The 136609-nt window shown below is 42.0% G+C and overlaps 4 protein-coding genes and 1 pseudogene across 7 annotated transcripts in view; 2 read left to right on the top strand and 3 right to left on the bottom strand.

Moving 5' to 3' along the window:
- Positions 1-16625: 16625 nt before the first annotated feature.
- On the bottom strand, positions 16626-41935 carry ALKBH1 (alkB homolog 1, histone H2A dioxygenase). Of its 3 annotated transcripts, none has more exons than XM_040225998.1 (6): positions 41733-41935; positions 40607-40715; positions 36912-37074; positions 24452-24542; positions 21210-21403; positions 16626-20030 (listed from the first exon to the last, which is right to left on the bottom strand). In XM_040225998.1, the coding sequence occupies exons 1-6, from the start codon at positions 41913-41915 to the stop codon at positions 19910-19912; spliced, it is 861 nt and encodes a 286-aa protein (XP_040081932.1). In that variant the 5' UTR covers positions 41916-41935; the 3' UTR covers positions 16626-19909. The 3 variants fall into 3 exon arrangements, with proteins under 3 accessions (XP_040081932.1, XP_040081930.1, XP_040081931.1); XM_040225996.1 differs by having other exon boundaries at positions 16626-20325; positions 41733-41934; XM_040225997.1 differs by having other exon boundaries at positions 16626-20325; positions 36912-37041; positions 41733-41934.
- LOC120852662 (SRA stem-loop interacting RNA binding protein) lies at positions 41648-48104 on the top strand. The gene is made up of 4 exons (XM_040225999.1): positions 41648-42119; positions 43954-44012; positions 47089-47196; positions 47988-48104. The coding sequence occupies exons 1-4, from the start codon at positions 42023-42025 to the stop codon at positions 48057-48059; spliced, it is 336 nt and encodes a 111-aa protein (XP_040081933.1). The 5' UTR covers positions 41648-42022; the 3' UTR covers positions 48060-48104.
- On the bottom strand, positions 48101-82626 carry SNW1 (SNW domain containing 1). The gene is made up of 14 exons (XM_040225995.1): positions 82545-82626; positions 78355-78508; positions 73399-73560; positions 66208-66303; positions 66009-66115; positions 65003-65107; positions 62958-63027; positions 62228-62293; positions 60235-60351; positions 59190-59331; positions 56697-56793; positions 50588-50705; positions 48865-49028; positions 48101-48784 (listed from the first exon to the last, which is right to left on the bottom strand). Exons 1-14 carry the CDS (start codon positions 82556-82558, stop codon positions 48586-48588), a joined length of 1611 nt encoding a protein of 536 aa, XP_040081929.1. The 5' UTR covers positions 82559-82626; the 3' UTR covers positions 48101-48585.
- Positions 78884-79004, bottom strand: LOC120853826 (annotated as a pseudogene).
- Positions 82627-128633: 46007 nt separating the features above from the next.
- The window catches only part of ADCK1 (aarF domain containing kinase 1), a 138694-nt gene continuing 130718 nt past the window's right edge, over positions 128634-136609 (top strand). The window contains exon 1 of one of the 2 annotated variants that reach the window (XM_040225992.1): positions 128634-128713. The gene's annotated coding sequence lies outside the window, so the exon portion shown is untranslated. The remainder of the gene's footprint in view (positions 128714-136609) is intronic. The other variant, XM_040225994.1, reaches the window with a different exon arrangement.

Genomic DNA, 136609 nt, shown 5'->3' with positions numbered 1-136609 from the left:
GATCTTCCTGACCCAGGATTGGAACCAGGGTCTCCTTCATTGCAGATGGATTCTTTACCAGCTGAGCTACCAGGGAAGCCAAAGGTGCCAAAGACATTTACATATATATATAATATTTATATATTAAAGACATATATGATAGTTGTATATATATAAACATTTATATACATACATTATATATATATGTGTGTGTGTGTGTGTAATATATGGGCTTCCCAGGTGCCACTAATGGTAAAGAACCCGCCTGCCAATGCAGAAGGCATAAGAGACATGGCTTGGATATCTGGGTCAGGAAGATTTCCTGAAGGAGGGCATACAAAACCATTCCAGTATTCTTGCCTGGAGATTCCTATGGATAGGTGAGTCTGGCAGGCTACAGTCCACAGGGTCCCAAAGAGTCGGACACACTGAAGTGACTTAGCATGCATGCACACACAATATGTACACACACAGAGAGTATGATCTTATTTGTGTATGTCTTACAGTAATTAACACTACAACTGCTGTAATAAACCACCCCAAAGAGGCCACAGCCTAATAGAATAGCAGTCTCATGTGGGTTAGAGGTTCTTCCAAGTGGCTCGCCCTTCAGGAATGACTCATGATGGGATCCTCCTCTCACATGATGGTATGCTTTTAGAGCCCTTCATTCCCGTGCAAACATCGAGAGCCATCCACGCGAGAGAAGGACTGCAGAAGAGTGGGTACGTCCCTTTAGGGGATCCTTCTGGAGGTGGTGTTCCTCACTTCTGCCTACCTTCTACTGGCCAGAGCTCAGTCATAGAGTTCCAACTTAACTGCAAGTTAGGCTGAGAAATGAGGTCTTTCTGCAGGCCCAGGAAGAAGAAAAGGACTTGATGAGCTACTGTGTTTAAAAAAAAAAAAAAAGCAAACATGTGCTTGTACATGCATGGAAATGTTTCTGAAGGATATACATAAGCAGGACCAACAATATGATTTGTGAGCCCAGTGCAAAATGAAAATGCGAGGCACTTGCTCAAAACTGATTAAGAGTTTCAGATGGTAATGGCAGAGCATTAAACCAAGTTCAGAATACTGAGCATGGAGGTCTGGGTGACTACGGGGATAGTATACCCTGGAAGCTGGCCTTGATAAGACACTCCTAACAGGATTACTTCTGTAGAGTGGCACTGGGGACTAGGGCAGGGGGGGGCAGAATTTACTTATCGTTGGCTACTCTAGCATTTTTTTTTCCAGGTACCTGTATTACAGCAATACTTTGAAAATATTTCACTCATAATGGATTTGAGTTGAGACATACACAGCCACCTCAAGAGGCAGAATGCCTTAAAAGTTAGCAGAACCTAACACAATAGGCTGATTAAAGCCATCGGCCTCTCTCAAGAAAAAATATGTCTGTTGGAAAGGGGTTTGTTCTGCAACAGGTGCTTAAAAGGGGAGTTGCAAAAAAGCAAACGTTGACAGTTTCCTATCTAAGCTTTGTCCTGGGAGGGTGATTTGTGTGTATCTGGTATATATAGCTGTAATTTTATGTATCATTATATAGAGCATCTGATGAGTATGTAATTACTTTATGAGTTTAAACTTATGGTATTTAATTCTCAATCAATGAGAAAATGTAAATCATTTTGATACACAGGAAAAAAATAGACAACTTTGCAACCTATTGTGTTATCAGAGTTAGTAGTTTTGCTTCGTTTGCCCATGTCTTGGTCAGGATAGGTTAGATTATGCTACCGTAACAAACAATCCTGACATCTCAGTGGCATGTGACAAAGGTTTATTTCTCATTCAGGCTCTTTATCCAGCACGGAGTAGGCTCTGTTCCATGTTGCCTTCTCCCCAGAGCCTGGCTGTCCTCATTGTGGTCCAGAGAAGAAAGGACAATGATAAGCAACTGCTAGCTATAGAGGTGATACAGATCACTTCCACTCAAATTTTATTGCCCCAAACAAACCACAAGGGCAAGCCTGATGTCAACAAGGCAAGGAAATACAATCTTATCCAAGGGAGAAACAGCAAATACTCAGACGACAATACAGTCTACCATCGCAAGACACTATAGAAGCTGGATTCATTAGAAACAATAAAAGTTCAACTGACAACTTCAAGGATTATAATCAAAGGAATCCCCAAGCTTGAGGTAAAAATGAGAAAGTTTATTTCAAAGATGAATCACTAGGCACTAAGCTTATTCTTATCATAAGTATAAAAGTCAGATTAGAAGCACCCATCTTAGAACAAATATTAAACTCTTTATATTATGTTATCACCATCTGGTACGTTACGCATTCACTTTTTATTGCCCAACTGACTTTTACCCTGTGATAAGAGCAAGTCTCTAGGAGATACGCCTGACCTTTGCTCTGCATTCAATTGAGTGCAGAGGGCATGTTCTCCTTGGGTGTGCACGCTGGATGATTTCCCATGAGCAGCCATGCCCATTTATCATCAGGTCACCTGCTTCTTCATTGTTGAACGTTGCTGTTGAATATGCAGGACCTCTCTGGATATTGAGTGTTAATCCCTTATCAGGAATTTGCAACTCTTTTCTCCCATTCTATGGGTTGCCTTTTCATGGTGGATAGTGTCTTTGGAGGGGCTTCCCAGTGGTAAAGAATCCACCTGCCAATGCAGGAGGCACATGAGACATGGGTTCAATCCCTGGGTTGGGAAGATCCCCGGGAATAGGAAATGGCAACCGGTTCCAGTATTCTTGCCTGGAAAATTCCATGGAGAGAGGAACGTGGTGGGCTACAGTCCATGGGTCGCAATGAGTTGGACACAACTGAGCGAGTGAGCACACACACACATACACACACACACATGAGAACCTCAGTGAGTGTCCCATTTACAAGGTGTTCAAGAGTATTCATAGACATGCCAGGAAAACCCATCCCAAGGACTGCTGTAAAGTCTAGCTGTGCTAGTTACCAGGCTGAGGTATCCAAATAAAGAAATAGATGGGATTTGAAAATCAAATACCCAAAAAGGTCAGGCGATAACTTGGTTGATGAAAATGATGACAAAGAGCACTTGACCTTCAAACTTATTGTCAGCAGGCTGTGGGGAAGGAAGGAGACTGATAAAGGGAAGAATCTGAGCTTCTAGAAAAAACAGGTGCTGCTCAGCTCCAACCAGTGGTTTCTCCACAGGGAAGGAAAAAGCAAACCTTTTCTTTCAAAGTTGCAAATTAAATTTATGTGTGAAACCTGCTAATTTTAAATCTCACTAATTTAAACTTTTGAACAACTGTGTGAGTCAATCAAAACACCTTTGGAGGCTCTGCTTGGAACTATCAATCTGTCATCTCTGAGGTAAGAAACCAGGATAGAGATTTGAAGGAGGGAGGAGAAATCTGGAAGGAAGTCAAGGAGGAGTCCCGGAAGACGGAATGAGGAATGGAGCAGAGCGGGAGGAAAGGGATGTGGACCGTTCCTGGAGGGAGAGCCCGCTCAGTCGCTCAGTTGTGTCCGACTCATTGCGACCCCATGGACTGTAGCCTTCCAGGCTCCTCTGTCCATGGGATTCTCCAGGCAAGAATACTGGAGTAGGTTGCCATGCCCTCCTCTAGGGGATCTTCCCAACCCAGGGTTCAAACCCGCCTCTCCTGCTTTGGCAGGGAGTTTCTTCACCACTGAGCCACCTGGGAAGCCCTTGAGGGAGAGACATATGGAAAAAAGATAGAGATGTTGAGACGGAATATTTAGAAAGTTTCATGATGTGTAAACTCTTTGCTCTTCTTTTCATAAAACCTCTGGTGGCTCAGATGGTAAAGTGTCTGCCTACAATGTGGGAGACCCTGGTTCAATCCCTGGATTCCCTGGAGAAGGAAATAGCAACCCACTCCAGTACTCTTGCCTGGAAAATCCCATTGACGGAGGAGCCTGGTAGGCTGTAGTCTACTACTGCTACTACTACTAAGTCGCTTCAGTCGTGTTCGACTCTGTGCGACCCCATAGACGGCAGCCCACCAGGCTCCCCCGTCCCTGGGATTCTCCAGGCAAGAACACTGGAGTGGGTTGCCATTTCCTTCTCCAATGCATGAAAGTGAAAAGTGAAAGTGAAGTCGCTCAGTCGTGTCCAACCCTCAGTGACCCCATGGACTGCAGCCTTCCAGGCTCCTCCGTCCATGGGATTTTCCAGGTGTAGTCTATGAGGCCGCAAAGAGTCAGACACGACTGAACGACTTCACTTTCTTTTTTCTTTTCAGGAAAATGGACCTTCTGCACTGGTGACTTTGGAGTCAGATCTGTGCTTTGTACAGTGGTTCCTCGGTTCCAGGACCCCTGTGCGTACCTAAATCCGAGGATGCGCAAGTCCTCCGTGGACGATGGCTACCGCAGTGGACGCTCTGTATGTGGGATGCAGACCCTGTACATCACTGTGTTGAGATTGGCTCCGAAGAGGCCCATTACATTTGAGTTGTGTTCTAGTGTCCACACAACGCCCTCTTGTTCTGAGTCCGGATTGCAATCCGGTTTCCCAGAAGGGAAGGAGAGGCCAGGTGGGTGGGAAATTCAGAGCCTGGGCCTCAGGAGCATGAAGAACTGGGTTTGAACTGTGGGTCCACTACCTATTTGCTATAAACATTTCTGAACCCCCTTGCAAAGTGGGGATAAAAATAGTACCCACTGTACGGTGTTGTTCACTCAGTTCAGCCGCTCAGTCGTGTCCGGCTCTTTGCGACCCCATGGGCGGCAGCACGCCAGGCCTCCCTGTCCATCACCAACTCCTGGAGCTTGCTCTAACTCATGTTTGTTGAGTCGGTGAAGCTGTATAGTGTTGTAGAGAGACTAATTTAAGAGGATGAAGATAAAATACTCAGCGCAGTACCTAGCACTCAGTAGGCACTCAACAGAGTAAATGGAACTGTTATCGTGACCATTTTTCTATTTTTATTTTCATTTGTAATCATAAGCTCACAGGGAGAGAAACTGCTGGTCAGCAAACGCAAGTAGCCTATCAATCTGTTTACAGGGTCTACTTCTTACTAGAAAATGATTAAACTGCTTTTCTGGTCTTGTGCTTCAGTCTCTTGGGCTTTGGTGACGTGAGTCAGCCACTGGACCGTGGGTCCTGCTTCACAGTCTGGCATTTTTCTGTTTACGGAGAAATTTGCCTCCTGCCCTGGAGGGGGAGGACTATTCCCACAGCCTGTGAGCTCCTCTGGACAGGAACTGGGTATGAAAGCTGTGCCATCCTAGGCTGAGTTCTAAAGAAAAGAGAGCAAAGTACCCCAGAGAGCAGAGTTTCATTACTGTGAAGGGAAATACCACATCAGTGGGCTCCCTTAGTTTTGGTGATATGAATAAGTAGGAGCTTGGCTCTGAAGAAATCGTATAAGAAAGCCTCCCTATCTATGGCTTTAGTAAAGATCACTTTATACACAGACCTTTTATGATTAATTGGTATAAGGACCTCAGGACTTCTGGAACCAAAGGTTCCCTCTTCTTAACCCTTCCTGATGGAAGCTGGAAAATTCTGTTTGGGTGAATCTGGATGGTTCTTGACCTGGATCTTAGAGCAGCAGTATCACTTCAACCCAGGACTGCTGGAATGAAATTGCCATGAGAAAAGTCTTCATTTACAACTCAGATTAATATGGAATCTCACACACACACATCTGGAATGCTAGAGACTAGACTGAAAACAGTGATTATCTTGTTCTGGTGGAATGGCTGACAACTTTCACTTTCTACCGTAAACATGTGTGTGCTTGTATTTTTCACCAGACTGTATTACTTTCATAATCAGGAAGAATTTTTAAACAAAATCCTGTATTTTCATTTTGAAGGAAAAAAAGGAAGACATGGTAACAACCTAGTAACTTAAGTACTTTGGGTGGACAAAAAAGTGTTTCTTTAGTGCTTGTTGGCTAAATTAGAGGACAGAGAACAGAGAATGCCATTGGGAGGAAGAAGGGGCAGGGCGGGGCGGGGGGGGCGGACACAGGCTAGTCCTGCTAGGGGACAAGGGACAGTGGGAACTGTGGCCAGCCCTCCGATGGCAGCAGCTGGCTGGGTCAGCACAAACCCTGATGGTCCTGGCTGACTTGGGTTTATTAATTTAGAGATGGGAATTAAGAATCAGTTGTTTTGGCAACCATCTCAAAGTTACACCCTGTTTCTTATTCTTAGTTAATCTTTAGACTGCAAACTATGCCCATGGGTGTGCCCTTCCTTATTAACAATGTGTGACCGGCTCTGAGTCCGGAACAAGATGAGAGATTCAGTCAGAATCAAGATTCAGAGAACCAGAGGACCTGAGAAAAAGCATGGGAGGCAAAGCCAACCCTTCCTGTCTGCCATTGGTTCAGAAACTAGGTTGAGGCCTTTCCAGGCAGGAGTCATAGGGCCCCTCAAGTCCCGTGCACAAGCCACACTCAGAGGAGGCGGCTTGGAGCTCTAGAGAGCATGATGGCTGTTGGTGTGTCCATGGGAATATGCCTCTCATGTGCTGTTCATGTGTCCATGGGCGTATGATTAACCCTGCGCCTGTCAGTTTCCTGGTCTGTAAAATGGGGATGCTCGTAGCTCCTGGCTTTGGGGTTCTAGTGAGGATTCAATGACACAATGTCACTAGAGGCCTCAGTGCTGGGACTGGCATTACGCCTCAGTCCGCGTTAGCTGCTGTTCTGTAGATAAGCGCTCAAAGAGACCCTCTGAGAGGTCAAGAATTCTCCCCCAGGGGAGCCACAGAGAAGCTAAGTGAGTCTTTGTGGGGAGAAAGAGTCTGATGAGCTGAGGTGGGCCGGTTGCTGCCAGCAAAAGGAGAGAGGCTCGAAAGCTCTTAGGTGAGTGGGGAAGAGAGAGCCCTCTGGCCTGACCAACGCGCAGGGGTGCGCGCCAGCGGGGGCGGCGGGGGCAGCCGGCCTTGGGAAGGACCTCGCCCACCGGAGCGCGTGGGCGTTGCTCTTCCCTCGAAGACCGATATGGGGGCCGTGGAGCTTGAGACATTGTGCCTTGTTTTTGAGGTGTCTAAGCCAAGCACCACAGAATCAGATAGCATTTTTGGAAAGCAGGTTCTGAAAGGGGCGTCCATTCAGAAGAGTGGCCAGGAGCCTCTCGCTGTTGTCCCTGGACTGGTCACTAGAGGGAGGCCTGGGCTCAGAAGTGCCACCTCGCTGCTGCTTGTTGACACTCTCTGCTGGTCCCTGGCTGCAAAGGGGTGCCTCCGAGGGAGCGAAACCTCGACCCCCATCTGCCCTCGGCTGAGACAGGCGTGCTAGATGATAGACGAGGGCAGTGGCAAGCTAGGAAGGAAAGGAACGCCCCTGGTGTGCTGTGGGCACCTTGACCTGCATGTGTCTAACAGCTGGCCTCTCGTCTGGCCGCGGCCCCCACCCCCCGGCCCATCCTCCTTCTCTTCTTATCCCTTCCTCACCGCCACACCATGCGTAAAGCACACCCCAGCCTGCATGACCAAGCTTTGTCCACACCCCAGCAAGTAGCCCGTGGGTCGGGGGTGCAGCCGTGGGTGGGAAAATGACCCTGAGGATGAGAACTGCAAGGCACAGGGAGGAGGCTTGGGCCATTTGGGAAGAGCATTTGGGGGCCTTGGGTGCTCAGAGCCCAGTCTAGAAGGGGGTCCAGTACTCTGGCTAGGCCCTTCTGCAGGGCCTGTGGACGAGTCGCCTTGAGGGGAGGGACGTGGTCAAAGGAGGGAGTCAAAGAAGTGTCCAGTTTCACCCAGATACTCAGCGAAGGGTCTTGTGTTATTCGTCTTTCCACCTGATATCCAGCTCAAAGCCCACGAGCTAGTGGGCGATAAAAGGTGTTTGATTGGGGAATTCCCTGGCGGTCCAGCGGTGAAGACTGCACTTCCAGTGCCGGGGACACAGGTTTGATCCCTGGTTAGGGAACAAGGATCCCACGTGCCACCAGGCAGGCTCAGCCAAAAACAAAAAGCTGCTTGAACGAATGGCGTCTCCTTCTCCAGCTCTTGCCTGGCTTCTTACATGAGACAGCAGAGTCGCTTTTCCTCTGTCGAGGACTCTGTGGTTTAAGAACGATCCCTGAGTTCTTGGACCCTCCTCTGGAGAGATGGAGCTGAATTCCCCTTCTGGGCTGGACTCCCTCCTAAAGAATACAGAGAAAAGTGAGGTCGTTTGACTTTGGAAGCTAGGTTATGAAGGCCCGGTGCCGTCCTCCCCTTTGTCAGTTAGATCACTGCCCTGGAGGAGCCTTCCTGTGTCAGGGGCCCCGCAGGCAGCCCTGCAGAGAGGCCGCAGAGGGGGGAGCTGAGGCCTCTAACCAGCAGCCACGCTGGAAGCTGATGCTCTGGCTCTGAACAAGCTTCAGACCACAGCAGCCTGACCTGCAGCCTCATGACCGTTCCACTAAGCCGCCCCTGGGAAACATAACACACTTGTCATTTTAAGTTACAAAGTCTGTGGGGAGTTCGTTATGCCTCAGCAGATAACCACCACGGGCTTCAAGTGGCTCCCAAATGTTAGCATTCTTATTTCCACCTGAGTTTTGCATAAGTCAAGTCATAAAACAAAAGTAAGTATGGAAGGTGAAATAGTACCTTTATTGGCGGTCAGAGACCGTTCTTTAGCCAACGGAGTTTGCTAATACCGAGCCCCAGAATATAAGCAGACCTACCCACTCGGTCCCAACACTGACTGGAGACAGACCTCCTGCCCTTTAAGGGTAAAGGCAAGGACGCCCCTGGCTGTCCAGTGGTTAAGACTTGGCACTCCCAATGCAGGGGCCACAGGTTCAACCCCTGGTTGGGGAACCAAGATCCTGCAAGTCTCAAAAAAAAACAAAAAAACAGAATACATAAATAAGCAGAAATAAACCCTCTTCCCTCCTACCTCAGTTCGTGTAATAAAAGTCTTTATTGTTCTGAAATACGTAAGTAAAATGCCTACTCCTTTAAAAAAAAAAAAGAGTAAAAGCAAGAAGGTGGGGAGAACAGTTACCCAAGAGAAACAAGATGTGGGCTGAGTCAAGGGTACCCAGGCACTCTTTCCAAAGTTAACAGCAAGTCACTGGAGCAGTGGGGCAGAGAGAGTTCCAGAAGTTCCACTAATTAAGCTTCCTTCTCTGGAAGGAAATGTCAGGAGTGAGGAAGCAGTTCCCTTCCCCACAGCCTTTCCTTCCACCTGTCTGTGGTCCTATCCCAGGCGTGTGGCCTGGGACCTCTTTCTTCCCTGTGGGTTTGGCACTCCAGGTGACATCTCATCGCTGGCATCTTTCTAATGGTCTCAGTTCTTTTTCTGCTTCTCCCTGTTGTGTCCCGGGAACTTGACGCTTTGCACCATGCTCTGCACGTAACAAGACATGTTGGGAATCGTGATGTTTCAAACTTGCCATGTTAAAACGGAGGTGTTCTGTTTTCTCTTTAGTTCACCTTCTTTTTCTTTGCCTTTGTGGGCACTGTTTTATTAAATTGTCAATGCCAGTGGACCAAACCGTCTTTGCAGGAATATTGTGTAAGTGTGAAATCATCACTCTTTTTTTTTTTCTTTTCACAAAGACCTCATCAAGGAGAATCATTACATTTTATGGGTGGAAATGTGGTTCTGAAAATTACCTAATGATCAGCAAGCGGTGGCAGAGATCCAGAAGAGAACAGACAATCCCCGTCATCCATTTTGATAGCTCAGTGATAATATGCACATCTATTTCACATTTGCAGCTATTTCCAAGTCTGATGACATTTTATTTCTTATCACTGGGAATCTGGTGAAATAGCTACAGTTTCTTTCTTTGCTCTTTCTCTAAATTTATTTACCTATTCCTTGTGAAAGGACATTTAGTCTGTTTCTGGTTGTTCCCTGCCTCAAATAGCATTGCTGTGAACATCCTTGTGCTTCCAGGTCTCCCTGCCCTGATCCATCCTGTCCACTGCTGCCTGAGTTAAGGGAGGGGCAGAAACAGAAGCTTAGCAGGCGCTTAGGGGTCTCTGGATAAGTACCTGCAAGGTTTTGGCCTAACCCTTTTCCTCTTTAGAAAATAAAGAAGCATTTGTGCACCAGACGCCACTATTCCTCTCTTTCCTATACTCTTGGGCATCATTAAAGGGTTAGAGATTTACAAAGGGTTGGAGATGGCATAAAGGAGATTTATAAAGGAAGACAGATGTGTGTTAGGAAGGCCGGAAAGCATATGGACCCCGGCAGGCTTTCGCGTGGACCTGTCACAGGGTCTCTGCACTCATCTGGCCCTCTAAATTCCCTGGAGGGCTCCGTGCCGTCTGGGGGTGCTTTTGCAGCCCACACGATTGACCGAGGTACTGCAGGAAAGGGTATGGGCGTGGGTGTCTATGACAGGGAGGCAGGCTCAGGAATGGGTTTCGCTTCTGCAGAGGGATTTCTGCCAGAGGTATGTGTGTGCGCATCGCGGGGGCTGCTGACAGGGAGCTGTATGTGCCTGAGTGTGGATGTGACCAAACTCAGGGATATGCTGCTGTTAAATGAAGCGAGGCATTGCCATGGCAACACAGCTCTCTGCTCCCAGCCAGATGCCAAGCCCTTAAATTATATTTTTCTGGCTGAAAGCGCCTCAGTCGCCTCTGGTCTCCCAAGCAATGGGGCTGTGGGGGCAGTGGATGACTCATCCCCATCTCCAACCTTTCAACAAAGCCCAAGAGGCAACAAGCAGCAGGGATGTCACGGGGGCAACTGATGAATTTTGTCTGGGAGAGCCCTGGGAGTATACCCTCTGAAGAAGGGGCTTGGACAAAGCCATGGGTAGGTTCCCTCTTCTATTATCTCCTGGTCTAGTGATCTGGGGTTAACCTTCTCCAGCACTTCATTCTAGAAGGAAATTTGTATGATGCCTGTCGGTAGAGATGCCAATCATTTCTTCCACTAATCATTTCCTTTCCTTCCACCCATTATCTTTCCTTTGATTTCTTTAAAAAAGATATATATATATATAATTAATTAATTAATCAATCTCTGTGCTGGTTCTTTGGAGTGCACAAGCTTTCTCTAGTTGCAGTGCTCAGGCTTCCCATGGCAGCGGTTTCTCTTGTTGCAGAGCAAGGGCTCTGGGACTCACGGGCTTAGTAGTTGTGGCCTAGGGGCTTGGTTGCTCCTCAGCCTGTGGAATCCTAGCTCCTGACCAGGGGTCGAACCCGTGTCCCCTGCATTACAAGGCACTTTAACCACTGGGCCACCAGAGAAGTCCTGTAGCCTTCCTTTGATTCTGATGAGGAAAGTGTCCCTGCGTCTCTGGCCACTGCTGACCAGACTGGGGAACACGAGGGACTGGAAGAATACCAAGCAGATTTTCTTTCAGCAGTTTGGATCCGGGTTAATTACCCATTTGTACCCAACCTGGAAGGCTGAAAGGGCAACTTCAGGGGCAGCTTTGTATAAGAAAAATCAGAAAAGGGTCTGCCGTCCCAGGAAGCAGACACAGGCAAGGACTAGGGAGGAAGAAGGAGGGAGGAAGTATGGGAGCTGCTGTGGTCCGGGGGACTTTCCGGCCTCTAGTTCTCAGGGAAGGCAATGGCACCCCACTCCAGTACTCTTGCCTGGAAAATCCCATGGACAGAGGAGCCTGGTAGGCTGCAGTCCATGGGGCTGCTAAGAGTCCGACACGACTGCAGCGACTTAGCAGCAGCAGCAGCAGCAGCAGCAGTTCTCAGGGAGGCTCTGCATTTCCTGCCCTCGGGTACTTTTCGTGATTTGATAGGCTTGTGTCCTACGGCAGGACGGTTCCTCATTAAAGCAGGAGGAGCACTTGGACAGGGTTAGGCTGATGACACCGGAAGTGCCTTTGCTAGCCACATTCCTGCTCAGGATAAGCAGTAAATCCCTCACAAAAGGCTGCCTGGAAAATTTTTCTGCCATCATTCAATAGTATTTTATTGGGCAGCTATGCACAAGCAACGGGCTTCCCAGGTGGTGCTTGGTTCAGTTCAGTCGCTCAGTTGTGTACAACTCTTTGCGACCCCATGGACTGCAGCACGCCAGGCCTCCCTGTCCATCACCAACTTCCAGAGCTTACTCAAACTCATGTCCATTGAGTCGGTGATGCCATCTAACCATCTCATCCTCTGTTGCCGCCTTCACTCTTTCCCAGCATAAGGGTCTTTTCCGATGAGTCAGTTCTTCACATCAGGTGGCCAAAGTATTAGAGTTTCAGCTTCTGCATCAGTCCTTCCAATGAATATTCAGGACTGATTTCCTTTAGGATGGACTTGTTGGATCTCCTTGCAGTCCAAGGGACTCTCAAGGGTCTTTAGAGACTTGGGTTCGATCCCTGTGTGGGGAAGATCCCCTGGAGGAGGGCATGGCAACCCACTCCAGTATTCTTACCTGGAGAATCCCATGGGCAGAGGAGCCTAGCAGGCTACAGCCCATAGCCCACAAAGAATGAGACACGACTGAAGTGACTTGGCACGCATGCACATACAAGCAATATTATAGATGTCAGGGAATTATCAGTGAACAACACATAGGAAAGCCTGCTCTTAAATTTTTCTTTGGAGGATCCATACAATAGAACAAAAGGTATGACAGAAGACATTGCTAAGGGCTGTGAATAGAAGGAATGAATTGTACAGGATCATAAAACTATTAAGGTTTGAAAAGGTCCTCAAAAGTTTCCAGATGCTTTTATTCCCATAAGACCAAAAAACAATAGAGATAATAAAAGGTCTTTAGCCACACGGGAGGGTAGTGAAGCTGCGGCCAGTTCATTCTTCGCCAGCTATTATGTCCCTTTCTGTAGGAAGCCTTTTCCTCCCAGCTCTCTGTTAGATGCCCCTCCGGCTGCACCTTTTTCTTGGCTCATCACGGCATATTTAATTACCTGTTCATGGAGGTGTTTTTCCCACTCACTGTAGACCCGAGGGCAGAAACAGTGCCCATCACATTCACAAAACACAGTGACTCATGCTGCAGAGACACTGGATTAATAAATAACAAGGGCTGCTGCTGCCTGCCTGACAGCAGCAACGCTGATGTTTCTTCAACTCCTGTAGGCAGTTCTCCCACCTGTGATCCCTCCAAAGGCAGGACTAGTTGAATAACAACACAGACATGGCTTGGTTGTCTTCAGAGATCAAAGAAGAATTGTCCAACGCCAGAACCCCGGCAAGGTGGTTAGTTGACAGTTTTCCAGCTGTTGAGACCACAGCCTTTGTGTTGAGCAGCTCCTAAAAATGAAGAAGCAAAGTGTGTAGGGCCTCTAACTGGTGACTCCTAGGAAGTGCTTGATTCCTTTTGATGGGAGCAGTGGGAGTAGCTGGCCAAGGGTTGGGCACATGTTCAGGCCTAATGTCACTTTGGGGATAGGACAGTTAACACCTAACAAAAAGGAACACATGCTATGCCCAGGAAAAGTATTCGTGCACGAACGCGCACCAGTGTACCCCAAACAGCAGATTTGGTCTCTCCTCCTGCTTTCCCTTCACCATAGAGCCAACAGACAATAAATTTAGGGCCCTGCAGACTTCAATTTCATCTGTCCAGTAACATCCCTAGAATATAGTAATCCTTTTCTGTGGCCCTCACCAGTTGGTTCAACCTTAAGGCTGACTATTTACTGCCCTAGCAACCAAAGCCCACGTTGGTGTTCCCACGGTGGATGGAGAACAAGGTCTCCAGGTGCAGTGAGCCACCTGAGCTCAGGACAGACCCAAACATGATGGAGGCTGGTTCTCTTGCCTGGATGGATAGAATCATACATTCCCTAGTCAGCCCCTGGAGAGCCCAACCCAGAAATCTTTGTGGGAGTAGCTGAAACTGGCTTTCTGCATCACTTAACAAAGTGTGTGCCTGCTAAGCTGATTCAGTCTTGTATGACTCTTTGCAACCCTATGGACTGTAGCCCGCGAGGCTCCTTGTTTCATGAGATTCTCCAGGCAAGAATACTGGAGTGAGTTGCTATGCCCTCCTCCAGGGGATCTATCTTCCTGACCCAGGGATTGAACCTGAGTCTCTGCACTGGGAGGTAGTTTCTTTACCACTAGAACCACCTGGGAAGTCCACTTAACAGAGTACCTGTTCTTATTTATAAGAGGAAACTTACAGAGAGTCTGGGAAAAAAAGATGAATTTCCTCCATTTTTTATATAATTACTGCATACTATTCTTTATAGGGTTTGCTATATAATTTAAAAAATTTCATGAGTAGTGCATAAATATGTTCTTATATAACAAAAATCAGACCACACACAAAACCTAGACAGTAAAAAGTCCCTTCCCATCCTCCTCCTCCCATTACATTTGGATGTATCTTTTTTCCCATCGTTACACACAGGTACATGTATCTACAGACAATAGTCTTATTTAGTTTTTACATATTAGTTTGTGCACTGTACATAGAATTCTACCATGTTTTTCAATAACCAATTGAAAGTTACTGAAAATTTCAATAACCAAGATATCCAATATATCTTAGAGCCCTTTTCATGTCTGTACATTCTTGCAAAGGGCTCCACAGTATTAATATTCCATAGTGTGTATGAACCATAATCCAAACAACTCTTTCCCCACTGATTAACATTTGGGTTGTTTCCAGTTTTCCACTATTGTGAACACTGGAATGAACATCTTACATGTATCATTTTGTGTCCTGGACAGGCTTTTCTATAGGGAAGATACCTAGAAGTGCTGGGTCAAAATTGAGTGAAACACTGATGATATAACGGCTTTATCAATTTATACTACAGCAATGTATGCAGGCTCATTCTCACACACCCTGTCAACCCTGGGCATCCATTCAGTCAACAGATATTGATGTACAGCGAGAACTACTAGGTACCAGCCACTCTTCTAGAGAACTAGGGCATGTCTGCCCAGGGTACTCAGAATCTAGTGTGGGGGGGACAATAAAATTATTCCCTTATTCTTATAATGCAGTTTTATGTCATAAATGCTATGGAAAAGAGAGTGTCGTAAAGAAAATGAGGAACGCCAGTGGGACTGAGATTTTGAATAGGGTAGTGAAGGCAGGCCTCACCCAGGTGATTTTATTATTATTGTTCAGTCGCTCAGTCGTGTCCACCTCTTTGTGACCCCTTGGACTGCAGTGCATCAGGCTCCTCTGTCCTTCACCATCTCCTGGAGCTTGCTTAAACTCATGTCCATTGAGTCGGTGATGCCATCCAACCATCTCATCCTCTGTCGTCCCCTTCTCCTCCAGCCTTCAATCTTTCCCAGCATCAGGGTCTTTTCAAATGAGTCAGCTCTTTGCATCAGGTGGCCAAAGCATTGGAGCTTCAGCTTCAGCATCAGTCCTTCCAATGAATATTTAGGACTGATTTCCTTTAGGATGGACTGATATAGTCAGAAATTTGTTTTAAAGATAAAACTAATTGACAGCCAACAAACTTTATCTTCATGAGGGCTCAAGTTTGGAGAGGATAGTTAATCAAAAGCAATGTCAATAAACATTTACTACCCAGGCTAAGAAACTAGATTTGCATTGCTTTTTCCACTGTAATCTTTGAAGCAGAGGAAACAGGTGAGGTGTCTTTCCTATTGATGTCCGCCAGCCCTTCACTCACGCTGCGATCAATAACCATTCCTCGGACTCCTTTCCACCTCATTACCAGTCTAATTTGCCTTAGTAGAATATACTTAGGGTATTAGGGTTGTTATTTTTTCCCCCTGCTCTAATAAACCAACCTTCTAGATTAAGTGAAAACAGAAAAGGGCTTAAGACCAGCTTGAAAGCAAAGTGTTAGTTGCTCAGTTGTGTCCAACTCTTCACGACCCCATGGATTGTAGCCTGCCAGGCTTCTCTGTCCATGAAATTCTCCAGGCAATACTGGAGGGGGCAACCATACCCTTCTCCAGGGGATCTTCCTGACCCAGGGATCGAACCCAGGTCTCCTGCACTGCAGGCAGATTCTTTACTGTCTACCTCAGTGAAAAATGGGCTTCCCTGAAAACTCAGTTGGTAAAGAATCCGCCTGCAATGCAGTAGACGCTGGTTCGATTCCTGCATCAGGAAGATCACCTGCAGAAGGGATGGGCTACCCACTTCAGTATTCTTGGGCTTCCCTGGTGGCTCAGCTGGTAAAGAATCCATCCGCAACGTAGGAGACCTGGATTTGATACCTAGGTCAGGAAGATCTCCTGGCGAAGGGAAAGGCTACCCACTCCAGTATTCTGGCCTGGAGAATTCCATGGACTGTATAGTCTGTGGGGTCACAAAGAGTTGGACAGGACTGAACGACTTTCACTCTCAGTGAAAATTTGGGAAAATCAGAACATGGCAAGCCAAGTCTTGCTGAGTCTGTCTGTTGAACTTATCTCTGTCTCACTGTGGGCCTGGGATCCTTCAGGAAAAACCTGATGAAGAGTGCTGGAAACAAAGAGGCTCTCCTGAAATAATCAGCCAAGAGCAGTGAGCAGATCCCTCAGCCTGACGGGTCCCTCTGAGCCTGGAATGGCGCTGACGAGGGCAGCCAGCAAGCAGACAGCTTACAAAGCTGCTGCTGCTGAGTGAACTGTGTTCCTTGCCTGCCTCTTTCCAGAGCACATCACAAAGCCTTCTTCCAAAGACCAATTTATGCCGCTGTAGAAAGATATATTCTAACCCTCCAGCCTTTCTTGTGCACATACAAAACACACTGGTAAAATGCTTGTATATACTGTTTTTAAGCTGTTTTTCAGTTAACATATCGAGCATTTCTTCTGATCACTGAAGAGATCTTAAAATGTGATATCATTTATATAGTATCTTTATTACATTAAACAGCTTCATCAAACAAGCTCCTCTTGTTAGACAATGTTGATGTCCCAAGATTTATATTCTATTACAAGCAGAGGCAGAACTACTAGGTAAGACAGTATTTATTTTAAAAGAAATTCAAGCATGCTGTATTTTTAAAATGATTTAAAAAGATTTTGAATCAAAAAATCAGAAATACAGAAAAGCACAAATTAAAAAAAAAAACATCAATTATACTCCCACCATCATCCACACTTTGGTATACAAAGCCTTCCACTTTTTTAAAATATGTAAACAATTTGTACAGAATTAGATTACCATGCATGGTTTCATAACTGAATTTTCTCATTAAATACAAGTCTTTCCTCATGTCTCTACTTGTTCTTCCAAGATGTGAATTTTAACGGCTTTAGTTCTCCACTGTATGGTTGTCATTTCCACAAGGAAATAAGCACCACAAAGCCAAGTGCTTTGTGGAAAGAATAGTGCACAAAAACCATTTACTGAATACATATATGAATTTAATCAACCAACTCCTGTCTCTGGAGTTTATTTCAAACTTTCACTATTATCTTTTTCCACAAAAATCTTGCAGACAGCTCTAATTACCTCCTTAGACTCAACTAAAAGTGAAATTTACTGGGTCAGGCAGTACAGATTTTAAAACATAATTAAGATGACCATATAATTTGTCATCAAACCAGAACCTTCTGAGAGGAAAAGGAAACATCACTGAGGACTGCCCTGACCAAACTGGGATGTAGAATTCATTACAGTTACATGATGCCAAAGTGAGCCTTAGAGGTTATAGCAAGTTACATTCCCACCTGCAGAGTATTAGCGTGTCCATTTCCCCAGACCTAACATTCACGACTCTTGATAACAGATATCTCAGATCACACTGAAGATCTATCCTGGCATTTTTGATATAAAATAATAAAGAAAAGAAAAAGCCTCCACTTGGTCTTTTCTCTTGGTTTCAGGTCCCTTTCGAGGGGCCTGGTTTCCTTTCCAGCTGTTGGCAAACCTTTACCATAGAGGCTGGATCATATCTTTTTAGATTTTGTAGGCTATGTGGTCTGTGTTACAATTATTCAACTCTGTCATTTTAGCATGAGAGCAACCACAGATAACCTGTAAATGAATTAAGTGTGGCTGTGTTCCAATAAAACTTTATTTATGGACAAGAATTTCATATAATTTTCATGCATCACTAATATTCTTCTTCTAATCCGCCCCCTCATTTAAAAATGCACACACTATTCATAGTTGTATGAAAACAGGAGGTGAGTTATAGTTTGTTGACTCCTGACTTAGAAAATTTCTGGTAGACAACTAAAAATTGGGTGCGAGTAATTACCAGTTTATTCCCTTTTTCTTGAGTAGTGTAGTTTCCTGTGTCAAAGTGGTGTTGCATTACATACATCTTCAACTACATGTTCCTCACAGAAGTAAATATACATAAAAATGAGAACTGAATTGTGCAAACAGTCCTGCTGAGCCCCCTCCACCTCCCGAAGGAGTTCACAGGCACAGCCTAGAGGAAGCCTGGCTGGTGAGGGGCCTGCTGTCCTCTCCGTGGGCCTGCTTCTCACAGCGCACGTATCTCACTCCATAAGCAGTTTGAACACGCACTGTTTGTAAAACACTGTCCCTGGCCTCGAGCCAACACTTTCATCTGACAATCCATTGACTAAAGAACAACCTATTCAAATGCTGAAGGGCAAGTTGACCGCTGGATTTACTGAATGACATGTTGGTTTTCAGTGAGTCACATGTAATGCACACAGTGTTCATATAATGTATATTATGGAAAATTTAAGGAATTTTTTTTCTTGGTGGTAATTTTAATTATATAAAATTATCCTATTATGAACTAATTTTAGAATCCAGCTACACATAAAGGATGAATCTGTTTTTATTCCTGTAAAAAAAACCCCACCAAAGATTACAATATAAACTCAATTATTTAACACTCAAGGAAAAAAAAAAGGGCAGGACAGAGGAGAAATCAAAGTCTGGCAAGTCGTGTCGCAAGCAGCAGGTAACAAAGCAGCTTCTGGTCAGTCATCCACACAGATAAGCTGGGGTGTTTCTAAGAGTCTATACAGTAATAAAATACTGGCAATATTATGTTCCTAGAAAGGGGCACTAAATTTCCATTACTGTTTGACATAGCAACATCCATCTAGGAAGATGGTAGTAAACATTATCTTCATTTTATGAATGAGGAAACTAAGGTCCAGAGAAACATAAGGCAACTTAAAGGCTCAGGATATACTGAGTAGTGGGGGTACATAGATTAAAACTCAGTGCTTCATGCGTTTTCCATGCTGTCTATAATCCAACAACAACAAAAAAAGAGTGACTAGAATGTCAAGGAATGTTCTCTCCTGTGAGACAGCTACAAAGAATAGTAAGGGCAGAAACAGCTACAGGGCTTCAATAGCATGAACAATACAGCAACTGAAAATAGGAAAAAACTAATCCCAGATACATTCACCCTCAAACGCAGATACAGATCTTTAATTTAAAATTGAGTAAGTTTATTCATGGAGAAAACAGTTACAGAATACCCTTAGGATTTTTTTAGTCCAACAATTAAAATTGCATTTAAAAGCCAACGGAAGTGTTTACAGACCCAAAAGACATCGGGATAAACTACTGTTCCTCTTTCTTTGGGTTTATGTGTGTTTACCTTTTAGGCAAGAGACATAGCTGGGATTAATCTCTTTTCTAGGAGACGTGATTTCCAGTTACGTGTATAGGATTCTTCTGTGAAGACCAGAGGAGTCCAAAGAATTCAACGTTGATTGGAAGAATTAAGGTAAGACTAATGGTCGGTTCATGGAGCCACAATTTTACCACAAATCCCTAGATAGGGTGGTAGAAGGAGAATAATGTTTCCCATCAACAAAACTTGAGGTATTTAAAGATTCCAGAGACATGGAAACGCACTTCTACCTCGCTCAAAGGTGATGGCGAGGCTGAGAAGGCGCGTGTGGAAGGTCATACCTTCTTGGACTTCTCCGTACATTAGTGTCAAAACCTAACCAGGACTGGACAATGTCAACACTTCTCTGAACAAAGTGGTTAATCAGTTTCCTCTTCAGGATGAGTTCTAAGGCAACAGTGTGATCAGTGATGAGTTTTTCCCGGCCTCTGTTTCTGGCCTGTCTTGGTGCTAACGTCGATGGCAATAAAAACAGCACAGCCATTTCCTGTAGAACCTGCCGGAGCACAAGAATGGACTCTCCGAGTCTCAGCAGTCAGGGTCTAGCCTCGCTCGTTTGACTTGGCTATTGTCATCATCCAGATGGCAGGAACCTTCTGTGGTGATGTTTCTTTTATTCTCCTCCATGGGTTCCAAAGGGAAGTCCTGACCCACGGCCAGCACCTGCCGGACAGTCATGTTAACACGAGCAGTTTTCAAGTAGCTGGCGCACACCTGCCAGTCCTCCCCAGAACAGGGCTCCACCACCGAGTCTCTGGGGAGGTCAGCTGGGGGAGGCACCCCAAGGCAGCCAGGCAGGTTTTCTCCTTCTGGACTGGGGAGGACCCTCGGGACTGCATGGTTCAACAGGCGGCTGAAACCTGACATTACCATGATGTCACCACTGTGCATAAACATGGGGGTGGGGGCTTCGTCTCTTTTGAGGCCACCCAGGAGAAAGATGGCAGACTGTCCAAAGCTATGAAAAAGCAAAACAACACACAACAGTAAGTTTCTGTTATTAGCCACGGTTGGGAAAGTTAACTGCCAACTGCACTAGTTTTCTAATTTCAGCTTGATACTTATTGCTTCCAAATACTCCTGTGGGGATGAGGTGTGTGTGCTGTGTGGCTCATGGGGTCTTAATTCCTCAATCAGGGATCACGATTAGGCCCATGGCAATGAAAGCACCAAGTCCTAACCCGTGGACTGCCAGGGAAGCCCCAATCCTCCTTTTTAAAGTGTGCTAAGATCCGTCTTTTCTGGTTTGTGTCTGTGAGTGGCTAGTCCATGGTCTGCTACTTAAACTTATTAGAGACCACATAACTGCTGTAAAATAGATTTTGAAGCAATTAAACATGCAAATAAAAATTTATTTGGGTTCTTTACTAGATATTTATCATTTCTGTTCATTTTAAAGATAAGGCAGTTAAGAAGATTCTGTTCAGGCACTTTCCTCTGGAGATACAGGTGCAGCACTCTGCAAAAATATAAACTTACATTCAGGGAGACAAGCAGAGTAAACTACTCGGGCTTCTGTGCTTTCCTCTTCTCTATTTCAGAAAGATCGCTCCCTTTGCCTTATGGCCTTTACCACTCACCTACTCCACAGACACTCACAATACCTCTCATTACAAAAGACAGAATCCGTGCATCTTAAACAGAAATATTAATTGTAACTTGGTCATTACCCAAAAGGTCGATGTTAATTTTACTTATGGTACATTGCTAAGATGCCCAGAAGTGATATCGAGTTCACCCATTTAAAAAATTTAACATTTTTATTTATTTAAGCTTAAAAATGCTTTATAAAAAAGGAATGAAATGATAAAAAGTAATTCAAAATCCCTAGACCCAACTCACCTGAATGACAGCAGGGGTCTGGAGTGATCTAGTTCCGATCTGTCTACATGGATCCCCAGTGTGGAGTCTAATCGGTAGTAATTCAGGATACCTGCTTCAGCTCGGAAACCCTGAAATCCACAGGCAGCAGCTACTTGCTCTGAGAGGAAAGCCAGGTCAGAAGGGAAAGGTGTATAATGATCTGCTGAGTATCTCTTTGATAAAAGCAGGGAAAATAAGAAAAATAAACAATGATCTCAGGAAAAGAGGAAACTGTGGCATAAGATTAATTACCACTTTAAAATCATCTAATTTATAGGCAGTATATTGACTGACTGATTCACAATGTTGTGTTAGTTTCTGCTGTACAGCAAAGGGATTCAGTTATACCTATGCGTACTTCTTTCTTACATTCTTTTCCATTACGGTTTATCACAAGATACTGCCTATAGTGCCCTGTGCTGCCCAGGACCTTGCTGCTGGTCCATCCATTCTGTATACCAGAGCTTGCACCCGCTGCCCCCAAACTCCCATCCCTCCTTCCCCACCCCCTGCCCCTCAGCAACCGCAAGTCTGCTCCCTACTACATGTAAGATTAACACAGCCCTTAGAAGCTTTTTAATTGAAGTACAGTTGATTTACAACATTATATTAGTTTCAGATATACAACACAGTGATTCAAAACTTTTACAGATTATACTCCATTTGTAGGTATTATGAAGTATTGGCTATATTCCCTGTGTTGCACAATATACCCTTGTAGCCTATTTCTTTTATACATAAAGCTTTTTATACACAAAAGTAAAAGTTTGTCTTCTTAATAGCCACACATTTTTGAGGCATCTAGCAATCTGATATGGAGCCAATTCAAAACACCGAGCACCTACAATATGGTAGGCACCGTGCTACGCAATGACCGATCCGGCAAATTTACTCTGCACGGGGTCAACTGTACAGAGCAATCACACCTCTCTCTGAGAGCCACTCAGTCGTGTCTGACTCTGCAACCCCACAAGTTACACAGTCCCTGGAATTCTCCAAGACACAGTACTGGAGTGGGTAGCCTTTTCCTTCTCCAGGGGATCTTCCCAACTAAGGGATCAAACCTATGTCCCCCGCATTGCAGGCGGATTCTTTACCAGTTGAGCCACCAGGGAAGCCCAAGAATACTGGAGTGGGTAGCCTATCCCTTCTCCAGGGGATCTTCCCAAACTAGGGATTGGTCCCAGGTCTCCCACATTGCAGGTAGATTCTTTACCAGCTGAACCACAAGGGAAGCGCAAGAATACTGGAGTGGGTAGGCTATCCCTTCTCCTGCGGATGTTCCCAACCCAGGAATCGAACTGGAGTCTCCTGTACTGCAGGCGGATTCCTTACCAGCTGAGCTACCAGGAGAGCCCACTCTAATCCCAAGCATGAGAGTTCTCTTAGGGTAAAAAGGCAACTCAGAACTCTGTCACTGCCAAGAGGTGCCTATGGAAACATGCCAACTAAATGTAATGTATCCTGGTTGGGATCCTGGGACAGAAGGCAGAAAGTGTATCGATTAAGAACTAGTCTGCAACATAGCTTCCTGTGATTTCATTGGTCAATCTGATGGGCTGACACGCTCAAAACATTTAAACTGACTTACACTCTGGTCAAGTCAGGACCTTAAAATGGAAGTAATTTTCAGCACTTACCTTCCTGAACTGCCTCTATTTTTTGTACCTAAGGGTCACAACTCTTAAAGGCCAGAACACTCCATACAAAACACATGTGATTTCTGAGAACAAGGCAGCAGCTGAGCCTGAGGACTATGTGAGCCGGCAGCATCCGACACTCTTCCTTGGTCTGATGCTCCTCTCTCAGTCCTCCTGTTATTCAATCAACCTCAGATCTGATTAGAAAAATCAGACTTTTCTGAAAAGTCTCTGATGGATGGCCAAACCTCTTCAGTTGGAATCTACTTTTTTCTTCTCTTTTTTCCTGTACTACAAATGAGAGCTCCTATTTAATTTTTCAAAATTATGAGTGTAGTTAGAGAAGGTTTTCTCTACCATTTTGTTTTAGCCCTTCACAAGACCAACCACTTACAGCACTGGATCGCCTCTGCTGTAACAGAAGTCAGCTTTTGGGCTTTTATCCTGACCAAATCCATTCAGTGTGTTTTGACTCTTTTCACACCATGCTTTTCTTAGTAAGTGAGGCTAACTTTGAGGTCCTTGGGAAATAACAGTATCTACAATAAAACTAGTACCTTAAAAACCAATAAGCTAACATTTATTGTGTTAATGAATTTAACTGTTTAGAACAGTCAGGCACTAGTGTAAGCACTATAAAGGCATTAATCATTTAATCCTCATAATCGTCTTGTGAGGTTAGACACTAGCCATATTGAAGGCAGGATTCACATCCAGGCTGTCTAACCAGAAGAAAACCACATGGCCATTTCCCCAAATACAGATGTCTGGTTTTCCATTAAAGCTGTATCACTGAAAATAAGGCTTATGTCATGAATAGTTCTGAGCAACATTTATTACTATTCTGAGTAGTTAATACATTTATTAATAAGCTGGATTGACTGAAACTATAGAGCTTTTAAAAAGTAACTGGTTAGTAGGAAGATGGTTCATGCCAATTTGATTCAGTTTATCCTCAGAATTAAGTCCTTTTGGTGGCAAACATCTGAGAGAAGTGGCACTGAGATGTCAGTGATAAAGGAGGCATTTTCTGAAGCGCACGGGTCAGGAAAGAAAGAAAACATGGAACTTTAACTGTAGACATTCTTTCCCATCTCTCCCCTGCACAGACCTTAGATAGCAGTCAAAGGAATCTAGATCTTGAAAGTTCTTTTGTGAGTTGACGGAAGAGAACAGTGTAAGTACATGGAGCTTCTTTCACTCCAGGCACACATTATGTAGAAAATAAATAATCAACAAACACTAAATAACAATGGAACTAAAGATTATAATTGAAAACTCCTCATGAATACAGGAAAGAAAAATCTATATCCCTGAAACCTCCCCAGAGAAAGCATCAATGGGTTCTGATGAAATAATATAATCTGAGAGCACAAGAAAAAGTACTTTTCTCTTGATAAATTATTCATTCTTCTTCAGATTCTGTATCAAAAGGATTTTAAAGGAGGGAATATATTAAAGAAACCCTCCCACAAATGGATAATCTGATACTTTAAGCTTGGCCAGAAAGAAGTCAAACTATGTGGGCCCAAGAAGCATAAAAAATGAAAATTAATGGAATTAGCAAGAAAATCTGAATACCTTATTGTCCCAGTTATAATGGTAGCCAAGGGTCACCCAGCGTAGTTTCTCTAGCAAACTTCGGGGTCTCCGTTTATTCACTTCTTTACACCTGCAAAATTGGAGACAAAAGATGCTTTATTCATTGCAAATGGCAGCAATAGCATGTTGCATGGATCCTGGAGTCTAAATTTGGTATCTATATAAGCAGTTAGCCAAGATCTCCTCAGGGGAAATTAGAACAGATAAATGAGTTGACCAAGAATATAATACTACCAAAAATATGCTAGCATTTCTAATTTCTAATCCTTGGTTCTAAATCCTCTGCTGAACGGGATCAATTTTAAAGGGTGAGTCTCCAGAATATCAATAATGATAAAATGACAGCAGAAATGTCTTTACCTGTTCACGGGAAATGAGACAAAGAGTCCTATGGATAACTGAAAATTTGGCTAATGGAACATTTACAATTTAGTAGGCTGAAAGCAGGATACGATTAATTACAGCTATCATTACATCTAGAATGATGGTGGCTTCCTAGAACTGCAGTTTGAGGGGAAAAAAGTTTGGCAAAATACAGTATACAATCAAAAATTACTGGTTTAACATACCTTCTTTAACCCCACAAAACAACTTAAAACCTGAGGCTTAGCTAACAATTAATGGCCACTTTAAATGATTTGGTTTCTAACATTACCTTATTTAAACCACAAGAGGTTTCTATAAAATGGAGGTGTCCTTTCTGTAATTATAATCTAGTCTAATCAAATCTATGGGGTAACTACCCCCCCTTTTTTTTTTAGCCACGCAGCATCGCTTGCAGCATGTTAGTTCCCTGACCAGCGACTGAACCTGGGCCCTCAGCAGGGGAAGCATGGAGTCCTAACCACTGCTCCATCAGGGAATTTCTTAACTACTCTTTTTCTAAAGAAGCCTGCTTGTTTGATTTACCTCTAAATATCTAAAAATACAAGAATGCTAAGCCTAATCATTTTAGTTTTACTATATAATTTACATCATTAATCAATCTTCTTTTTTCAATCTAAGAACCACTGCTCTTTAAAGCAGAAAAGATTGGACTGCTTTAAGGAGTTTATATTTTAATAGGAGATGACAGGTAAGTATAAGAAGAAATGAGGGGAAAATTTAAGGTTGTATAGAATCTAGCACTAAAATGGATAGCACAAGACCACCGGACTCAGAAGAAGGAAAGTTCAAAGTCAACAGTTTCATCAGTTAAGCCTGCATGGTAAAGTTGGGGAGTTGAGTATGGCATTGAAGAACGGCCGGCATTTAAACAAGTGATGTAGTAGGCAATATAGGGAGAGTGTGAGCAGAAGCATTTATTGCAGGCTCACAGTGTAAGTGGCACTCATCGTGAGGTCTGATAGCTTACAGGGTAGATGCTGTCTGTCCTCAAAGAGTTTACATTCTAAGGACACTGTTAACACAGACATACACCAAGACCAGTGTGTGCATAGTCACTCAGCTGTGTCTTTGTGACCCCATGGACTGCAGCCTGCCAGGTTCCTCTGTCCATGGGGATTCTCCAGGCAACAACACTAGAATGGGTTGCCATGCCCTCCTCCAGGGGATCTTCCCAACCCAGGGATCAAATCCATGTCTCCAGCACTGCAGGCGTATTCTTTACCAACTGAGCCACGAGGGAAGCCCCAACACCAAGACCAGTAACTAAATAAAAGAAATGGATCAAATACTAACTTACTAAGCACAACTGTGAAGAAGAGAGGCCCAGCAGGTCCCACTTCTATCCTTTGAAAAGACTGTATCACGTTGGCCTTTGGCCAAGCTCACCATTCCTATGGTGTCTCTATGAACATTACAGTTTCTGCTGAACACATGCCTTCCTTCTGGGAGTCTGAATTTTGGTACCTGACAGGCAGAGATTGCCTATGTACCATCCTCCAGTAAAAATCTGGGCACTGGGCTTCTTCAAACCATGCTGATGCTGCTGATCCAGGGACCACACTTTGAGAAACACTATTCTAGTCAAACACACACACACAACCTTTTATTTCTCTCAATAACAGATAATTTTATTGACAAAGAACCCAAAACCAGACTGATCTGTACAAATAAAGGTAACAAGGCAGCTCTGAAAATTTGATGGTGTTTTAGACATTTGAGGTGACACCAATAAACTGCTTTTCATCAAAAGATGGGGTCTAATGTTCTTCAAGAACAGGGTATACATTATTATAACCAACACATAGTTTATGGTCTTAAGCATGAAGATATAGCTTGTAACATGAACTTAAAAAATTTTTGTTTTTCTAGGAAACCAAAAAGAACATCTCTTTCTATCTTAACTGTATCACTATAGAAAAGGCTTTGGGTTTTGTCCTATATGAATATTATAGAGGGGCACCGGTCCGGGACGCAAAAGCAGCCAGAGAAGAGCCATACTTTCACAGGCATTAACTCCAGTTCTCATAACAGAAGGGGAAAGAAAAAGCTTAAAATTTGCTTAGTAAAAGATTAATTCTGAGTGTGCCATTTTGAGAAAATGTGTATATGTGTGTTTATATAATGTAGGTATGAAATTCTATCCCTTATTTCATATCCTGTTTTGAAAACCTGACTTCTATTCTTGCTTTTGTATAGGATTTCTGGGAGGAAAGTAGCAACAATTGCTGTAACAATTGCCTTCAAGATGTGAGAGCAAGACTGGCCTGTGCTAGACATTTCTTTTTTTGGTAGCACCTAGGGACTCTTCTGGTCCCCATGGGCCTCCTGGGTAATAAAGATTCCAAAAACTTCATTTGAACATTGTGAATAGTATAAGGCTCAAACCAGGTTTCACATGCTCCCAGATCTTTTTCAGGCAGAAAATACTGAGGGGTTAATGAATGGAAGGGTGGGTGGTTCTTTTTTTAAGCCTGACTTGTCCAAAAGAAGCCAAGAAGGCTTACTGGCAATGGAGCTGCTTATCCACCCGAAGGAACGCAGGGAATGTTGCCATCTAACCTAACTTTAAATCTTCACCCAATTATCCAGAAGAAGGTTTTCAAGCAGGTATGACCCTAATTATTGGTGCTCACTGCAAACAGAAACGTGCTGCCCCTTCAGGCAGTAGCCAGCAGATGATGGATGGGCAGAGCTTGCTCCTTCTCCTCTGCTGAATGCCCACTCAGCACTTTGCTCAGCTTCTGTCAGGGGAAAACCTTTATGTAAGTGTTAGCATTTCTCTCAGCAATCTCATTCTACAGCACTGCTTTCAACTGAACCCAAACTGTGCGGAAATGAACTCCTGTCCTGCTTGCCCACTCTCCATGCAGTGGATAAGCACTGATGTTTTTTCTTTCTTGCCTCAAGGGACATGAGTGAACCAAGTTCTCACTTAGGACAGAAATCTGGAAGTTGCTTATGATAGAAAACCTTCAATATCCTATTACAGGTATTGCTTCTTCAATCATTTTAAAGATTTAGGGATTGTGTCTTGCACCACTCTGAGTATTTCCCTCCACAACCACAGCTTTCGGTCCTTCTTCCTTTCCTAGTCTCTCACTTTCATTAAACCTAAAGTTGCATCTCAGGTCCCTAGAACTCCAGTTTTTCACTATTTGAGTGCTTCCAGTTTTGTTTCTCTTAACCTGAATCTCTCTCAGTGAGCCAGAGCAAACGGACGTCCAATTCTACTCTAACGCCCTTTCGCTATCTTGTAACTGTTATCTCATCTTCTACTTTCTGTTCTAAACCTTCACCATTTGTCTCAAGTGCTCCGTCCTGCCCCTACTCCCTTCCAGGACAAAGAGCATACAGAGGCCCACTCAAAGGATCCAGTCAATGATTTCAACTTCCCTCTCCTACACCTCTATGCTGTTTGAAGTCCTTACTCTGTCCTTCCTTCCTGGTCTCAGCAGTGGTTTTCTTTCTTTCCATTAAGGCCAGTTCTTACCTACACTGTCTCCCATTTCCCTGATGTAGCCTCTGAGGCTTTTCTCCATTATCATCTTTCCTCTCATATTTCCAACCTTTCTTTTTATTTGTTTCTTCCTCTTGACCCTGTAAAAAATGTTCAACATTTCCACAAACTTAAGAAAAAAACCAACAAAAACCACTTTTCACCCAACCTCTTACTCAGGCACCCTAAGTCCTGCCTCTGTCTGCTCCATAGCTCTCCTTCTCTTCGTGATTAAATCATCCCAAAGGACTCAATATCAGCTGCCCCCACCTTCTCTTCTGAGATCTCACTTTTGCTTACCCTCTACAAAAACTAGTTTAGTTTCTATGATACCATTTAATCATCAAATCCTAAGCCTTGGTCATTGTCTCATTTTGGAAACATTTTTTGACCTTGGCTCCCAATAGTAATTTTTTTCACCCAGACCTGATGCTTCCTAGGCCCAGCTGCCTTTTCTCTGTATGTTTTTCATACACAAACAAACAAAAAGCCACATCACTCCCACTGCTTTATGATGATGGTCTTCCTGTGTAACTCCCATATCCCTCTGTCTCTCACTTGACTCCTAAACTTTGCTCAGTTCTCCATTTCCAAAGGCAGAGACATCTCCATGCGGATACTCCACAGGCATTTCAAAAACAATAAGCCCCAGACTACACTAAGGATTATCTTTGCTCACTTTCCTCTTCCTCCCATCTTTTTTCCATTAAAAACCTCAGTATACAACGTTCCAATGAACATGGAGGTGCAGATGCATTTCTGGGGCAGTGACTTTGCTTCCTTTGGATATATACTTAGAAGGTGAATTGCTGGATCATCAGGAGTTCTCCTTTAACTTTTGAGAAATTGCTACACTGTTTTGCAGAATTAAATAACTGCAGCATTATTTATAGTAGCGAAGACATGGAAACAACCTAAGTTGACAACCTAAGTTGCTTTCTTTCTTCTGCCTTTCCAATGACAGATGAATGGATAAAGAAACTGTGATACACACACAGTAGGGTATTATTCAGCCATTAAAAAGGGAAATCTTGTCATTTGTGACAACATGGATAAAACTGGATGGCATTATGCTAAGTGGAATAAGTCAGAGAAAGACAAATACTGCATGATCACAGTTCTATGTGGAATCTAAAAAAATCTGATACAGAACAGACTGGTGGTTGCCAGAGGTGGCGTGGGGCGGGGGTGGGCATGTATGAAACGGGTAAAGGTAGTCAAAAGATAAAAACCTGTCACTGGGAGAGAGGTTCTGGAGGTGTAAAGTACAGCCTGTGTGCTCAGTCATAGCAACTCTTGCGGTCCCATGGATCGTAGCCCACCGGCTCCTCTGCCCATGGAAATTTTCAGGCAAGAATAGTGGAGTGGGAAAATCAAAAAAAAGAATACTGGAGTGGGTACCCATTCTTTTCTCCAGGAGATTTTCCTGACTCAGGGATCAAACCCACGTCTCTACACTGCACTGGCAGGCAAGGATTCTTTACCACTAGCGCCATCTGGGAAGCCCAATGTACACCGTGATGACTGTAGTTTATACTGTATGGTATATTTGAAAGTAGTTGAGAATAGAAATGTTTTTAAAACAAGAAAAAGAAATTGTAATGATGTGAGGTAACTGATGTTAATGAAGTTTACTGTGATAATCATTTGAAATTATACATGTATCAGATCATTATGTTGTACACCTTGGATAACACAATGTTATATGTCAATTATATCTCAATGAATCTGGAATGACCCCCACTTTGCCCAAACTTAATCTACCTGCCACTTAGAAATCTGTGTTTAATCCTTAACTGCTTTTCTGTCACTTTTCATAGTCTTCTGCGTACCGAGTCCTATAGAAAATGTCTCTACCAGGCCTGCATTATCTTTTGCATGCATTAGTAAGCTAAATTCTTAATTGTGCTTTCTGCAATGATTAAATTTGCAGTCCATTTTCTGCACTGCCACAAAAATTCTCTGAAGTGAAAAATCTATTACTAATTTTGAATTCCCCATTCACAAAGACAAAGTCCACATTTTCTTATTGTGAAAAAAATTCGTATTTTATGGCAAGACAAGAAAAATTTAAACAGAAAAATTTCTTTGCCTTTAAGCTCCCTCTCTCCCCCTTACTATGCACTGTATATCTGTATTATGCATTGATCAAACCTCCCCCATCAGCAGAAATACCTGCTCATACAAAGAGCAACATTCTCCCAGCATCAGTAAGATAACTCCTTAAAAGATACTGTTCCTTTCTGATCATATAAGGGGATGCTTAGAAACAGACTCCATAAACTACCAATAGTCCATCATTTCATATACTGCTCTCTGTCTCAGAAAACTTATGCAACTGTGCCTTGACTTCTAACAGCTGAATAGTTCTTGGAGCTTTCTCACATGCTATTCCCAGGTAATAATCCTCAGCTTGGTTCAAATAACATATTTCCATCTCTTTCTTAGATCAATTAATTTTTCATCAACACTATACAGCACGGAAACCCCCTTATAATCTGGTCCTAACCTTTCTTGTTTTGTCTCCAAGCATTTCCTACAAGGAACCCTACTTTCCCATTTTTCATGGCTATGTTTCTGACCACGCAATTTTCTGAGATGCTCTCTCTCCTACTCGACTCTCGATTTTTCTAATTTGCTTTTTCACACAGAGTTTAAACACGTCTTCAGGGAAGTCTTTATCCTGGACTCAGTCTCCCACTCCTCTGCAGTGCTCACACAGGACTTTGCAACTTCCTCTATTAAAGCACACGGTTTTAGTCCTGTAAATATGAAAGTACCTGAATTCCTCCTTAAATAGTCTCTTCCTCAAAGGCAGGGGCTGAGTTTTAATCTTCATATCTATGCTAGCACCAAGTATTTCCTAAAGCATAAATATACATTATTTAATAAATGAATGAAAATAAGATAGAAAGATACTATATACAGTCTTTAATCAATCATTTTCAAGTTTAGCATTATACTTTTACTGGGCTAGCAGAGAAGCTAACAATTTACTTAAAATTAATATTTACTCAGCATCTTCTAATACATATAAAGAACTGTGGTTGGCACCAAGGCTACAAAATTTTCACGGTCTGGGGGGTGGGGCAGGGCAGATAGTGGGAGGAGGAAGGGCAGATGCCGGGATTCACTACGATACATGCTACAACAGCATCATAAACAAAGTCTTAAAGAAGAAGAAAGGGCAAGGGATTAATTCTGTTTCCGTATTGAAAATATCAATGGAAAAAAGCCTTCACATACACTGAATACAAAAATGGATACAAAGCATCGCATATGCTAACTTATGAAATAAATAAAGCTAAGTTGTTTTATTTAAATGTACATCTTCCCTTTGTCCTATTGTTTGAAGTTATTTTTGAATAGATAATATATTCAAAAAATTCAAGAGGTATAAAAAGGTATCCATTAACCAATTAATTCTACAAATATTTATTTAGTAACTACCATGCACTGAAGAATAAAAACACTGGCAAAGGGATAAAGAAGAAGGGAAATGGGGGTGGGGGGGGTGGTGTGCTATTTTTAACCAAATAAGGGAATCATCTCACAAGATGATATCAGAACAAAGACCAACAGGAAGCAATCCATTGATTGGTCATCTAGGAAAGAGCTTTCTAGGTAAAAGGAACAGCTTGTACAAAGAATCTGGGCACGTCTCAAGTGTATAAGAAACAGAATGAAGGCCAGGACTGCTGGAGAATAAACGAAAAGAACAGGAGCTGAGGTGGAAGAGTCAGATTATGTAGGCCTTATAGCCTTGATAAAGACGTTTATTTTGTTCTAAGTGTGATGAGACTGTACACAAAGAATCTGACTGATCTTTGTCCCTGGTTCTTTAAAGCAAGCTTTTAAACCCTTGGAATTTCTGGAAGGGATAGGAATATCTGTTATTCACTGTGGACCCTAAGACCACGCCTGAGTTCACGCTAAGGCGATGACTCAGGATGTGGGTCTGTCAAGCTAGAAAGTGGTTTTAGGCAGGGAGACCGAGTTCAATCATGATCAAATCAATCATGCTTAAGTGGCGAAACTCCAGTGAACACTAGGCCTCAGAGGAGGTTCCTGTGAGCGCCACGTCCTGATTCCCTGGGAAGAGGACACAGACACTCTGCGTTCAGGATCCTTCCAGACATCACTCTGTAGTCTCCTCAGTGGATGGCCCTGATCTGTACTTTTTATAATAAAATTATAATCATAAGTGTAACGCTTTCTTGAGTTTTGTGAATTGTTCTATTGAGTGAAGGGAGATCACGGGCGCCAAGACATCATGGGAACTTCCCTGAATCTGTATCCAGTTGGTCAGAAGTGTGCACAGACTGGGGGTCTCCCAAACTTGGAGGTGGTGTCTGAAGTGAGGGGACTTTGGCTAAGGACCACACCTTTAACTTGTGATATCTGTGTTGACTCTGGATGATGTGTATCAGAATTGAACTGCAGTACTGCAGATAAGAACTATAAAAGATGTGACATGATTTTGATACTCTATGTTGAAAACAGACTGGAGAGAGACAAGAGCAGACACAGGGCGACGGGTTAGGAGGCCACTGCAGTTAAGTGATGGTGGCTTTAGACCGCGTGGATGTGATGGAGATACTGAGGAATGATTTTATTCATTACGGCTGTCGATGCTACTGTATTTGGAGGGCTGGAGTTGGGATTTCTCAATGGCTGTATGGTGCCTGATTCTACTGCTGGGGTCTGTCATGTTTGATCTGATCTGCTGACACTCAGGTTGTGTCTCATCCCCTCCCCTCCATTATAAAACTGCTATAATAAAGCTGCTTACAGAGAGACACAGGTGACAGACTGGTGTTTCTCATTCCCCCCATCCCAAGCAATGCTGCAATAGAGATGCTTACGCCCAACTACTGGACTCGTTGTCTGAGGATCTCTAGGTACACTACTCAGTGACAACGAACTAAACAAAACATAGAGTTGGGGTGCCCTAACTTTGCAGGTCAGGAAGCAAGTTAGAACTGGACATGGAATAACAAACTGGTTCCAAATAGGAAAAGGAGTACGTCAAGGCTGTATATTGTCACCCTGCTTATTTAACTTCTATGCAGAGTACATCATGAGAAATGCTGGGCTGGAAGAAGCACAAGCTGGAATCAAGATTGCCAGGAGAAATATCAATAACCTCAGATATGCAGATGACACCACCCTAATGGCAGAAAGTGAAGAGGCTTAAAGCTCAACATTCAGAAAACGAAGATCATGGCATCTGGTCCCATCACTTCATGGGAAATAGATGGGGAAACAGTGGAAACAGTGTCAGACTTTATTTTTGGGGGCTCCAAAATCACTGCAGATGGTGACTGCAGCCATGAAATTAAAAGATGCTTGCTCCTTGGAAGAAAAGTTATGACCAACCTAGATAGCATACTCAAAAGAGAGACATTACTTTGCCAACAAAGGTCCGTCTAGCCAAGGCTACCAGTAGTCGTGTATGGATGTGAGAGTTGGACTGTGAAGAAGGCTGAGCGCCGAAGAATTGATGCTTTTGAACTGTGGTGTTGGAGAAGACTCTTGAGAGTCCCTTGGACTGCAAGGAGATCCAACCAGTCCATTCTGAAGGAGATCAGCCCTGGGATTTCTTTGGAAGGAATGATGCTAAAGCTGAAACTCCAGTACTTTGGCCATCTCATGCAAAGAGTTGACTCATTGGAAAAGACTCTGATGCTGGGAGGGGTTGGGGGCAGGAGAAGGGGACGACAGAGGATGAGATGACTGGATGGCATCATGGACTTGATGGACGTGAGTCTGAGTGAACTCTGGGAGTTGGTGATGGACAGGGAGGCCTGGTGTGCTGTGATTCATGGGGTCGCAAAGAGTTGGACACCACTGAGTGACTGAACTGAACTGAATTTTGTGAACACATCTATTTTTGGTTATATGTTCCAAATATTTCATTTTCCTTTTTTTTTTCCCCCAAATATTTCATTTTCTAGTTAAAAGTTTCTTCTGCCCTGACCACAGAAACCCAGAAAGTTAAAATTGAAAGGATTCTTAGAGGTCCTCTAATTCAGTGGTTCTTACTGTGAATGTAACGGTAGATAACTAAAATCTCTAGGGAAATCTTTATGAACCACAGACCCTCTCCCTTTCTGACACGCTCTGGGAAAGTGGGAAAACCAGCATGTACTGTCTAGGTGACTTTCACCACGATTCAGCCACCCTGAATGGCTTATCCAGTCCAATCCCTCTGTTTCCCAGATGAGGAAACTGAAACATCTATCCTATAGGGACAGAAGGAAAAGTAGGAAAAGTAGGCCCTAACTGATTTTCAGAGCTGGAAGCAATGTCTGAGCATATCAATTTCTCCCAACCCTTGACAACAGAAGGTATAACCATCACATTTTGTATTTTTTTCTAATTTATTAGACCAAAAAAAAAAGTATCTCACCATTGTTTACAGGATGATTTATTACAGAGGTTCATCTGAGCTATCTTGGAAGATGACAACTGGCATTTCAAGAGAATCATTTGTTAGAAACAAAACAAAGCAAAAAAATCAATTTTTTGAAAACAGAGGCTGGTTTAGTAAACAAACTCTAAGCTCTCTAATTTCACTCAGCCAGGATCTTCCCTTGCTGCTGCTGCTAAGTCGCTTCAGTCGTGTCCGACTCTGTGTGACCCCGCAGATGGCAGCCCATCAGGCTCCGCCATCCCTGGGATTCTCCAGGCAAGAACACTGGAGTGGGTTGCCATTTCCTTCTCCAATGCATGAAAGTGAAAGTGAAGTTGCTCAGTCATGTCCAACTCGCAGCGACCCCATGGCCTGTAGCCTTCTAGGCTCCTCTGTCCATGGGATTTTCCAGGCAAGAGTGCTGGAGTGGGGTGCCATTGCCTTCTCCTTACTTGCTCTCAATTCTACAGAAGACATATTTAATAACAGGATTTTCCTCACTGCTTTTGCTTGTAACATAACCTACAGACCAAGAGGATTTTTAAAGGAAAACCAATGCACTTTATTGTTATTTTCCTTTCAGCTTAAGAAAATCATCTATTTCCCTGTTAGAATTAATATGATATAGTTTCTGAAAACTGTATCATTAAACAATTAATATGACATAGTTTCTGAAAATTAAGTCCAAACAACACACACAAAACTGATACAAAGATTTTAACAGGCTGTTCTAAGGAATTCTCACATATTATCTTGTTTAATCCTAACACTATTACATGAGGAAAAGACTACTACTACGAGGCATAGAAAGGTTAAACTGCTAAAAGTCAACAAAGCCAGTAACTGGCAGAGCCAGGATTGGAACCCAGGCAATCAGACTCTCGAACCAATGCTTTATATCACTATCCTTGGCCCTAACCAACCTTTCTGGTATCATCTCTTGTCAATCCTATTCAGGACTTCTGAGAAGCATCTTCCATCATTCACCTTCAATCCAGCCACTTACTTGACCATACTCATTATCTTACAAACTCTTACACCTCTTTCCTGCTTGGAAGAATTATTTCTTCCTCTGATTCCCCACAGCATTTTCATAAACACTCATTCTAATACTTTCTGTACTTTCCAAATCGTATTTAATTATATGTGCACATATCTCTGTCCATGACTAACCTACAACTCCTTGAAGGCAGGAACTGTGTCTTTTCTGTCTTGAATCTCTAACCCTTAAGCACAGAATCCGACACAGCAGAAACTCAACAGACATTTGTTGAATAAACACATGAATGTATACCTTCTGTGCTCCTGTAACACGGAACAAGTTACTCTGCCTTTGTTAAGGCTGGTCTCTCTACCTAATTGTTTCTGAAGATTCATTTCAAATGGATAGAGAAAAAAAGAGGATAATGGGCCCAATTAAAAAATCATTTTTCCTTCTTTGACAGCTCTTCCTACCTGGAAGAATTATTTCTTCCTCTGCTTCCCCACAGCATTCTAATAAACAGCCATTCTAACACTTTCTGAGCTCTATTATCTTATTCCTGTTGATACTGAGTTCCTGCCATAGACTACACGCTCCTGAGTGCCGAGACAGTGTCTTGCTTGTCTTTGTACCGAGGATCTCCAATGCTTAGCATCATGTCTGGCACACAATTGACCCTCAAAAAATATCTGTAGAATAAATGAAAGCTGAAACAACATTAAGGTACAAAGACTAGTTTTCATGAAGAACAGCTGGCCACCGTTAGACAGATAGTAATACTGACTTCATCCAGGAGAGCATAAGAGCTTTTAGTGTTATTCTCTTCAGGATACCATAAGGCTTCAAAGGAACTCTCTTCAAGCAGAAAAAAGGGTGAAGTTGAATAAAAATGGATTATCTAATGATTAACGAGGATGAACTCATTATTTAAGCTATGATAAGCTAATCTTTAAAAAGGATCTCAATTTACTATAACTGTCAAAGCATCTGTCCAGATGTTCCTGGGGGAAAGAATATAACTGTGCTGTATTTGAGTGGACATTAGAAAAAAAAAAAGCAGGTCAGTTACTCTCATTGAACTACTATAGAGTAGTTCCTTTAAAGACCTGTGATGACCTGAGCTGAATACTAATAGTTTACTGTGACTGGTATGACTTACCTTAGAAACTCCTTGCTCTGCTCCCACAAATCCTGGGTCTCTTCTTTAGTCATATGCTTGTCCAGGTTACATACATTAGGTTTCCGGGAATATAACTTAAGGCACTGCTTTACCCAGTGCCACTGGTAACCTGGGAGGAAGGGGTTTGAGATAAAAATAAATCCTGTACAGAGATGAACAAGAGAAAAAGAAGAGGAGGAAATTCTCCATCAGTTAATCAGATCATTTATTTTTGTTGACATCCTTATATCCCCTACTTTATTATCTGCTCCACACCTCCTTTTGCTAATGCTTCCACACATAAACATAAGTTTTCATTCCTGCACTCCAGTTTCAGAGGAAGGCGCGTTTCTTCAAGTTAATAAAAAGTTGTTGTGATGATGGCCACCAGACATCTATCACTATGCAATTATCTCTGGCTTTTTGGGTTATTCTCAAGAGAAACAAGTACTACACAATTATTAATTGTGTTATCCCGAAGCAAACTTCAAAACTAAAACTGGCAAGTCACCCTTCAAATTTCACCAAATACCATTTACAGAGGTGGAGGCTGCTTCCCGTAGCTACTCTGTCTCTGACATCTCAGTGCTGCCTTTTTGCCTTTTCTAATATCTGGCTAATTATTATTTTTTAAATATTAAATTATCTCAGTTAAAACAACTGTTGTGATTTCTGCTTCTTTTGAACTTTGACTACTGTAACAGGGAAGAAAGACGGTATGGATATCTGTCCAGTATGCAAATACCTAGCCATCTCTCCTCTGTAAAAGAGGAGTAACAATGCTAACTGGAATCATAAGCATAGTTAACGATTCACTCATCAACATTCAACAAACATACACAGCATGGACTTTCTTAAGAATTAGAGACAGATGAAAAACTCTGTCCTAAGAAGCACTTGGATAGAGGAGTAGAGATAGTTATACAGATAATGCCTGTTAGAAGTCTGGCTATGAAGGGAAACAAAGGCTGAGAAGGAGCCATAGAAGAATAAGGGGAGAGATTGGAAAGACCTAAGCATGCTTACAGATGATGAGCAAGAGCCAGCAGAAAGGAACTGGCTGAATATAGGAGAGGGAAAAGGAACACAGGGAGGTCTTGAAAGCTGGAAGGGGTAAAAGGCAGGATCAGCAGGTGAAGAGAGTGGTTTTGAACAGAAGGGACCCCTCTTCCTCTAAAATTCAGGACAGGAATGAACACTCACTTAGAAGTGCGGAGGTCACTTTTGCATTTCACATATAAGTCAAATTCTCCAAATAATTTAAGAATGATAGAACTGTTGATATTTTTTTGGGAAAAAAAAGATATGAGAAAAATTTCCAATAAATGACTGTTATCACCACTACTTTACAAAATAAGAATATTATAATACTCCCAAAGATATCACATTAAATGAAGAATACTTCCGATCTAATTCAGGTTTGAACAGTGACAGGAAACTGAATACTTTTATAGGCAGCTGGTTCCAGACAACTGCTGTCTTCCTTTTATGGAGTTAAAATTTGCCTAATTTTATTTTTTCATGCATTGGTCTTAGGTCCTGACACACAGAGCAACCCCAAATCAGTTTTCAGTTCTTCTTGATAAATGCTTCTAACTATGTAGCTAACATTTACTGAGCATTAACTATGTGCCAGAAACGGACCTAACTACTTTACATGGACACTCACATTGACTCCTATCCTTATAAAGTGGGAACTATCTTTTGACACATTTTACATACGAAGAAACTGAGGCCAAGAGAGATTAAGAAACTTGCTCAAGATCACACAGTACGAAGCGGTAGAGCCAGGACATGAACCCACAGTCTGGTGTCAGACCCTAATCCCCAGTATGCACTGCTCTCCACCCGTTTCTATGCAGGATGATGTTTGCTGTTATCGTGGTCCCCTCAAGTCGACCCTACCCAAGGCTCAGTCTCTGGTCTTCAGACCCATCACCTTCCTGCTCGCTTTTGTAAGGACAGCTTGTGGTTTACTCAGGTTCCTTTAGAATATGCAGCATCCTGAAGTAAACATGATCCTTCTGATCAAGTCAGAGTAAGGTGAAACTTGTTTCCCATGTTTTGGACATTGTACTTCTATTAAATGCAGCTTATATGATGGCAGGAAAGACAGAATAAAGTCTTTAAGGACATACTGAGGTACCAACTCAAATGATGTGGTTTAAGTGTGAAATCCTAGAAAACTTCAAATACCAAGTAGAGGCATACCTCACAGATACTTTGACTTTTAAACCATTGCAATAAAGTGAGTTATTGCAAGTCACAAGATTTTTTGTTTCCCAGTGCAAATAAAATTTACACTACACTGTATTCTATTTATGCAATAGCATTGTGTCTAAAAACCAAAGAACACACTTTAATTAAAAATTTACTTGAATTATATAAAACAATGCTGAAAAACACTAACCATCATCTGAGCCTTTAGTGAGCTGTAACCTTTTTGCTGGTGGAGGGGTCTGAAATATTATGAGAATCACCAAAATGTGACAGAAACACAAAGTGAGCAAATGCTGTTGGAAAAATGGTGCCAAAAGACTTGCTTAATCTGGGGTTGCCACAAAACTTCAGTTTGTAAAAATGTAAAACTATCCATGAAGCACAATAAAATGAGGTATGTCTATATTCCAACACGCACAGGAGAAAACCAAACTGGGGCTGCTAACTTTTCAGCATGAGCAATCCGCTAAACATGGCCATGAACACAGGAGCAAGGCCTGAAAGGTAAAGGGCCCCTCCAGGAATAAAAGCAGCAGAAAACACTCCTGGTGACAAATGCTCGTTTATCCAAATGAGAGACAAGCAATGCTTTCGTATGTAAAAGCCTCCACTCAGCTGTTTCCTTGTGACTTCAGACACAAAAGTGCAAGTGCCCTTTTATGGAAGGGTGAAAGTTGTTACCTCTTCCAACGATAGCAACATACACACTTCAGTGGTCATAATGTATTAATAGCTGTAACACAGACCTGGCTCTTGTTTGGAACAACAAAAACTAAATTTTTAAAGGAATTTCTCTTGCTTTTGACCTGCATTTGAAATCACAAGTGCAATGTTAACTTTATGTCTTTGAGGTACAGAATGGAGATATAAGATCATCTGGCCAAATAAGGCATTATATATTTTCTAAATGGTTCATGATAATTAGTCAACAATGGCCCCATGAGCCTAGAAAAAAGGTTAATAACGTTACCCACTTTTCATTATTATCTTAATTTCTCTACCTGACATCACTGAAATTCAAAAATCTAGATTATTTCGTCTTATAGGACTTTTGATTTCATTAACTGTAGTTTTCTATTTAAAAATTCAGTCTTGATAATAGCAACAGCTTTTAAGTTGTTGCATCATTTGTGAATGTAGGGATTTTGTGACTGGAGTGAACAGATGAGTTACTCTATCAATTCAAAGTGCTTCTTCAGTTCAGAGCTGTGGCAGGGAGCCCAGAGTCACTGTTCTCATCTTTGATTTGCACCTGGTTTGTCACTTCCTGCACTATAAGGCAGGCACTACTGACTTCTATTCTAGCCTATGGAGATGCCAAATAAATGGACATCTTAGACAAGGAAGAATTCAGGAGGGATTTCGGAGCAGAACATTTGTACATTTAGTTTTCTTCTTTGTCTATTTACTCCTTCTCCAAAACTAGACAGATTTTGATTGAGTAATTTTTGCCTTCTGAGCTCAACTGAACTCACCAGGATAGCCTTGGAGTCCGTGTGCTTGCCACTTGCTGACCGGCTGAAGTCCTGCTCTAAGTGCATCATGGTCACTGACTGAGCACAAATTTAGCTGGGATTTGACCACCTGGCAGGAAGCAAACAGAAGTCAGCAGGCTAAAGCTATTTCACAGGTTAACTATGAGAATCTCAAACCCCTAAAGGCATTTCTGATGTGGGGCAGTTAGGAGTCGTAAGTTTGGAGTCCTGAGTCCAGCCTGAATCTTCAATGGAAGGAATGATGCTTGAAGCTGAAGCTCCAATACTTTGGCTGCCTGATGCCCAGAGACGACTCAAGGGGGCAGCAGAGGATGAGATGGTTAGTCGCATCACTGACTCAACGGACAAGAATTTGAGCAAACTCTACATGGTGGAGGACAGAGGAGCCTAGCATGCTGCAGACCATGTGGCTGCAAAGAGTTGGACACGACTTGGCGACTGAACAACAACAAACTTGGTTCCACCATTTACTTGATGTAAGACTTAGATAAGTTACTTAACATCTTAGATCCTCAGTTTCCTCATCTATGTACTAACAAACTTGAAGTTGTTATGAGGAGCTAACCTACTTTGGCCTTTAACACTATCTTCTCCTACGATACCACACCATTGTGATTTTTTTTATAAGATTCTGAATTATCAAAGGTGTTTGGTATATAGACTACCTTTGGTTAGGACTAACAATAATGCTTCTGAGGAACTTGAACACGGTGTTTAAACAGGGCTTTGAGGAATACCAGGCTGCAGTGCCCTAATCAGAAAAAAATCTTTCAATAAAACACTAGGAGCTTTGTTTACTAAAAGCACCATAGTTGCTCTGTTTTAGATGGAACTTCTAACCGAAACTCGTAACTTTTTACCTTTGTTAATTACTTATAAATTAAACTTTTAAGGGACCTATGAAGGTTTCCTGGCATTTAAGAATATCTTAAGAGACTTCCCTAGTGGTCCAGTTGTTAAAGAGTCCACCTGCCAATGCAGGGACATAGGTTCAATTGCTGGTCCGGGAAGATTCCACATGTCACGAGGTAACTAAGTCCCTGAGCCACAACTACCGAGCCCATCGAGACCGTCGCTTCCGAGCGCGCCGCTCCTCTCTCCGTACCTTGGGGGCACCAGGTCCTGTACCGCGGGCTGCGTGGGACACCGAGAAGTCGATGACCCCTTCCAGGTCTGCGGTTCCGGGGCGGCTCTGCCGGTAAAAGCGGAAAAGCTTCCGAAACGCGTCCTCCCCAGGCTCCGCCGCCAGCGTCACCACGGAGCCCACTGCCGCCGCCATTTTCCCCATCTCGCTGTCAAGCCTCCCCTGACCCGGAAGCTGATTTCCGTGCTCCAGATTAGGCAGGCTCTTCCGGGGTTGCGACCTCAGGTCTCTAGAGGTTCCTCAGCCTAAAGATGGCGGCTTCCGCAGTGAGGGGCGCTATGGCGCTGCGTACAAATATCGGCCGGCCGGTTGCGTTTGTCAGAAAAATTCCCTGGACGGCGGCCTCAAGTGAGTTGGAAATGTAGTAGGGGCAGAATCTAGGTCCGAGCAATCCTGAAAAGCCTTGCTTGCTGCGAAACACTTAAATCCGCGTGGTGGCTGGATTAAGGAGGCTGAGTGTGCTCCTGAGCAAGCCAGTGAGCAGAAAGAAATTTGTCAGCAATTAGCCGTTTAAGGGATGCCCCTTGAGCTTTGGGGACACCCATTCACAGTCTCCAGCCTTTCGGAGTTTAAAGCTTTAATTACTTGGAAACTTTTAAGATTTACGATTTAGAAGGGGTTGTTTTGATTGCAGCGTGGGGACGGATTCAAAGTGACAAGAGGTAGTTTCAGCAGTTTAATTCAAAGGTGAAGACTTCAGGGTAGTGATAGAAGGAGGGGTGAGGTTCACTTATGTTAACCAAAGAATAATCGATAGATTTTCGTGATGACTTGAATGGGGAAGAGTACGGAATGGGGGAAAGGGAGGAATGACCTCCAGGTTTTTGATGTTGGTGATGAGAATGTAGGAGAAGCAGATAGATGAGTAGTAAAGTTTAAATGTGTTTAGTTTGAGAAACTTGTGAGTTCTCTGTTAGCTAGACAGGGGATGTTGTGTATAGATTGAGAAATGCACCTGAAGCTGTTCTCCTTGGGTTACAATTCCAACTTGGCCTTTAGGTAGTTGTGTAACCTAGTTCAGTTCAGTTTAGTCGGGCAGTCGTGTCTGACTCTTTGGGACCCCATGGACTGCAGCATGCCAGGCCTCCCTGTCCATCACTAATTCCCAGAGTCTACTCAAACTCATGTCCATTGAGTCAGTGATGCCATCCAACCACTTCATCCTCTGTCGTCCCTTTCTCTTCCCACCTTCAGTCTTTCCCAGCATCAGGGTCTTTTCAGATGAGTCAGTTCTTCGCATCAGGTGGCCAAAGTATTGGAGTTTCAGCTTCAGCATCAGTCCTTCCACTTAATCTTCAGGACTGATTTCCTTTAGGATGGACTGGTTGGATCTCCTTGCAGTCCAAGGGACTCTCAAGAGTCTTTTCCAACACCACAGTTCAAAACCTAAGGTGTGTACCTAAGGTAAGGTAATTAGGGTAAAGGGCTCACCACTGAGCCTCAATTTCATCAGCCATAAAATGGAGTCAATAATACCTTTCTCCTAGGGTTGTTGATTGTATTAAATGAATTTATATGTAAATACAAGTGCTTAGACCTGTGCTCAATACAGAGTAAGTACTCAATAAACGATAATTGTTTTCATGATTACAAAAATTGAAGTTCATGGGATGGGCTTAGGCTGGACATAGAGAGTTGGGGAGTGATCAGTAGTGACTTCTGTTACCAACACTGCTTTTTGTCAACTGTAGTTTTGAGTTAAGGTTTTTGCATTTGCTCACCAAAATGTAAAAATCCATGGTCATTTGTACAGATATTCTTGAGATTGAGACTTTATTTGGAAATCCCTAATATAGCTAATAACACACAGTATTGTGATTGTTTAACTGTTTCCTGTGTGATCATCTCACGGGGATTTTAATCCATGCATTTAGCATAGTACCTGGTATGGTGAAGACTCAGTACTTGCTGGGGATGAAGACTGAGTCAACTCAGCAGTTTATCTGTCCATGTCTCCCCCACCCCAACACCTCCCCAGATGTAGTACATTACAGCTTTATAATCAATACCATAACGGTTTCCTGGATCTTAAAGCTGCAAGGAAATACAAACTAGCACTTGTTCACAAGGAGTTTGGGGGCTCTAGGACCCCTCTTGGTTTCTATCTTAATCTAGGATGGAGGATAAAACAATAACAACTAAAAAAAACAAACTACTCAATATGTTTTCTTTTCTTATATAGGTGAGCTGAGAGAACACTTTGCACAATTTGGCCATGTACGAAAATGCACTGTTCCTTTTGTGAGTATTACCTTTTTTAAAAAAGCAATAATGTTTTCCTCTAATTATTGATTATTCTTTGTCAGAGCATATCAGTTTACATGAATTGGTAATGGAGTGAAGCTGTTCAGTCTTTGTTGATTAAATTATGGGTGATACTGATTTAAAAAAACAAAACAAAAAGCCTTATCCTAGGTATTCGAGGCATTTGTGTTAGTTTTTTTTTTTAAATTGATGCATAAAATTATCACAAATGTAATGGCTCAAAACAACACATACACATGATCTCACGGATTACAGAGATCAGGAGTCCAGGCATAGCTTTGCTAGGTCCTCTTTTCAGGGATCCAACGTAAGAGACAATCCAGGTGTTTGTCCGCCGGAGTGGCAGAATCCAGGTGTCTGTCAGCTGGAGAGGCTCAGCCGGGTAGATTGATTTCCCAGCTCCCTCGGGTTTTGGTAGAATTCGTCTTTCAACCGTAGGGCTGGGGTATCTGCTTTCTTGCTGGCTTTCAGCTGGATGCTGGTCTCAGGTCCTCGAAACTATCTGCAGTTGCTTATTACCCGGAGGCCCTCTCTCAGCATGGCAGCTTGCTTCAAAGCCAGCAAGGGAGTTTCTCTAGTCTGCTAAGACAGTTTTATAATTTAGTCTTCAGAGGGACACCCCATCTTCTTGTTCAAGGGATCAACATCCCGTCACTTTTGCTGTATTCTTTCGGTTAGAGGCACGTCATAGGTCCTGCCCACATTCAGGGGGAGGACTAGACGGGGTAACACGGTGGAACACATGGAGGTCTTGGGGCCATTTTGGGGTTTTTGTCTAGTACTGTATTATAATAAGGACTTTGAGAGAGTAGAGGATAATTTATCATAAAACTCAACTGGTGGAGAAAATTTGCACTTTTATCCTCAAGGAGTTGAGTGCTTTTTTCGGAGATGCTGGGTTTTTGTTGCTGCACGGGCTTCTCCTCATTGCAGTGGCTTCTCATTTCGGAGCACACATTCTACGGCGTGCGGGCTTCAGTAGTTGTGGTAGGTGGGCTCAGTTGCGGCTCCTGGGCTTCAGAGCACAGGCTCCGTAGTTGTGCACAGGCTGTTGTCCCAGGGCATGTGGGATCTTCGCAGACCAAGGATCAAACCCGAGTCTCCTGCCAACATTGGCAGGTGGAATCTTTACCATTGAGCCACTAGGGAAGCCCAGGTTGAGTGCTTTTGGTTTGTTTCTGTTTGTTACATTTTCTTTGCTTTCTCCTGAGGGTTTAAAAGTCAAGCTATGGGAATTCCCTGGCGGTCTAGTGGTTAGGACTCTCTCAACTGCCAAGGGTGTGGGTTCAATCTCTGGTTGGAGAACTAACATCCTACAAAAATAATTAAGTAAATAAAGTAATAGAGTCCTTTACTTAAAAGAAAAAAGTCTTTAAAAAAATCACTGTATAAATTTGTTCTTTATCCTGAGCTGTATTTTTCTGTGGACTTTCTTAAATTATTGTGTTTTGGGGTGTGTGACGAGTACACTTACAGTTTACACGTGCTTCACTAAAACTGCTTTTTTCCTCACGGCACCGAAAAGGCTGTGGTAAAATATCAGGAAACTTAAATTCTTAACTATCGGCTTAACGTTACTTGTCTTACAAAAATCTAACAGATTATGTATATCCAGCTATAGTGAAGGTATAGGGAAACTGGTACTAAATTGTTGAGTTTAACTGTCACTGAAGGGTAATTTGGCAAAATCTGTCAACATTTAAGGTTTGCCTTTGACTCTACAGAAAGCCTGTGTGCTGCCATAAAGACCCAGTGCAGCCAAAATGAAAAGTAAGTAGTAAAAAGAAAAGAGGAGGATTTGCTTTGATCTAAAGGTTCCATTTCTAGAGGTTGATTTTATAGAAATGTGAGGTGAGGGATGTTCAAAACAGCATTGTTTAGTAATATAATTGGAAAGAAGGTAAGTGTTCATCAGTGGGGTTGGTTGAATAGATATTAATTCACTGATACAATGGCATTTTTATAGCTGATTAAAAGAATGAGGCATGTGTATTACAGACATGAAAATCAGTAAGCTTGAAAAAATAGTCTTACAAAGTGTATGAAATCGGCATTTTTTGAGGAATATTAAAAAATGTTTCTCCAAAAAGTAACATTTTTCTTGGTTGCCATTTACCTCTTAAAAATATAAAGAATAACAACTTAGGACCTGGAGTTAGCAGATTTTAAACAAGAGAAGTCTTTGATTCATAGGAAAATTAATGTGTAATATAACAGGAAAATATAGGGAAGCCAGAATCTGATGTATAGGTTGGATGATAAGCACTCTTGGTTTTTGCACAAAAGTAAGTAGTAGGTTTGCTTAAATTAACCCAGAAGTGTAAACTAGGTAAGTAAAGGTAACTTTTCCTTTTTCCTCAGGAGCATGTAATGAAAATGGTGATAGTCATGATGAGGGTGATTAGTTTCAGAAATTACCATAAATGCACTTAGGTTTGAAGGCTTAATTTCCTAGTTTCTAGACGTGAGTTGGAAACAGAAGAGTTCTTCTTTATCAAAATTTCCCTTGACTATTGCTGCTGCTACTGCTGCTAAGTCGCTTCAGTCATGTCCGACTCTGTGCGACCCCATAGATGGCAGCCCACCAGGCTCCCCTGTCCCTGGGATTCTCCAGGCAAGAACACTGGAGTGGGTTGCCATTTCCTTCTCCAATGCATGAAAGTGAAAAGTGAAAGGGAAGTCGCTCAGTCGTGTCTGACTTCGCAACCCCATGGACTGCAGCCTACCAGGCTCCTCCATCCATGGGATTTTCCAGGCAAGAGTACTGGAGTGGGTTGCTGTTGCCTTCTCCAGACTATTGCTGCTAGTGTGGTTTTTATCTCGAACAACACAGAAAGCACTTTGCTCATGTTTTAGAGTGTTAAGATGAACAGAGATTAAGCTTTGGGCAAATAAGAGTATTTGTATTAAAGCAGGATTTTTTATACTTTTTAATTAAAATGTTTTGTATTCCATTTTGGCAAATGAAAAAGTTGGTAGTTTGATTTGGAACACCTGGAACCTTTCTCAAGTTCATGATTATTAATTTCTTCCTAAATTTTGAATTTTTAAGGACAAAGAGACTGGCTTTCACAAAGGTATGGGTTGGATTCACTTTTCTTCAGAAGAAGAACTTCACAATGCACTACAACAGGAGAATCATGTTATTGATGGAGTAAAGGTAAATATTTTTCTGTACTGTATCATGTGAGTTTTCTGTATACCAGTTAAATAGGTCAGAAGTGTGAAATGAAAGGGATTTTGGACGATTTGTAACTTGATGTTTGTTAAAGAATGGTGATGGTGGGAGAGTTCCCAGTTCTAAAAGGTCTGGAGACTTAAGTACAAGAAGACACTTTAATGGTTAGCAAGATACATGGAACAGTGGAAACACCAGGGAGACCTTGGTTGAAATACTGACTTTCCCACTTACTATGTGACCTTGAGAAGACTCTTTTGAGAGTCCCTTGGACTGCAAGGAGATCCAACCAGTCCATCCTAAAGGAAATCAGTCCTGAATATTCACTGGAAGGACTGATGCTGAAGCTCCAATACTTTGGCCACCTGATGCGAAGAACTGAGTCATTAGAAAAGACCCTGATGCTGGGAAAGATTGAAGGCAGGAGGAGAGGGGGATGACAGAGGATGAGATGGCTGGATGGCATCACTGACTGGATGGACAGGAGTTTGCGCAAGCTCTGGGAGTTGGTGATGGACAGGGAACCCTGGCATGCTGCAGTTGATGGGGTTGCAGAGTTGGACACAACTGAGCTTCTTAACTGAACTGAACTGATGTGACCTTGGGCCAGACTGATTTACAAATTTTAATGGGAGTTCAGGGAGCCTTAAGTACAAGGAACAAATAACATCCTTTGGCTCATTGGTGCTGATCCCTCATAGAACAGCAGTTTTCAGTTTTAATGTTTTTGCAGACATTGACTTTCCTTACAGTGCTGAATTTTTCCCCCCCAGCTCCATGTTCAACCTCAAAAACCCAAAGCTTTACAAGGAGACCAAACATCTGATGAAGAGAAAGATTTTTGAGACCCTCACTGCCTACTGAATAAAGTAAATAAAAGAGGAAGTTTTGTCTAAATGTTTTTATTTGAAACAAATAGTTGCACCAAGCAAGAGCTTACTTTCCCCACTCCAAATTAACAGCACAACAGGGGCAAACATCATTTGGCAGGACAGTTCCAATATGTAAACATCCTTCTTTCTACTTGCTGTGATTGGGGTCACTTTATTCATAAGCAGTCATTATTAGACAAAATATTAACCCCAAAGTACTAATGTCACTTGAAAGGAAGTGGCCTTAATTTCACGTGTGGGGCAGTATTTTATATAAATGCCAAAAGGTGGGAGAAGCACAAACACAACCCATTTTTAAAAAAACTAAATAATTCAAAGTAGAACTTTTCCATACCCCCCTCCCTCTCCTGTAATAAAAAGTAGTGCTGGGCTCTGACACCCAGATTTGGTTTTTATCCTGGCCATGTACAAAGTGTTCCCCATATGACTTGCATCATTAGGGTTATCAATAACAGTTCGTTCACTCTGAACAAAGTATCTACTCCTTCCTCCTCTTTTTGCCTTCATGCTCATGTTCCTTGGGACGGCTGCTATCTGAGGGTCTTTTAGAGCCACCGTGTTGCTTGGCTTCTTCCAAAAATTTGTCCAAACCGAAAGGATCCTCCTCAAACTGAACTGGTCCTTCTCGGCCTCTTTGTCTACGGTCTGAACCAGAAAACTCCTTATCGGGAACAAATCTAGGGAAAAAGAGAAATGACTATGAACCACTTTATTTTCACTGGTATAGATGTTAAAACTGAGCGGTCTGCCCTGGTACCTGTTAGTCTTTATTCTGGCTTCTAGGTCATCTCCATACATGTCCTTGTCCAGATTTTTACTGGGCCTGTAAATATTCTGGGCCATATCTTTTCCACCTCTCCAAGCTTGATCATAAACATTGTAAATTTCATCTTCCCCACATCCAAAACCACTGTCCATACCCTGTGGAAAAATAGACATTAAAAGTGTACATGTTTTTATTAAAAAGTTGAATCAGATTACATTCTTAGGAAAAGTAAACCCTTGCTCATTTACAGCTTACATGTTCAACAATCTGAACTACAAATTAAAAAGGTTATTAAAAAAATGGTCACAGGAGGGGATATATGTATACCTATGGCTGACTCATGTTGAGGTCTGACAGAAAAAAGTCTGTAAAGCAATTATCCTTCAATTAAAAAAAAAAAAAGTCAGTTATTCTTTTTTCTTCATATCACCTTTGGGTCCTTACATTAAATATGGTACTCATTAACGACTGTTTTAGCAAAGTGGTCTTTAAAATTGGAGGATACTAGTATAAGCAGGCACTTGACAATCCATTTGTGCAGACACAGTGATGAAAGAACTGCAAAGCATTTTTATCTGATGCCATTTACAGTAATAATGTTAAACCCCTTAACTGTGTGAGAACACTATTGAAGCGTAACACAATTAATATTCTCAATGAAAATCTCAAGTCAACAAACTTGTTTTGTGATGGTTCATTAATATAAGAATGTGCCTTTTGATAAAACTTTTCATCACAACTTTTCACAACTTTTCTTTTTATTTTAGTTTCGAAGGTAGACTTTGTTATTCATGAAACAGTATCCTGGGGTGTGAGGGGTCATGGTCTCTGCTGGACCATGGTTATGGCCTAGAAGCGGGAAGCCAGGCCCTGACTCAGCTGGTGCAGGGTCGGGGCGAGGACCTGGGTTCTCCTGATGTGGTTATAGTTGTGCTGGGGACTGTGTACCCTGTCACCCCCCTGGTGGGTCCGTGAGTCTGTCCTGCTGTGACTCGGATACCATGCTCTCAGCATGTTTGCTGGAACAATCCGCAGGGTGACTCCCAGCCTTGCAGGGGGCAATGGGACCCCTCTATATCCCAGAAGACATTTATACTTCTGTATTCTTAGCACAGTCTGCCTTGTCTTTATTTATATACATGTATCTGTCTTTTCCAGTAGACTTTCAGGTTCCTTGAGTGTTAAGACATGTCTACCTTTGATCTCACTGACTTACATACAGTAAATCATCAATGTTGGGTGAATTAAAACATAAAGGGACTTCCTCAGGCCCAAGATGTTCTAGCTAGTTAATGACAACTGATACTAGAAATCAGACTTTCTGATGAGTACTTTGGTTTTATAGCTTCATTTTTCAAAGATCCCAAGTTTGTGTTTTTATAGCATTAAAAAATTATTTTTGCAAATATTGACAAAAAATAACCCAAGAGACACTTTTATAGGACACTGGCTCTATTCTAGAAATAAAAGACACAGAACCAAGTTTTACTACCTAATTTCTTTCATTTTCTAACAGTGTCTCAAATCCTAGCCAACTCTTAAGAGCTATTCTAACTTGTTTCTTAAGTTACAATATGCAACTTCTAATTTTTTTTTCCCCATCACACCAGCATACCTTAGGCTGATGCAAATGTCTCATATGCTAATTTTCTTTTCCCTGAAGATTGTCATTTGTATCAAAACTTCTGATATGCTATTTCTAGACTCTGTGTACCTTGGATTGGTTGAAGAGCCGTTGGTCATACTGAACTTCATTGGAAGTCCGAGGGTTGGGCACACCAAGAGCAATGACTTCGCTGATGTCTCGATTTTCATTTCTCTGCAGTTTCGACCTGTTTTGAAATACCATGCCACAAACTGAAACTTCTTCACAAACAAGCTGAATTTCAACTTCAATACAACCATTATCAGAAGCAGAGGAAATAAATATGTCCAGTTCACATCTTATGAACATATATATTCCTTGATAAGGCATAATTAGGATGGCATTTCTTACAGTATTTCAGATACATGATTATTGGAAGAGACTGTTTTATAATTAGGCATTCCTGATGCAGAAAAGAACTGCTAGAGATTTCTTTTTTCCCTTGAGGAAAATACAGGACTACAACATTATAATTTGACATCTAAACACTACACAAAATGATTACCACCAAAGTGTAGTTACTGTCAATCACCATACCATTGACCTCCTTCACCCATTTCACTAATTCCTCAACCCCCTTCTCTGGTAACCAACAGTCTATTCTATCTATGAGTTTTTGTTTTGTTTTTTGTAGATTTCACTAATGTGAAATCACACCCTGTTTCTCTCTCTCTGACTTACGACACTTAGCATACCCTCAAGGTTCACCCAGGTTATCATAGACAGCAAGATTTCACTTTTATGGCTGAGTTCTATTCTAATGTGTACACACACACACCCCCCTTCTTTATCTATTTATCTGTTGATGGGTACTTAGCCTGCTTCCACATCTTGAGTACTGTAAATAATGCTGCAGTGATCATCAGTTCAGTTCAGTAACTGAGTCGTGTCTGACTCTTTGCGACCCCATGAATCGCAGCACGCCAGGCCTCTTTGCCTGTCACCAACTCCCGGAGTTCACTCAAGCTCATGTCCATCGAGTCCATGATGCCATCCAGCCATCTCATTCTCTGTCTTCCCCTTCCCCTCCTGCCCTCAATCCCTTCCAGCATCAGTCTTTTCCAATGAGTCAACTCTTCACATGAGATGGCCAAAGTACTGGAGTTTCAGCTTTAGCATCATTCCTTCTGAAGAACACCCAGGACTGATCTCCTTTAGAACAGACTGGTTGGATCTCCTTGCAGTCCAAGGGACTCTCAAGAGTCTTCTCCAACACCACAGTTCAAAAGCATCAATTCTTCGGCGCTCAGCTTTCTTCACAGTCCAACTCTCACATCCATACATGACCACTGGAAAAACCATAGCCTTGACTAGATGGACCTCTGTTGGCAAAGTAATGTCTCTGCTTTTCAATATGCTATCTAAGTTGGTCATAACTTTCCTTCCAAGGAGTAAGCGTCTTTTAATTTCATGGCTGCAATCACTATCTGCAGTGATTTTGGAGCCCCCAAAAATAAAGTCCGACACTGTTTCCCCATCTATTTCCCATGAAGTGATGGGACCGGATGCCATGATCTTAGTTTTCTGAATGTTGAGCTTTAAGTCAACTTTTTTACTCTCCTCTTTCACTTTCATCAAGAGGCTGTTTACTTCCTCTTCACTTTCTGCCATAAGGGTGGTGTCATCTGCATATCTGAGGTTATTGATATTTCTCCCAGCAATCTTGATTCCAGCCTGTGCTTCCTCCAGCCCAGCGTTTCTCATGATGTACTCTGCATGTAAGTTAAATAAGCAATATACAGCCTTGACGTACTCCTTTTCCTATTTGGAACCAGTCTGTTGTCCCATGTCCAGTTCTAACTGTTGCTTCCTGACCTGAATACAGATTTCTCAAGAGGCAGGTCAGGTGGTCTGGTATTCCCATCTCTTTCAGAATTTTCCACAGTGTATTGTGATCCACACAGTCAGAGGCTTTGGCATAGTCAATAAAGCAGAAATAGATGTTTTTCTGGAACTCTCTTGCTTTTTTTGATGATCCAGCAGATGTTGGCAATTTGATCTCTGGTTCCTCTGCCTTTTCTAAAACCAGCTTGAACATCTGGAAGTTCACGGTTCACGTGTTGCTGAAGCCTGGCTTGGAGAATTTGAGCATTACTTTACTAGCATGTGCGATGAGTGCAACTGTGCGGTAGTTTGAGCATTCTTTGGCATTGCGTTTCTTTGGGATTGGAATGAAAACTGACCTTTTCCAGTCCTGTGGCCACTGCTGAGGTTTCCAAATTTGCTGGCATATTGAGTGCAGCACTTTCATAGCATCATCTTTTAGGATTTGAAATAGCTCAACTGGAATTCCATCACCTCCACTAGCTTTGTTCTTAGTGATGCTTTCTAAGGCCCACTTGACTTCACATTCCAGGATGTCTGGCTCTAGGTGAGTGATCAAACCATCGTGATTATCTTGGTCATGAAGATCTTTTTTGTACAGTTGTTCTGTGTATTCTTGCCATCTCTTCTTAATATCTTCTGCTTCTGTTAGGTCCATACCGTTTCTGTCCTTTATCGAGTCCATCTTTGCATGAAATGTTCCCTTGGTATCTCTAATTTTCTTGAAGAGATCTCTAGTCTTTCCCATTCTGTTGTTTTCCTCTATTTCTTTGCATTGATCACTGAGGAAGGCTTTCTTATCTCTTCTTGCTATTCTTTGGAACTCTGCATTCAGATGCTTCTATCTTTCCTTTTCTCCTTTGCTTTTCGCTTTTCTTCTTTTCACAGCTATTTGTAAGGCCTCCCCAGTCAGCCATTTTGCCTTTTTGCATTTCTTTTCCATGGGAATGGTCTTGATCCCTGTATTCCTGTACAATGTCCACGAACCTCTGTCCATAGTTCATCAGGCACCCTGTCTATCAGATCTAGTTCCTTAAATCTATTTCTCACTTTCACTGTATAATCATAAAGGATTTGATTTAGGTCATACCTGAATGGTCTAGTGGTTTTCCCTACTTTCTTCAATTTAAGAAACCTGACACAATTCTGACAGAATGTGGTCCACTGGAGAAGGGAATGGCAGACCAGTATTCTTGCCTTGAGAAACCCATGAACAGTGTGAAAAGACAAAAAGTTAGGATACTGAAAGAGGAACTCCCTGGGTAGGTAGGTGCCCAATATGCTACTGGAGTTCAGTGGAGAAGTAACTCCAGAAAGAATGAAGGGATGGAGCGAAAGCAAAAACAATACCCAGTTGTGGATGTGACTGGTGATAGAAACAAGGTTTGATGCTGTAAAGAGCAATATTGTATAGGAACCTGGAATGTTAGGTCCATGAATCAAGGCAAATTGGAAGTGGTCAAACAGGAGATGGCAAGAGTGAACTCAACATTCTAGGAATCTAAGAACTAAAATGGATTGGAATGGGTGAATTTTTACTCAGATGACTATTGTATCTACTACTGTGGGCAGGAATTCCTTAGAAGAAATGGAGTAGCCATCATGGTCAACAAAAGAGTCCGAAATGCAGTACTTGGATGCAATCTCAAAAACGACAGGATAATCTCTGTTCATTTCCAAGGCAAACCATTCAACATCACGGTAATCCAAGTCTATGCCCCAACCAGTAACGCTGAAGAAGCTGAAGTTGAACGGTTCTATGAAGACCTACAAGACCTTTTAGAACACCCAAAATAGATGTCCTTTTCATTATAGGGGACTGGAATGCAAAAGTAGGAAGTCAAGAAACACCTGGAATAACAGGCAAATTTGGCCTTGGAATACGGAATGAAGCAGGGCAAAGGCTGATAAGAGTTTTGCCAAGAGAACGCACTGGTCATAGCAAACACCCTCTTCCAACAACACAAGAGAAGACCCTACACACAGACATCACCAGATGGTCAACAACGAAATCAGACCGATTATATTCTTTGCAGCCAAAGATAGAGAAGCTCTATACAGTCAGCAGAAACAAGACCAGGAGCGGACTGTGGCTCAGATCATGAACTCCTTAATGCAGTGATCATAGGGATGCTTATACTTTTTGAATTAGTGTTTTGTATTCTTCAGATAAATACCCAGAAGTGGAAAAGCTGGATCATATGGCAATTTTACTCTTATTAATACTTTGAGGAATCTCCATAGTGTTTTCTATATTGACTGCACCAATTCATTCTCCCACCAACAGTGCATGAGGGCTTCCTTTTCTCTACATCCTCTCCAATGCTTGCTATTTCTTATCTTTCTGATAACAGCCATTCTAACAGGTGTGTGGTTTTTATTTGCATTTCCTCATAATTAGTGATGTTGCTTATTTTTTCATGTGCTTGTTGACCATCTGCATGTCTTCTTTGGAAAAATGTCTATTCAGAGCCTCTGCCCATTTAGCTGGGTTGTTTTTAGTTGAGCTGTAGTTCTTTCTATAGCTTGGATATTAACCTCATGTTGAATATATGATTTGCAAGTATCTTCTCCCACTCAGTAGGCTGCCTTTTTGTTCTGATGATGGCTTCCTTCATCGTGTGAAAGTTTTTATTCTGATACAGTCCCATTTGTTTATTTCTCCTTTGTTTCCTTTGCCTTTGGAGTCAGATTCAAAAAATCATTGCTAAGACCAATGTCAAAGGGCTTACTACCTATGTGTTCTTCTAGAAATTTTACAGTTTAAGGTCTTACATTCAAACCCTTAATTGCTTTTTGAGTTTTTTTGTGCATGGTATAAGGTTTCCTTCTTTTGCATGTAGCCGTCCAGTTTTTCCAATAGCACCTATAGAAGAGGCTGTACTTTTTGAAAAGAATCATTCTTAATACAAGCAATCTTCTTGTAACACATGCTGAGATATGAAACTGCTATGGTCTGTATCTGCTATTATTATAAAGGGTTAGGGGGACTGGATGCAAATTAGGTATACCACATGAATCACTTTCAATAAGATAGAATCAATTTTTATCTAACAACATTTAGTAATTTTATCCTATTAGAATTTTGAGAAAAATATGTCTAATGACTGGATTACTCAGTATGATGTTTGACATTCAGATGAACTTAATTCCCCTGCTGTTTTGGTATGTATGTAATCTACATCACAATGATACCATGATAACTGTCATCATTTACTTTACTAGAGGTTCAGGTCTTAAAATGATTTCTATAGACAATCTAATTTTCATCCAAGCACAAGTTTAAAGCTTTTCTACTTTATCAATTCTCAGTCACTTTACTGGTTTTAAGGGCTCAATTTATCTACAGAGCCATTTTGACTTTTATAGCTTAGGAATTTCAGACTGAGAATATCATTAACTGTGTACTTTCAAATTTCATTCCTTTCTGTTCTATACTGTACATTTAAACTGTAAATTCAGATTTTCTGCTTTTCCATGACTTCACTTATTTAAGGAGATGAAATATGCCATTAAACAACAAAGAATACCACCAGCAGGAATCTGTTTAAGATATGACCTAAAAAAACACAGTATCAGCTCACAGGAGGATGAGAGCATTCAAAACTGCTCATTTGGAAAGAAAATGTTTTATATTTGCATTTAACCCTCACTCAGAATTCCCCCTCTTATATTACAGCATTTCTTCAACTTTTTATCAATTTCAGTCCTCGGCCTTTGGTGAACCACAAACTTCATGAATCCGTCTCTACTTTATTCAAGTGTTCATACATGTATTTCCTTTGTTAAGTCTGTACTGATTAAGAGTGTTCTGTCAGTTTTCCCAAGCAATTTCATATGACAGCTCTATCTTTCTGAATTTTAAGTGAAACTGCTCATGAAAAGAGGCTGACTCACTTCTTACGAAAGGTGCTCTTCTCCCCCACTGTACTCACTCAGTACAGTATTCTGCATGTGAAAAGACCTCAATAAAGGTCCAGCAGCTTATTTCCTGTCTAGAGGAGCAGGCACATGATAAATCAATCTGTCTCACCATTTGAAGCAGGAAAAGAACAGACCATAACAGGTATATCCATTACTTTCTTCATAAATATGATCTGAATTCCCTTTTTGTGTATCCCCATCCTTCTCAACCCTAGCTGGCAATACAAGGTAATGGAAGAAAAGCTCACTTTCAGGCACAGTCAGTTCTTCTGCTAAGCAGTTTAGGGCAAGAAAATAGGTGCTGATTTATGAAGCTATCAACCTGAAGAGGAAGGAGAGAAGCAAAACTGGTTTCAATGGACTAACACTCCTCTCTAGAAGGTTCACAAAGGTCACTCTTCACAATTCACATTGACCTCAGAGTACCTACCTCTTGTCTGGAGCTGCTCTGGAGAGGTTCCGGTCATGCTGTCTCTCTTTTCGCCGGTCATGCCGGATTTCATCCCTCTCACGTGCCTCCCCGTCATCTGTGTGGACACAGGTGAAAATGACTTTATCTCTTTATTCATCACTATTAATATTTTGAACAAGAGAATATTTCTACATGTTTTAAAATTTTCATAATAAAATGCCAGAAAAAAGAATTTGCCAAGTTCATCCTTATATTTTCAAAGACTGACTTCAAATAAAGAACCTTTTAATCATGATACGTTGGGGCTGGTTGCACCTAATCTCATCTACTGTGTCTATATCTATCTTCATTTTCTCTACCCTCTCCATGCTGAAGGGATATAGTGTAGATATAGAAGGAATATAGTATAGAGCTTGAGCTTTGGAGTCAGACTGTCCGGGTTCAAATCCTGTTTCTACGACAGATCAACAACATGAAATTATACCCATTACTTGATCCCACTCAGCCTTTGTCACCTCCTCTGTAAAACAGTGACAATAACAGAACCACTGCATAGGGTTGCTGTAGGGATTATATAAAGTAATATAGTGCTCAGAGAGGTACCTGCCGTAATAAGCGCTTAATACATGTAAGTTCTTATTAATATTTGGCAAGAGGATTTTTAAAAAATTTAACTACCTTCTCAAGAACCATCCTGTTTTTTTAAGTCAGTTTAGAGAACTTAGATAGAGAGAGGTTTTACTCTGAGTTATCATCAGTAGCTAGGTTACAACAGGTAGGTGCTTTATATCATGCCCCATTAAGACATTTATATTTATATGCAAGGAAGCCAGAACCTGCATTATTTCCCTTCAACTCTACACTCCTAATAACCAATTGCCTGCTGGACACCTCCATTTTAAACACAACATGTCCACAACTAAATTCCTAATCTTTCCTTCCCAAATCTCTCCGCAGTGTAGTCTTACCGATATTAGTAGATAGCAATTCAATCCTTGTCAATTGTTTAGGTCAAAAGTTCTGGAGTCATCTTTGACTCCTTTTCTTTCCTTCTTCTGCCGAATCCACAAGCAAATTTTGTCAGCTCTACTTTCAAATCACACCCAGTACCTGACATATTTTCACTATCTACCTCCTGCTATTATCTCTTATCTGGATTATTGCAATAGCTTTCCAACGGTGTTCCTGCTCCTGCAGATAACCATTCCATTGCTTTCTAACATATGCAAGACCATGTCATCCTGCTCCAGACTCTTCAGATTACTTCCTTTGTTACTTGAAGTAAAAGCTATAAAAGGCACACAAGATCTGGCCACTTTGCCCTAACTACTCCGACACCTCATCTCTACTTAGCTTTCTAGGTCTAATCCAGCCATTCTGGCCTCCTGCTTTTCCTTGAACATACCAGTTACACTCCCAACTCAGGGTGTCTGCACTGGCTGTTCCTTCTATCTGGGATGCTCTTCCCTTAGGCTCACTTCCTTACTTTCTTCAAGTGTTTTTTTTGGTTAAAGTTACCATCTTGGAAGTGAGGTCTATTCTGACCACTCCCTCCTTCTGGCACTTTACAAACTCTTCCTCTTTTTTTCCCTCATAGTGACTGTTATCTTCTAACACACTATATGATTAACATTTTTTGGTCTGTCTACATTCCCTAAAATGTTCACTGCTATATCCCCTACCCGACTAGCAGAAAACTCTGTGTCTAGATGAAATCCTTGCCCCTAGTAGGTGCTCAACACGAACTGAATGAGTAAGTATACTACATGAGGAATTATTACTGAAACTACCCTCATAATTTTCTTGAACTAGAATTAGTCTTCTCACTCTAACTGAATATAGCACAAATACCACAATATTTATGTAGATCACTAAATAAAGCGAGAGAGAAAATGATTAAAGGCCTCAAAGAAAAACTGGATTAAGTTTACCATTGGGGGAGCTGAATTGTTCAGTTTGAAACCTCTTTTCTCTAAGTTTCCAGAAAAGTAAGAGAAAATTAAGCCTACCATTTGAATAACATGTGATTTTTAAAAGTATTTCGCTCAGAATTTTAAAAATTTCTGGTGTAGTCCCATATTAAAGGCCCACATTTAAATACACATTCTTTTCTATTACTTCCACTTAATGAGGCAGAAATTACTGTTTCATTTCTACATTATTTCTGAAATATCTACATTTTCTTTACATGTATGTACTACTTCTGCATGCAGTAAAAAAACAGCTGAGATTTTCTAAATTGAGATAAATATTATTCACAAAGTAAATTCAATTTAGTAACGAGTATGTCAGGGCTTCCCCGGAGACTTCCCAGATGGTAAAGAATCGCCTGCCAATGCAGGAGACTCAGCTTTGATCCCTGGGGTGGGAAGATCCCCTGCAGGAAATGGCAACCCACTCCAGTATTCTTGCCTGGGAAATACCATGGACAGAGGAGCCTGGTGGGCTACTGTGCATGGGATCACAAAGAGTTGGACATGACTTAGCAACTAAACAACGAGTATGTTATACCTTTTTCCACATGGGTTTTGATCCCAGCTCTTCTCTCTCTGGCTTTCTGGGCCATTTCTCTGAGTTTCTCTTCATGTTTTTCCTTTTCTTTTTGAGCCATCTTTCTCTCTACTTGAGCACGCATTTCCACTGCTTCACGAGCCTGTAAGTGAAGTTAGATGTTAAATAAGATACTATCAGGGATAAACAATTATAGCTGTCATTTAATTTCCTGACTAAACTATGGCTTGAAAGAACAGTTAGAAGAATTCACATTTGTTACTGCTAATTAAAACAAAGATTCTTGTCTACAAAAGATAACTAGCCTAGATGACATTGCAAACAGCTTTTTCACTCTGACTCCAATCTATCTTGTAAGTCAGTGTTTCACTAATGCTTTTTCACTGTTTCATTTTAGAAACAATCTAAAAAATAAAATTAAACAAGCAATAAAGCAATTTTCAATAACAGGAAGTGGTAATGTTTTCAAAATCAATCAGATCAACTCAAAATATAGCCTTAGTACAGATGAGCAAGAAATAATTTACATAAGGGTGCTCACTGTGACACAGAAGATATACTCTTGTATATTCTATGCCCATACCCTGATGCATGTAAACTTAAAAGACACATATTAATACCATAATATTAACAGACAGCCAGTACTATGAATGCCATTTTCTGTAGCATTCAATACATTGGTATGTTTATTTTCCCTTCCGTGCCACTGATCTTTTGGAAGACAAAGAGAAATAGGGAAAAATTATGAAACCCAGGAAGAGTAGGTGCCAACCTTCCCAAAATTGGGATCAGTCTAGTGAAGCACCATTATTCTAGAATGTTGTGGGAAAGATTAATCACCAGTGGTGGGGTATGTATATGAGTCTACAAAGGCCAAGACTGGGTCAGAACTGCCACCAGCACATGTCATCTCTGGAACACATACCACAGGTGAGAGCCTCTCTGGGTACTCAGCAATGTAACCCAAATAACAGTATCTTAGGTAATTTTGAACAGATTTACAAATTATCAAGAGCATCAAACAACTTAATTACAACAGACCAACCTTTCGATCAGCAATATAGAGGGCTTCGGCCAGTTTTGCAAAATTTTCATTGATGTGAACTGTTTGCAATCCTCTTCCATCAGCAGCCAGACGTTTATCTAATGGAATTGTATAACCCTAGGGCGAAGGCAGGCAGAAAACACTGGTCACCAAAGAGCAACAATAGAGTCTTTAAAACTAGATTTATATATGTCCATTTTGACAATCATTTTAAGTTCTTTCTCCTTACATCTCTTTTCATAATTAAGCAACAGTAGTAGCAGCTAACACTCAGGGCTTCATGTGGAGGACTATTTAAGCGTTTTATATTTATGGCCTCATTTATCCTTCACAGCAATTCTATAAGGCTGGTAACATTATTATTTCCATTTCACAGATGAAGACACTGAGATAGAAAGCCTAGGTCATACAGTTAATAAGCAGAAGAACTAGCATTTCAGAGTGCAAGCTCTGGGAAAACAGATTCTCATGTTAAATTTTGGGTTATAATAAAAGGAAATCACTACCAAATAGCTAAAGAGTTGCTCATCAAGTAAATGTAACAGTTATACAAAGGTAGAAGAAAGCACTAAAATCATAGTGTCTATAGGTAGCTTAATCTGCTGCACTGCTTTCGTGACTTATCAGATTCTTGGAACCCTACACATTTTAGTAAACAGAAAAAAGATAAAAGTTTGCTAGACAATTAAGATTCTTTGTTTTGAAATTCTGCATCCTATTTCAACAACTCAAGGAATATGCTTGAACATTTATGTAACTTCCACGCTTAGCTTTATTCTTTCAGACTTTTGAGTAGACTACTAAATAATGACCTCCTGCCCATGGTCTTTATTCCTAATTCAAGGGGTGTTACAGACAGCTCAAGATGCCTCATAGTTATACATACATAAATATGTATGGTATACCAAACCAGACTACCCAACAATCCTTTTGTTTCAGGATGAGAGTATATCTTATTTTTGGCTGTGCTACAAGGCTTGTGGGCTAGATCTTAGTTACCCAAGCAGGGATCAAACTGGGCCCTTGGCAGTGAAAGCGCTGAGTCTTAACCACTAGACTGCCAGGGAATTCCCTAAGTTCCTTTAAGGAATAATTTGTATTTAAATCATGGATGGAGGTGGCCTTCTTCACACATTAAAAAAAGAATCATGAAATATTTGTGAGGAAAAGGAAATAGTGATAAGGAAACTTATTTTGCAGTATTTTACAGATTGTTCATGACTCCTAGATGCTTTGGTGATTAGTAGATATACATAGGATTTAAATAATTTATTCATGCATTGTTATAAACAGAAATAAATAATTTAAAAATGAAAGCACTGAATATAGCCGAACATTTATTTTGTTTTGTCATATGATTATTTAAATTGATCTAAATCCTTTCAGGAAGAATTTCAGATATAAATTTAAGTTTTCTGAAGAATAGTATCTTTCACTGATATGTTACTTCATTCTACTCATTCCTTCTCTATGTAATAACTACATTTTACCAGGAGAATCTACATGGAACTCATGTGCCTGGAACACTAACATTTCTAATACATTAACATAAAAAGAAAAAGTCATATAAGTTGGGTGTTCCTTCTGGAAAACCTTCAGCTAAATGAGATGCTGAGGTTTCATCAAGTAACCCAGGCTGAAGGTCCTACCTGGGTGTTTTTCAGGAGGTTCTAACACTGCTGCTGCTGCTGCTAAGTCGCTTCAGTCATGTCCGACTCTGTGTGACCCCATAGACGGCAGCCCACTAGGCTCCCCTGTTCCTGGGATTCTCCAGGCAAGAATACTGGAGTGGGTTGCCATTTCCTTTCCAATGCATGAAAGTGAAAAGCGAAAGTGAAGTTGCTCAGTCGTGTCTGACTCTTAGTGACCCCATGGACCGCGGCTTACCAGGCTCCTCCATCCATGGGATTTTCCAGGCAAGAGTACTGGAGTGGGGTGCCACTGCCTTCTCCAGTTCTAACATAAGATACTGAATTTATGACAAGTTAATTACCTTTGCATTTTTCCAGTTTGAAATACAGGGAGGAATCTTCCATTCTTGCTGCTCCTTCACGGTCATCTGTGTTGAGAAAAGAGACGAAGAAGAGACATTTTTAAGATTTATAGTCTAGCAAAAAACTAAGTGCAACCTTTCTCTTCAAAGATAGTTCAATATACACTGATTTAATCAAAGTCCTGATTCCATTTGTTTAGTGGCACTATATACTATGTTTCCACATTGTGGTTTCTAGTAATAACTTTAGTATAAAACATGGAATATAATCTATTTTTGACAGTTACAAATGCTGGTTAGTATTTTTACATATTTAAACTGATGTGAATACTTCCAGATGAAAACTTTTTCTTTTAGCTGGATAATAAAATATACCTAAAAAAAAAGTCACTTGGACTATCAATTACAGACCTAATGATCCCAGGAACTTACTTCCTACAACTATGATAACATCTTTTCAAACAGCAGACCCTTTTCATTCCATTAAAAGCAGGGGTTAGGTTATTAATCATAAAGCTAACAGCTAACATTTTATATACATTCTCATACTATGGAACCACATGTTACAGTCTTGAGAAGGTCCCTATTTGATTTTGAAAAACAAGTTAAGGAAACAATACATTTGGTGAAAAGTAATAATATAGACATCTAGAATTTATTCTATAGGGGGTTATTTATAAATTAGTAATCATGAGTACAAAAAGAGATTTTAAACTAGAGCAAAGATTACCTTTCGGCTAGGAGAATGCATGACAGGTGCAGGAGGAGAAGGTGGTCCCCGAGGAATTTTCTTATTAATCCTGAAGGATAAACCAAAGCACAACCACAGAATGATACACATTTTTCCTTTTTAGTCAGTAACTCAAGTCTTCCCTCCTCATTTTTTATTACATAAAGCTTCAAACAGACACAAAAAACGAGTGTATAATGAATGTCCATCTATTATACAGCAATGTGTTGAGAAGCTAAAGTGGGCGTATTCAATCAAGAATGTGCAGATTAAGACCTGCTGAAAAAGGAGCACAAGCCACCCACACAGGGTCCTCAGATAGCCCTCTCAGCATCCAAGCTCCCAATCTGGAGAAGTGAAATCCAACTGGGTCATTTCAATTTAAGGTGCAGTTTTAATATATCCATATGACGAAGCACAGTCACAAGATTTATTATTACTTAAAAGACCCCAGAAGTGAGGAGAGAGCAAAGAACTAGAGGACGAACAATCCTCTGTCCTAGGCCACAAGTGAGCAGGAGGCAGAGAGCAGGGCAGTAATACCTAGCTGGCTGGGACAGAGGAGTCTAAAGTTTCCTGGGACTTCACTCTAAGTGGTTATAGTAGTCCCCTGGTATCCAAGGATTGGTTCCTGGATGTCAAGGATACATACCAAAACCCATGAATGCTTAAGTCCCTTAAACAAAATGGAGTAGTATTTCCATATAAACTACACACATTCTTCCTTATACTTTAAATCATTTCTATATTACATCTAATACAATGTAAATGTTGTATAAATAGTTGTGGTGGGCATGACATTTAAGTTTCGTTTTTGAAAACTAGGTGGAATTTTTTTTTCCTTTTTGCTATGCCACATGGCATGTAGGATCTTAGTTTCCCAACCAGGCATCAAACTCTTGTACCCTGCAGTAGAAGCACAGAGTCCTAACCACTGGACTCCCAGGGAAAACTCTCCTGACTATTTTCAATCTGCAGTTGGTTTAATTTGCAGATGCAGAACCTGTGGACATGAAGAGCCAACTATATTTTAAAATGTTCCCAGGGAAAGGCAAAGTAGGAACTTATGACTGGCATCCTAAATGCAAGTCCTAATTTAAATGTCCAGTTTCTACATGGGAGTCGTGTCATCATACTGCAACATGCCTAGGCAGCAACTCAGGGGAGAAAAGCTGTTTTCCTCCAAAGTTGTTTTTCTTATCACAACTGCTCAGTTTCAACAATTATTAAAACACAGCCAACTCTGTCATCATCATCACTACCCCCTTCACCTCCACCGTATTATCATTTCATCAAATAATAATATTTTGCCTTCTTAAAAAACAGCTTTATTGAGGCACAACTAATGTACAACTAACTATACATAAAAATGTACAATCCAATTAACTTTTGACACAAGTAAACACAATTTACTTGTGTGAGATCATCATCACAATTAAAATACTGAACATACCCATCACCTCCAAGTTTCTGCACGCCCCTTTGCCTATGCCTCTTTTTCCTCTCGTCTCCTATCCATACTCCCTCCCTCCTCACAAGCAACCATTGATCTACTTCCTGTCATTATAGATTAGTCTGCATTTTCTAGAGTTTTATATAAAAAGAATTATACAGGATGTACTTGTTTTTGTCTAGCTTCTCAGCATAACTGAGATTCACCCACGTCACTGTACGTACGGAATTTTGTTTCTTTTTATGGCTTAACATTATTCCATGTATGAAAGTGAAAGTCACTCAGTCGTGTCCGACTCTGTGTGACCCCGTGGACTATACAGTCCATGGACTTCTCCAGGCCAGAATACTGGAGTAGGTAACCTTTCCCTTCTCCAGGGGATCTTCCCAATCCAGGGATTAAACCCAGGTCTCTCGCATTGCAGGTGGATTCTTTACCAGCTGAGCCACCAGGGAAGCACTCTATGTATAGATGCCCCACATTTTGTTTATCCATTTATATGCTGATGGGCATTTCCCTCCTTTGATATATATATATATATTTTTTTTTTTTTTAGGAACAGTGGTGCCTTCTCATGAAACCACCTACTTACTTGAACCTTGGAGGCTCCATTGGATCTTTCTGCATTTCCACCATCCGAATAACTCTCTGTTTAGCGCCAGAGTTGAAAGCCACTCCTTGTTGAGATGGTGTGTATCTAAGGAATGTAAATGAAACTAAAGGTGTAACTAATTGAGGTTTTCAACAGGTATTTTACTTCTATTACAATCCTAAGCTGGACTACATTGTCAGTTTCTCTCATAAAGCAGTAATAGAAAACTGCAGTAATATTTAGGCAGAGCAGATAGTAACAGAGATAAGAGAACTAATAGCAACTAAGCAGAATGTAAACTAGAGTTGTATTAGTTTGCAAATAACCCATCACAGTCTATTTTGAACCATGTTAAGTCCCGTGTTCAATTTCATTAAGTAAGAAGTCTAGAAAATAGCACCTATTTTGTAAGTTTGCATTTGAGGAAAAAATAATATCCTCAGCAAGCAACTTAAAATTAGTAGTTTCTGAATAATCATAGGCTATAAAACAGAAAGAATAATGGCAGCAGCCCTACCAGCTCTGAATTTTTCCTTAATATCTATATGTGAATCATCTTTCCACATAAAGATTTAGTTGAGTGAAATTCCTCAAAATTTAGAAGTATTATAAGGATGGCTATTATTATATAAATGATATTAATACATTATTAATATTTATAGCATACTAACAAATAATAGTATTGTATTATACAATATTTCTAATATATTATATAGATATTATACACATATAATTTTAAAATGGAAAACTATAATCACTGTGGTTTATATCATACAGCCTGTGTAACTGTTAATTTCTAAAAGTAAAAAAAAAATGTTTTAAAATAGCATAACAGCTAATATCTTAAAAAATTCTAATTACCATTTGCACTAAGAATCTACAGATGTCAAGTAATTACTCAAAAAACTGCATTTACAATTGTGACTAAGGATAGTGAAAGAATACCAGGACCCCCAACTCCAATCACTTCCAACATGAAGCTAAAACCTCCAGGCATGATTCATACCGGATATACTGAGCAGGAGCCAGTTTATCAGCTGCTCGGACTGGCATGGCTGCAGCAACCTTCTGCGATACAGATTTTTCTAAGGCTACCCTTGTCTTTTCTGTTATCTGAAATAAGAAATGCCACAATGAATGCTTTGAAAGTTAATGAAGATGTAAAAACTCATCTAAAATAATTACATATATCAATTCCCAGTTACCTCTTTAATGGCTTCTTCATCAGGTCTTTGAAGGTCTGGGTCATCTGCATTCATGACTTCCTTGGGAACCAGGTCAGTGTACTTACTATAAATGACCTAAAATGTTCAAACACAAGCAGGCTTAAGAAAAGCAAAGAGTGAAGAGAAGCAACCTCATTAAGTCATTTCAGAAGTCAAAATGTCCTCTCAGCACACTTATAAATTTAGGACACAGATTTTGTCTTTTAGATTTTAAAACCAAGGGAGCTTAAAATATATACACAAATTGCTGCCCTGGCTATAAAAGCTAATAATTTTCCTCTGACCTCATGCATTTAAATTATTTGAGATCTTCTAATCAAGTCACTATCCAAATAAATTGTGCCAACAAAATCTTACGCATCAGTGATCCCTATTTTTGAGGCTCACTAGGACTTGAAATTAATGATGATATAAATTGCCTAAAGCCCTATTATCTTGGATTACAAGCTCATTGGAATTTAAGTCAGGTTAGTGAATAATTTCCAAATCCAGTGGGCCTAAAAAATTTCATTGACCTGGCCCTACTTGTAATGTTTGTCTTTTATCGCATCATCTATATTCATAGATAAGAAAATGAACATATGCCATGGTCAAAAAACCCAGAACACATTCTTCCATGGGAAAAAAAAAAAACTATACACACACCTTATTTCACACTCATTTAGGACTGTTTTCTGCTCGGTGGGCCTCTGCCAAATAGAATATTACCGACTTTCATGCTCATGTATACTTCTTGAATACTTCCATAATAACCTACATGGCAGATTTTATAGAAAAATAGAGGTATTGGAAATTTAACAAATAAGCAGCATTCTAGATTTTGATGCTTGAGTTAGGCATTCTTTAACACACATACAGAGAAAGGACAACTTAACAACTTGCTTTCCCCCAGTTCTGGGCCTTTACAAAATATTGCTCTCAGTTCTTCAACTGGATTCTCAACCTGAGTCTTGATTCAAAGGTCACACATGCAAGTGTGAGGCCTCCTATGACTACCCTTGCTACAGGAGCAATTCCTCCCCATCCAATCATTTGGTGTCACAGAACTCTATTTGCTCTCTTCAAAGCACTGCTCACAGTACAAAATTATCTATTTTAAATCTTTGTCTTCACCATTAAAGTAATAACAAAACAGCTAACATATATTAAGCACATATTTTGGGCCACTGTTCTTTTATTATATATATATATATATATATATATATAAACGAATTTAACTTTTTGTATCAACCCTATAAGGTGCGCACAACGATTATACCTATATCACTGATGAGGAATCTCTTATTCATTAAAGTATCTCTAGTGCTTATAACAATGCCTGGTCCACAGGAGGCTTTCAGTCAATAGTTTTTGTAAAAATGAATGTATGTATGACTTTTACAGATACTCTATTCTATGTTAAAGTGTATGTATACATGTTGGGATTGCAGAATGTTTTATGTAAGCTTCTGATTTCCTGGAAAAACTGCATCATGGATATAGGCCAAAATCTCTAGCTTGTCTTTCTCAGGAATGAGAAAAGGGAGCAGGTAAGAAGTACAGATACTTTACCATAAAACATGTTTATTGATATGGGAGCTACTAGTGTCACCATTGGAGAAGGAAATGGCAACCCACTCCAGTGTTCTTGCCTAGAGAATCCTGTGGATGGAGAAGCCTGGTGGGCTGCTGTCTAGAAAGTCACACAGTCAGACACGACTGAAGTGACTTAGCAACAGCAGCAGCAGTGTCACCATTCTTTCAGAGTGTTCATTTTGGAATGTGCTCTGAAGCTCACTCTAGTGAGAAAAGCAAGGCTCAGTGCGTTAAGATCACACAGCCAGTAACTGACCTCAAAATCGAACACCTTTTCAGGATGGAAAAATCTGTATCTTAAGAATTAAAAGTTATATAACAATCTCTGGAAAATACTACCAAAACTATGAAGAGTTAACTACTTTTATACAGCAATCATTACAGGAAAGGATTTTAAGTAAATGGCTCCCTCATAGTCATACATGCTCAACATAAAGTCTCAATACTAATTTAGCATACAAGAGCCATTTGCTGCTTCTTATTTGGGTATTCCAAAGTTAATAACCCTTTAAATGAGCATCAATAAGATTCTAGCATCTCACAAAGCTGAGTGAAGGACATCTGAAGAGCGAGATTCCTCCAAGGTAATTAACTATAAAACCCCAAATTTTTATTGCCTGAGAACCAAATGTGCTGAAGAAACTCGTATCTCAGGAGACAAAGGGACTGGGGAGGATTATCTGAAAAATACAATATATTTTTGAAGGTATCAGGCGCACAAATGAGCTCTGTGAACAAGATAAAGTAGTAACTCATCTGTGAAACAGAATTTTTTCATGACTGAAAACTGGCAAAGGACTGGATTGACTAAAAGGATAAGCCTGTCAACATATCTACTGTTTCAGAGGTAGAAAGAAAACACCATCTTTTGGTTATATCAAAACACTATGGTTTGTGATATATTATGAACAAGGTAACAACATAAAATTTATCTTAGGGTTAGAGTTTGGAGGTTTTTTTTCAGATGGGGAGGGTTGAAGGCATTCTTCTAGGTAATATCATATATGTAACATTTTCTATATAACTATTTCAGATGGAAAAATGTAAACACTTTTTAAGATTTACCACTGAAGTCACCACTGGACAAAAAAGGGATTTAGTTTTATTGACATTAAATTTTTTTCTCTTTCCCAATTTTGTATTACCATTAAGTCTTATACACAGTATTTACATTTAGAGAGATCAATGACCTTAGACTTACCCTGGAATATGATCCCTTGGAACCTTGCCTTGTTCACCTCTTATACCTAGAGCTAGCATTTTCCATTCTTTTTTTCTGCCCATACCATGTGGCACATGGGATCTTAGTTCCCTGAACAGGGATGGAACCTCACTCCCTACAGTGGAACTTCAGAGTCTTAAACACTGAACTGCCAGGGAAGTCCCAAGCATTTTCCATTCTTGCTCTTTCACTGTTAATATTTCAGTGAAAGTCCCTGGTTTCTGAAGAATACCAGATCCCTCTGATACAAATCAGAAATCACTACAATACAGTACAAATTCAATAATCCGATAAACCTTTGCATCCTAGGTCAAGGACCCTGCATATCAGCATCCTGAATGATGAATTTTAAAAAAATCTTATCTTGTACATTTAGTGGCCAGTTCCTCTTACCACAGGAAAATCAGTGTTTTCACACAGGGCAAGGCTAACAGCTCCAACTCCCCTCCCAGGGTCTTTGAAAACATGTCAAGTGTTCCTGGTTAAAACAATGGCGGGGATGCAGGTGAGGCACTACTGGCATTTAATAGATAGTGCCAGTGATGTTAAACATAATTCAACACTCAAGACAGTCCCAAACAGTCAAGAAGTGTCCCACTCCTCCAGATACCAATGCATAGTTAATGCTGAATTATTAAATCCATTCAAAAACTTTATACATTAATCCATCTACTTAAAAAAAATAAAGCACATATTTATTAAAAGTGTGTAAGGAATTCAAATGTATATTCCAGGGGTATAAAGTCCAGCAAGAAGGAAATAAATCCATCATACAGCTCCCATCCAAGTAGTCACTCTATTCAGTATCTTTTTACTCAATTCAGGGAGTGACCTAGTCTTCTTTTTTTAATCTTCATTGTGGTTATTTATTATTATTTAAAAACAGTTTTCAGAGCAGGTTTAGGTTCACAGCAAAATTAAGAGGATGTAGCGAGATTTCCTACATACCACCCACTTCTACACACGTATAGCTTCCCCCATTTGAGTCAGGGTTAGTATGAACCTGAGAGTGGTACCCCTATGAACTACTAGTCTAGGGTTCATGTCCAGGGGTTGCACTATCGACAGACATGTCAAGGCTTTAACTGTATAAAGAAAAATACTTTGGAGACCTTATTTGGCCAGAATACTGAAATCTAAAAATAAACAGTTCAGTTTTAACATTTCTACTCTACTTTCAATACAAAAGAATCACCAATACACATTTTAAATGGGCCAAAAGTATATTTCATTCAAAATTATACAACCTGTCAATGCCAAATTATTGTCCTAAAATGTTGTTTTTCCTAATAAATAAGAGGAAAGGTAGCACATATCAGTAAAGAATAGTCACCATTCCAAAGACGATGCACCAAAATAAAGGCAAATAAAGGCCTTTGGGTACAGGATAAATTTCCAGGATGTGCTCTGCATGTACAGGGACTTATTTTTCCTTTTGTAGGAATGGACTGTGCTACCTTAGTGGCTTCAGAAAAAGTGTTAGTGTGCTAGTCACTCAGTTGTGTCTGACTCTGCGACCCCATGGGCTGTAGCCTGCCAGGATTCTCTGTCCATGGAATTCTCCAGGCAAGAATACTGCAGTGGGTGGCCATTTCCTTTTCCAGGGGATCTTCCCAACCCAGGGGTTGAACCTGGGTCTCCACATTGCAGGCAGATTCTTTATCGTCTAAGCCACCAGGCAAAAGTGGTTTTCCATTATTCAATATATACAGCTATAATTCTTCCAACAAACACTTTGGAATGCCTGTGTGTCAAGATGTCAGGCACTAAGTTAGGCATCAAAGAGGAAAATAAAGATATAATCTCTGTACTCAAGGAGCTTATAATTAAACACCATAGACTGTTATTAGTGAAAGGATAATTATAACAAAAGGTGATGACTGCTACTAAACATAGGAAACAGGGAGAAAGGACACCCAATCCAGCCAAGGAGGATCAGGGAGATTACGCTGGAATAGAGACACGTGAGTTGAAAGCAAGAGAATTTAGTCATAAGAAAGAACAGGAAGAGGACTTTTCCTAGCATGAGAGGGCACACAGGGGAAGTTCCCCAGGTAAAAATGTGTCATAACAGGGGAACTGCAAGAAGTTCCTTTTAGCAGACATTACGAGGAATGCCTGAAAATTTCTTCTTCTGTAACAACAACCTGTAATGTTGATAATTTTGTACTGAAAATAAACAGAATGGCTAAAACTGGACTTTTAATTTTTGGATTTCAATATTCTGGTCGTGAATGATGCTAGGCTAGAAAGGTAAGCAAGAGGTCAAGTGTCTCATTAGGTGCTTTGTTGGTTTTCATCCTAAAGATTATGGAAAGATTTTAAGTGTGCACGCTTATGCTGTGTTTGTGGTGGGGAGAGAGAGAGAAACAGAAAAACATGAACTACTGTTTTTTCATGCAGGTAAGACAAATGCCAAGGAAAGGGGTTCAGATTTTGCTGCAATAAATTACACAAGAAAAGATAAGGGTCTGAACTAAGTAGCAGAGATGGAAATACCTGAGAAATGTTAAAGAAATATGATAAATCATGGTAATTAACAGATTGAGAGTCTGAAGGAAATACAACAGAGGAGAATGAATGTTAGGCAAAGGCTTTTTAGAGAACATACTGGCATTATATGTCACATGTGAAATGTGAATATCCTCTGACCCAATACATATACTAAGAACTTATTTTACACAAATCTGTTGCTGTTGCTGTTGTTTAGTCGTATCTGACTCTCTTGTGACCCCGTGGGTTGTAGCCCACCAGGATCCTCTGTCCACACAATAATGGAGTGGGGTGGCATTTCCTTCTTTAGGGGATCTTCCCAACACAGGGATGGAACCTACATCTCCTGCACTGACAGATGGATTCTATACCCCTGAGCCATCAGGGAAGCCGTTATACAAAACACTGATGTGCAAAAGGATAGTTATATATGGATCTTGACTAAAGCACTGCTTGCAAAAGTAAAAAACTGGAAATTTTCAATGTTTAAAAACAATTAGGGCACAAGGCCACCATGAAAATCTATTTAGATTTTTCTTAATGAAGTAGACCTCTATGTACTAATAAAAATCTTTAAAACAGTAAAACAAAAAAATCAAGTCTATGGGAGTTATGAGAATTAAAATCTCATTTATTAAAAAAAAATATATATATTTGCATGTATGTGTATATATATAAAGTGGGAAAACGTAAAAGTGACAGTTACAAAGGAAAGGGGAAGAGATGAGATCTAGGATACACTAGAATACACTTGACAAGACTAGGTTCAGATAGGAAGAGACTTGTTATAAAGACAAAAGGAACAGTCAAGACAAAAAGGCAAGTGAAAGATAAAGAAAGCCAACAATTTTCTTCCAACAGTCTTATGTGCAAATAGATGGGGAGTCACCTGTTAAACTGAGAGAGGATGGAGAAGAGTAGGAGTTAAGCTTGGAGGAACATCAAGGGAGGCCAGTTGAAATCTGAGATACAAATTTGCATGACTGCGTAATTGTTCTCCCCCTAAACTAGCAGCCATGATGGAGGAGCAAACAATGATATATCATCAGTGCAGTCTTAGCGAGTAAAATGAGAATGTTTGGGAGAGAGGGAAGAAGCAAAGGATAGGTACTGAAGGTTCTCAGGTACTGTCCCCAATACAATCAATTCTAAAGAGATCTTTTATCTCTATTTGGAGTATTTATTTATAAGAAAAAAACTAGGTCTTAAAAACAGTTCCTTGGCTCTGGGTGTGGCTGCTCTATGATGAGATTATTTTAAATAAATTTTACTTTTGGTCTTTGGATTACTTTGTAAGCAGGGCCATCCTAAAACTAGCAAGTGCCAGTTTTGTACTTAATCAAGGGAGAAAGAAGTTTATGTGATTTATACTATTCAAACGAACCATCAAAATAATTAAGTATGTACGTATTTTGGAAGAGAAATAGAAAAGACTATAGACAAAACTAAATTTTGATTTTTTTAGGACTGCCAGAATTGTAGATTTTTAAAAATTTACTAATACTTAAAAAAGCTAGTACTATAAAAGAACTGTTTTTCATATATGATGCTGTATGTCAATTATATCTCAATAAAACTGGAAGGGAAACAAGGATTGTTTTTAAAATGTAAAACAAATACATGGAATCCCTAAGTATTAATATATATAAACTTATCATCAATTTGAGGAATTTCTAAGGAAAAAGTCATTGCTATTATGTAGCCATATTATATTGTTCATACTGTTATGACGTCATCTTCAGTTAGCCTAAGTATACTTCATTGTTACTTTTAACATAAACTAAATGGCCAAAGAGTTATCATTTTCACACAATTATAAAAAAAAAAGACTTCTCACGAAACATTTATCAACGGGGGAAAAAAATCAATGAGAGGGTTACCTTGTCTTTTGACTGTCCTTGTCGAGCAATTGCATCATACTTAATTTTTCCTTCAGCATCCACCTGAATGGCCAACGCATTTGACATTTTTTTCTTTCGTCCCATATCCAGGGGATACTGGGCCACGTGGATCTCTGGAAAAGCCCCTCCATCTCCAAAATCCTATATAAATAAAGAGAAATAAAAAGAATGTTCAATAATAGTAACTTGAGATTTAAGATATAGTCACTCTTTCAGCAGGTAACTATTGAGCCCTTATGCTAGATGCTAGAGAAATAGCAGTAAACAAAGCAGGGGTCTCTGATCTTATGGAGTGTACATTTTAGTGGGCAAAGATATAAAAGGCATAATTTTTGGCTTGTGATAAATGCCTTGAAAGCAATAAAGGGGCTGGGAAGACAGGCTGTTTTTGATAGTGTGGTTGGGATAACCTTTGTGAAGAGGTAGTATGAGGTAAAGCCTGAATGATGAAGGAAGTATTTTCTAGGCAGATTAAACAGCAAGTGTGAAGGCCCTGCTTCAAGACTGAGCTCAGCATGTTCTAGGAAAGGAGGTCCAGTGGGGCTGTAGCTTATGGAGGGCAGAGGTGCAGACATATAAGCGATTAAATCTGTTTGGGAAGACAACAAACATCAGATCATGAAACAGCTCCTAGATCGTGGCAAGGATCTGGATTTTAAGTACATGGCAGGAAGAAATTAAGCAAAATGTTTAGTATAAGGAAAAGATTTTTCATTTTAGCATACATAATTTTCTTAGTGAAAGACAGGTGAAGCTATAGTTAGAGCAGAAATGTAAAGCATTGGGGAGTTCCCTGGTGGCCTAGTGGTTAGGATTCCAGGCTTTCACCACCATGGCCTGGATTCAATCCCTGGTCAGGGAACTAATCCTACAAGCTGTGCAGCACAACCAAAAAAAAGAAAAAGTAAAGAATTATATTTCTTCTTCAGATTTTAAGAACATGATACTATTTATTCAGTGCTCCATGAGAAGCAAATAGGAAGCATCCAGAAATGAGTGTACCACATTTCTAATGATGATTATATATAATTATTTAGAAGACAGAATTAAGACTTCTAAAGGAGATAAGCTAAGTCTGCCAATGAAGTTTAAAATTACAAAAAAAGTCTATCATTCAAGTTAACATATGGACATTAAATTTAAAGTTTTATTAAATTAATAATATTTGCTTCAGTTCAGTTCAGTCGTTCAGTCATGTCCTACTCTTTGCAATCCCATGAATCGCAGCACACCAGGCCTCCCTGTCCATCAACAACTCCTGGAGTTCACTCAAACTCATGTCCATCGAGTCCGTGATGCCATCCAGCCATCTCATTCTCTGTTGTTCCCTTCTCCTTCTGCCCCCAATCCCTCCCAGCATCAGGGTCTTTTCCAATGAGTCAACTCTTCGCATGAGGTGGCCAAAGTATTGGAGTTTCAGCTTTAGCATCAGTCCTTCCAATGAACACCCAGGACTGATCTCCTTTAGGATGGACTGGTTGGATCTCCTTGCAGTCTAAGGGACTCTCAAGAGTCTTCTCCAACACCACAGTTCAAAAGCATCAATTCTTCAGCACTCAGCTTTCTTCAGAGTCCAACTCTCACATCCATACATGACCACAGGAAAAACCATAGCCTTGACTAGACAGACCTTTGTTGGCAAAGTAATGTCTCTGCTTTTCAATATGCTATCTAGGTTGGTCATAACTTTCCTTCCTAGGGGTAAACGTCTTTTAATTTCATGCCTACAGTCACCATCTGCAGTGATTTTGGAGCCCCCCAAAATAAAGTCTGACAGTTTCCCCATCTACTTCCCATGAAGTGATGGGACCAGATGCCATGATCTTCATTTTCTGAATGTTGAGCTTTAAGCCAACTTTTTCACTCTCCTCTTTTACCTTCATCAAGAGGCTTTTTAGCTCCTCTTCACTTTCTGCCATAAGGGTGGTGTCATCTGCATATCTGAGGTTCCTGACATTTCTCCCGGCAATCCTGATTCTAGTTTGTGCTTCTTCCAGCCCAGCATTTCTCATGATGTACTCTACATATAAGTTAAATAAGCAGGGTGACAATATACAGCCTTGACGTACTCCTTTTCCTATTTGGAACCAGTTTGTTGTTCCATATCCAGTTCTAACTGTTGCTTCCTGACCTGCATATAGGTTTCTCAAGAGGCAGGTCAGGTGGTCTGGTATTCCCATTTCTTTCAGAATTTTCCAGTTTGTTGTGATCCACACAAAGGCTTTGGCATAGTCAATATTTGCTTAGTACCTTATTAAAACTTAGAAAATATAATTAACACACATATTCTCATTTAATTCTTGTAGTTCTTCAACACCTCATATTTTCATATGGAAAAAATAAGTTTAGAAAAATTAAAAGTGATTTTTCCAAGATCTCATGGATAGCTATGAGGACTGGAACCCACATCTTTTGATTCCAAAAGCCTTTACATTTCCTATTAAACTGAAGTATCTTAGCTCAAGAAAGGGCAAGAAATCAGAGGAAAAAATATATTAATATTAATCATTTAGAGAGGATTTGATGAAAAAAATTTATGAAAATAGCCACTTTTATATGTCCTCCTCCTTCAAGAAATATTTCATTAGATCCTAGATATATGATTTTCTTGGTACAACATGCTTACTTGCTAAAGAAAGGTTTGACATCTTTTAAAACAAATAATAGAGCTGAAGATATTTTCTTGTAAATTAGGCAGAAAGTAGTTAAAACATTCCCCAGAATGGTCCTACCTGTATCCAGGCCTTCAATCTGACATATGCTCAGATTTGCTGCTGCTGCTGTCAAGTCGCTTCAGTCGTGTCTGACTCTGAGAGACCCCAGAGACGGCAGCCCACCAAGCTCCCCCATCTCTGGGATTCTCCAGGCAAGAACACTGGAGTGGGTTGCCATTTCCTTCTCCAATGCATGAAAGTGAAAAGTGAAAGAGAAGTCGCTCAGTTGTGTCCAACTCCTAGAGACCCCATGGACTGCAGCCTACCAGGCTCCTCTGTCTATGGGATTTGCCAGGCAAGAGTACTGGAGTGGGGTGCCATTGCCTTCTCCTCAGATTTGCTACAGTTCTTCAACTATAACAAGCACTTCAGGACTTAGATGCGGCATTATGCGGTCACTAAGCTTGCCAGAAAATCATAGCTTTTACTTTAAAAACTAGAACAAAATGCTTTCTTCCACAGAATATTCACTCTCCTCAAGAAGCATTCACAGTATGTCCATCAGCTGGCCATTTTGGATTGATTTTCAAATAAACTGGTCAGGTCCACCAGGATATAGGAATCCTATGATAGTCATGTAAGCTTTTATAAACTAATAGTACTAAATGTTAAATGTCCTGATACTGAAATGCAAGTAAGGATGCGATTTCTGTTGTATGTAGATGAAGCCTGCCATCCTCACTCTAATCTACTGAGAGGCCAAACTCAGAATATCTATAATCCCATAAAAGAGACACTCCAGTCTTCTATTAGATAATGGCAAGTACTACCTTTTTGCCCCAGATAAGGTAGCATTATGGCCTCCTTGATAATCATTTATTTTGCTCTGCTTCTCACAAATAACATTATCAGTGAAAATAAAAGCAACAACACAAAAATACCTTCAGAGGTGTCAGAAGGCTGGCCTTCAGACACTAGAATTAATAAAGAACAGAGTATAGTTGAGCAAAAACCAACCAAACAAAAAACACCAGGGAATATGTTAGGAGAAGACATGATTTAGCTGGGTGTTCCTCTTCGAGGCTGTACAAAGAATGTGGCAGGCAGGAATAATGACAAAGGAGAGAGGCTGAGAATACAGTTGGTTTTATATAGGTGCTGAGCAACATATTTCAATCCAATGAATAGTTAGTTCCATGATCACCACTTGGAGGCATATGAAAAAAAGTTTAGGACTTGACCCTTCCTATTTGTGAAGCAAAATTATAACCATGTAAAGACAGAACAAAACAAAGTGATAAAATTATAATAACTGGGTACAAATGAATAGGCACAGAGATTTTTAATAGGGCCAAGTATATCCCTTGGGAAGTGGAGGAGGAAAATTTGCAGGAGTCAGAATGAAAATAGGAAGATGGAGAAGAAACAGGAAGAGGCCTTGGGGAGGCAAGCCTCAAGTGTCTGCATTTCTCCCTAGGTAAAAAAGGTGATCAGGCATGGGCAGTCTGCCCCTGGAATTAGGGAAGGGAATACGCATTGAACTGATGTACAAGATCCTGAGTAATGAGGAGAATAAGTGCTGCTAACGAAGTCTGCTCTTTGTGATCAAGCTAGAGACATAAAAAGATCATTTCAGATTCCTCCTTCTCCCTCACTGCCTCTGAATTAACCATCAAATTCTGTCTCTTATACCTTCTCTCAAATTGATCTAAGCTGTAAATTCTCCTATTGAAGATAAGAAAACAGAGGAAGAGAGCTTAGGATCTGTCCAGGGTCACACAAATAGTAAGGAACACAGCTATACAGAAAAGAATAATAATAAAAAGAATCTTCTTGTCAGTGTTCTATCCACTACAACCAACAGGAAAGAAATCAGAAAAGCAAATGCTGCCAGAGTTTTCCCTGGAGAAGAGTTGCTTCTTCAGGGTGATGTGGCACTGTGCACGCAGGGAAAGGTACCCGAACGTGAAACCATTCTTTCATTTTTCTCTCACCTCCCCATTATTTTCCATACACAGTAAGTCCCAATTTAGAAAGGGTATGTTAATTTCTTCTGTACATGAGTGACAGTTTGACATAAGAGACATACATTGGTATACTTCTCTAGTGATCACAAAGCAGTGAGAATAAGCAAGACAAAAAGCTCAATCTTCTGAGGGAAGTACATGTCTTGAGAGCTCACAACTAGAATCTCTATCACACTGGAACTCATATGCAACAGTTCTAGGGTTTACATTTACTTTACAAAGGTGCTATAATAAATTTCAGCAAAACCGTTTACCTCTAATAATCGAGGTATCCAGCCTTTCCGGTAACCATACGGGGGAGGCTCTCTTCGGGAGGAGACCAGTGAGGTCTGTCGTGATCTCTGGGATCGTGCCTTTTCTTCAGCCTCAAGCTGGTCCTGAGACAGCTGAGTAGGTGCAGGTAAAAAGCTAGAAACAAAGACAGAAAAAGTAAGAATTTAAAAAATTCTTACATTTTATCATTGCAATTTGCTCATCAAACACTATTTTCCTATTATATTTCTTCCTTTGGGCAAAAGAGCAAAGTTTCCAATGATTTATGGCAGGGTTAAATATTTGTTGATTTATTATGCCTGGAAAAGAAATAAGTACTAAGAGACATACAGTAAAAATATCTAACCAGGATGCAGGCAACCAGTGCCCAGAATTAAGATATTTCACATAATAAACCACTAGTTTTTATGCCTCCACATTTCTTTTCTTGTAACAAGTAAATTTTCTCAATTACTGAGGAGTCAACTCTTTAGAATATGATGGTCTTAGTGTCTTTAATACCCCTTAAAAAAAAAAATGGAACGCCTCATGAATTTCACATTCACTTCACGCGTGTCATCCTTGTGCAGGGGCCATGCTAATCTTTTCTGTATTGTTCCAATTTTAGTACATGTGCTGTTGAACCGAGCACTTTACTATTCTTATACTCCTTATTTTTAACTATTTTACCCTTATGCTTCCTACATTTAACTATTTTTCCATCAATACAAAAAAATAAGTATTAGCACTGAAAGTAACAAAGAGGTGGATAAAAAAAGAAAACAGGAGATGCATATTTAAGTGCGTTTCCCCAAGGGTATCTAGTTTGGGATGTAATTTAAAACTTAAGAGGTTTTAACCATTCTTAACTTTTAAGTATGATAAAAGTTATCACAGAGATATACCAAAGTACCACAAAAGGATTCCAGTATGTAAATAATATACCTAATGGAAAAGTTAGGGTCCCTTTGTGATTCTTGGCTAGTAAGAATATTTGAATAAGCAGCAGAGCTTATTTATTAAAAAAATATTTATTGGTTGCTGGGGTGCTGGCACTGTGCTAGGTAGGAAAGGAGATGATGAACTGAGAAAGATAGATGGGTGCTGTAGAGAGAGATCAAAATCACACAACTCCGTAATTACCAGTTATACTAAGTGATCAGAAAAAGTACAAAGTGTTGCAATAGCGTATGTCAGAAGAATCTAATCCAGTCTGGCGGGTCAGGTAATGTGATGGTAAGAACTCTGAGTTCAGAAGCTATCCATGCCACACACTAACTTGGATTAGTTGCTTACCTCTCTGAACTTCAGTTTTCTCATTTGTAATGATGGACCAAAAGATTATCTACCTCTCAGAGCTGTTTTAAGTATTAAATGAGACCACCAATGAACAACATGGCACAGAGTCTGGCTACCATTCAGTGTGTGTTCCATAAATATTTGATTTTTTGGAGCTGTTCCACAATTCCCCCAGCGTAAGTTAGTTGCCCTTCACCTATGCTCTCACAAGACCCTCTGCACACCACTACTACAACATCTGTCTTACTGTACTGCAATAACTATCGATTTATCTTTCTTTTTCTCATTAGACTGTGGGCAACCTGAGGGCAGGAATCACACTATTTCTTTAATCCTTAACTCTTAAAGCATTGCCTAACTAGCTCACAATAGGGCCTACTCAAATGTTGGCTGGAGAAATAAATGCACTCTACTCTGCACTCATCATTTTTCGGTCACAAACTTACTGCCTTTCTTTAAACAAATCACCTCTGTATCTTTATATCTGCTTTCCCGCTGCCATAGGTATTCTATTTACTTATTAAGAAAACTCTTCATCAGATTCTTTAGTGCTTGCTTCTTAGTATTCCTGTCCCTACTCAATTATACCTCCCTACAGCTGTTACCTGACAAAAACAGCATTCCACCCTGCTCTTTGCGTCACTCTCTATACCTTTATTTTATTCCTAGTACTTACTACCTGAAATTGTATTATTGATTTGTTTACTCCTACAGTCTGTCTTCCCTAGAATGTAAACTCTGAGGGTAAGAAGACTCCCTGACCGACTCAATAGCAACACTAGCTGACACAAAGTAGACTTTCAATCCATGCGATCCCAACATATGCAATTTACTAAGCAAATGAATGGATGAAAGGCGTCAAAACATTTTGGGCTTATACCATAGCTGTTTCCAGTAAACCACGTATACTGACACATAGAGGGATACAAAGTCAGAAACAGAGAAGCCAAAATATTTACTTAGGTTTCATTTCTCTTTTAATTTTTGTTGGAAGAACTAGTCACTAAAATGATCAAAAGGCAGGCAGCTTGTCAAGGCAGAGTTTGGACAATCTAGTAAACAGGTAATCTGGCTGGATTATAATGAGAATGCATCCTAGCCTTCCAGAGAGTCTTAATATTGCTGTTCCCTGTAAAGGATGACAATCCCATGAGGTACTTTCCTATGGTAGGGGTGGGCTGCTTAAGTGAACAAAAGTCTACCTCGGTATTTCTCAACTAGGGGCAAAATAACTACAATGCAGATATCTGACAACACCTGGAGACATTTTGTTATAACTTGTGAAGCAGAGGGAAGAGAAGAGGTGGGATGCCACTGGCATCTACTGGGTACAAGCTAAAGATACTCATGAACAACTTAATGTAGGCAGGGCAGCCCCTTACAAGAATGAATTATCCAGCCCCAAAGGTCAATAGAGCCTGTGGAGACATCTTAGTCTATCCTTTCCTTTTTACCAGTCTCTGCTGTTAAGAATCTCTGGGAGATCTTAGCAATAACAACACTTCACCTGGAAACTTGAGACTGTCTATAGAAACCAAATCAGCTAAAACTCCATATAAGTCCCCAAGACAAGCTATTTAATGACTGCACTCTGCTATTGCAATTTTAAGCACCCAATACCGACAAGATCTCTGGTATTTTTGCTCTGTGTCCTTTTCAATTCCATCTTTTCCACAAAGCCTTTCCTCATAACACTACTAGTCTCTGTCACGCTGCCTCCCACCTGAAGGGCACTCACTCGCATGTTTGCTGCCTGCAACACTTACTAAAGAAAATGCTCCAGTTCATTCAGCCCATTCCATCTAATTCTTTTTGCACTTCAGGCTACTACTACATAATAAGCATTCTGTATTATTCTTCGTTTCATATCTGTAGGCCTTGTACCCCAATCTTCCCTGCTGCCAAAGACTGTCAGATTTTCCTTCTGTATACACACAAACCCTACGACAGAACAAGGCACCCAAAAGAAATCTCTCATCCAAGTATTTTTACGGTTCATAACGGTCATCAGCCAAGACAAAGGCGAACAAGGAGAATGAAGAGTGTCAGGGGAGCTGAGGCAGATGTCCTAACGCGATTCCTTTCTTTACTCTCTTGGGCACTCAACTTTTCCCGTTGCAGTTCGTTTGCGTGGAAAGTTTTCTACTGAGATGGGGCAGCAAGGTCGGAGTTACGTAACTCCTTCGAATCTCTTCTTTAAGCATCTTTTCCTTAAAGGCGGGGACCTCTTTAATCACTTGCCGTTGCCAAGGCAACCGGGAACCGCAAAAATCATACTCGGTTCTATCTAATGGAAGAAATCCTAAAAAAGCCCAAAGTTAAAAGTGCGGGCAGCGACGGGAACTAGCAGACAGCGGCCACTACAGTAGCTTTTGATTTTAAATCTCCTTCAGTACCGCTCTCCCCAGCCCTTTTTTCCCAGGAGTCCTGGTTTCGGACAGAAACAGAAGAAAAGACTTCGGCGAAAAAACAGCCAGGCAGTCGCCGTCTCCCGCCCGCTCCACTCTGCCCAAATAAGCCCCTGCCCTCCACACACCCGCATCGCGCCCACCCGAGCCGCGGACCAGAGGCGGAGCCCTCCACACCGCCAAGACGCTCAAACGAAAAACACTCGCGACTCCGCGGTCTCTCAGGCCAGAGACCTATTGGCCACGCCGCGACTTTCGGCCCTAGCGAGAGGGCGAAGGCAACCCGGGAAGCCGCTGAGGAAAGACCCCAGCTTCGGCGAGGCCTAGCCGTCCCGGCGGCCGGCAGGAAGGCCCAGCCGTGGCCTCGGCCTACAGTTGCTCTGTGGCCCGGGCCTGGTGACGGCCCGGAGAGTGTGGGCAGAGAAATGAAAAAGGTGGGTACTCCCAGACCCTTCCGTATCGAGGACCCGAATCAACAAACCCACCTGGTGAGCGCCATCTTCTTCCGCTTCTTCCAGCGCGAGCGACAGCACCGCGGGGCGGGCCTTTCCCGGGCGGAGAGCTGTGGAAAGGAAGGAGCGCGCGGTGCGCAGGCGCCCTAGCCGAACGGCCTTCTGGGACTTGTAGTTCTTTGAACAAGACTACAATTCGGTTCCATTGTCAACCAGAGTTCTGGGATACACGGTTAACTTAAGAAAAACCAAAACGCATCGCTCTTACACTATGACATGATAGAGCATTCCCTAAGCAAGATACTAACGAAGTTGAGATGCCTTTTAAGTCGCTTTATTTTCAGTTCAGTTGAGTTGCTCAGTCGTGTCCGACTCTTTGCGACCCCATGGACTGCAGCACACCAAGCTTCCCTGTCCATCACCAACTCCCAGAGCTTACTCAAAGTCATGTCTATCGAGTTGGTGATGCCATCCAACCATCTCATTCCCTATCCCTTTCTCCTCCCAACGTCAGTCTCTCAGCATCAGAGTCTTTTCTAGTGAGTCAGTTCTTCACATCAGGTGGCCAAAGTATTGGAGTTTCAGCTTCAGCTCAGTCCTTCCAATAAATATTCAGGACTGATTTCTTTTAGGATGGACTGGTTGGATCACCTTAGAGTCCAAGGGACTCTCAAGAGTCTTCTCCAACACTACAGTTCAAAAGCACCAATTCTTTTGCGCTCTGCTTTCTTAATAGTCCAACTGTCACATCCATACGTGACTACTGGAAAAACCACAGCTTTGACTAGACGAACGTTTGTCGGCAAAGTAATGTCTCTGCTTTTTAATACGCTTGTCTAGCTTGGTCATAGCTTTTCTTCCAAGGAGCAAGCGTCTTTTAATTTTATGGCTGCAGTCACCATCTGCAGTGATTTAGGAGCCCCCCAAAATAAAGTCTGTCACTGTTTGCATTGTTTCCCTATCTATTTACCACGAAGTGATGGGACCGGATGCCATAGATCTTAGTTTTCTGAATGCTGAGTTTTAAGCCAACTTTTTCACTCTCCTCTTTCAAAAGGTTTTTTAGTTTCTCTTCACTTTCTGCCCTAAGGGTGGTGTCATCTGCATATCTGAGGTTATTGATATTTTTCCCGACAATCTTGATTCCAACTTCTGCTTCATCCAGCCCGGCATTTCGCATGATGTACTCTGCATATAAATTAAATAACCAGGGTGATAATATACAGCCTTGACGTACTCCTTTCCCGATTTGGAGCCAGCCTGTTGTTCCATGTCCAGTTCTAACTGTTGCTTCTTGACCTGCATACAGATTTCTCAGATGGCCGGTAAGGTGGTCTGGTATTCCCATCTCTTTCAGAATTTTCCACAGTTGACTGTGATCCACACAGTCAAAGGCTTTGGCATAGTCAATAAAGCAGAAATAGATGTTTTTCTGGAACTGTCTTGCTTTTTTTGATAATGCAATGGATGTTGGCCATTTGATCTCTGGTTCCTCTGCCTTTCCTAAATCCAGCTTGAACATCTGGAAGTTCTCAGTTCACATACTGTTGAAGCCTGGCTTGGAGAGTTTTGGGCATTACTTTGCTAGCATGTGAGATGAGTTAAATTGTGCAGTATTGTTTGCAATAATAATATTAATAGTATTAAATTGTGCACTTTATTTTACTCCCCATTTAATCTAATTTCCTTTGTTGTTGTCCCAAATGTAGACGACATTTTCATTCCAAAATGGGGGTGACATTCCCAAATGGGGGCGACAATGTTAAATGAAAAGATTGACGGGTTAAATAAGGGAGTTGATGAGTTGAATAAAAGGGAGACCTCAGGGAGATCTGGGTTCAATCCCTGGGTTGGGAAAATCCCCTAGAGAAGGGAAAGGCTATCCACTGCAGTATTCTGGCCTGGAGAATTCCATGGACTGTATAGTCCATGGGGTCTAACAGTTTGTAGATAAATATAGTCCAGAGAATTCCATGGTCTACTGGCTATGGGGTTGCAAAGAGTCAGACACCACTGAGTCATCAGGACACATACACATGTTTCTTCACTTTGCTCTTTCCACTTGTTAATATATCTTGGAGATCACTCCTTTGCAGCATATAGAGATTACATTGGAGGTTCCTAGCAAAGAATAAACTTGGTCTGACTTATGTTTTAAGAAGATCATTATGGCTACTATATTAAAAATGGATTCCAAGAAGCAAGGAAGGAAATGGGGAGGCTGGGGGATAACTTTTAAGATAATTTGGGGAGAGATGCTGATGGCTTAGGCAGGGAGTTAGTAGTGGATATGATAAGGTGAACTTGGAATCTGGACCTATTTCAAAGGTATAAACAACAAATTTTGATGATGGAATTGATGTTAGGTATGAAAGAGAGTTCCAAATAGGAAAATGAGTACATCAAGGCTGTATATTGTCACCCTGCTTATTTAAATTATATGCAGTGTACATTATGAGAAACGCTGGGCTGGAAGAAGCACAACCTGGAATCAAGATTGCTGGAAGAAATATCAATAACCTCAGATATGCAGATGATACCACCCTTATGGCAGAAGGTGAAGAGGAAAAAAGCCTCTTGATGAAAATGAAAGAGGAGAGTGAAAAAGTTGGCTTAAAACTCAACATTCAGAAAATGAAGATCATGGCATCCGGTCCCATCACTTCATGGGAAATAGATGGGAAAACAGTGGAAATAGTGTCAGACTTTATTTTGGGGGGCTCCAAAATCACTGCAGATGGTGATTGCAGCCATGAAATTAAAAGACGCTTACTCCTCAGAAGGAAAGTTATGACCAACCTAGATAGCATATTAAAAAGCAGAGATACGACTTTGCCAACAAAGGTCCGTCTAGTCAAGGCGATGGTTTTTCCTGTGGTCATGTATGGATGTGAGAGTTGGACTCTGAAGAAAGCTGAACGCCGAAGACTTGATGCTTTTGAACTGTGGTGTTGGAGAAGACTCTTGAGAGTCCCTTGGATTGCAAGGAGATCCAACGAATCCATTCTAAAGGAGATCAGTCCTGGGTGTTCACTGGAAGGATTGATGCTGAAGCTGAAACTCCAATACTTTGGCCACCTCATATGAAGAGTTGACTCATTGGAAAAGACTCTGATGCTGGGAGGGATTGGGGGCAGGAGGAGAAGGGGACGATCGAGGATGAGATGGCTGGATGGCATCACTGACTCGATGGACATGAGTTTGAGTGAACTCCGGGAGTTGGTGATGGACAGAGAGGCCTGGCGTGGTGCGATTCATGGGGTCACAAAGAGTCGGACACGACTGAGCGACTGAACTGAACTGACTGATGAAAGAGAGTAATCAGAGATGACTCCAACTAGGACAGAGTTGCCATTTACTGAGATGGGAAGACTGAGAGAGGGCCACTTTCATGGGGGAAGATCAGAATTGGGCTTTGAATGTGTTACATTTGAAATGCCTTGTTAGATATCCAAGTAAAGGTATAAAATAGGCAATTGATATATGAATTTTTAGTGTGGGGGTAGTGATCAAGGCTGGAGACCTTTGGAGACAGATAGTATTTACATTCATGATACCAGTTGAGATTACTAATGGAGTGAGTGTAGGTGCAAAAGAGAAGTGGTCTAAGGACAGACCTCTGGAGTTTAGAAGTTGGGGATATGAGAGGAATCAATAAAGGAAACAGAACTGCTAGAGGTTTGATCAATGGAGTTAGGACAGAAAGCATATGTCTTTCATTTAGATCAGATCCTATATGGGTGTAGGCCTGAGTTACCAGTATCTATCTTTCCTGGGGGCTTCCCAGGTAGCTCAGTGGTAAAGAAACCACCTGGCAATTCAGGAGATGCAGGTTCCATCCCTGGGTCTGGAAAATCCCCTGGAGAAAGAGGTGGCAATCCACTCCAGTATTCTTGCCTAGGAAAGCCCATGGACAGGGGGCCTAGCGGGCTGTAGCCCATGGGGTCGTAAAGAGCTGTACACGACTGAGCATGCACGCACGCACAGCATCTTTCCTGGCATAAGGCAAGAGCCTATGGCAGGGAAGAATGGAGGCATCATGCAAAATGGAGAGACCAGAGGATAAAGAGAGGGAGAGTAAGAGGCTGATGGAGTTGAGGCCTCTGACAACATCATGGCAGTTCTTGGATACAGCAGTGCCTGAAGACCACACCACCTTGAATTTTTTTTAACCAAGTGAGCCAATAAATTATTTTGTTGCTTTCAACTAGTTTAAGTTTATTATCATTTGCAACAAAAAGGAATTTATACAATGGTTATTTTCTGTGCTCCCATAATTCTTGTTCTTCCCCTAGTCTTAACATTTACCACATTTCATAAATTTCAATGGGTTATGTGACTTCTAGGGAGATTGAATCTCTCTCACCATTCACTTGTGCCCAAACAATTTTGGGCAAGTCCTCAAGCCTCACTGGATTTTGGATTTCTTATCTGTACAAAGGGCAGCATGGGCCTAGGTAATATCAAACATCCCTTCCAGTGTCAACATCTGTTGATTCTCAGTACTTTTCTCTAGGTTTTAAACTTCTAGATAGATTTAAAAATATGGCATTTCAGAGACCTAGTGGTATATACAACAACTGAGATGAATCTCAAAGGCATCATGATGAGTGAAAGAAGCCAGTCTTGAAAGATTACATATTATATGATTTTATTTATGACATTCTTTTTTAAAAAACCTTTTATTTATTAATTTATTATTTTTGGCTGCCCTGCATGCTGCGTGCAGGCTTTCTCAGGCTGCGGCAAGCAGGGTCTACTCTCTGTTGTTGTGTTCAGGCTGCTCACTGTGGTGGCTTCCCTTGCTGCGGAGTGCGGGCTCTGGACGCTTGGCCTTCAGTAGTTGTGGCCATGGGTTTAGTTGCCCCACAGCATGTGGGATCTTTTCAGTCCAGGGATCTAACCCATGTCCCTGGATTGGCAGGCTGACTCTCAACGAGTGGACCACCAGGGAAGTCCCTATTTATGACATTCTTGAAAAGAGAAAATAATAGTGACAGAGTACAGATCAATGGTTGCCAGGGATGAAGAGTAGGGGAAACATGTGACCACTGCAAAGCAACGCTGGGGGTGATGGAATTGTTCTATATCCTAATTGTGACGGTGATTATACACAACTGTGTGTACTAAAATTCACAGAACTGTACACCAAAAAAAATCAGTTTTACTGTAAGACAATTAAAAAAAAAAAAAGCCTGGTCTAGTTCTTACAACTGTACTGTGAGAACGGCCTCCTTAGCCTCATTCAGCATCAGTAACATTTACTTTCTACCTGCTGAGATTCAGAGCACATCTTGGGTTCCTAGGGCCATAAAAGTGGTTTCATAAAATGAATGTTTTTTAAATGGCTGTCTGGGGAGGCCTTACAAATAGCTGTGAAAAGAAGAGAAGCGAAAAGCAAAGGAGAAAAGAAAAGATAGAAGCATCTGAATGCAGAGTTCCAAAGAATAGCAAGAAGAGATAAGAAAGCCTTCTTCAGTGATCAATGCAAAGAAATAGAGGAAAACAACAGAATGGAAAAGACTAGAGATCTCTTCAAGAAAATTAGAGATACCAAGAGAACATTTCATGCAAAGATGGGCTTGATAAAGGACAGAAATGGTATGGACCTAACAGAAGCAGAAGATATTAAGAAGAGGTGGCAAGAATACACAGAAGAACTGTACGACCCGGATAATCACGATGGTGTGATCACTCATCTAGAGCCAGACATCCTGGAATGTGAAATCAAGTGAGCCTTAGAAAGCATCACTACAAACAAAGCTAGTGGAGGTGATGGAACTCTAGTTGAGCTCTTTCAAATCCTGAAAGGTGCTGCTGTGAAAGTGCTGCACTCAATATGCCAGCAAATTTGGAAACCTCAGCAGTGGCCACAGGACTGGAAAAGGTCAGTTTTCATTCAAATCCCAAAGAAAGGCAATGCCAAAGAATGCTCAAACTACCGCACAGTTGCACTCATCTCACATAATAGTAAAGTAATGCTCAAAATTCTCCAGGCCAGGCTTCAGCAATACGTGAACCGAGAACTTCCTGATGTTCAAGCTGGTTTTAGAAAAGGCAGAGGAACCAGAGATCAAATTGCCAACATCCGCTGGATCATGGAAAAAGCAAGAGAGTTCCAGAAAAACATCTATTTCTGCTTTATTGACTATGCCAAAGCCTTTGACTGTGTGGATCACAATACACTGTGGAAAATTCTGAAAGAGATGGGAATACCAGACCACCTGAGCTGCCTCTTGAGAAACCTATATGCAGGTCAGGAAGCAACAGTTAGAACTGGACATGGAACAACAGACTGGTTTCAAATAGGAAAAGGAGTACGTCAAGGCTGTATATTGTCACCCTGCTTATTTAACTTATATGCAGAGTACATCATGAGAAACGCTGGACTGGAAGAAACACAAGCTGGAATCAGGATTGCCGGGAGAAATATCAATAACCTCAGATATGCAGATGACACCACCCTTATGGCAGAAAGTGAAGAGGAACTCGAAAGCCTCTTGATGAAAGTGAAAGAGGAGAGTGAAAAAGTTGGATTAAAGCTCAACATTCAGAAAACGAAGATCATGGCATCTGGTCCCATCACTTCATGGGAAATAGATGGAGAAACAGTGTCAGATTTTATTTTGGGGGGGGCTCCAAAATCACTGCAGATGGTGATTGCAGCCATGAAATTAAAAGATGCTTACTCCTTGGAAAAAAAGTTATGACCAACCTAGACAGCATATTGAAAAGCAGAGACATTACTTTGCCAACAAAGGTCCGTCTAGTCAAGGCTACGGTTTTTCCAGTGGTCATGTATGGATGTGAGAGTTGGACTGTGAAGAAGGCTGAGCGCCGAAGAATTGATGCTTTTGAACTGTGGTGTTGGAGAAGACTCTTGAGAGTCCCTTGGATTGCAAGGAGATCCAACCAGTCCATTCTGAAGGAGATCAGCCCTGGGATTTCTTTGGAAGGAATGATGCTAAAGCTGAAACTCCAATACTTTGGCCACCTCATATGAAGAGTTGACTCATTGGAAAAGACTCTGATGCTGGAAGGGATTGGGGGAAGGAGGAGAAGGGGACGACAGAGGATGAAATGGCTGGGTGGCATCAGTGACTCAATGGACGTGAGTCTGAGTGAACTCTGGGAGTTGGTGATAGACAGGGAGGCCTGGCGTGCTGCGATTCATGGGGTCGCAAAGAGTCGGACACGACTGAGCGACTGAACTGAACTGAACTGAACTGAACTGAAGGGCTGTGTGGTAAAGAACCCACCTGCCAATGCAGGAGATGTGGGTTTGATCCCTGGGTTGGGAAGATTTCCCTGGAGGGGGAAACGGCAACCTACTCCAGTATTCTTGCCTGGGAAATCCTATGGACAGAGGAGCCTGGTGGGCTCCAGGCCATGGGGGCCACAAAAAAGTCAGACACAACCTAGCAGCTAAACAACAACAAAGGGAATATTAGATGTATTTGTTTTCTATTGCTGTATAACACATTGTCACAAACTTAGTGGCTTGAAACAGCACTACGGTTGAAACAGCACTCTGAGCTCACATCTCTTAGGTCAGAAGGCTAGCAGAGAATGCATGGATTCTCTGCTCTGGGTCTCATAAACCTGAAATCACAATGTTGAGCTGGATCCTCATCAGGCTGAGGCTCTGAAGAAAAATCCATTTCCAAGCTCATTGTAGTTGTTGCAGTTGCTGGACCGAGGTCCCTGTTTCTTTGTGTGCCGTTGAAGAGGACCATCCTCACTTCCTACAGGCCACCCTCACGTCCTTCCCACGTGACACTTTGGTCATTTCACAGGATGGCTGTTTGCTTTCTTCCAGGCTAGATACAGCACATCTCTCTGACTTTCTCATCTGCTGGCCAGAGAAAACTCTTTTGTTTTCACAGGGCTCATAGATTAAGTCAGGCCCACCCAGATAATCTTCTTATTTTAAAATCAACTTGTAACATAACACAATCACACGACTGATGTCTCATTGTATTCACAACTCCAGGGTTATTGCAGGGTGTGTACAAGGAGCAGGGCTGGGGAGAGGATCATGGGAGAGATCTTAGAATTCTGTCTGAGGATATAAGCCAAAAGAAAAAAAATTTTTTTTGGTAAATGCTGGATCTTTGATCATACTGTATAATGTACCGAGCATGACCTGGAGTCTGAAAATATAAATTCAAGCAATAGCTTCACCAGTAAGCTGTGTTATCATGGTCAAGGTACTTAAATTCTTTGGCCTCCAGTTTTATCAAATTTAAAATGCTGATCTTGTTACCTGCTTTATGTATCTATCATAGAGTGATTGAGGTAATGTAGGTGAATATGTTTTACTCAAATCTAAAATACTATGTAAATATATTAATTATTTAACTTAATATTTTCACTGACAGTGATCTGCTTTAACCTCTGCTCCAGGAAGGTATTATTTCTAAAAAGAGAAAAAAAGGGGAGCAAATTAGAGAAAGTCCCGAAGACAAGATCAAGAACCTTAGATTTAACTCAGCAGATAATTTGGAGCAGAAGGAAGACTTTAGAAACTGTCACTAAAGATGATTCTTAAGGCAGAATGGGTTTCTATGGTGATGAAACACAAAGGAGGCTACTGAGGAAAAGGTTAAAATAATTAACATGGGAAATCAGTAAGATATAGACCAAGATCTAGGATGTAGGATTGAAAGGAAAGGGTGGAAAAGACCTTTTACAATTATCTCATTTTTTTCACAGGCTTCCCTGATGGCTCAGCGGTAAAAATTTGCCTGCAACGCAGGAGACTTGGGTTAGATCCCTGGGCGAGGAAGATTCCCCTGGAGAAGGGAATGACAGCCCACAGGAAGATCCCCTGGAAAAGGAAATGACAACCCACTCCAGTATACTTGCCTGGGAAATTCCATGGACAGAGGAGCCTGGTGGGCTACAGTCCGTGGGGTCGCAAAGAGATAGCCACAACTGAGCATGCACTCACTCTCATTTTTCACAGAGGCTATCTTGTGAAGCATTTCTATCATTTGTCGTCTCTTGCTGTCCATGGGGTATATAGGGAATAGCAACTGACTTTAACACCAATCTTAGTAAAACATAATGAAGAAGGCATATCTATTGCAAAAGTAGTACTATATTATACCCTAAGGGGCTTCCTTGGTAGCTCAGCTGGTGAAGAACTGGCCTGCAATGCAGGAGACCCCGGGTTGATTCCTGGGTCGGGAAGATCCCCTAGAGAGGGAACAATCTGCCCACTCCAGTATTCTTGGGCTTCCCTGGTGACTCAGACGGTAAAGAATCTGTCTGCAATGCAGGAGACATGGGTTCAATCCCTGGGTTGGGAAGATCCCATGGAAGAGGGCATGGCAACCCACTCCAGTATTCCTGCCTGGAGAATCTCCATGGACAGAGGAGCCTGGTAGGCTATAGTCCATGGGGTCACAAAAAGTTGGACACGACTAAACGACTAAGCACACACTGTAAAGCCAAGTAGGGGCTTGTGTTCAGCTCTGCTGGATCTTTGTGGTAGCATTCTACCCTCATTAACACAGGTAATTAGTAGCTGCCTGCTCATAAGAGACTGCCCAGCGCAGGCTAGAATTGGTGATGCTCCAGATTACGAGAAACAATCAACTAACTCAGCCCACTCTTGGTATTCCAGATGCAGGGAGGAATTCATCCTCAGAGAACCTAGGGCCTAATTTGATTTCTAATCAGCTGCGGCCCTGTAGCCACAAGTGACAACTTGGGAGGTAGTAGGATGGAGCTTCTAAACACACAGATTCCTGAGTCAGCTTTCCTCTGTTCCCATCCTGGCATCCTAATTTACCACCTGTAAATTAGGGCAGGTTATTTAAGTTCTAAGTTTCTTGCTGGACCAAAAAAAAAAAAAAAAGGAGAAAGTTAAGTAAAACCTATTTTCATAAAGCTTTTGGGATAATTAAATAAACTCATCAGTTAATTTAATCATGTAAAGTGCTTAGAACAGTGTCCAGGATAGAGTAAGCACTCAGAAAACAATTATTATTTTCTGGACTTAATTTAATTGGCCTTAACAGCATTTATTAAACTTCTTGAGCTTCAGGCTTTGCATTTGTAAAGTGAGGCAATTAAACTTAATTTTATTTCTAGGGTACCTTCCAACTAACAGTCTATTGTCCTATATGATGAATGTTTTTATTTATTGCAGTACCAGTATTTTATGCTCTGATGCCATTGTGCTTTAAATATTGCTGCTTTATTTACTGATATTCATTTCCTGGTGAAAAGTAGCAGTGTCCTACTTCACTGTTCTTCCTTATTAGAATCCTTTCATACTCCTTCACAATCTTTAAAACATTTTTTAAAATCAAAGTTCTGATTTGTACTGAACTATAGTTTAAAAGGCCAGGTTCACATATTACTTAGTAACTGCAAAAGAAAAAAATGTACCTTTCTAGAAATCTGGATGGAGGGACAATCCGATACTAGTTTTTTCTGTTAGGATGTTCTCAAATTACCTGATCAAGCCAGACCTAACTTCTGGCTCACAAGAAATTCAGGCTCTAGAGACACTAGTTAAACAGCATGAGGAAGAAAGCAGAAAAATCCGGAATGTGGAGACATTTTATAGGACAATTGACCTAGAATCTCCAAAACATCAGTGTCAAAGTTGCACACATTTCCTTCCAAACCCTTCGGCATGCATCAACCAAGAATAAGGAATTTTCTTTGTAACTACATTGTCATTAATACTTCTAAGAAAATTAGCACAAGTTTTACAATATAGTCTGCTGTCAGCCCGTAGATATGAACAACAAGAGAAAATATAGATAAACTGGATTTCATGAAAATTAAAAACTTTTGTGCTTCAAAGGGCACCAACAGGAAAGTGAAAAACAACCTACAGAATGAGAGAAAATATTTGCAAATCATATATCTGATAAGGAACTTGTAGTCAGAAGAACTCTTACAAGTTAACAACAAAGAAACATAATCCCTGTAAAAGAATGAGCAAAGCATTTGAGTAGATATTTCTTCAAAGAAATATATGTGAATAGCCAATAATCACATGAAAATTTGTTCAACATCATTAGGAATCAGGGAAATGCCAATCAAAACTAGAGTGAGATACCAATTCATTCTCATTAGAACGAGTAAAATGAAAAAGAAAGACAATAACAGGTATTGATGAGGATATAGAGAAATTTGAACCCTCATACACTGCTGGTAGTATTAGAAAACAGTGTAGGCACCTTGGAACACAGTTTGGCAGTCCCTCAAAAATTGAACATTGAAATTACCATGTGACCTAGCAAATTCTACTCCTAGGTTTATAACTAAGAATTGAAAACACATGTCCATATAAAAACCTGTGCACAAATGTTCATAGCAGCATTATTCATAACAACAAAAAAGTAGAAACAACCCACATGTCCATTAGCTGATTAAAGGATGAACAAAATGTGATATATCCATAGAGTAGAATATTCTTTGGCAAAAAAAAAAGGACTGTAGGATTGATATGTGCTAAAATATGAACAAATCTTGAGTGAGTTTAGCTAACTTCCAAAGTCAGAAGGAGCAGTTTGTAAGAGATTGCCTTCACTTCTTAACACCAGCAACAAATTTGGGAGTTCCTAAAGGCACATTCAATTTTGACAATTCATTTTGAGTGTGTTAGTCACTCAATCATGTCCGACTCTTTGTGACCCATGGTCTGTCCATGGAATTCTCTAGGCAAGAATACTGGAGTGGATTGCCATTCCCTTCTCCAGGGGATCTTCCCAACCCAGGGACTGAACCCAGGTCTTCTGCATTGAGGGCAGATTTTTTTTTACCATCTGAGCAATCAGGGAAGTCCTGACGACAATTTATTAGAAGGACACGTAGAACTTACTGAAAGATGTTATGCTCATTTTCTGGTTTATTACAGGAAAAGGATCTAGATGAAAATTAGCCACAGGGGACTTCCCTGGTGGTCTAGTGGTTGGCAATCTGCCTGCCAATGCGGGGGACACTGGCTCAATCAATCCTGGTCCAGGAGTATTCCAGGTGCTGCTCTGCAACCATGCCATGCACCACAACTACTGAACCAGAGCTCTAGGGCCCATGAACTACAACTACTGAAGTCTGTGCACTCTAGAGCCTGTGCTCTGCAACAAGAGAAGATTCTGCACTGAGAAGCCTGTGCACCACAACTAGAGAGTAGTCCCTGGTTGTTGCAACTAGTCAAAAGCCCAGTTCCAGCAATGAAGACACAGTGCAGCCAAAAGGAAATACATTTAAAAAAATTTGCCAAGGAGCACTGTGTGCAATAGCTAGGACATGGAAGCAATCTAGATGTCCATCGGCAGATGAATGGATAAGAAAGCTGTGGTAGATATATATACACAATGAACTATTACTCAGCTATTAAAAAGAATGCATTTGAATCAGTTCTAATGAGGTGAATGAAACTGGAGTCTATTATATAGAGTGAAGTAAGTCAGAAAGAAAAATACCAATACAGTATATTAACACATATATGTGGAATTTAGAAAGATGGTAACAATGACCCTATATGCAAGACAGCAAAAGAGACACAGATGTAAAGAACAGACTTTTGTACCCTGTGGGAGAAGGTGAGGGTGGGATGATTTGAGAGAACAGCATTGAAACACATATATTCAGTTCAGTTCAGTTCAGTTCAGTCTCTCAGTCGTGTCCGACTCTTTGCGACCCCATGAATCGAAGCACGCCAGGCCTCCCTGTCCATCATCATCTCCCAGAGTTCACTCAGACTCACGTCCATTGAGTCAGTGATGCCATCCAGCCATCTCATCCTCGGTCGTCCCTTTCTCCTCCTGCCCCCAATCCCTCCCAGCATCAGAGTCTTTTCCAAAGAGTCAACTCTTCGCATGGGGTGGCCAAAGTACTGGAGTTTCAGCTTTAGCATCATTCCTTCCAAAGAAATCCCAGGGCTGATCTCCTTCAGAATGGACTGGTTGGATCTCCTTGCAGTCCAAGGGACTCTCAAGAATCTTCTCCAGCACCACAGTTCAAAAGCATCAATTCTTCGGCGCTCAGCCTTCTTCACAGTCCAACTCTCACTTCCATACATGACCACAGGAAAAACCATAGCCTTGACTAGACGGACCTTAGTCGGCAAAGTAATGTCTCTGCTTTTCAATATGCTGTCTAGGTTGGTCATAACTTTTTTTCCAAAGAGCAAGCGTCTTTTCATTTCATGGCTGCAGTCACCATCTGCAGTGATTTTGGAGCCCCCAAAAATAAAGTCTGACACTGTTTCCACTGTTTCCCCATCTATTTCCTGTGAAGTGATGGGACTGGATGCCATGATCTTCGTTTTCTGATTGTTGAGCTTTAAGCCAACTGTTTCGCTCTCCTCTTTCACTTTCATCAAGAGGCTTTTTAGTTCCTCTTCACTTTCTGCCATAAGGGTGGTGTCATCTGCATATCTGAGGTTATTGATATTTCTCCCGGCAATCTTGATTCCAGCTTGTGTTTCTTCTGGTCCAGCGTTTCTCATGATGTATTCTGCATATAAGTTAAATAAGCAGAGTATATTACCATACATGAAATAGGTCACCAGTCCAGGTTTGATGCATGAGACAGGGCACTCAGGGCCTGTGCACTGGGATGACCCTCAGGGATGGGATGGGGAGGGAGGTGGAAGGGGGTTCAGGATGGGGAACACATGTACACCCATGGCTGATTCATGTCAATGTATGGCAAAAACCACTACAATATTGTAAAGTGACTAGCCTCCAATTAAAATTAATTAATTAATTTTTAAAAGTTGCCAAGGGAAGGTGAATAGGGCAGAGTTCAGGAAGATTCCAAGCATGGAGAATCCAGTTGTCTCCTCGCTGTGTAGACCAAGAGCATTTCTATCCTGGCATCACTGTGTGACCATAAGCTGGGAGGCTCACCTGAACCTTGGTGTGCAGAGTTTTTACTGAGCCTCCATCACATAGGCATGACTGACTGCTTGTGTGGCTGATCTCAGTCTCCAGCCCCTAAGATGTTTACTGATACTGTGACCTAAAGCCCCCATGCTAAATCACATTGTTAGTCTTTCTGGCCAGCCCCCACTATAAGACTATTTGATGTGGTTAGCTGCCACCTAAATCATATTGTTAGACCATCTGGTGACTCAAAAGCTGATCACATGGATCACAGCCTTGTCTAATTCAATGAAAAGCTATGAGCCATGCTGTGTAGGGCCACCCATGATGGACGGGTCTTGGTGGAGAGTTCTAACAAAATGTGGTCCACTGGAAAAGGGAATGGCAAACCACTTCAGTATTCTTGCCTTGAGAACCCCATGAACAGTAGGAAAAGGCAAAAAGATAGGACTCTTAAGGGAGGGAAGCTCTGCATGCTGCAGTCCATGGGGTCGCAAAGAGTCGGACACGACTGAGCGACTGAACTGAACTGAATTGATCTGGTGACTCAAAGCTACCAGGAAAACGGAGGCACTCCTATTAGGCATGACCTTTCAAGAGCTTAGAAATTGCTTCCCCAAAGCCAAGGACAAAGGCCAGATTTCTGTCTGAGCAAGGTTAAATCCTTTACTACAGAAACCTTGAAAACATTATGCTAAGTGAAACCAGTCACTAAAGGCCAGATATTGTATAATTCTATTTATATAAAATTTCCAGAACAGACAAATGCATACAGACAAAAGGTAGATTAATAGTTACTTGGGACTAACTTGTGTGGAAATGGGGAATGGGAAAGATGAGTGAGAGCTAATGGGTACACGGTTGTTTTTTTTTTTAGTATTGAAAAATTATAGAGAATTCCCTGGTGGTCCAATGGTTAGGATTTCATGTTTTCATGCTAAAGGACCAGACGAAAAAAAAAGAAAAATTACAGAGTGCTGGTGTTGACACAACTCTATGAATATACTAAAAACCACTGATCTGTACACTTTGAAAAGGTAAATTTAATGAAATGTAAAATATATCTCAATAAAGCTGTAAAATCAAAGTCAAGATGTACAATTAATAAAATGTATAAAGAAGTGAATAAAAGTATGATATCCCACTATTCATTTTTTTCCAAGTGAAATTTGGAATTATTTTGTTGAGTTCTTTTAAAAAAGTCTACAGGAATATTGATTGTCATTGAGTTGACCATAGGTTAACTTTGAGAGCTGGTATCTTTACAATTTTATGTCTCAGGAACACTGTTTTGATGTGTTAAAATCGTCTTTCATCTCTTCAGTAACATTTTGAAGTTTTCTTTATATAGACTGTACACATCTCTCAGCATATTGATTCTTAGGTATTTGACTTCTTTGTTAGCATGAATACAGTCTCTGTGTTTATGTGATTACTAAATATAATTTTGTTGTTGTTGTTAAGGAAGTCAAAAGTGTTCCGAAATGCATCAATTTATAAATAGAACCAGTCTTTTGACAGTGGATGACTTACAGCTAAGGTCAACTTGTTTGTGATTAGATGGGCTTCTATATCTTCTTCCTAGGACCGAGTGGTTCTTTGGGTTTTTGTATTGAGTTTTCCTGGATATGCAGGAAAGCAGCTTTGCTGGCAGCTATTCCCTCCTCCAGCTCTGAGACTTCCTGTTTGAAAGCACTGTGAGACCTGCTGACCCCATTTCTTTCCAGATTTAATTATTCTTTTTGAAAGTTGGTTCTAACCTTAAGGGGATTTGAAACACAAGACTCCAGTGGGGATGAAGCTTTAGACCCAAGATAACTATTCCTTTTTTTATTGAACAGCCTGGCAGGGGAACAGATGGCCCCTTGCCCTCAGCACTGTCATTTATTTTGATCGTTTTCATTCCTATCAAGTGTGCAGGCAGCTCGGAAGGCTGATACCTGAAGTGACTGCTTACATTACTTCCTGTCTTTTCTCTTGTCTTATAACAAGATGTCCCACTGAAATATGCCTGCTTGTGTGCTAAGGAGCTGATGTGGGTGTGGATGGCTATGATTTAGTAATCCCAAAGGGGGAAATACAGGGGCTATAAGAATAGTTATTGTGGGATCTCCCTGGTTGTTCAGTGGTTTAGAATCCGCCTGCTAATACAGGGGGCATGGGTTCAATCCCTGGTCCAGGAAAATATCACATGCCACGGAGCAACTAAGCCCGTGCACCACAGCTACTAAATCCACATACCTAGAGCTTGTGCTCCGCAACAAGAGGAGCCCCTGCAATGAGAAGACTGTGCACCACAGTGAAAGGAGCCCCCACTTGCAGCAGCTAGAGAAAGCCTGTGTTCAGCAACAAAAGCCCAGAGCAGCCAAGGAAAGAATAGTTATTGTGTGTTGACGAGCTCTTCCGCGTCTGTTTATTTCATTTAATTCTTACAACAGCCCTATGAGTAGCTAACACTTATTATCCCCATTTTACAGATTGGAAAATAAAGGCTTAGACATGTCACACAAGTTGCCCAAGATGATAAATGGAAAGTGACAAATCTGGAAAGTGACTTAAACTGCCAAATATGGTTTTACCCACTCTTCTTTACTGGTTGCCAAATGGAAGAGTACCTTTCTAAAAAATCTGGAGTCAGACAGACCTGAGTTTGAGTCCTGCTTCCTTTGCTTCCTAGTTCTATAACCTTTAGCAAAGCTTTGTTGTTTAGTCACTAAGTCATGTCCGACTCTTTTGCCATCCCATGGAGTGCAGCTTCCCAGGTTCCTCTGTCCTTGGCATTTCTGAGGCAAGAATACTGGAATGGATTGCCATTTCCTTCTCCAGGGGATCTGTCTGACTCAGGGATTGAACATGTGTCTCCTGCATTGCAGGCGGACTCGTTACCATTGAGCCACCTGGAAAGACCTTAGCAAGCCTACCTACCTCATAAAGCTTTGAAGATGCTATAATATAAATGTAATGTGTAAATGCTTGGTCTGGTGAATAATAAATGAATATCAGGGGTTTTTCTTCAAAAATGTATCAAGTACTTTCTCTGTATGAGACCCTAAGCTAGTCTGGAGGGACTTGGGGTTAAATGCTATACAGCCTGAATCCTAAAGGCCAGAGGGTTGGTAGAATCTGGACTTCAGAAGAGTTCTGTTTGTCCACACATGTTTTAGCACTTTTGAATTAGTTCGAGACATTAAAAAATTGGGATATTTTAATAAAAATCTGATTTCCACTCTTGAAAGCTGGTTGAGGTGGCAATCCTGGGCCTACATTCTCACATGGCATCAGCATCTAGAAGGGAATGTGCCAATATGGGCCACAGTGCCCTCCACTCCTTATTATATCTGAGGAAGTCAGTGGCCACTCACTGCTGCAGTTATGTACTCCTTTCTTTCTTTCCTTTTTTGGCCACAGTTCAGTTCAGTCGCTCAGTCGTGTCCGACTCTTTGTGACCCCATGAATCGCAGCACGCCAGGCCTCCCTGTCCATCACCATCTCCCAGAGTTCACTCAGACTCATGAACATCGAGTCCGTGATGCCATCCAGCCATCTCATCCTCCGTCATCCCCTTCTCCAATCCCTCCCAGCATCAGGGTCTTTTCCAATGAGTCAACTCTTCGCATGAGGTGGCCAAAGTACTGGAGCTTCAGCTTTAGCATCATTCCTTCCAAAGAAATCCCGGGGTTGATCTCCTTCAGAATGGACTGGTTGGATCTCCTTGCAGTCCAAGGGACTCTCAAGAGTCTTCTCCAACACCACAGTTCAAAAGCATCAATTCTTTGGCGCTCAGCCTTCTTCACAGTCCAACTCTCACTTCCATACATGACCACAGGAAAAACCATAGCCTTGACTAGATGGACCTTAGTCGGCAAAGTAATGTCTCCGCTTTTGAATATACTATCTAGGTTGGTCATAACTTTTCTTCCAAGGAGCAAGCGTCTGTTAATTTCACGGCTGCAGTCACCATCTGCAGTGATTTTGGAGCCCCCAAAAATAAAGTCTGACACTGTTTCCACTGTTTCCCCATCTATTTCCCATGAAGTGATAGGACCGGATGCCATGATCTTTGTTTTCTGAATGTTGAACGTTAAGCCAACTTTTTCACTCTCCTCTTTCATTTTCATCAAGAGGCTTTTTAGTTCCTCTTCACTTTCTGCCATAAGGATGGTGTCATCTGCATATCTGAGGTTATTGATATTTCTCCTGGCAATCTTAATTCCAGCATGTGTTTCTTCCAGCCCAGCGTTTCTCATGATGTACTCTGCATATAAGTTAAATAAGCAGGGTGACAACATACAGCCTTGACGTACTCCTTTTCCTATTTGGAACCAGTCTGTTGTTCCATGTCCAGTTCTAACTGTTGCTTCCTGACCTGCATACAGATTTCTCAAGAGGCAGGTTAGGTGGTCTGGTATTCCCATCTCTTTCAGAATTTTCCACAGTTGATTGTGATCCACACAGTCAAAGGCTTTGGCATAGTCAATAAAGCAGAAATAGATGTTTTTCTGGAACTCTCTTGCTTTTTTGATGATCCAGCAGATGTTGGCAATTTGATCTCTGGTTCCTCTGCCTTTTCTAAAACCAAGTAAGATGGTAGGTGTTGCAGGAGGGCATCAGAGGGCAGACACACTGAAACCATACTCACAGAAAACTAGTCAATCTAATCACACTAGGACCACAGCCTTGTCTAACTCAATGAAACCAAGCCATGCCTTTTTGGCCACACCAGGCAGCATATGCTTCCCTGGTGGCTCAAGCGGGAAAGAATCTGCCTGCAATGCAGGAGACCGGGTTCAGTCCCAGCGTCTGGAAGATCCCCTGGAGAAGGAACTGACAACTCACTCCAGTATTCTTGCCTGGAGAATTTCATGGACAGGGAGGCCTGGCATGCTGCAATTCATGGGGTCGCAAAGAGTCGGACACAACTGAGCGACTGAACTGAACTGAACTGAACTGAGCAACTAACTTTCACTTTCACTTCTTTCATGCAGCATATAGGATCTTATTTCCCCTACCAGGGATCAAACCCATGCCCCTGTAGTGGGAGTGCAGAGCCTTAACCACTGGACTGCCAGGGAAGTTCCTGCACCATTTTCGTTAATAAAAGAAGTGACATGCTTCCTATATCTATGATGCTCTTGAAAGAAAACAAAAGGTAGATCAAGGAAACTGTGTGATTTAAAATGGATGAATTTTTTGTTTTCCTTTAAAAGCCAGGACTATTAACATGTCTGACCTGCTCCACTTACTTTTGTTACCTTTCATTTATTTATTTGGCTGCACTGGCTGTTAGTCATAGCATGTGGGATTTAGTTCCCTAACCAAGGGGAATGCAGAGCCCTAGCCACTGGACCACCAGGGAATCCTTATTTTTGTTATCTCTTTGGCCTCGGTAAGCAGTTGAGTTTGCACCCCCTGGAGTAAAGAGGTAACCTCATCACAGTATGAAGTAAGCCCAAGTGCTGAAGGTGAGCTCAAGATGCTTTGGAAGTACCAAGTACTTAGCCAAGCCTGGGAATTGAGAGGATGCTTCCTATAATGTCCAGTTGAGCTATTTCAAATCCTAAAAGATGATGCTGTCAAAGTGCTGCACTCAATATGCCAGCCAATTTGGAAAACTCAGCAGTTGCCACAGGATTGGAAAATGTCAATTTTCATTCTAATCCCAAAGAAAGGCAATGCCAAAGAATGTTCAGACTACTGCACAACTGCACTCATCTCACATGCTGGCAAAGTAATGCTTAAAATTCTCCAAGTCAAGCTTCAACAGTACGTGAACCAAGAACTTCCAGATGTTCAAGCTGGATTTAGAAAGGCAGAGAAACCAGAGATCAAATTGTCAACATCCGTTGGATCATCAAAAAAGCAAGAGAGTTCCAGAAAGACATATACTTCTGCTTTATTGACTATGCCAAAGCCTTTGACTATGTGGATCACAATAAACTGGAAAATTCTGAAAGAGATGGGAATACCAGACCACCTGACCTGACCTTCCTCCTGAGAAATTTGTATGCAGGTCAAGAAGCAACAGTTAGAACTGGACATAGAATAACAGACTGGTTCCAAATCAGGAAAGGAGTATGTCAAGGCTGTATATTGTCACCCTGTTAATTTCACTTATATGCAGAGTACACCATGAGAAATACTGGACTGGATGAAGCACAAAATTGGAATCAAGATTGGAATCCTGGAATCAAGATTGCTGGGAGAAATATCGACAACCTCAGATATGCAGATGACACCACACTTAATGACAGAAAGTGAAGAAGAACTAAAGAGCCTCTTGAGAGGAGAGTAAAAAAGTTGGCTTAAAGCTCAACATTCAGAAAACGAAGATCATGGCATCCGGTCCCATCACTTCATGGGAAATAGATGGGGAAACAGTGGAAACAGTGTCAGACTTTATTTTTTTGGGCTCCAAAATCACTGCCGATGGTGATTTCAGCCATGAAATTAAAAGACACTTGCTCCTTGGAAGAAAAGTTATGACCAACCTAGATAGCATATTGAAAAACAGAGACATTACTTTGCCGACTAAGGTCCGTCTAGTCAAGGCTATGGTTTTTCCAGTGGTCATGTGTGGATGTGTGTGTTGGTCTGTGAAGAAAGCTGAGCACTGAAGAATTGATGCTTTTGAACTGTGGTGTTGGAGAAGACTCTTGACAGTCCCTTGGACTGCAAGGAGATCCAACCAGTCCATCCTAAATTAAATTAGTCCTGAATATTCATTGGAAGGACTGATGCTGAAGCTGAAACTCCAATACTTTGGCCATCTGATGTGAAGAAGTAACTCACTAGGAAAGACCCTAAAGACTGAAAGACCCTAAAGATTGAAAGCAGAAAGTGAAGGGGTAACAGTGGATGAGATGGTTGGATGGCACTACTGACTCGATGGACATGAGTTTGAGCAAGCTCCAGGAGCTGGTGTTAGACAGGGAAGCCTGGAGTGCTGCAGGCCATGGGGTCACAAAGAGTCTGACATGACTGAGTGACTGAACTGAACTGAATTTCCCATAATGTCACTTGACCAAGATCATGTGCCATTAATAGGTGAGACCCGGAAGAACAATGTCAGAGGTTTTGGTGTTGGGTGGAGTGGACGAGCTGTTTAAGCAGGCAGAACAGCTTGGGAAAGGGCTAGAGGTAGCAGCAATAGCCTCGGTCTCTTCTTTGATCTATTGACCTGCCTTTAACTGTTCCATCCAGACCGCATTCCAGGTGCAAGTGGAGTCTCTGGCTCTGTCATCACTGGCAGAGAAAAGATGACTGAACACAGCTGATGGCTGAGACTTCCTGGCTCCATATACTGACTGCACTCATATCCCAATGTTCTCCTTGACTAACCAGACACACATGTACCCGTGGGGACCACCTGTCAGAATCCCAACACAGGCTTCTAACAGAAGGAGTCTTTACACCCCTCACTCAGCTATACACCAACAATAATATAGGACTGTTGTTTCAGATGAGAAGCTGAGAATATTTTAGTATTTAAATAATAGATATCAGAGTTTGTGTGGGAGGTAGAATTTATGTCCTCCTACCCTGGTGGCTCAGACAGTAAAGCGTCTGCCTACAATTCAGGAGACCTGGGTTCGATCCCTGGGTCGGGAATTTCCCCTGGAGAAGGAAATGGCAACCCACTCCAGTACTCTTGCCTGGAAAATCCCATGGATGGAGGAGCCTGGTAGGCTACAGTCCATGGGGTCGCAAAGAGGCGGACACGACTGGGCGACTTCACTTCACTTCATTTCACTTCACTTCACTTCACAAAATAACCACCCATAAATGCCTGTTCCTGACAAAAGCAAATTAAATTCCTCCAGAGGCAATAAAGAAAAACCTCCAGAGGTGAGGAGAGAGTATTTCTTAAAGAATCCAGAAAAGTAGAGAGAGATTCTCAATTCTAGGAGAGAATTCTAGCTCCTTGCTAGATTCTAGCTCCTTGCAACATGAGAATGGAAGCCTGTCTGAAGGGTCAGGATCAGTCTCAGCACATAGGAAAAAGAACATTCTTCAAAGTGGGTGAACTCTGAGAACTTTTTGAGGGTATCAGGAGACCATTCTTACCAGAGGTCTGGGAGACTTGGCTAAGGCTGAGTGAACGCTGAGGATGGAAGAGACTCTTTAAGGTCAAGTTCAACCTACAGACAAGAAATTTGCTCCAGAGAGTTCCCTGGTTGCCCACTGGTTAGGATTCTGGGCCTTCACCTGGCCAGAGAACTGAAATCCTGCAAGTGACACAGCATGGCCAAGAAACAAACATATATATATATATATCAGTTCAGTTCAGTTCAGTCACTCAGTCGTGTCCGACTCTTTGTGACCCCATGAATTGTAGCACACTAGGCTTTCCTGTCCATCACCATCTCCCGGAGTTCACTCAGACTCACGTCCATCGAGTCCGTGATGCCATCCAGCCATCTCATCCTCTGTCGTCCCCTTATTCTCCTGCCTCCAATCCCTCCCAGCATCAGAGTCTTTTCCAATGAGTCAACTCTTCACATGAGGTGGCCAAAGTACTGGAGTTTTAGCTTTAGCATCATTCCTTCCAAAGAAATCCCAGGGCTGATCTCCTTCAGAATGGATTGGTTGGATCTCCTTGCAGTCCAAGAGTCTTCTCCAACACCACAGTTCAAAAGCATCAATTCTTCGGCGCTCAGCTTTCTTCACAGTCCAACTCTCACATCCATACATGACCACTGGAAAAACCATAGCCTTGACTAGATGGACCTTAGTCGGCAAAGTTATGTCTCTGCTTTTCAATATGCTATCTAGGTTGGTCATAACTTTTCTTCCAAGGAGTAAGCGTCTTTTAATTTCATGGCTGCAGTCACCATCTGCAGTGATTTTGGAGACCTCCAAAATAAAGTCTGACACTGTTTCCCCATCTATTTCCCATGGAGTGATGGGACCGGATGCCATGATCTTCGTTTTCTGAATGTTGAGCTTTAAGCCAACTTTTTCACTCTCCTCTTTCACTTTCATCAAGAAGCTGTTTAGTTCCTCTTCACTTTCTGCCATAAGGGTAGTGTTATTTGCATATCTGAGGTTATTGATATTTCTCCCGGCAATCTTGATTCCAGTTTGTTTCTTCCAGTCCAGCATTTCTCATGATGTACTCTGCATATAAATTAAATAAGCAGGGTGACAACATACAGCCTTGACTTAGTCCTTTTCCTATTTGAAACCAGTCTGTTGTTCCATATCCAGTTCTAACTGTTGCTTCCTGACCTGCATACAGATTTCTCTAGAGGCAGGTCAGGTGGTCTGGTATTCCCATCTCTTTCAGAATTTTCCACAGTTTATTGTGATCCACACAGTCAAAGGCTTTGGCATAGTCAATAAAGCAGAAATAGATGTTTTTCTGGAACTCTCTTGCTTTTTCCATGATCCAGCGGATGTTGGCAATTTGATCTCTGGTTCCTCTGCCTTTTCTAAAACCAGCTTGAACATCAGGAAGTTCTCGGTTCACGTATTGCTGAAGCCTGGCTTGGAGAATTTTGAGCATTACTTTACTAGCATGTGAGATGTGTGCAATTGTACGGTAGTTTGAACATTCTTTTGCATTGCCTTTCTTTGGGATTGGAATGAAAACTGACCTTTTCCAGTCCTGTGGCCACTGCTGAGTTCTCCAAACTTGCTGGCATATTGAGTGCAGCACTTTCACAGCATCATCTTTCAGGATTTGAAAGAGCTCAACTGGAATTCCATCACCTCCACTAGCTTTGTTCAAAGTGATGCTTTCTAAGGCCCACTTGACTTCACATTCCAGGATGTCTGGCTCTAGATGAGTGATCACACCATCGTGATTATATGGGTCATGAAGATCTTTTTTGTACAGTTCTTCTGTGTATTCTTGCCACCTCTTCTTAATATCTTCTGCTTCTGTTAGGTCCAGACCATTTCTGTCCTTTATCGAGCCCATCTTTGTGTGAAATGTTCCCTTGGTATCTCTAATTTTCTTGAAGACATCTCTAGTCTTTCCTATTCTGTTGTTTTCCTCTATTTCTTTGCAATGATCAGTGAGGAAGGCTTTCTTATCTCTTCTTGCTATTCTTTGGAACTCTGCATTCAGATGCTTATATCTTTCCTTTTCTCCTTTTTTTTCACCTCTCTTCTTTTCACAGCTATTTGTAAGGCCTCCCCAGACAGCCATTTTGCTTTTTTGCATTTCTTTTCCATGGGGATGGTCTTGATCCCTGTCTCCTGTACAATGTCACAAACCTCATTCCATAGTTCATCAGGCACTCTATCTATCATATCTAGGCCCTTAAATCTATTTCTTTTATATAAGAAATTTGCTCCAAATCGCAGTGAGATACCACTCCATACCCACTAGGATGATTATAATCAAAAAGGCAGACAACAAGAAGTATTAGGAAGTAGAGAAATTGAAACTCCGATATATTGTTGATGGGAAGAAAATGATATGGTTGCTTTGGAATACACTCTGGCAGTTCCTCAAAATGCTAAACACAGAGTTACCATATGACACCGAAATTTCATTTCTAGGTGTAGACGCAGGAGAAATGAAAACATATATTTATATTGAAACCTGTACACAATATTCATAGCAGCATTACTCATAATAGCCAAAATATAGAAACACACTAAATGTCCATCAACTGATGAAAGAGTAAATTAAATGTGGTATGTATCTTCATACCATAGAATATTCTTTGGCAATAAGAAGAAATGAAATACCCTTACGTGATAACGACTTATATGAACCTTGAAAACATTATGCTAAGTGAAAGAAGCCAGTCACAAAAGACTAGATACTGTGTGATTCCATGTATATGAAATGTCTAGGATAGGCCTGTCTGTACAGAATGTAGATTAGCGGTTGCCTGGGGGCTAGGACAGGGTGGGAAAGATAGAAATAAGGGGAGACTGGAACCAAGAAGTGACTGCTACTGAGTACACATTTCTTTTTGTAGTCTTAGAAAAAGTCCTAAAATTAGATAGGGCGAAAGCTATAATTCTGTGAATATAATAAAAATCACTGAATTGTACACTCTGAGAGGGTGAACTTTATGGTATGTGGAATTATTTCTCAATAAAGCTGATACTAAAAAAAAAAAACCACTCTGTTCCAACTTTCCTCAGACTCCCTCTGACATAAATGGAAGCCACAAGGGACTTCTGCCTCTTTCCCCTTATTTTGTAAAAAATTCCTGAACCCTTCTCTGGGTATTAACTCTTTATCTGCCGGTCTTTCTTAAGGTTCTGCTTTAGACCCTTTTCTAGTTTAGCCTCCGTGAGGACTGACTCCCAACTTTTCCACTAACTCGCTGTGTGATCATGAGCAAGTTAGTTAACTTCTTGTCCTCAAGTTCCTCATTTGAAAAGTGAAGATAATAATTGCACTATTATTGAATCAGGTCTGGCTGCTCTCCACTGGAAAAATCAATACTTAAGAGAGAGAGAGAGGAGGATCTTGGTAGAAAGGAAAGGTGCTTTTAATCAGAATGTTGGCAATCTGGGGAGATGGTGGACTCAGTGTCCCCCCAAACCACCTCCAAAAATTCTGCTCAGCCATGAAAGTTTTAAAGGAAAGGAGGGAAGTAATCTCAGTTAACCACTGAGATGGGGGCTCAGAACCATTGGCATACCCTTCTGCGCACAGACTCGTGGACTTCTCGTGATCTTCCTCTAAAAGTCATCTTGTTCACACAGTTTGTTCTTGACATTATGGAAGGGGAAGCTAGGGAAGAGATCTTGTCATCTGTTAATAACTTATTCTTCATTTTGACATCCTTTATTTATGGAAAGAACCAACAAGGTAGTGGGTGGTTAAAAGATTTGAAAGATGTGCAAGGGCCAGAGAGAAGAGTATGAGGGTGCCTGGTTTAAGGTTAGTGACAAGACAAACAGGGTGCCTCCTGCAGAGTGCTCTTTCCTGCAAAGAGCTTTTCCCTGCCAAAAGCTGCTTACAGGGTCTCCTTCATAGGTTAAGTATGAAGATAAAATGACTAAATATATGAAGGCTATTTAGAACAGTACCTGGCACATTGTGAATTCTGTATTAGTATTTCTAATGATTGAAAGTGTGTTAGTCAGTCATGTCTGACTCTTTGTGACCTCGTGGACTATAACCTACCAGGCTCCTCCGCCCATGGGATTCTCCAGGCAAGAATCCTGGAGTGAGTTGCCATTTCCTTCTCCAGGGGATTGTCCCAACCCAGGGATTGAACCCAGGTCTCCAACAGGGCAGGCAGATTCTTTATCTTCTGAGCCACCAGGGAAGCCCATATTAAAACTCTAGAACAGTATTTAGCACATGGTGAGTGCCCAATAATATTAGCCATAATTTAGCCATACCTCATTAAAAAAAAAAAGATTATTGTTGTTGTTTAGTTGCTAAGTCACATTTGACTCTTTTGGGAAACCATGGACTATAGCCCACCGGGCTCCTCTGTCCATGGGATTTCCCAGGCAAGAATTCTGGAGTGGGTTACCATTTCCTCCTCCAGAAGATCTTCCCGACCCAGGGATGGAACCCGTGACTTCTGCATTGGCAGGCGGATTCTTTACCACTGAGCCACCAGAGAAGCCTGTTAAAAAAAGATTAGCTATTGTTAAATTGAAGTGAAGTGAAGTTGCTTAGTCGTGTCTGGCTCTTTGTGACCCCATGGACTGTAGCCTACTAGGCTCCTGGGTCCATAGGATTTTCCAGGCAAGAGTACTGGAGTGGGTTGCCATTTCCTTCTCCAGGGGATCTTCCCGTCCCAGGGATCGAACCCAGGTCTGCCGCATTGTAGGCAGATGCTTTACCGTTTAAATTTTATTAGAGAGGGTAATGGCAAATTTAGGGCTTCCCAGAGGTCGCTAGTGATAAAGAACCTGGCTGACAACACAGGAGACATGAGGCAGGTCGATCCCTAGGTCAGGAAGATCCCCTGGAGGAGGAAATGGCAACCCATTCCAGTATTCTTGCCTGGAGAATCCCATGGACAGAGGAGCCTGGTGGGCTATGGTCCATAGGGTTGCAAAGAGTTGGACATGACTGAAGTGACTTAGTACACAGAATGGCAAACTTGTCTAAGACTTTGTTCTCCTGTTGATGAACATTTGAGCTGTTTCCAATTTGGTGTTATTAATGAATAATGCAACTTTGAATATTTGCACAGCAGTTACTCTAGGATACACACTTAGGAGTAGATGACTGAGTCATAGGATATGCGGGTCTTCCTATTTCCAGATAATACCAAACCGTTTTTCAAAGCGAGTGATTCAGTTTGTAGTCCCACCTCCAACACTTGATATACTCATGTAAAATTTTACATCTGGTATGTAATGACAGCATTGATTTTAATTTGCATTTCCATGATTACTGATGAGGGGAGCATTTTTGATTTCCTCTTTTGTTGAGATCCTGTTTAAGTCTCTTGTCCATTTTCTTATGGGTTGATAAGTCTTTTTCTTGATTTGTGAGAAATTGTCATGCTCTTTGGAAACCAGTGCTTTGTCTATTGCAAGTACTTTTAAAAAAATTTATTTTATTGAAATATAGTTGATTTACAATGTTGTGTTAATTTTTGCTGTACAGCAAAGTGATTCAGTTATACATATATGCATTCTTTTTGTATTCTTTTCCATTATGGTTTATCACAGGATATTGAATATAGTTCCCTGTGTTATACAGCCGGACCTTGTTGTTTATTCATTCTATATATAATAGTTTGCATCTGCTAATCCCACACTCCCGATCCACCCCCTACCCATGTCCCCTTGGCAACCACAAGACTGCTCTCTATGTCTGTGAGTCTGTTTCTGGTTTGTTGTATTGCAAGTATTTTCTATTGGTCTACTTTTCTCTGGCTCTAACTATGGTGTCTTTGGATGAATAGAAAATTCTAACTCTTAAGTAAGCAAATTTATGAATCTTTTCTGTAATGGCAGTGCTTTTCGCATCTTGTTTAAGAAATTCTGCCCTGTCTCAAGGTCTTGAATGTGCTTTCCTGAACTATCTTGTAAAAGCTTTCTAGTTTTCCTTTTTATACTTAGGTCAATTCCAGCTGGAATTGACTGTTGTGTATGAGCTATGAGTGCAATTTCAGTTTTTTTTCCCTACATAGATAGTCAATTTTATTAGCATCATTTATTTAAAAAGATGTTCTTTCCTCACTGCTCTGCAGGCCACCTCTGCCATCTGTGCAGGTCTGCCTGGGGGCTCTTTATTCTGTTTCTGTTACAGCAAGCCCTCTCACTTTATTCTGACGCAGTAGTGTGTTACAACTTGGCCCTTTACCTTGAGAATGTGCTTATCCAGTTACACACACACACACAAGCTAAAAACTAAATAAAACAAAACCAGTTTTCTTAATCAGTATATATCTCAAGATCTAACTGGGCTTAAAAAGAATGAAATCATGCCATTTGCAGAAACATGGGTGGACCTAGAGAGTGTCAAACTGAGAGAAGTAAGTGAGACAGAGAAGGAGAAGTGTCGTATGACATCCCTCATATATGGAATCTAAGAAGGAACGATCACAAATGAACTTACCAAACAGAAAGAGACTCACAGACTTAGAAAACTAACTTATGGTTGCCGGGGGAAGTGATAGTAAGGGAGTTTGGGATGGTCATGTACACACTGCTTTATTTAAAATGGATAACCAACAAGGACCTACTGTATAGCACATGGAACTCTGTTCAACGTTATGTGGCAGCCTGGATGGGAGGAGAGTTTGGGGGAGAATGGATACATGTATATGTATGGGTGAGCCCCTTTCTTGTTCATCTGAAACTATCACAATATTGTTAATTGGCTATACCCTAATACAAAATAAAAAGTTAAAAAAAAAAAGATCTAACTGGAGGGTAGGGGGCAGGGGCTTTTTCTTTTTCCAGGTGGAGGGGAACAAAGAAACTTGGAGATTTAGTTGCGTCTCTTTTATTTGACAAGCTGTTCTTATTCTAGGAACATCATTATGGGGTTGAAAACAACAGTCAGAGACAGGCAGACTGTTGTGGACAGAATCATTGAGGACAGTCAGAGCACATCTGAATCCTTTATCCTTCTGGATGCTGCAGCTCCATCAGCCTAACTTGGGGGTTTTTTTGTTTTGTTTTTTCTGAGGCAACCAAAGTCACCCTAACTTATCCATAAGCTGTCTTAAATTTGAGGTTTCCCAGGTGGCTCAGTGATAAAGAATTTTCCCACAATGCAGGAGACACAAGTTTGACCCTTGGGTTGGGAAGTTCCCCTTGAGAAGGAAATGGCAACCAACTCCCGTGTTCTTGCCTAGGAAATTCTGTGGACAAAGGAACCTAGCGAGCTACAGTCCATGGGGTTGCAAAAGAGCTGGACATGACTGAGTGACTAGACAACAGCAGCAGCATTTCTAAAACGCAGACTCGATGCAGGAACAAGTGAAAAAGCCTCTTCATGAAAAGGAAAACAGCAGTTATAAAAATACGAATTTTACTCTATAGAAGGGTCAGTTCAGTTCAGTCGCTCAGTCGTGTCCGACTCTTTGTGACCCCATGAATTGCAGCATGCCAGGCCTCCCTGTCCATCACCAACTCCCGGAGTTCACCCAAACTCATGTCCATCGAGTTGGTGATGCCATCCAGCCATCTCATCCTCGGTCGTCCCCTTCTCCTCCTGCCCCCAATCCCTCCCAGCATCAGAGTCTTTTCCAATGAGTCAACTCTTAGCATGAGGTGGCCAAAGTACTGGAGTTTCAGCTTTAGCATCAGTCCTTCCAAAGAAATCCCAGGACTGATCTCCTTTAGAATATGTAATTAAAAAAAAAAAATAATGATAATGATGATAGTTACTGCTAACATCTGCCAAGCCAGGCACTGTGTTAGGAAATTAACAGATAATATATCATTACATTTATAACCTTATTCAATGGTTATGACCTTCCAGTGCTAGTCTGTTTCCAGGACAGAGATGTTAACTAACTTTCCCAACGTTACACAGCTAATAGAATTCAAAGGTAGGCTTGTCTGGCTCCAACACACTTATCAACTGCTCTTTTGACTTAGAATTTTTTATTAAGTAGGGAATATTAAATGCTTCCAGAAAAGTAAGGTTTCAGGAAAAGGGGAATTCTACTTCACTATAGGTAGAAACATAAGTGGATGACCTTTCTAAAGAGTGATTTGGTAGTTGTAGTAAATACCTGAAAATGCTTAGTCTTTTAAACACTAATTCTACTTTTTAAAAATGAGTGGTACCCTCAAATAAAGATTTTCAAGGATGTTCATAGCAGCAACATTTTTAGCAGTAAAAATGGAGTTTTGATTAAATAAATGTTAGAAACTAAAACACTATTATAGCCATTAAGAACAATGCTTTAGAGTTTTTAAGGACAAGAAAGAATATACTATCTTAAGTGAAAGAAGCAGTACAAAATGATATTCACAGCAGGGTTTCTTTAATATGTATTATTTAAAAGTCAAGAAGGATATACTGTAAAATGATAGTAGTGATTATCTCTGCAGGGTGGGATTATGGATAATTTTTCTTCTTTTACTCTTCTGAAATTTTCAAGTTTCAGCCATGAACTTCCAGAATATTTTATCAATGAAAATTTCAAAGGTCTTAAAAAATAAAACAGGGAAATGAACCTGATGAATTCACCAGTGACTTTAACAATTTTCAATACAGGCCGGTCTTGTCTATGATCCTCTTTCCCACTTCCTCTGTTGGATTATTTTGACGCAAATCTCAAGCATCATATTTCATTTGTAAAAACTTTCATTATGTTTCTTTAAAAGACAGACTCCTATTTAAAAACCACAGCCACAGTATCATTGTCATGCCTAAATTTAAAAAATCCTTGATATCATCAAATATCCAGTGCTTGAATTTCCCTGATTTTGTTAAAATTAGGCTTCACATTAAAAAAAAAACAACAACGTATTCTTGGGTTTTACTTTACACGCACGTGCATACTTGCATGCAATTTGTTTGTCTGAATTGAGATCCACTGTGTTAGGTTGATATATCTCATGGAACAGAGCAGAACTCTGCAGAGCCCCTCCAAGCACAAATGCCCCTCCATGTCTCCTGCCTCTTGTCTGCAGAAAAGCTGGTCTCCCAGGCTTCTCCCAGGCTTCGGAGAAGGCAATGGCACCCCACTCCAGTACGCTTGTCTGGAAAATCCCATGGATGGAGGAGCCTGGTAGGCTGCAGTCCATGGGGTCTCGAAGAGTCAGGCACGACTGAGCGACTTCACTTTCGATTTTCACTTTCATGCATTGGAGAAGGAAATGGCAACCCACTCCAGTGTTCTTGCCTGGAGAATCCCAGGGACAGTGGGCTCCTGTCTATGGGGTCGCACAGAGTCGGACACGACTGAAGTGACTTAGCAGCAGGCTTTCTGGTGTCACAAAAGTGCTCAGTCCCAAGCAGTTAATGATTAGGACAATAGAGTCACAGAATCCTTCAGCATGAGTTGTTTTCCAGATTCTGTGACTGTCATCACAGGGAAAAAGCTAACTGCACGACGACCAAATGGCAACCATGACATAAGCTGCTCTATCTTGGGCAGTACCGAATCTCTGGCTAGCACAGTCCCAAGCACTGGCCTTAAGAGAATGGGATTAACACTACTGCTCATAATTATCTGTATCTTTTGGGCAACAAAATAATTATAGCTTGTTCAACCCATATATGTAAGCAGGCAGCTGAAAGTGTCAGCACAGAGAGGCTACGGACCCATGTTAACATCTTGCGTGCTGAGAATATGGTGCCCTATGTTAAGTGAAGTCACTCAGTCGTGTCCTACTCTTTTCGACCCCGTGGACTGTAGCCCACCAGGCTCCTCCGTCCATGGCGTTCTCCAGGCAAGAATACTGGAGTGGGTTGCCATTTCCTTCTCCAGGGGATCTTCCCGACCCAGGGATCGAACCCGGGTCTTCCACATTGCAGGCAGACGCTTTAACCTCTGAGCCATCAGGGAAGCTTATGTTATCCACTCCAGTATTCTTGCCTGGAGAATTCCATGGATAGAGGAGCCTGGCGGGATATGGTCCATGGGAGTGCAAAGAGTCAGACATGACTGAAGCAACTTAGCATGCATGCATGCTAGCATGAAGTTGTCATTGTTCATTCACTAAATCATGTCCGATTCTTTGTGGCTTCATAAACTGTAGCCTGCCAGACTCCCCTGCCCATGGAATTTTCCAGGCAGGAATACTGGAGTGGGGTGCCATTGCTTCCTCCTGGTTATCTTTCTGCCCTAGGGATTGAACTTGAGTCTCTTGTATCTCCTGTATTGCAGGAGGATTCTTTTTTTTGGCTGTGCTGGGTCTTTGTTGCGGTGCGGGTTTTTCTCTAGTTGCAGACAACAGGGGCTACTCTCTAGTTGCCGTGCTTGGGGGCTTTTTATTGTAATGGCTTCTATTACGGAGCACGGGCTCTAGGGCACAATGTCTCAGTAGCTGGGGCTCCGGGGCTCCGGAGCACAGGCTCAATAGTTGTGGCAGGTGGGCTTAGCTGTTCCGTGGCATGTGGGATCTTCCTGCATCAGTGATCGAACCCCTGTCTCCTGCGCTGGCAGGCAAATTCTTTATCACCATTGAGCCACCCTGGTAGCTCAGACAGTAAAGCATCTGCCTGCAATGTGGGAGACCTGGGTTCAATCCCTGGGTTGGGAAGATCCCCTAGAGAAGGAAATGGCAACCCACTCCAGTACTATTTCCTAGAAAATCCCACAGACGGGGAAGCCTGGTAGGCTACAGTCCATGGGGTTGTAAAGAATCAGACACGACTGAGTGACTTCACTTCACTAAGCCACCAGGGAAGCCCTGGCAGGCGGATTCTTTACCACTGGTGCCACCTGGGAAGCCCCGTTCATCCATAATTCCATAGAAATGGAATGATGTTCTGACAAGTGGGGATTTATAAGCAGCTTTTTGCAGAGAAGAGCTCTCTGCAGGAGGCCCCTTTTGTCTTGTCACTTTAGCAAAGCTATTGTAACTAACCTTAAACCAGGCATCTCCAGCCCAAGCCACTATTCAAATCTTTTGATCACAAAATACTTTGCCTAAACTTTTAGTTCTTTCCATTCATCAAAGTAGAAATTATTAACAGATATTATTAACAGAAGTAGAAGTAATTAACAGATGAACAGATCTCTTCCCCAGCTTCCCCTTCAGTAATCTCATGAATAAACTGTGAATGAGACAGCATATAAGGTAGGATCAGGAGGAGTTGACAAGCCTGCACACAGTGGGAGATGTGATGAGTCCCATCCCCTGTCTTAATAATTAACTGACATCACTTCCCCATCTTCCTTTTGAAAACTTTTGTGGCCAAGCAGAATCTTCAGAGTTGGTATTAGGACACAAGCCTGTCTTCTCCCCAGAGTGCTGGCTTTTTAATTAAAAGTAACATTTGCCATTTTGACCAACACTCGCCTCTTGAATATTAATTTCCTAGTGGTGGGCAGTTGGACTTGAGTTCAGTAACATCAAATCTCTTTCACTCATAGGTTCCCCTTCCATCTCGTTTATTATTATTTTTTTTCATGCAATATTTTGTTTGCTTTGAGAGGTTCCCATAACCTCTATTTTGTATCTTTGTAATGTTGTTCCTTCTCTGTTTCCTATAAGTTCTTCATTAGGTCTAAAGGCCTGTTTAGATTCAGAGTTTTTTTTTTCTCTTTTCTTCATTTTTGTGGTGGGGTTAGGGGAGGGAATAAAGGAATTTCACAGTAGTGTTTACTTCTATTAGGCAGATCCAAAGCTTGGTGATCTTTCTTGTGAGGTTAACTGCCATTTATGATCATTGTTACACCCATAAATCATTAATTAGTGATGCTCTATCACTCCTTTTCCATTTATTAGCTGGAATACTTCTGTAAAAGAGAATCTTCCCTTCATCAGTTATTTGGCTACACTTTGGAACAGATCACAAAGGAAAGAGAGACTGAATGCTCAGTTCTTTCTCTTTTTTTAATTCTTTCTCTTTAATGGCCACCTAATTTATAATAATTAGATGGTTTCCTACTATTCTTTACACGTGACTTATTTTTTTGAGCATCATTGTAAACTTCATGGAGTTAAATATATTTGATGTGTGTCAATCCATTAATCATTTTAGCAGACTGATGATCAACTTGCCCCAATTTTAGCAAATGGGAGACTCTTAATGTTGACTTCTGAATACTTTCGACCCAACTCCCATAGTTTTCGATAACGTCCATGCTTTCTGGAATGATGAGATATTCCAGGATCATCTTCTATATTTCCATTCCCCAGATCTGAAATGAGACACAGAAACAACCCTTTGTGGAATACTGCTAAACAGACAAGCTGATAGAGAAAGTCTGAGGAGGAGGGTTTATACTCAAAAGATTGCACAGTGGAGCTTACTTCTGAGAATTAAACCACATTTTTAAAACTTAGGGTTTCTTGTGTTGATTTCAAAAGGATTTTATTCTCTTTGGAAACTTTAAAAATAGAAAAGCGGACAGAAGAAAACAAAACCCACCTGCAATCCTATAATCCAGAGACAATTTCCATGAAGTTGCTGTATATCTTTCCAGGCTTCTGAGGGGCATTTCAATTACTCTTTGGTGCCAGTAGACACCATCAGGGACTTGCCTGGGTTCTCTCAGCAAGTAAGCGAGAGAATCTACTTTGGAACTCAGCTGCTGAATCCTAAACTTCACTGTGCTCCACAGGTAGAAGGAACAGAGGAGCTCTCCCCTCCCCCAGTATTACTTTACACATTTGTCTATATAGCACTATAAAAAAAACCCTTTATTGAATTTGTTACAATATTGTTTCTGATTTATGTTTTGATTTTTTGGCCACGAGGCATGTGGGGTCTTAGCTCCCGGACCAGGGATAGAATCCATAACCTCTGCACTGGAAGACAGTCTTGACCACTGGAAAACTGATTGTACAATTACAAACAAACAAACAAAAAATCTCTGTTTACTACCAAACTGTGGATTTTTCAGCAGTGCAGGGGCATCATTTTATTTACATCAGTGTTCTCAAAACAAGGTCTGGTGTTTGGGAGTGGCTCAGGACCTGGATCATGGCAGATCTCCAGTAACTGTTCCTTTTAGGCAGGGAGGTGGGGACAATTCTGTCTCCACGGCCTCCCACGGACCTGCATGGCAGGTGTCCTAGATTTTCCTAGACTGACCTGGTTTTCTCCCAAAGAAACAGTTTGTAGCACCCCAGCATTTGAGAAACAGGATATCTTCTTCAAAGCATAATGTAGGAATTGGAGAGGGTGTAACCTTTCAGACATTCCCTGGTGACGCAGCCCCCTTCAGCCCATCAGTGTCCCAGAGAAGCGAGCCACCGCGAGCTGTTAGCAGCCAATTCTCATAGCAGTTGGGTGATAGGCATACTAGCTGGTCAAGGGAACCGGACACTAACGGTGTGTATCGCACCACCTAAAACTGTCTACCACCAGCAGCACTTAGTTTAGAAAGTGCTATAGTTTAGATACTCTGGGTATACAGGATGGCATTTTGAATGCAATGCCTTAGGTCGTGTTTTGTGGAATGTTTGGAGGAAGGGGGGCTGGATGGAAGTCTAGTCAAGGAAGACAAGGAAGTGTGTGGAGCTTGACAATGCTTGTGGTGATACGCATGGGGAGGAAGAGAAAGATGGGAAAGGTTATAGAAGGACGTGTCAAAAGGGACTTCCCTGGTGGTCCAGTGGCCAAGACACCACATTCCCAATGCAGGGGGCCCAGGTTTGATCCTTGGTCAAGGAAATAATCCCACATGCTGCAACTATGACCCAGCACAGCCAAATAAATAAGTATTTTAAAAAATAATAAAAAGAAGGAAGTATCAAGAGACTGAGTGAGTAATGAGGGGTTGAGAAGAATGAAGGGAAAAGGATGACTTGGGTTAGAACTTGGGGGCCTGGGAGAACAGAAGTGCCTGGGAAGGCATAGAGATTTTGGGTGAGGAAGCCAGCTTTGTTCTTCTGTCGAGACATAGAGAGCAATTCTCCAGTGTGAATGTTTGTGTAAATATCCTCTCCTTTGCTTTTGTCTGGAATATCCATTGTTAAACAGTAAGGATTTGCTGCCCCCCAGATTTTAGCAGGGCTTCCCAGGTGGCAGAACCCGCTTGCCAATGCACAAGATGTAAGAGATGCAGGTTTGATCCCTGGGTCGGGAAGACCCCCTGGAGGAGGGCATGGCAGCCCACTCCAGTATTCTTGCCTGGAGAATCCCATGGACAGAGGAGCCTGGTGGGCTACAGTCTACAGGGCTGCAAAGTGTTGGACACGACTGAAGCGACTTAGCATGCAGCACAGATTTTAACAAAAGAAGCAGACTAGGTGGTAGTCAAAACCCATCTGCCTTGTCTTCCTACAGAAATGGCAACCCATCCACCTGCCCCGCAATCAGGGTAAGGCCAGGGTGTCAGGAATTCTCAGCAAAGCTGTAAGACTTTCTCCTCTTTCAGGATTGAATTAGTCCTATACAGCGAGTCACATTTCAGTTGCCTTTCTGGCCAGAGGGTCCTCGCTGCCTCCGCTGCTCTCCCTTCCTGGCAAGAAAAGAGTGGTATGAGATTCAATTTCTTAAGAAAACTAAAAAAGACACAAAAATCCCCAGTCTGTCTCACGTGAGCCAAGATCGTCTTTGGGTGAAGAGGGTCAGTGCAGACAAAGGCGCTCTCATCACTTGCGATGCTTCTCTCTCTAATTATAGAAAGTATTTAGCTATTGTTCCCTAATTGCTTGCTGCAGTCGGGTTTCAGCATTGTTTTTTTTTTTTTTTTTTTGACAAAAGCCTAGTTTATGATGGGTTCTTTTTTTTTTTTTTTTCCTGTCTTGGTCCACTGCAGTATCAGCCCCTGGCTATTCCATTGGAGAACTGAAGGAGGTGGTATGGGATTTCTGGAGAAGCCACTTTAACCCTTCAATTGTTCTGATGGCTTCCTCCCTCTTCCTCCCAGTTGCCTAATAGAGAAAGACAGTTAACATTTACTGAGCATCTCTTTAGAATGTGCCAGGAATTGCATAGATTGTCATATTCAATCCTTGAAGCAAGGCTGAAAGGCAGATATTATTTTCCTCAATTTGCCTATGAGGACTCGACACAGGAAGTTTTACAGCCCGTAAGTGACTGGGTCAAGGTTCAAACCCAGTGAGTTTGAACTGGGATTCCAGCCTAGGTCTGTCTGTCCTACCCTTGTCACTTCTCTCACAAGAGCCCAAGAGTTTGTTTTTTTAAAAACAGAGTTTGGCTAATCCTTAGAAGGAAAGTTATGACTAACCTAGATAGCATATTGAAAAGCAGAGACATTACTTTGCCAACAAAGGTCCGTCTAGTCAAAGCTATGGTTTTTCCAGTGGTTGTGTATGGATGTGAGAGTTGGACTGTGAAGTAAGCTGAGCGCCGAAGAAGTGATGCTTTTGAACTGTGGTGTTGGAGAAGACTCTTGAGAGTCCCTTGGACTGCGAGGAGATCCAACCAGTCCATTCTGAAGGAGATCAGCCCTGGGATTTCTTTGGAAGGAATGATGCTAAAGCTGAAACTCCAGTACTTTGGCCACCCCATGCGAAGAGTTGACTCATTGGAAAAGACTCTGATGCTGGGAGGGGTTGGGGGCAGGAGGAGAAGGGGACGACAGAGGATGAGATGGCTGGATGGCATCACTGACTTGATGGATGTGAGTCTGAGTGAACTCTGGGAGTTGGTGATGGACAGGGAGGCCTGGCGTGCTGTGATCCATGAGGTTGCAAAAAGTTGGACATGACTGAGCGACTGAACTGAACTGAACTAAATAGAATATTGATACTGATGTTACCACCACTGGAACAGAATCGGAGAATCTTGCCCGCTCACCTGAAAGTGCCTATTTCTAGGCTCTCTGACTCCGTAAGTATGCCTGTGGGACTCCGAAAGGAGGTCTGGCATTCCTATGCTGGTTTATGACACGTGGAGAGATGGTGGCAATGATAAGGAGGAAAGCCATCCCATACTCAGGGGCTGCAGCAGTCAGGGTCCTGTGGAAAACAGATGGCACATTGGAGGGTTTAAATCCAGAGTGCTGAACGAATGGACTGCTTTCAGGAGGCATGGATGTTAAGGGGAAGCCGCTGGGCGCTAATCGAGCAGGAAGCCATCGTCATCCCTGCTGCTGCTGCTGCTAAGTCACTTCAGTAGTGTCCGACTCTGTGCGACCCCATAGACAGCAGCCCAACAGGTGCCTCTGTCTCTGGGATTCTCCAGGCAAGAACACTGGAGTGGGTTGCCATTTCCTTCTCCAATGCATGAAAGTGAAAAGTCAAAGTGAAGTCGCTCAGTCGTGCCTGACTCTTAGTGACCCCATGGACTGCAGCCTACCAGGCTCCTCTGTCCATGGGATTTTCCATGCAAGAGTGCTGGAGTGGGGTGCCATTGCCTTCTCCTCATCATCCCTGCTGCTGCTGCTGCTAAGTCGCTTCAGTCGTGTCCGACTCTGTGCGACCCCATGGATGGCAGCCCATCAGGTTCCTCCATCCCCGGGATTCTCCAGGCAAGAACACTGGAGTGGGTCACCATTTCCTTCTCCAATGCATGAAAGTGAAAAGTCAAAGTGAAGTTGCTCAGTCATGTCCGACTCTTAGCGACCCCATGAACTGCAGCCCACCAGGCTCCTCCATCCATGGGATTCTCCAGGCAAGAGTACTGGAGTGGGGTGGCATCGCCTTCTCCCCTCGTCATCCCTAATCATCCCTAAATCTAAAGGGGCGTGGGATGGGAGTGGTGTTCCTGCAGCCCGGTGGGAACTAGGGCCAGGGCAGTAGTGCTCCATGGGAGATATGTCAGGAGAGGAGCCCGGCCGCTGTCAGAATGGAGACAGAAAGGGCAGGCGCACACGTGGAGGGTGTGTCTGTGTGTGTATGTGTGTGTCTGTGTGTGCAGACACAGGGTCTCTCTCTCCTTTGGCCTCCCTGCCTCCTGCTCACACTTACCACTGACTGCACTCGACTGGAAGACAGAGGGCAGGTAAGCCCTGGGGATGCAGCCTGTACTGGTCAGCCTCCTGGGCACAGGGCAGGGCAGAGAAGGGTGGAGAGAGGACCTTGGGGAGGACACAGAGGCTGTGCAGCACTGGGGCTTACTCATGCCTGCCTTCCCTGTCAGTCTAGGGGCTAGGACATTGCTTACACACTCAAAGAATCATGGAATGTGAATGTTGTAAGAGCCCTTAGAATTCTGCCCATAGAATCCCTTTACTTTACAAAAGGGGCTTCCCTAGCTAGCTCAGATGGTAAAGAATCTGCCTGCAGTGCAGGAAACCTGAGTTTGATCCCTGGGTCAGGAAGATCTCCTGGAGAAGGGAATGGCAACCCACTCTAGTATTCTTGCCTGGAGAATTCCATGGACAGAGGAGCCTGATGGGGTACCGTCCATGGGGTCACAAAAAGTTGGACACAACTGAGGGACTGATACTTTGCTTTACAAAAGAGGACACTGAATCTCAGGGAGGGGGAAATGACAGGTCCAAGGTCAACTGCTAATTAGCATAGGGAGGACTGGAACACAGCTCCTTAGCTCCCAGTCCATCATGCCTCTTAATTTGAGACTGGTAATAAAGGATTACTGCTGAGCCAGCTTGCCTTTCTCCTGATAAAACTGCTCAAAGGTCTCAGGGTGTATTTTACTTTGACCCCAGACATTTGCCTCAAATGATTCCCTTTCTAAGTAGATCTGTGATCATTGTGGGTTGCCCATTCCAGAGAGTAGGCTCTGGAGTCAGACTTATGGGTTGGAAGTCCAGCTCTGCCCTTCCACATGACCTTGGTCAAGTTGCTTAACTCTCTGAACCTTAGTTTGCTCAACTATGAAATGGGGACAATGATGATATCTATGTCATGTATCATGATGATTATATGAGAAAATGTCTATACTTAAAGCACTTAGACTACCGTTTGGCAATAATAAGTACTTTATAAATGATAGCATATGTGCATGTTTATAGAATATCTATTAGAATATATAAATGTACATGGGAAATATATATATAGTCCAAAAAATAGAATTGGAATTCTGCTTAAGAATTTATATGCATTTTCTTTACTGAGATATATCAGCTATTTTTTCACAAGGAATTTTTCTTCTCCCTTATGGCAGATAAGAAAAGTGAAGGGTATGTCAATTAGATTTCAATAAAGCTGGAGGAAAAAAAACCTGAAGAGCCTGGGTGACATGCTTTATGTGGGATTTCTCAGCCAGTCAGAGTCAGATAAGAAATCCCTGTTCTCCATATCACTCCAGCTCCTGGGTTGGAAATTAATTCCAGATTACTTATCTTGACTTATTTCCTCCCAGGTATTAAAGAAAATCCCTCACCCTTCCATCAGGTTCAGGCCAGTTTGACCACCTCATGGGGCAGGCCAAGCAAGTTTCTGCCCTTCCACTCTACTACATAAATTTTTATGGATTGGCTTGCTGATCCTCTGGCAAATGCTAAACTGTCCTCTGGGGTAGCTGGATCCTGACCTTCTGGTTCTGGGTCTGAGTCAACTTCCTTTGTTCTACTGGAACATTCTATCTTGGGCAGGTGCCAACACAAGCTTCAGGCCAGTAGCCTGTGCCTCCTTCTGCTGCTGCTTCTGTGGACAAACTCCTGCCAGCATTGCTCCTCTCTGAGATGCTGCTGGGAGCTAACGCAGCTTTTCTGCTTTCTTTACCACAGACCCTAAGCCCCCTTGTTCCTTCCTCTGCAGTGCTCTTTTCTTGTAGCCTTAAGGAAGAACCTTGCACTTTGGTTTCTCTTGCTTTTCCTCTGGTTGGCTATGGGATGCTTTCTCACAGATGGTCCACCTCTGGGATAAGCCACACAACATCCTGAACGAAAACCTCTCTTGGACGGCATTCAGTCAGTAAATACACAATGTGCCAACCCAGGTTGTGCTGCCCCAGAAATGCACCTGGGACTCTGGGAGGTTCTGGGAAGAGTTAGTTGCTTCTCTTAATGGTTTTGGTTGCTCAGTGCATTTTCCACTTAGTTTCTCTGTTCATGCCTCATGTCAGTTTAAAACCCTTCAATGTGGGAATTCCCCGCTGGTCCAGGGCTTAGGGTTCTGTGCTTCCGCAGCAGGTGGCATGGGTTCGATCCTTGGTAGGGGATCTAAGATCCTGCACGCTGCATGGTGTGGCCAAAGGGGGAAAAAAAAACCAAACACCCAAACAAACAACAACCAAACTTTCTACAGCAGAAACCAATACAACATTGTAAAGCAACTATCCTCTAATTAAGAAAACAAAAACAAACTCCAAACCCCACAAAATGAAAAACAAACAAAAAACAACCTTCAGCGGCTTCCTATTGCACTTGGACTAAAACCCAAACTGTCGAGCCCTCCAAAGGGCCCCTGTGGCCCAGCCCCTGCCTGCCTCTCCTACTTCCTCCCATACCAATCTCTCTGTTTAGGTACTCTGGGTACCTTCCTGTTCCTCAAACATGCCAAGCTCTTTTCTACCCCTGGGCTTTTGTGCTTATTGTTCCCTTTGCTTGGAACATGCATCCTCATCTTCCTCATGGTTGACTTCCTTATCCATTGGGTTGTGACTTCCTCAAAGAGGCCTTGTGTGACTACTCTATCCAAAGACACAATACTGATTGCATCCAGTTACTCTTTACTACACCCCTCCTCCCCTCGCTTTCTTCCTTCACGGGGTTTATTACATCATGCAACTATCCTGTATGCTCTTTGCTAGTCTATTGTCTGTCTCCTTTTCCATCTCAGCCAAATGATGCTCTGGGAGGGCAAGGACCTTGCCTGTTTTCTTCACTATTATATCCCCAGCACCTACTGTGCATCACCCAGTGCCAACAGTGTATCAAGCATTGTGGACCAAAATCCCTGCTTTTATGGAGCTTCTATTCTAGTGGAGGAGACAGAGAACAGCTGTCTTAAGCAAATGAATGATGTAATTTCAAGTACTGATGAGTACTTCAAAAAATAAAACAGTGTAAGGGGATAGAATGTGCCTGAGGGAATGCAGATGGGTGGTGGTAGTTAGATAAAAGTGATCAGGAGAGGAGGTGTTGAAAGAGAGAACAGATTTCTGTGACAGGGCAGACCTTTGAAATTCTTGGGGGACAGCAAGTGTAAGGGCCTTAAGGCAGCAGCCAGATTGAGAGGTTGAGGAACAAACAGGAAGCTGGTGTGGCTAGAGTGTGGTGTGAGCCGGAGGAGAAGGGTGGGAAACAAGCTGGAGACAGACGGAGTGGTAAAATAGCCATGTGGAGAAGGAAGGGTTGGGTAAAGAGTTTCATTTGCTTCTAAGTGTGATGGGCCACATCTGTGCAGCAATAGTCAATTTCCAAAGCACTCATGCTGTCTCACTTGATCCTCACAAGAACCTCTGAGGTTAAGAAGAACAGATGACAGTTAATATCTTTTATCAGGAAGGAAACCATCATTTGATCATTTTATCAAGAAGAAAGCAAAGTGCTACCAAATTAGAAAACTTGAGTCATACAGTTCAAACAAGGTTATTTATTAAAAAAAAAGTTTGTTTTATTTATTTGGCTGTGCCAGGTCTTAGTTGTGACATGTGAACCCAACTCTTAAGTTACTCTTAAGCTGTGGGATGTGAACTCCTAAGTTGCAGCATATGGGATCCAGTTCCCTGACCAGGGATTGAACCTGTGTCTCCTGCATTGGGAGCACGGTGTCTTAGCCACTGGACCACCAGAGAAGTCCCTCATACAAGAATCTTTAAATCAGTGGTGTTTAACCTTGGCTATGCATGGAAATCCTCTGGGGGAGCTCTCTGCAAAATACTTCTATCTGGGACCTGTTTCCTGCAGATGGATTTAAGAGGTCCAGGGCATGGCCCAGGAGGATTGTTAAGGCACTACAGGTGACTCTATGGGGGCTGAAAGCACTGCTTTCAATATACCCACTTTTCACTACATAAACTGCCAGCTTGACAGAGCTTTTCCACTAAGCTGCCCATTAAAATCACAGGGGAGTTTTCTAAGAATTACAGAGGCCCAGACCCCAGACTAGACTCTAAAAATCAGAATTTCTGGGGTTCTGGGGACTTCCCTCTAGGTCCAGTGGTTCAGTTCAGTTCAGTTCAGTCGCTCAGTCGTGTCCGACTCTTTGCGACCCCATGAATCGCAGCACGCCAGGCCTCCCTGTCCATCGCCATCTCCCAGAGTTCACTCAGACTCATGTCCATCAAGTCAGTGATGCCATCCAGCCATCTCATCCTCTGTCGTCCCCTTCTCCTCCTGCCCCCAATCCCTCCCAGCATCAGAGTCTTTTCCAATGAGTCAACTCTTCGCATGGGGTGGCCAAAGTACTGGAGCTTCAGCCTTAGCATCATTCCTTCCAAAGAAATCCCAGGGTTGATCTCCTTCAGAATGGACCGGTTGGATCTCCTTGCAGTCCAAGGGACTCTCAAGAGTCTTCTCCAACACCACAGTTCAAAAGCATCAATTCTTCGGTGCTCAGCTTACTTCACAGTCCAACTCTCACATCCATACACAACCATTGGAAAAACCATAGCCTTGACTAGATGGACCTTAGTCTCTGCTTTTGAATATACTATCTAGGTTGGTCATAACTTTTCTTCCAAGAAGTAAGCGTCTTTTAATTTCATGGCTGCAGTCACCATCAGTGGTTAAGACTCTGAATTTCCTTGCGGGGATGGGGGGTTGGAGGCAAGGGGTAGGGTTTGTCTGGGAACTGGGATCCAGCATGCCACCCTAAGAGGCCAAAAAAAGAAGAATTTCTGGGGTTGGGGCTCAAGCACTAGCTTGTTTAAAAGCACTTTACTTGCCTATCTGCTTTGGAGCTACCCACATTTATTTTTAAATTTTTCCTGTCTGTTCTTGTCTCCTTTATTGTTCCTTTTGGGGTTTATGCCTTTTTATTCTTTTCCTGTCATTTTCATGGGACTTTAGGAAGACATGAATTTAAATGGGTATACCAAACATACCATGTTGAACTGGAAATTTGCTAAATTAAAATTAAAAAAATTTTTTTTTTCCTGGTCACACTGCACAGCTTGCAGGATCTTAGTTCCCTGACCAGGGATGGAACTTGGGCCTCTGGCAGTGAGAGAATGGAGTACTAACCACTGGACCATAAGGAGATTCACAAACAACTAAATTTTAATTATAAAGGTTATATGCACACACAAAACAAAATTATATGCACATTCACTGTAAAAAAAATAAAATAACTACAAACGGGTACAGTACAGCATACACTGAAAGTACTCCAGTCTCACCTTCCCCATTCCCATTCCTTAGGGTTAGCTGCTAGCCTGCTTGTAACAATTTTATAAAGTTCAATTAAAGTAATTATTTTTAATGTATTTTCTCTCTGTAGTTTACAAAGTTCCATTTTAATTTAAATGTCTTTATGCCTTTTACTGTGTTCTGCATCTTCATGCTTTTTTAAAAAACTATTTTTATTATTGCTATTTTATTTTTTGACCATGCTGCTCGGCGTTTGGGATCTTAAGTTCCCCTAGACCCCAGAGATCAAACCTGCACCCTCTGCATTGGAAGCATGATGTTAACCACTGGCCCACCAGGGAAGTCCCCATGCTTTTTTCTATGACTTTTCCTGCACCTCGGCTGCTCCCTAACACCCTTCTCCTGGGGGCCCCTGTTCAGCCTTTGATTCCCAGCCTACCAGGTCTTAGTTTGCAAAACATTTCAAAATCGCTTGGGCAAAATTAATGTTTCCTTCTTTGTGTTCTTATACTACTTTATTCATGACTCTATCTTAATGCTTCTGATACCATTTGGAAATTATTCATTTTCTTGTCTTAGCACCTATATATTGGTACTTCCCAGGCAGTCCAGTGGTTAAGATTCTGAACTCCCAATGCAAGGGACAGAGGTTTGATCCCTGGTCAGGGAACTAGATTCCATATGCCAAAAGGTGTGGCCAAATATTTTAAAAACAAACAAAAAAACACCTATACATTGCAAACTTGAGGTGGTGGGGGCTGTATCATGCACCTCTGTACTACTGCCAGTTCTGTACTGCGGCTTTGTACTGCAGGTGTCTTCTCCCAAGTGGTCTTGTCTTTTTCTTCATGCCTTTGGATGAGGGAGTTCTTAACTTTCATGTCATCCACATTTACCAAAGTTTTCTATACCATTTGTGCCAATGTTATTTAGTAAACCCTTCCCTGAGATAGTAAGTAGGAAATTTTCCTTCAGAAGTTCTGATTTTACTTTCTTCTTTTACATTCATTAATCTGTTTAGAATTAGATTTTGTGTTGGGGAACCAACAGATAAGCAGTTGGTTCAGCTCAGGTACTGAATAATCTATCCTTCCCTATTGATCTATTAATATAATGCCAGCTCTGTCATATATCAAGATTCCACATATGCCTGGATTGTTTCTGAGCTCTCCAGGCTGTTTCATTTCCCCCCTTGGCCTATCCCTATTCTAATATCCCATGGTCTTAATTTTTATAGTTTCATACTAAATGTTGATATATAGAAGGATAAGTCCTTGAAACATGTTACCCTTCTTCAAGAGTGTTTAGGCGATGCTTTGTCCTTTGTTTTTCCATATAAATTTTAGCTTAGCCTGTTGGGATATTTATTAGAATTGCTTTGAATTGGTGGCTCAGAGGGTAAAGCCTCTGCCTGCAATGCAGCAGACCCAAGTTCGATCCCTGGGTTGGGGAGATCCCCTGGAGAAGGAAATGGCAACCCACTCCAGTATTCTGGCCTGGAGAATCCCATGGATGGAGGAGCCTGGTAGGCTACAGTCCACGGGGTCGCAAAGAGTTGGACACGACTGAGCAATTTCACTTTCTTTCTTTGAGTTGACAGATGAATCTTCCACCCCATCTCTACCCGACACGAAGTATTAATAATAGCTCAAGAGAAGTCTGTAGAATGAATGAGGGTCTGATGAACATCTCCAAAGTACATCTTATAAACAAACATTCCATAAATAGAGGTCAATGAATGAATGGATGAGGGACAAAGATGACTAAGATGGATCAGCAACTGTAAAATTTTTCCTTGCCTGTTCGAATACCTTATTTTAAATACACAAAGCCACAACTCCATCCTCTTACTGAACATAAATCTATGACCAGTTTGGAAAGCTTCTTGGAGATAATTTTTTTCAGCGCAGGCAAAGAAACAGGCTACCTGCTACCCGCAGGTCAAGTGTCTGCGACTCCTCGGCCTCCGGAGGTGGAGCGGTCCAGAGGGAGCGCGGTGTTTCTCCGGACCCGTTCCCGCGGCTGAGGGCACCAAAAAACTACAACTCCCAGCAGGCCGCGCAGCGCCCCGGCTTAACCAAGCGCAATCTGGGGGGTGGCGGCAAAGTTGCCCGCGAATCCCCGCCGCCCAGGCTGCGGCTGGAAGCCTAGCGCCGCGTCTTCCTGCTTCCCCACCCGGGTGAGTAGGGGCAGCCCTCCTTCGGAGGCCGGAGCCGAACCCGGGCCGCCAGGGGCCGCGGGAGCGCGGGGGAGTCGCAGTGGACGCGCCTCCGCCGGGGCCGCTGGTCGGGAGGGGACCCTGCGCGAGTGCCCTTGGCACCCGCGGGCCCGGCGCGCGGCCACGTGACTCGGGCGACTGGCAGGGTCCCCGCCTCCTCCGCGGCCACTCCTGCCGGCTCTCCGGTGGGCGGAAGCGGGGCGCCGTCCCGCGTGTCCGGTGGAGCCGGCTGGAGGAAGGCAGCCGGTGGCTCACCCGGACCTCCTCAGGCGCTGTGGTCTGTGGCCTCCGAGGCGCAGGCGTCCCGGGGCCTGAGCGCGGTCTGGATCAGAAGCAAGGGCGCGCGGTTATCTCTGCCCTCCGCTTGGGCCCGCGGCGCCCAGCAGCTCGCCTTATCTGTAGCACTGGCTGGGGCTTCCCTGGTGGCTCAGATGGTAAAGAATCTTGTTCAGTTCAGTCTCTCAGTTGTGTCTGACTCCTTGCGACCCCGTGGACTGCAGCACCGCCAGGCTCCCTGTCCATCGCCAACTCCCAGGAGTTTAATCAAACTCATGTCCACTGAGTCGGTGATGCCATCCAAGCATCTCATTCTCTGTCGTCCTCTTAAGAATCTTATCTGTCTGAAATGCAGGAGTGCCAGGTTCGATCCCTGGGTGGGTAAGATGCCCTGGAGAAGGGAGCATGACCTGGAGAGTTCCCATGGACAGAGGAGCCTGGTGGGCTACGCCATGGCGTCACAAAGAGTCGCACACGACTGTGCGACGACTTTTTCACTTTGCTGGGCTCTGAGCTTCCGGATTGCAAGGTAGACTTGTGTTGATGACAGCCGGTTGGAGAGCTGCCTCTAGAAGACATCTACCAAGTACAGCTCTCTCCCCAGGTTAAGTGACATTTACTTTGTACTGACTAGGAAGTCATTCGATTCAACAAATACTTATTGATCACCTGCGTGGTTCTTGGCACTTGGTGCTCAGGAAAGGTTTGCAGAGTTGAAAGTGAGTTAGACTTTGTGCCTTCACACGTTGTTTTAAAGCAGTAGTTCTCAAACTTCAGTGTGTATCAGAATCACCTGAAGGGCTTGGTACAACACAGAAACCTGGACCACATCCCCAGAGGTTTTGATTCAGTAGGTCTGGGGTTCCCAGATGAAAGCTCAGTGGTAAAAAAAAAAAAAAAAAATCCTCCTGCCAGTGCAGGAGATGCAGGCTCAATCCCTGAGACCCTGAGACGGGAAGATTCCCTGGAGTGGGAAATGGCAACCCACTCCAGTATTCTCGCCTGGGAAATCCCATGGACAGAGGAGCCTGGAGAGCTACAGTCCATAGGGGTCACAAAGAGTCCGACACGACTAAGCAGTCACACACGCACAGTTCTAGGGTAGGGAGCAAGTATTTGCATTTCTAACATGCTGGTCTGGGGATACACTTTTGAGTATCACTGTTTTGTGGGAAAAAAATCCTGTGACCTTAAAGCACCAACTCTTCACTCCTGGACCTGGGCTTTTCTATGCTGGTGCCCGTTTAACTTTGGTAGTGATAGTAAGCATGTACGTATTACTTTGTTCGCTGTAACTTCCCCCACATTTTATGCAGATTTTCATGTATAGGTCTACATGTGTCAGTTTTCCCGAGTTACACCGTATTTTGTGTATTTGCTTGGCCATTTCTCAGCAGCCCTCAGGATGTAAAATTTGACCTCTGCTGGTAGAGTTTACATTTTTTTTTTCCTTTCTGATATACACATTTTCTTCTCACACAAGGGACCTGTAAGATAAGAATAGTGCTTGGTTCAGGCATCCACCCCTCCCCACCACGACTCACTGAATGAATTATTTCGGTTTAGCTATATGCATCAGAGGCGCCCAGCAAGCCCTGTTCTCATCCACCTTGTGCGCTCTTGTTTGGATCAGATACACTTGTATTCAAGTTCTGGCCTCATCACTTAGTAGCTTTCCAGCCAGGTTTCTTACCTTTTCTAAAACTCATATTCCTCTGTAGAGTGAGGGTATAATAGGATGCACCCCAGAATGCAGTTGTGCGAGTTTCATGAGATGTTTAAGCACACTGTTCTTCCTGAGTCCCCCTCTCTCTGGATGAAATGAGTGGTAAATTCTATTCCTTGCCTGGGTGAGATTTATTTTTCCTGTCTACTCCGGGACTTTGGCATCAGTTGGGGATTCCTCAGCATTGATTTGAACTTTCATGCATTGGAGAAGGAAATGGCAGCCCACTCCAGTGTTCTTGCCTGGAGAATCCTAGGGACGGCGGAGCCTGGTGGGCTGCCGTCTATGGGGTCACACATAGTCGGATACGACTGAAGTGACTTAGCAGCAGCAGCAGCAGCATTGATTTGAGCCATCAAGTCAATGGATGGTGCCATCCCCTTGGTTGCTTTTTGTCTACATCAGTAACTAGACTTCCCTGAAAACCTGATCACTCTTTCCAAAGGTATTATTGGGTCTTTTCCAGTCTTGGGAGCAGACCAAAAGAAATACTGTTCGTCTGTCTAACAGTCTTTCTAGGAAATGGGAGGGGTGCTGTGGTCACTTTATGGGATTAATGGGATTAGAGCCTTAAATTCTTTCCTCTGTGGTCATTCTCACCTGTGCAACCAAATAGGATGCAGTGATTCTAGGCTTATTGTCCTGGAATATGGCTTGGGAAAGAAGCAGCAGATGGATGGTAGTTGAAAAGACCCAGCCCAGTGAACAATAAGTGCTCGGTTCCCTATTTCTGTACAGGGGATGGAACTGCATTTGACCATTTTATCAGACTCTGCTCTTGCCTTGTCTCATGACTTGCTGGTAAGTTTCCTGTGGTCCAGCAAGATGGATACCATTCTCATCCTTGACTTGACAATAACGTAGCTCTCCTAAACATTTCATAGCCTGGAGTGTTGGCTTCTGGTAAGGTGCTTTGATTGATCTTGTGACATGCTGTTGATTTCTGGGGTGCCAAGCAGTGACGTCCCTGTGCCTGGCTATGTTTGGGGTTGGTAGAGGGTCAGAAGTCATAGTGACTGATGCAGTTACTTGAGAATGGAAGTGAGAATGATGGTGATTGAAGGTCTGCATCTGGTGGTTGGAGTCCCCAATCAGGAAGGTCTGAGGTCACATACCATAAAGAGATAGCACTGAAGGGATTTCCCTTGTGTGTCTATGTGTGTTGGTTGCTCAGGGGTGTTGGACTCTTGGTGATTCCATGGACTGTAGCCCACCAGGCTCCTCTGTCCTCTGTCTACTCTGCCATTTACTAGCTGAGCCTCCTGTGGGTAAATCCCTCACCCTTTCTGCTCCCTGGTGTCCTCATTTATCCCTGGGGGTGGCAGTGGTATTTGTCTCACGTCACTGTGTGGTGAGGGGGATGTGTGGAACAGGGGTCCTCAGCCTCTGAGATCTAATGCCGATGATCTGAGGTGGAGCTGCTGTAATAATAATAGAAATAAAGTGCACAATAAATGCAATGCATTAGAATCATCCCCAAACCATCCCCACCCCTCACCCTAGTCCCTGGAAAAATTGTCTTCCATGAAACCGATCCCTGGTCCCCAAAAGGTTGGGGACTGCTGGTGTGGAATAACTAATGAGATAATGAGTGCAGAGGGCTGTGTGAAGGTCAGTTATTGCCAGTATTAGTATCTGTTGGTTAGGTTTTGGGGTCCAGTGTCCTCCCAGGCACTGTCCTCCCAGTGGACCTCCAGGCACTCCCCCTCCCACCCTCAACTGAAAAAAAGTAGGACCTGATGGTATGAGAGACAACTCAGGTGAAAGTCAAAAAGGCAAGTAAATAGAACAGGGCAGGTGATTCATTAGCAAAAGGTTTAATAATGAAAGGTGTTTCTCATCGACAGACATATTTCACGGCTGACAGAGTCTTTTAAAATACCCTGAGGGAAGCAACTCATTTACATGTTAAAGACTCACTGGCAGGTTTTGGAAAACTCCGGCTCCAGTCTATTTAGACACAGTTGGGCTCCTATGTCATCTATTTCTGTTTTTCAGTTTCCACCTCTTTTATTACTGAGGACATTCGCATGAAAGCTGGGACTTGGGAATTGTGTCTCCTTCAGTGCTGCTTCCCCATTCAGAGGCGGGCTCAAGGCCGGGGAGGCCTGTCGCCTCGAGGGCCAGGCCTGGAGGGTGGTGCAACCTCAGGAGGATGGGGTTGGGGAGGGTGGGCTGGGAGCTGGGGCCAGGGATAACTGGGGGAGGATGGCAGCCTTGGGGTTGTGATTCTTACCTGGGGACCTGTGATGTTACTGACTCAGTACAGGTCTCACAGGGTGTAGTTTATCCAACTCAGAAGGCCTCCAAATATGAGGTAGTTAGTTTTTATGGGCTAGGTAATTTCATAGGCTAATAAGTGGGAGGATTTATTCTATTTTGGGGAAGGGGTGGGGACCTCCAGAAATTGGAAATTCCCACTCCCAACAGTCAGCCTCAGAACTGTCATGGCACCTGTGGGTGTGTCATTTAGCATGTGCTAATATACCACAATGAGGAGAGGGTCAAGGTCTGCTGGAAGTCAAATCTTCTGCCATCTTGAGTTTAATTGGTTCTAACTAGTTTATGGCATTTCTTTTTTTTTATTTTTTATTTAATTAATTTTTTATTTTACTTTACAGTTCTCTATTGGTTTTGCCATACATTGACATGAATCCACCACGGGTGTATATGCGCTCCCAAACCTGAACCCCCCTCCCACCCCCCTCCCCACAACATTATGGCTCTGCCATTCTTTTAAAGGTTGTGCCCTGCCCCCTTCCCTCCTGATACACTTTGAGTGAGATGGGCGCCATTGGAGAGTTAGAGCAGAGGAATGCATAGTTGGACTTAAGTTTCCATGTTGAGGATAGACTGGAATATTTTCACTCTTTTATTCATTCAGTGGCTTTTTTTTTTTATTAGCAGGGTTACTTATTCATTTATTTATTTGTTAGTGAATTCTGCCCTTTGCATCCAGTGGAAAAGGCAGACATTGGACCAGATTATTAGATGTAAAAGCAGTGCACAATGAAACCAGAGAGGAAGGAGCAAGGAAGGCTGGGAGGTTGACTGACAAAAGGCTTCATAGAAGGTTAATAGGGGATTGACTGTGGGAGATGAAGCTGGAAGGGTGGATTGGGGTGAGAATGGGGTGGGTCTTGAATGACTCACTAGAGAATTTGGACTTTTTGGTAGATAGTAGGGAGGTAAGACAGAATGTGGTCCACTGGAGAAGGGAATGGCAAACCACTTCAGTATTCGTGCCTCGAGAATCCCATGAACAGTATGAAAAGGCAAAATGACAGGATAGTGAATAAGGAACTCCCCAGGTCAGTAAGTGCCCTATATGCTACTGAAGATCAGTGGAGAAATAATTCCAGAAAGAATGAAGGGATGGAGTCAAAGCAAAAACAATACCCAGTTGTGGATGTGACTGGTGATAGAAGCAAGGTCCGATGCTGTAAAGAGCCATATTGCATAGGAACCTGGAATGTCAGGTCCATGAATCAAGGCAAATTGGAAGTGGTCAAACAGGAGATGGCAAGAGTGAACGTTGACATTCTAGGAATCAGCAAACTAAAATGGACTGGAATGGGTGAATTTAACTCAGATGACCATTATATCTACTACTGTGGGCAGGAATCCCTTAGAAGAAATGGAGTAGCCATCATGGTCAACAGAAGAGTCCGAAATGCAGTACTTGGATGTAATCTCAAAAAAGACAGAATGATCTCTGTTCGTTTCCACAGCAAACCATTCAATATCACAGTAATCCAAGGCTATGCCCCAACCAGTAATGCTGAAGAAGCTGAAGTTGAACGGTTCTATGAAGACCTATAAGACCTTTTAGAACTAACACCCAAAAGAGATGTCCTTTTCATTATAGAGGACTGGAATGCAAAAGTAGGAAGTCAAGAAACACCTGGAATAACAGGCAAATTTGGCCTTGGAATGCGGAATGAAGCAGGGCAAAGACAAATAGAGTTTTGCCAAGAAAATGCACTGGTCATAGCAAACACCGTCTTCCAACAACACAAGAGAAGACTCTACACATGGACATCACCAGATGGTCAACACCAAAATCAGATTGATTATATTCTTTGCAGCCAAAGATGGAGAAGCTCTATACAGTCAGCAAAAATAAGACCAGGAGCTGACTGTGGCTCAGATCATGAACTCCTTATTGCCAAATTCAGACTTAAATTGAAGAAAGTAGGGAAAACCAGACCATTCAGGTATGACCTAAATCAAATCTCTTATGATTATACAGTGGAAGTGAGAAATAGATTTAAGGGCCTAGATCTGATAGACAGAGTGCCTGATGAACTATGGACGGAGGTTCGTGACATTGTCTCCCTGACAGGAGACAGGGATCAAGATCATCTCCATGGAAAACAAATGCAAAAAAGCAAAATGGCTGTCTGGGGAGGCCTTACAAATAGCTGTGAAAAGAAGAAAAGCAAAAAGCAAAGGAGAAAAGGAAAGATATACCCATTTAAATGCAGAGTTCCAAAGAATAGCAAGGAGAGATAAGAAAGCCTTCCTCAGAGATCACTGCACAGAAATAGAGGAAAACAACAGAATGGGAAAGACTAGAGATGTCTTCAAGAAAATTAGAGATACCAAGGGAACATTTCATGCAAAGATAGGCTCGATAAAGGACAGAAACGGTATGGACCTAACAGAAGCAGAAGATATTAAGAAGAGGTGGCAAGAATACACAGAAGAATTGTACAAAAAAGATCTTCACGACCCAGATAATTGTGGTGTGATCACTCACCTAGAGCCAGACGTCCTGGAATGTGAAGTCAAGTGGGCCTTAGAAAGCATCACTATGAACAAAGCTAGTGGAGATGATGGAATTCCAGTGGAGCTATTTCAAATCCTAAAAGATGATGCTGTGAAAGTGCTGCAGTCAATATGCCAGCAAATTTGGAAAACTCAGCAGTGGCCACAGGACTGGAAAGGTCAGTTTTCATTCTAATCGCAAAGAAAGGCAATGCCAAAGAATGCTCAAACTACTGCACAATTGCACTCATCTCACACGCTCGTAAAGTAATGCTCAAAATTCTCCAAGCCAGGCTTCAGCAATACATGAACCGTGAACTTCCAGATGTTCAAGCTGGTTTTAGAAAAGGCAGAGGAACCAGAGATCAAATTGCCAACATTTGCTGGATCATCAAAAAAAGCAAGACAGTTCCAGAAAAACATCTATTTCTGCTTTATTGACTATGCCAAAGCCTTTGACTGTGTGGATCACAATCAACTGTGGAAAATTTTGAAAGAGATGGGAATACCAGACCACCTGACCTGCCCCTTGAGAAATCTGTATGCAGGTCAGGAAGCAACAGTTAGAACTGGACATGGAACAACAGACTGGTTCCAAATAGGAAAAGGAGTACATCAAGGCTGTATATTGTCACCCTGCTTATTTAACTTATATGCAGAGTACATCGTGAGAAACACTGGGCTGGAGGAAGCACAGGCTGGAATCAAGCTTGCCGGGAGAAATATCAATAACCTCAGATATGCAGATGACACCACCCTTATGGCAGAAAGTGAAGAGGAAGTAAACAGCCTCTTGATGAAAGTGAAAGAGGAGAGTGAAAAAGTTGACTTAAAGCTCAACATTCAGAAAACTAAGATCATGGCATCCAGTCCCACCACTTCATGGGAAATAGATGGGAAACAGTGTCAGACTTTATTTTTGGGGGCTCCAAAATCACTGCAGATGGTGATTGCAGCCATGAAATTAAAAGATGCTTACTCCTTGGAAGGAAAGTTATGACCAACCTAGATAGCATATTAAAAAGCAGAGACATTACTTTGCCAACAAAGTTCTGTCTAGTCAAGGCTATGGTTTTCCCAGTGGT

This window comes from Oryx dammah, unplaced genomic scaffold (assembly GCF_014754425.2).
Source record: "Oryx dammah isolate SB20612 unplaced genomic scaffold, SCBI_Odam_1.1 HiC_scaffold_26, whole genome shotgun sequence".
NCBI lineage: Eukaryota > Metazoa > Chordata > Mammalia > Artiodactyla > Bovidae > Oryx > Oryx dammah.
This window is presented reverse-complemented; position numbering and strand designations above follow the sequence as displayed.

What these genes read in the sequence shown, in the direction of transcription:
- ALKBH1 (XM_040225996.1), bottom strand. Translation starts at nt 41,915, where the DNA reads ATGGGGAAAATGGCGGCGGCAGTGGGCTCCGTGGTGACGCTGGCGGCG. An exon ending in CAGGACCTGGTGCCCCCAAG is followed by an intron (nt 40,716 to 41,732) that starts GTACGGAGAGAG and finishes GCTTCCTGCCAG; the next exon opens with GTGGTCAAATCCCAGCTAAA. An exon ending in CAGAGCAAGGAGTTTCTAAG is followed by an intron (nt 24,543 to 36,911) that starts GTAAGTCATACC and finishes CCAATTTTGCAG; the next exon opens with GTGTAAAGAAGTGAATAAAC.
- LOC120852662 (XM_040225999.1), top strand. Translation starts at nt 42,023, where the DNA reads ATGGCGGCTTCCGCAGTGAGGGGCGCTATGGCGCTGCGTACAAATATC. An exon ending in TCCCTGGACGGCGGCCTCAA is followed by an intron (nt 42,120 to 43,953) that starts GTGAGTTGGAAA and finishes TTTCTTATATAG; the next exon opens with GTGAGCTGAGAGAACACTTT. An exon ending in ATGTTATTGATGGAGTAAAG is followed by an intron (nt 47,197 to 47,987) that starts GTAAATATTTTT and finishes TTTCCCCCCCAG; the next exon opens with CTCCATGTTCAACCTCAAAA.
- SNW1 (XM_040225995.1), bottom strand. An exon ending in CAAACTGGAAAAATGCAAAG is followed by an intron (nt 60,352 to 62,227) that starts GTAATTAACTTG and finishes CCTTCGCCCTAG; the next exon opens with GGTTATACAATTCCATTAGA. An exon ending in GCCAGAATAAAGACTAACAG is followed by an intron (nt 48,785 to 48,864) that starts GTACCAGGGCAG and finishes CTTTTTCCCTAG; the next exon opens with ATTTGTTCCCGATAAGGAGT.